The sequence below is a fragment of the Eschrichtius robustus genome, chromosome 19, assembly GCF_028021215.1.
Source record: "Eschrichtius robustus isolate mEscRob2 chromosome 19, mEscRob2.pri, whole genome shotgun sequence".
Taxonomy (NCBI): Eukaryota; Metazoa; Chordata; class Mammalia; order Artiodactyla; family Eschrichtiidae; genus Eschrichtius; species Eschrichtius robustus.
The window spans coordinates 28167279-28302167 of NC_090842.1; the positions used below are offsets into that span (position 1 = coordinate 28167279).

General features: G+C 51.8%; 3 protein-coding genes and 1 pseudogene across 6 annotated transcripts; 1 reads left to right on the forward strand and 3 right to left on the reverse strand.

Annotated features, from left to right (window-relative positions):
* Positions 1 to 549: 549 nt before the first annotated feature.
* Positions 550 to 20570, reverse strand: DRC7 (dynein regulatory complex subunit 7). Of its 2 annotated transcripts, none has more exons than XM_068527730.1 (18): positions 20525 to 20570; positions 18138 to 18351; positions 17546 to 17720; positions 16379 to 16504; positions 15490 to 15684; positions 13604 to 13762; positions 12536 to 12754; positions 9804 to 9932; positions 7389 to 7461; positions 6386 to 6514; positions 6069 to 6197; positions 4880 to 5100; positions 3868 to 4083; positions 3057 to 3146; positions 2838 to 2948; positions 1756 to 1950; positions 1026 to 1165; positions 550 to 932 (listed from the first exon to the last, which is right to left on the reverse strand). In XM_068527730.1, exons 2-18 carry the CDS (start codon positions 18314 to 18316, stop codon positions 839 to 841), a joined length of 2580 nt encoding a protein of 859 aa, XP_068383831.1. In that variant the 5' UTR covers positions 18317 to 18351; positions 20525 to 20570; the 3' UTR covers positions 550 to 838. The 2 variants fall into 2 exon arrangements, with proteins under 2 accessions (XP_068383831.1, XP_068383830.1); XM_068527729.1 differs by having other exon boundaries at positions 3036 to 3146.
* A 5672-nt stretch (positions 20571 to 26242) lies between these two features.
* ADGRG3 (adhesion G protein-coupled receptor G3) lies at positions 26243 to 50158 on the reverse strand. The gene is made up of 17 exons (XM_068527105.1): positions 50080 to 50158; positions 48839 to 48934; positions 47556 to 47702; positions 47163 to 47292; positions 47009 to 47096; positions 46559 to 46706; positions 43767 to 43929; positions 37137 to 37275; positions 35394 to 35540; positions 34438 to 34572; positions 33856 to 33895; positions 33560 to 33660; positions 33287 to 33399; positions 30323 to 30603; positions 30037 to 30130; positions 28472 to 28755; positions 26243 to 26355 (listed from the first exon to the last, which is right to left on the reverse strand). Exons 1-17 carry the CDS (start codon positions 50156 to 50158, stop codon positions 26243 to 26245), a joined length of 2298 nt encoding a protein of 765 aa, XP_068383206.1.
* Positions 50159 to 50637: 479 nt separating this feature from the next.
* On the reverse strand, positions 50638 to 90683 carry ADGRG1 (adhesion G protein-coupled receptor G1). 3 transcript variants are annotated; one of them, XM_068528134.1, is made up of 14 exons: positions 90610 to 90683; positions 64484 to 64578; positions 63508 to 63930; positions 61816 to 61948; positions 61067 to 61241; positions 60260 to 60391; positions 59795 to 59911; positions 59526 to 59571; positions 59167 to 59270; positions 58257 to 58375; positions 56108 to 56376; positions 54908 to 55016; positions 53609 to 53877; positions 50638 to 52147 (listed from the first exon to the last, which is right to left on the reverse strand). In XM_068528134.1, exons 2-14 carry the CDS (start codon positions 64542 to 64544, stop codon positions 52017 to 52019), a joined length of 2088 nt encoding a protein of 695 aa, XP_068384235.1. In that variant the 5' UTR covers positions 64545 to 64578; positions 90610 to 90683; the 3' UTR covers positions 50638 to 52016. The 3 variants fall into 3 exon arrangements, with proteins under 3 accessions (XP_068384235.1, XP_068384236.1, XP_068384234.1); XM_068528135.1 differs by lacking the exon at positions 90610 to 90683 and adding an exon at positions 82866 to 83112 and having other exon boundaries at positions 61067 to 61214; XM_068528133.1 differs by lacking the exon at positions 90610 to 90683 and adding an exon at positions 82866 to 83112.
* A 36871-nt stretch (positions 90684 to 127554) lies between these two features.
* LOC137752381 (nucleic acid dioxygenase ALKBH1 pseudogene) lies at positions 127555 to 128718 on the forward strand (annotated as a pseudogene).
* The last annotated feature ends 6171 nt before the right edge of the window (positions 128719 to 134889 follow it).

Genomic DNA, 134889 nt, shown 5'->3' on the forward strand with positions numbered 1-134889 from the left:
GGAAGCCCCTACGGCCTCGGCCTCAATGAATGGATGAGTCGGCTGAACCCTTAGGCGGACCACCAACCTGGAACCCGAGAAAGGCCGACTTCGTTTGGGACTCGTGGGTGGAGTGGGCTGAGGGAAGGGTCGTGATCCGCCGTGAACTGGGGCCGCTACCCACGGAAGTCAGAGGAACAGAGGCAGGGGTCACAAAAATGTCTTGGGAGGGAGCCACTGGAACCACGTTTAGAGGGATATCATGCCCATGAGGTCAGAGCTGGGGTTAAGACTTAGACAGCCACGTACTCTGGACAAGGTGTATTTTCAGAGCTTCCAGTTTCTTGTCTGCAAAATGAGGGTCATCGCATACCCACCACCCCACCACCACTAGGGTGGCCCAGCTCACAAAGTGGGAATGGCAAGCCCAAGGTGTGTGCCCCAGAACTTGGCGTCTTGATGCTAGACTGCAAGGGACTGGATCCCGGCGCCTCTTCTTATCAGCCACTAATTAGCCATCTGTGAAATGGGGATGGCATTGCTGTATTAAATAAGACTTGTAAAGGTGGTCCCAGGCCATAGATAAAGAAGGGAAGGAGAAAAAGGCTGGTGCTGGGGCCTGTGAACCATGAGGTACAAATGGCAAATTACAAGTGTTTATTTACAGGAAAATCAGGAGAAGCAGGAACAGATGGCTGTAGGGAGGTGGTGTGGCAGCGAGGCCAGGTGCCCAGATGGATGGTCATTAGCTGGGCATAGGGAGCACGTAGGCCAGGCTTTGGGGGAGGTTTCTTTCTCTGGCAGCTTCACTGAGGCCTCAGGAGGGGCAAAGGACCACAGGTGTGGGGACTGAGAAGCATCAAACGAAGATTTTCAGTAACTCCACCAGGCGTGGGTCCTTGTAGAGCTTTTCCTCCAGAGCCAGGTACTTCAGTGGGGCCAGCTCCTTGTGTCTGAAATCAGGGGAGGAACGAGAGGTGGTGAGGGGTTACAAAGCTAGTGCTCCAGGCTCCTAGTGGGTCCTCTCAGCTCCTCCGTCTCCTCACCGATTGAGCCGCTGCTCCAGGATGCGGATGCGGAACATGGCCTGAGAGCAGTAACTCAGGTACAAGTCTTCATCCTCGGGCGTCAAGGTCACCTGGTTCTCCTGATACCACTGCTGCTGCTTCTGCAGCTCCTGGGTCTCCTGTGGGCACAGGGAAGAGAGAGCAGGAGGGCTGATGACGACTGACTCTTAGCCAGGCTGCAGGCTGAAATCCCTACAAGGGTCGGCCCCGCTACCCCTACTGACAGGAGCCAGAGGAGCACAGGCCTGGAGCCACTGGGGTCTTGTTTAGAGGGATATCATGTCCACGAGGTTAGAGCAGGGGTCAAGACTGAGAGTCATGTGACTCTGGTCAAGGTACATTTTCAGAGCTTCCAGTTTGCTGTCTGCAAAACCCACCCCACCACCACAGAGCTCTTTGTGAAGATTAAGTTAGACAATGCATGGGAACTACGTGGTGTGTACCTGACAAACAGAAATGGGTCAAGGACTAGGAGCTGTTATAAGGCTCCATCCATCCACCCACCGCTCCCTCTCTCCGTCCACCCTTCCACCCAATGAACAAGTGTGAGGAAGGACAACTCGGTCATTGGGACACCCCAAGCACTGACATCCTCCCCCTCCCCCGATTAGTCCCTCACAAGTCTGTGAGATGGTGAGCAAACAGCCCTGGGCCCATTTTCTGGTTGAGGATGCTGAGGTCCCCTCCCCTGCCAGGGCCCTGGCTGCACCTTTTCAAACCGGGCCTGGATGAGGTTGGCCTTGTCGATGAGCCGCTGCTTGAAGTCACTGAGGCACTCATCCTTGAGGCGCACGGCCTGCCAGCGCGTCAGCTTCTCTCCCGGTGGGAGCTGTGCCAGAAACGGGGCCAGGTAGTCCAGCTGGGCCTCCACCTGCCACAGGTGCTCTTCGTGCATCACGCGCTCCTGTGGAGATGGGCCGGGGTGGGGGGGTTCCTCTTCATCAACATGTGACCGCACAAAACCAGGCCTCAAACCCAGAAGTGCTTGAGGCCTCAGAGGGGCCTGTGCTGTCTCTTGTAGCCGCGATTATTGGCAACAGCCAATTCTCGTGTCTTATGTGAATTCACGTGTCTCTACTTGAGCCCCAGAACATACCCAACACTCAGCAGATGCTTGCTCAGTAAATGGTAATAAAGAGTGGTTGTTAATGATGTTAAATCAAAAACTGCTGGTGAGTCCCTTTTTCTCTTCCACCCTGGGGCCTTATCTATGTCCTGTGTCGGCAGCCAGGGGCCAGTGAAGTTGGAGATGTGGGGGCCCGCTGCCCAGCCCTGGGAGTCTGAGAACCAGACATCTGATGCCCTGTCCTGTCTCACCAACCTCAACCAATTGGTTAGTGAAGGGGATTTAGAAGCTGGCCTCGAAAACCAAGCTGGGTCTTGCAACCTGAGGCGGTAATGTGAACGCCCTATGCGCAGGGGTCGGATAACTCAGGCCTGTGGCCAGTCAGCTCTCTAGGGCTACTGGCCCAGGTCGCGACCTCCAGGGGAGCCCCAGGTGGAGGTGGGCACACAAATTTCATTCTTTCCTCCTGCAGTAGAGGTCTTGGCTTGGCCACAGCCCCTGGAAGTGGGGGAGACCTGGCTTGCATCCTGAGTGCTCTTTGGGGTGACCCATGGAAATGCTCAGCTCAGCAGCAAGAACGACCACCATGGTGTCGATAACTTCATCTCCTATACAGGGCTTTCCGGAAGAATCCCTGATAATCCTGAGCACACTGGAGGTGAGGGGGTGTGGCTGGGGGAGTGGTCCAGGGAAAGCCAGGGCCTGGGCCAGGGAGCAAGGCTCACCATGGCCTCCCGATACTCCTTGCTCTTCTCGTTGCGCTTGGTGTCGTAGATGGAGATGGTCAGCTCATGCGCCGCCTCCTCTTCCTCCCGAAGCTTCAGGATCTCCAGCACCTGAATTGGGAAGTGGGGGCGGACGTGGTGAAGACACACCCCCACCCCTGCCACCTCCCATCTGCCCACTCTCCCTTGGGACCCGACCTCCAGCTCTGACTCCCAGACCTGATGCCTGGACAACTTCTCCTCGTTCTTCAGCTTCATCATGGCCTCGGGCTGGTAGAGAAGCTTCTTGGTGTGCTCCATGGGCTCCACCTGGAACAACCACCACAGTGACATGGAGAAGCAGCAATGGCTGGGGTTGTAGGCAGATTCTGGAGCCAGACCTCCTGGGTTCAAATCTTCCCCTGCCATTTTCTAGCTGTGCAACCTCAAGGAAGTTGCTTAACCTCTCTGGGCCTGTTTCTTTCTTTCTTTTCTTTTTTTTTTTCTGTGCCGTGGCATGAGGGATCTTAGTTCCCCGACCAGGGATCAAATCTGTACCCCCAGCAGTGGAAGCGCAGCATCCTAACCACTGGGACTGCCAGGGAATTCCCCTCTCTGGGCCTGTTTCTTCATCTATAAAAGCACAGCTAATAATAAAAGAGGAACTGGAGACTCAGAGGGGCTAAGGAATGTGCCAGGAGAGTGAGAATTTGAACCAGGAAAACCAGCCCCTTGGAGGTGGTGAGATCTACTCAGCCTTGGTCCCAGGATCTGCTCTCACCCAGGACTGGGGGGTAGGGACGATGAGTAGTCGAGGCCAGCTGGGTTGTCTTTCTTGGTGGAAAAGAGGAAGATTTTCAGAGCCGCTCAAAGAGAAGTATCCCAGATGGGAGCTCTTGATTTTCCCAAGGGGCAGAGATGAATTTCCAGGCTGGGAACCAGGACTTTCTATCCCAGTTCTCCCAAGTTGCTGGGACAGGACAGAGGGCCCCAGGGCTCTCTCCTCTCCCCACCCCCACCTGCCCCTGCCCGCCATGGCCCCCAGGCGCACCTCAAAGCTGAGACACATGTCAGGCGTCATGATGATCTTGTTGCCCTTGCTGTCCCCCTCCGTGCGCCACAGGAACTCACGCTTGGAGGCTGTGATGCGGTCCTCGCGGCAGTGGTAGCGCAGCTGGATGCGCTCATCCAGGATCAGAAACACGCGCTCTGCCACGTCTTCATCCGCAGGCTTCGCAGGGTTGCGGAAGAATTGCTCTGTGATTTTCTGGCAGGCCAAAACATGCGTAGGATGGGAGGTGGGAAGGGATTTCTGTGCCTGACCCGACAACAGGAGCAAAGGACACTCAGGGATGCTGGGGTCTGGGGTCATTTGGGGGGTCATGTGGAATAGCCCCTCCCAGCTAAACAATGGGTCTCAAGGCCCCAGGGGTTCTCAATGTCTGGCCACTCCAGCCCTGGATGGTGCTGGATTTCTTCTCTAGCTGCCTCCACAAGGTGGGGAGCTCACCACCTCTCCAGGCAGCCTGCTCTATAGCTAGACATCCCTTACTGCTAGAAAGAGCTTCTTTGCTATTCAGACATTAAACATAGGTTGCAAATAATTTGTAATGATATGGAGAAAAAAATCTCACATTTTAATGTTAAGAGGGTGAAACAGGAATTCCACCTACAGACACACACACACACACACACACACACACACACACACACACAAATCTTAAGTTAGAAAGGATTCTCAAAACCAAACCTATTAATATGTGGTAATATCTGAGAGTTGGCATTCTGAGATATTTTTACTTTTTACATTTTTACATGTTTTCTTAATGTTTAGTCACGAGTGTGTATTTTTTATAACAGTAAGGAAATAATACCTCCCTGGCCCAGCGGCTGAGGGCACCGTCTGGCATCAGACAGACCTGAGACTGTGTGTTTGGTAAAACTGGAAAGGTCGCTCAGTAAAGAAGTTTCCCTGGAGGGAGTAAGGGCTGTTCCCCTCCAGGGGTAACCTTGGCCCACCAGAGGGGGCGGGCACCCTGTCCCCAGGCCCAGCGAGTGCTCACCACCACGGGCCGGGGGTTTGACTCTGCACCGTTCAGAGCCAACTTCTTGATCCGGGGCCCGAAATTGACATGGCGGTAGGAGAGGAGGTCGGGCCGCCCTTGGTAGTACTCCGTCATTGTCCTGGGCGTCTCCTCCCGTTTGATCAGGCCGTCCACGCGGGCCGTTTCGTAAAACTCCATGACGCGGTCCATCTCGGGTTGCATGGACGTGTATGAGTGCACTGCCGGGGGGGGGGGGGGGTCCGGGGAGAGGGCTGGGTGAGCACTGGGAGCTCTGGCCCCTGGCTTGATAACCCAACCCCAGGGCCCAGGGAGAAGCGTTAGTATGTAACCAGTGCCCTAGTGCTGGGTATTTAGGCTGCTTCCAGCTTTTTTGCTATGGTCAACACCATGATGAACGTCTGCAGTTTGCATTTTTTGTCCTTGCCTGCTATTTGCTAAGCAGTAGAATTGCTGGTCAAAAAGCCTACATATTTTAAAGCGATTATTGATTGTTTTGCCCAACTGCTCTCCAGAAAAGCTGTGCCAGTTTGCTGTCATACCAGCAGTGACAGGGACTCACTTGCTCACACCTGGTAGGACCATTTGTTTTCATCTTTGCCAACATACGGGTTGTAAGATGGTCCCTTATTGATTTAGTTTCTTTCTTTCTTTTTTTTTTTTAAATTTCAACCACCAAGCAAGGTTGGTCATGTTTTTAGATGTATATTGACCCTATGTTTTTCTTCTGTGAATTCTTGGATCAGGTTGTTAATTCCCAGGACATGTTCTTCCCTCCCTTCCCAGCCTCCTGGGCTCATGACCGTGTCTGCACCTCCATACTTCTGCCCTCTGCATCAGTCTTGTGGGGACACTTGTTGGTTTTCTTGCTCAGCATCCTAACCCCTGTAAATGTGGCCCCCGCTGGGTGCCCGATCCCAGCCACAGCATTGGCTGCGGCCCTGCTTTGCCTTTCCTGGAAGAACACTGTCAACGTTTCCTTGGATTTTCTGTGTTTCCCCTTACCTCCCGCGTGTCTGCTTTGCTTAGGGAGGCAGGGGCCCTTTCTGTTGCTTGCCGCCCAGGAACCCTGTCAATACGTGGATACTGGTTCCTCCCACTACATGCCAGCTGCATGGAGGCTGCTCCAAGGAGCACGTGAGGCCCCCAACCTGGGCACCCAGCTGGCCTAGCAATGGGGCCTACGTACCACGCAGAGCCTGGGGGTGGCCCGGCTTGAAGTAGTCGATATTCAGCCCCGTGACCTTGTTGATGTGCTTCAGCTCCAGCATATCCTCCCGGTTCTGGAACCACTCCTTTATCTCCAAAGTCTTGGTGCCTGTAGGGCCCGATGTGTGCTTGAAGCAGCCAGGCCAGCTCCCTCAGCCTCCATCCCACCACCCCAGCACACGGAGGCCAGCAGGGCCCACACTCACACCAAGAGAGGGGCAGTGACATGACCGAGGTCACATGGCATGTTGGGGGACCCAGCTCTCCTGCTCCCCGCAGCCAGGGCTGCCCCCTTACACTCCAAGTCCTCGTAGGTGGTGAGGCGGCACACCAGGCCGTTGTTGTTGAGGTACGGGGCCCACTTCTCCAGCTTTGCCCTCTTGTACTGTATCACCTTCTTCCCGTTTGGGCAGCGGGTCTCGAACGCTGCAGACACAGAGTGGGCTGGGGTCCTTCCTCCCCAGATCAGGGGAAGGGAGGGCCAGCCCCACCAGCCCACCAGCCACTCATCAGCCTCTGTGCACTGTGCTGTCTGCTAGGCTCCTCCAGCCCCCACACCTGCTCCATGGAGGCAGAGGAAAAGAGTCACCAGGGTGGCGCCTGCCCTGGAGGAGATCTCAGCTTCAGCCTGACCACACCGTACTCTCACTGCCAGGCCTTGGCTGGAAACACCATCCCCTCCTGCCCTTACTGGGCTGGCTTCTTCTGATCCCTTAAAACTTAGCTCCTATGACTTCTCCTCCCAGAAGCCCTTTCTTCCTCACCCCCCCCCCCGCCAGCCTCCAACCCCCTGGGTTCCCATGACACCCTCTTTAGCCCTTCCTACCCTGTTGGGATGGCCTGGGCCCTCTCCGTGGGTCTAGGCACTCCCACACGGGAACCTCAGCAGCCAGCAGAAGTTGGCATGGGGCACAAGCGTGCCTGTCCCCCTGCTTTCCCTGCCTGCCCCTTTTTGGTCCTGAGACCCCTGTGCCCTCTGGGTACTGTGCACAGTCTCCTCCTGGCAGAGTGGGGTGAGGGATGGGAACGGCTGTGTCCTGGTCTTTGGTCCTCCATCACCGGCCACACTCCATCATCCTGCGTGGGTTAACTGAGCCCTGTCCTGTATGCCAGACTGGGGTCAGGCCCCAGGCTGCAGAGCTGAGTGCATATGTTGAGAAGGAAGAAATGAAGAGGGTGCAACAGAAAGCAGGCCATGGGGGCGGAAATGAGGGACCAAGGCAGCCTCTGCTTGTATCCCCCTGTCTAGTTGTTGCCACAGACATCCCCAGAAGCCCGGACACCAGTGAGGGTGCAATACCTTCTGGGGAGATCTCAATCTGCTCCACCCACGAGCACGGCATGTCGAAGCTCTTATCCTCATCCTCCTTGCCCTGTTGGGAGAAGTGGGAGTGGGGTGGCGGTTCTGATCAGGGCTGGGCCATGGAGCCGAAGTTACGGTCAGAGCCTCTGCCTCATCCCCCAGGGCCAAGCCGGGGTGGCTCGTCCGCTCCCCCAGGAAGCCCAGAGGTCTCGAGCAGTTCTGACCTGGCTTGACCCAAGATGGGGGGAGAGGAGCAGTCAGCTCCTCCCCGTGCCCACCTGGTGCCCGGCGAGGACAGCAGCACCCTGCCCTGCATGCCCCACCTTCCCTCTGTCAACAGAGGCACAAGGAAAGCCACAGCCCTTCAGTAAAACTGAGGCTCAAAGCAGTTAAGGGACTTTCCCAGGATCCCTAAGCCTCAGTTCTCTAACTGTAAACTGAACCCCTTGGGAGGATTGACTGATACATGTACATAAGGGTTTGGGACACTGCCTGGATGCCCTTATTGTTTTTTTTCTTTTTGAGCCTAGTTTCCCCATCTGGCAAATAAGGCCTGGTCTAGACAAATGGTCCTCAGGTTAGGTAACCACAGAAACTTGGATAAGATTTTCTCAATTTAAAACTTTTCTCCCCACCAAATTGCTCAGACCTCTGATGCCTGCTCAGCTAATCTGTTCACATTTTGAGGCCAGCAGGGGGCGCCAGTGCCCCAGGATTTACTGCACAGGGGAGGAGGCTCTCCGGTCTCCAGAGATGAGGACGCTGGCAACACTCAACACCATGTGCAGGGGGGTCTACACAGCTATGCCAAGCACATCACACCAGTGGTCTCACTTTGTCCTCAAGCAGTCCCAGGAGGTAGAACAGAACCACCTTTGAGAGCCCAGACTTGGGAGCCAGACTGTCAAATCCCAGGTTCAAATCCCAGTTCTGTCACTTACTGCCTGTGTAACTTTGGGTACGTTACTTCACCCCTCTGTGTGTAAGTCTTCCTATCAGTAAAGTGGGACATGATAATACTAGTACCCACCTCGCTGGGTAGTTGTGAAGATTTAGACAAGTTAATTTAAGTTAAGCACCTACTGGCACTGAGAAAGGGGCATATGCGTGTTACCTATGGGCTGAATTGTGTCCCCTCAAAATTCACATGTCCTAACACCCAGCACCCCAGAATGTGACTATATTTGTAGATAGGATCTTTTTTTTTCTTTTTTTTTTTTAATAAACATTTATTTTTGGCTGCATTGCTGCGCACGGGCTTTCTCTAGTTGCGGTGAGCAGGGGCTACTCTTCGTTGTGGTGCACAGGCTTCTCATTGCAGTGGCCTCTCTTGCTGTGGATCACGGGCTCCAGCAGTTGTGGCACGCACGCTTAGTTGCTCCACAGCATGTGGGATCTTCCCGGACCAGGGCTCAAACCCGTGTGCCCTGCATTGGCAGGCGGATTCTTAACCACTGCACCACCAGGGAAGTCCCTGGAGATAGGATCTTTAAAGAGGTAATTAAGTTAAACTAAGGTCATTAGGTTGGGCCCTAATCCAATACGACTGGTGTCCTTATAAGAAGAGGAGATTAAAACACAGACATGCACAGAGGGAAGAGGCTGAGGGCACAGGGAGAAGGCACCATCTACAAGCCAAGGAGAAACCAACCCTGCCGACACCTTGACTTCCAGTCTCCAGGGCTGTGAGAAAATAAATTCCTATTGCTTAAGCCACCCAGTCTGTGGTACTTTGTTATGGCAATTCTAGCAAATGAATACATCACTTATTACTACCATGAATGTAACCAACCCCACTCCCCCATTTCACATGCAGACGCTGAAACTGAAGCTTCCAACATTTAGGAAGTTTGCCCAAGACGTCAGAGCCAATAGGGAAGGCCTCTGGACCCCGGACTTCCACGCACAGGGCCTCATGCAGACCTGCCTGACGGCCCCTGACTAGGAGATCAGCGATGACCAGGCCAATGACTTTCAGAAGGGCTGATAGGATGGACAAAAAAGGCCTGGAAGTGTGTGTGGAGGATCATGGTGGCCACGCAGGAAAGGCCTGGATGTGAGGAATGGCAGGCCCTGGGGCTCCGCTGGCTTGTGGAGAGGGTCTTATCGCCCTCCTCCAAGGGGCATGTTCTCTAGGCGCAGGGCAGCCCCTGAATGCAAGTCCCAGCCCTCCCCTGCACCACTGGGGGGTCCTGGGCAGGTCACTGGACCTGTCTGGGCCTCAGTCTGCCCATCTGTAAAATGAGGGCATGGCCCAGGCCCTTCTGCTTTGAGGAATCTATAATTGGTCTATGTGGACTGCCACCCACGCCATACCCATACACGTGGCGGGGACATGTGTCAGGCTGGCCCAAAGCAAGACAGGGTGTCAAGCCCCCTCCACTCCCCAGCCCGCACCCCTCAGAGGCTCACCAGATTTTCCACATCATCGTCATCGTTCGTCCCGTCGTCCTCCTCCTCAGTCAGGGACAGGAGAGGCTTGTCGGTCCCCAAGAGCAGGTACTCCCACCTCACAGAGTCTCCCAGGTCAAAGACCAGGTCCTGGTGGAGGAGGGGATCGCTGAGAGCCTCCCACAGTCGCCACACCGCCCCCTGCTCTGTGGGGGGCAGGGAACAGCCACGCCCAGGGGGAGAAGGCACCAGGCTGGGTCTCAGGGGGGCAGAACGTGGCTCCAGGCCGCCTCTGAGGGTCCACACCTGCCCTCCTCATCCCCACAGGGAGACCGAGGCCACAGGGGGGCTGGGACTCCCTTCCTGTGTTGGTCTCTGTGAGAGACTTGGAAACTCTCTGGCCTGGGATGGCCAGTCTACCTTGTCGGGGGAGAGTGGCATCCGGGCAGTGTTTAGAGCAAACCCAAGCCAGAGAGATTGTACAGGCAGGGGAAACGGCCTCCTCATGGTTCTTGCCCCTTGCCAGCGGGAAGGGAACTAGACAGGCGTGCAGAGGAGGGAAGTGCGAATTTCTCCTCCCTGGTGTGGGTCCTTCACCTCTTTCCAATCCAGCCCACCTGAACCTGGGCTCACCTGCCAAGTAACTCCCAGCAGGTGGGGTGCACCATCTCCCCGTCTACCTCCCCGGGGTGGTAGGCCCCGCTCCCAACTCCAAGATGGAAGCTGCCCTCAATGGTTTCAACATGAAGCTCCCCTGACGCCAGTCCTAACCCTGTCCTCACTGTCCTGTCCGAGGCCTGGAGGGCTCAGCTGGGAGGTGGGAGGAGAGGGGAGGGGTACACGATGGGGGAGAGGGAGTGAGGGAAAGAACTGCTTGTAGATTTAACAGCCGACAGCCCAGGCTTCGTGGAGAGGAATCAAATTACACAGATGTTTGAATTTCTTAAAATCATGTCCTCCATTCTGTCACTTTTCTTTTTTGGCTGCACCGTGGGGCTTGTGGGATCATAGTTCCCCGACCAGGGATTGAACCCGGGCCCTCAGTAATGAAAGCTCGGAGCCCCAACCACTGCAGCCAGGGAATTCCCCATTCTGTCACTTTTGTAAGTAGTAAGCAGTAGTTAGATGTTTTGCTGCTTTATCTTAAAGTTCTACCTCTCTAGAAAAAGCATAAACGAACGGACAATTACGACATCCCAGTCTCTGAGGGGTGCCTCACTCCAAGGCCATTTCAGGGTTCTTTGAAGGGGAATTCCCTGGCGGTCCAGTGATTAAAACTCCGCGCTTCCAAAGACAGGGGCGCGGGTTCAATCCCTGGTCAGGGAACTAAGATCCCACATGCTCACGTGGCGTGGCCAAAAAATAAATTAGGAAGAAAAAAAGTCAAGGTTCTTTGAAGGAACAAAGCAACCGCTCCTGTGCTCATGGGGCAGTAAAAGTGACAGCCAGTGTCACGTTCTCTTTCTTCGTGCCCTCACTTGGTGATGCAGTACTGCCCCTCTGGCCTCACTTTCCCACCAGGCCACCCTTCCATCTTCATCTCATTACTTCTATTATCCCTGATATAAATTTCCTCCACCTGGCACTGGTACAGGGTGTGCTGGGGGGAGGCTGAAGGAACTTCCACCCGGAAAAGGGCCAAAGGAGGGCTGCAGCAAGCCTGTGAAGGGCCGTTATCCCTCAGAGGGCTCTGACCACCGTGGCGGCTATGAGGTTGGGTTCTGGGGGAGGTGGTCTGGGCTCTGCCCCATCTGTGTGGTGAGGAAGACGTTCTTTCTCTAAAATGACAGTAACACTAGGTAACCTTTACTGAACAGCATGGGATTATTCTAAGCACCTACCGAATGTTATTTTCCACAACCCTGTGAGGTCGTTGAGGACCGAGCAACCCTGGACTCAGGGTCTCAGGGAGGCTGGGGGCTGGCTGGGTCTCCTTTGCTGAAGGCAGATGCATCTGAGCGTGTATCAAATCTGCCCGCCTCCCTGAAAGGGAGTAATGAGCTCCATGAAAGTAATGAGCTTTCATTACTGAGGGCCCGGGTTCAATCCCCGGTCGGGGAACTAAGATCCCACAAGCCCCACGGTGCGGCCAAAAAAAAAAAGTGACAGGGGGGCGACAGCAGTCCCTTGGAGGGGGTCACTTCGGTATAGGGGGCAAGGGGCCCAGGATCTACCTTTGGGAAACTGGCCTGGCTGTAAATGGAGGACCTTGGAAATAACAAAAGAGCACAGGACTTGGTGCCTGGAGCCTGTCTCTCTTTTGATTTGCATACAGCTCAATGAATTTCCATAAATTGGGTGCACCCAGGTTCCCTGCCCCCGGATCAAGAAATAGAACATTGTCCAGAACCCCAGAAAGTCCCCTGGTATCCAGTTACAACCTCCCTCCAACTGTGTGCACGTATTTTCAACTTCTATAAAGGGCACTGAGTTTTTTATACATATGTATGTATGGAAATTCATTGAGCTGGACGTGTAGGATGAGTGCACTTTCCTGCATGTGTATTGCACTTCAATACAACATTTTAAAGAAATCAAATGAACTAACAATCCACATTTTATAAGAATATACAAACCAAAAGAGCGACAATAATCATATTGAAACGATTATGTACGGGCAAAGGAGTGGGCCCTGGGCACTCAGCTACAGGGAAAGTCCAAAGTCCCCCTGGCCTGGTGGCCAGATCTCCCCACAGGTCACACCTGCCTTCCCCCACTGTGCCTGCCATACCCGCCCAGGCCCCGCCCAGCACCTTGCAGCAGTTCCAGCAGTCCTGCATGTTGACCCAGTAGTTCTTGTGGTTCCAGAGGCTCTCTATTCCCAGGAAGTGGTCGTCCTGGGTGCTGTAGCTGCGTCCAGTGAATGGGTCAATGAAAAAGCTCTCGGGCACCTCGCGTTTCCCCGACAACACCAGGACCCAGGAGTGTACCCGCAGGCCGTGCAGGGGGTCGGTCTTTGCACTCTCCTGCTCCTGCACGGGAAAGGTGGGTGACCATGAGCCAGATGGATGGGAATGGGGCCATCAGGGGCCCAAACATCTCCCTGGGGCTGGGGAACTGGCGAGAGAACTGAATGCTGATCCACACCGCACTGCTGGCTGGCTTTGTGACCTTGAGGACATCACCCCACCTCTGAACCCGTTTTCTTATCAATAAAATGGGAGGATCTGACTCGATCTGTGGTTTACAAACTTGACCTTTTGGAGCTCTAGGGTATCTGGGGTTTACTGGCTTTCCATGTTGTGATTCTGGGTGAGATTTCATCCAAGGAAAGATAGAGGGACACCATGTGGCTTCATTGTCTGCATCCCTCTGGGCAAAGGGTCACTGTGCCATGTTCATTATTGCATCCCCAGGGCCCGGACCAGAGTAGACTCTCAATAAATACTATATGGAAGGAAAGGAAAGAAGGGAGGGAGGAAAAATAGGTGAGAGGGATGATGAGAGTGTGGGTGGATAGAAGGAGAGATTGGAGGATGGATGGATGGAAGGAAGGATGGGAGAATGGATGTAGAGTGTATGTAGGTAAATCTTCAGTGAGAGTCTGAACAAGGACACCAGAACTGCACAGCATAAAATGAGTTGCTTCAGGCAGCAGAGCTCTCTGATGTTAGAACTCTATCACCAGAAGCTGGCTGACTACACTGGGGATTCCCACAAGGCCGGGCAGAGAAGGGGGGTGGTTGAAGGTTGGAGGAGGGGATTTTGACCTGGAGGCCCATAAACACATCCCTTCGTGACCCGTGTCTGTTTCCCCATTCCCAGCAACCCCTCCTCTGGAGCTGAGTTCAAGGGTTGAGGGCTGAGGATGGTGGACCCACCACGAGGCGCTCCTCCTCCTGCTTCAGTCGCCTCTCCTCCTTGGCCTTGATTGCCTCCTGCCTTTTAATCTCCTGCTCCTGTTCAAACCTGCTTGTCAGGTCCCTGGGCGGTTTGACGGCGTACTTCTTAGGTGGTGCCTTTTCCTCCTCCTTGACCATCTGTCACCCAACAAGAGAAAAAAGCATCGGCAGCCCTGAATGGCCCGCCTGCACAACTGCTCCTGGAGCCTGCTGGCTTTCTGACCCTGAACGTAGAAAGAGCCTCAGCTCCAGACCTGTGACCATGGGCCAGTCCTCCCACTTCCCTAACCACAGGCTTTTCTGTAAAAGTCACTGAGAATAATGAGAACATTTTCCCCAGGGTTATTCTGACAAGTAAAGACAGGAAAATGTCTGTATGAGCTGCCCATCCGGGTAGGAGCTCAGGAGATGCGATTTCCCCTCTTCATTCCCCATGGCCTAGACTAGCTATGATCTGGATCTGATCTAGAAAGTGGGGCAAATTGTCCGCAGTCAGATTTTCCAGATTTTGTCACTGCAGGATTTCATATGTTGACTTGAAGTGAGAGTTTACTGGGCTAGGAAGGAGAACAAAGCCTTTGTGTGTGTGCGTTTGTGTGTGTGTGTGTGTGTGTGTGTGCGCACAAGCGCACACGTGTATACAAATGTGTGCTAGGTGGCAAGAAAAATGTCCAGGAAAGCACACCACAGAGGCTGCATAAGGGGGCCTATTGTGATGGAGAAATAGTGAATCTCCATGGTTTAGAGTCAGACAGACTGGGCCTTAGCTCCCAGGTCCCCATTTACCAGCTATGTGACTTTGGTCACAAAAATTGTTTCGTCTCGACACACTCATCTGTAAAAGAGAAGTGATAATTCCTACCATGCAGAGCTATTGAGAGGGGCAACCAAGTCAATGGACATGTAAGTTGTTTATAGACCGGAATGCTCTCAGCATCCATTAGCTATTGATATCATTTTCATAATTAAAATTTTGGCTAAGAGGCCTGTAAGTGAGTTCTCAGGCCTTTAGAGCCAAAAGCAGTGATGGAACTTTTTTGTTCCATCTTTCTTGGGGAGGTGGCGCTGAGAGAGCAGGCAGGGCTCCCACCTGGTACCTCCCCCTCCTTCTCCACCAGACTGCAGGCCCCGGGGGCCGCAGGTGCTCACGCAGGTGTAACACAGGTGCATGTGCATCATGCCGGATGCCCCAGGCCCCTAGATCCTCTGCCCTGAGCTGCAGACACCCACAGGGTCTTGACCCTGGTCACAGAGTCCTGGAATCAATCCAGTTCATGAAAAGCATTTTCTGCCAGTAGTATGGCTATTTTCCAAATGCAAAGAGATGCTTTTATGATTCCCACAATTAAATTCACTTAAGAGTGTTGTGTTCACAGCAGCCTCAGTCATTATGGTGCTCTCAGTCAACTGATATAAAAACACAACCACCACCTGCTGGAGGGCTGGTGAATTTTGTACTGTTAAGAGGTCCTTTTTACCTGGGAGGGGAAAAAAAAAAGAAGTAAACATCTATCTGTTTGTCTGCATTTTCCTTATATGAAAATGGCTGGATGGATTTTTATCAAATGCATAGGATAAATTTGGAAGTAGTTGGCTTAAGATATCAGCCATACGGCATTCACATATGCGGGGAACACAGTAGCTGAAACTGAGTCACAACAAGGGGAGAGGAGCAGCCAGTTTGGAGAAATGGGCTGTGTGTATTAAGATGCCAAAGATGGAGAAATCATCTGTGGTTTGAAATATGAACTCCCGAAGGGCTGCCTGGCGATGGAGCCGGGGCAGGGGCGGAAGCGGCAGGGACAGGTGGCTTTAAGGATGGCGTGTCTTGCGCGGTGCTGAGGGCAGCACAAGCCCGGCCGTACCTCCTTGGGCTTCACGGTGAGTGGGCACACCTCCCGAGTCAGGTCCATGTGGCACAGGTCCTGCGAGCCATAGCCGTAGACGCAGTAGGCATCGTAGCGGGCACCGATGAGCATGGAGCAGAGCAGCGTGCTGAAGTCAAAGCAGTTCCCCTTCTGGTACTTGAGCACCGTGGTCGAGGAGTACAGGTAGGAGGGCTGGGCGCAGTGAGCTGGTCAGTATAGCCACCCCGTTGCCCCCACCCGCCCTCCCTGCTCAGCAAGGGCTGGGCGCCAGGGCCAGGGGGCCGGCTGGGCCCCAACAGGGCTCCTCCCCTTTGTAGGGTTAGGAAGCCTGCTAAGAATGGGGTGAAAACCACAGATCCCGTGTCCGTGAAGTGCAATCCAGGTTTGCCTATAATTGCAAGGGGCCATGGACTTCCTGATGGGAAACACCATCTGGGATGTAGAAGCTTCTGGTCTGTTGCTCTCTGATTGGTCATTTTACAGTTTTATTCCAGAGTTACCCTCACCTTTTACCTACATCCTTCTCTTCTCTCTGTTTCTCAGTTCTCCACTGTGTACACATCCCCATCTCCCTCCCTCCATTCTTAATGAGATTGAGCTGGTCAGAAGTCCAGAGATGTGACCTGGGACCATGGGCAGCAGGCCCTCCCCTCTCTCTCCTTTCCCACCTCCCAAAGTCCTGAAAGGAAGTCTCTGAAGGCAGAAAGAGGCAAAGGAGCCAAAGAGGTGGGAGCCCGGAGACCAGGCTTGCTGTGTGACCTCAGGCAAGTGGCTCTCTCTGCCCAGACAGACTCATGGGCTGTGTCCTGAGGCTGGCCAAGCCTCCATCTCCCGACCTGCCTGGCTTCCCATCTCAGGCCTCATGGCAGCCCCAGGTGGTGCTTACCGGCTTGAGGGGGTCGGGCAAGGGCACCGCGGACAGGAAGTCTGAGACAAACTGGGCGCAGGTGTCCCAGTTGTAGAGCTCAGGGTAGGGCATCAGCGTGGGCCGGATGGTTGTGCTCACGAACTTCTGCAGAGGGAGAGACCACGGGCCCTGGGGGGAGCACTCCACCCGGGAGGAGACCATGGTGCTCCCAGGAGGCCAGGGCCTCGGGGTGGGGTGGGGGGCGGCTCTCTGGCCTCAGGCTCCTCCTCGGTGCCTTGGGAGTTGGAGGAAGGGATCCCTCAAGGCCCTTCTCCCCAGATCTAGAATAAGCCTGTGCCGTCCGGGGTGCAGTGATGTGATCGCCACCGCCCCACTCGGTGCCGCCAGACCTGCCCCACCTCCCTGATCCACCAACAGCCCTGTGAGGCAGGTCCCGCTGACAGATGAGGAAACCGAGGCTCTGCGAGGTGAGCTGTCTTGCTCAGGTTCACAGTCAGTAGCAGAGCTGGGTCTGTCTTGGCCACCCTGGGGCTGGGGGCCAGGCCTCTGGGGTCTCCCTGTGAATTTGAGGAAGGCCCCACCTAAGGGGCAGCCCTGGTGCAGTCCCCGCTGATGGCTGCAGGGCAGATGCAGGCCTGGGGTCACCAGATCCAGAGAAGAGGGGACTAGGGATCTGGATGGGAATGGCTGAGCTTCAAATGCTGGCAGCTAATACCAGGGTGAAAAATCACCAGATGGGCCAGGTAAAACAGTCTGTGAGTCCCTGTCAGCCTATGGGCTGCTGCTTTGCAACCCCTGGATTCATCCCCTGCCATTCCATCTACAGGTGGGGAAACTGAGGCCCAGAGAGACTCAGAGATGTGCCCTGGGTCACAGGGCGGGAAGGAAGGAGGCCAGCGCTTGGGTCCTGGCCCATTTTCTCTTATTTCTCGGCCTTTCCCTGCATAGGGCTGGCCTCGGGGGCCGGAGACCACATTGCGTGTCTGGCTGCCCCTTAGGTGGGGTGTGCAGGCTCCAAGCCACCACAGGCCCCCAGGGGTGACTCACACCGGGCCTGCTGGGGCCTGTGGACATTTGAGTTTACATGCTGCCCCTGAAATATAAGCTTTGACCCACGAGAGGTCTGTGCCTGGCCCACCTCCCTCCACCCTCTGCTCTCCAGCCCCCGGCCCTGCCCAGTCTTACAGGCACTTCGCACTCGTTCACTGGGTGCAGGAAGAGGGGCACGCGGTCCGGGCACAGGTGGCTGTACTGGCGGGAGAAGTTGTCTGCCACCTGCAGCAGGTGTTCCTCCTTGGGCGTGTTGCTTTGGTAGGAAAGGGGCAGCTTGGAGATGTCAATAGCGTCCTTGGTAAAAGTCCTGTGTCCGTAAGAGGGGTGGCATCAGTGTGCATCAGGCTAGGCCTGGTGCACAGGGAGGCCTCCATCCACCTTAGCTGCCATTGGCTCTATCCCGTCCTCATTTAATCCTCACAACTACCTAGGAGGGAAGTATCATTCTTATCAGCTGCCCTTTTAAACAGATGAGGGAAATGAGGCACAGAGAGTTTGAGTGACTTGCCCAGGGTCACACAGCTAGGGAGGCACAGAGTGGGGACTTGGACCAGGCAGCCTGAAAGCACAGCCCTCACTCCTAACCACCTCCTTCTATGTCCTGGTCCTGCCTCCCAGCCCAGGTACCACCATTCTGCCTGGCTCTCCCTCTGCCCGGCCCTGGTGTGACTCTCACTGGGGCTGCTGGGCCAAAGCCCCCACCTTCCCCACCCCCGGCACTCACGAGGGCTTCTCCGGGATGGAGACCTCAATCTCCGACAGCTTCCTCTCCAGGTCTCTGAGCATCTCCTGCGTCATGATGGTTTCCTCCTTCCGCACCTCCATCGGCCTCATCATTTTCTCGCCCCTCTCGGCCCGCTCGGCCTCCTCCTCCTCCTCCACTTTCTCCTTCAGGACCTCCATTCTGGCGTGTCTCTGACTGTCTGGAGATGAGGTCTCTGGAGGAGGAATAAATGCACTCTGAGTGGCCGACTTCAGACCAGGAAGGAGCCACCAACACCACCCGTGTCCCTGGGCGGAGGTTTTAGGTGGTTTAGATCACGAAGGGAGGAGGCGAGTCCCTCCTAAACTTCCTTTCCATCAAGAAGAAAGTCTCCACGTGGTGCTAGCACACCTGTAACACCTTTCTGACATTTGCAAATTGCCCTTTAAATCCGACAACGCAGGTCACAGGCTGAGAACTATTGCCAGGGCAGGAGCAGGTAGCTCAGGCTTACTAACCTTGCTTTGTTTTTTGTATATTTATTCTGCCAGTGACCTTCTCTTTCTGGCAGGTGATGTTAATGCTGTATGGATAACTGTAGTATTACGAAGTTTCCTGTTAAATATATTTATGAAGTCCAGTAAGTTTAAATTTAAAGAAAATTATTCATAATAGTAAGGAAGAAAAAAAAAAAAGAGGTAACATCACCAAACTTGGAACAGAGAGAGGGCAAGAATGGGGCTGCCACTAAGGCACCTGGATAAGGGGCAGGTGGGAGTGACACAGCCTGCACTCTCCTGGCCAAGCCCTGTGTCAGCTCTCAGGGTGGAGGACCTTTGTGTGGCGGGACACACTGAAATACCATATGTGCTTGTGTGCCCTAGGGAAGCCCTTTGCAGAGCCCAGCCTCACTATGGTGGACCAAAGATCCAGTCCCCTTGTAATTTCCAAAGTGATAAGAACACCAGACGCATCTTTTTTTCTATTGCAGCAACTCTGGGTGAGCCCCTGGATGGCTCCTGGATGGGGACATGTCACCAGAAAGACCAAGCCATGATTAGAAGCTTGGAATTTTCAGCGCCCCCCTGCATCCTCCAGAGAGGAGAGAAGAGTGGAAATGGAGTTAATAATTGATCAAGCCTGCATGAGGAAGCCTCCATAGAATCCCAATAGTAGGGGCTTCAGAGAGTTTCCAGGTTGGGAAGGTGACGTCCTGGGAGGAGGACACATCCCAACTCCACAGGGACAGAAGCTCCTGCACTCAGGACCTTCCCGGACCTCTCCCTGTGTATCTCTTCATCTATCTGTCCATTTGTATCCTCTACCATGTCCTTTAATAAACTGGTAAATGTAATTGTTTCCCTGAGCTCTGTGTGCCTCTCTAGCAAACTAACAGAACCCAAGGAGGGAGTCATGGGAACCCCCAAATGGTAGCCAAGCCAGACAGAAGTTGTGGGTAACCTGGGGACCGACTACTCGCCATTGGCATCTGAAGTGGGGTGGGAAGAGGCTTGTGGGACTAAGCCCTTAACCTGGGGGATCTGACGCTATCTCCAAGTAGATAGTATCAGAATTGAGTTCAGTTGTAGGACACCCAGCTAGTGTCAAGGAGAATTGCTTGGTAGGGGAAAAACCTACACATTTGGTGACCAGAAGTGTCAGAAGTGAAGGGTTCTGTGTGAGTAGTAAAGGAGAAACACAGAAGGTGGGAGACTGAACTGAGTTTTTCCATTACAGACCCTATGAGGCAGATATAATTATAATACCCACTTTGCAAAGGAGAAAATCGAGGCCTAGAGAGGTTAAGTGCTCTGCCTGAGGTCACAGAGCAAGAAAGTAGCAGACTTGGGGTTTGAACCTGTATATTTCTGGCTCTGAAACCCATGCACTTAAGGGCCTAAGGAGATGGGAAAGTTCTAGAAGGGATGGTTTGTTGGAGGCAGGGTGAGTAAGGAAAGACATAGAAGGGGAGAACGCCAAGGTGTCAGTGGGCAGAGGGGGACAGCCACTAAGATGGGCCCTGAGCCCAAGGTCACAGAACACCATCATCAGAGGTGGAGCTGGACCAGAACCTGCAATATTTATTCCTTACACCAGGCTGCCTCATCAGCTACAGCGTGGCTTGGGGAAGGCAGTCCTGCTTTACAGTTTCCCCAACTCTGCCCAGAGGCTCTCCCCACCCACAGGCCCTTCCCTGCATCCCCCTCCCCAGCCGGAACCTCCTCCTCCCCATCACACACACACACACACACACACACACAAACACACACGCTGAAAACTTCTCCAGAAAGTTTGGGGCTGAAAGCCCCCCAGACGGAAGAAGCCCCCTTACTACCAGCACCCACGCCCTCCCCCTGTCAGGCTGCCAGGCAGGGTCCAGCCACCCCAGACCCCTGCTCCCATCTCACCCCTCTGAGGACAGCCCGTACAATCTGTTAGCCCGTCTCCGTGGTGACATCTTTCAAGGCTGACGGCAGGTCCTGGGAGAGGAGGCTTCTGGGAAATGTAGTCTTTTGTCACTACCCAGGTCTGGGTGCAGAAGACCTACTGTGGCATGTCCCTCAGCCAGTGGTGGGCTGGAGCCAGCTTGTGCCAGCTTGCAAGAGCTGACTTTTAAAACTTCAGGAATGTTTGTGAGCTCATTGACAAACACAGCCATTATTAAAATTTAAATTATAAAAACGTATAAGTAAATAGATTATGTTAAAAACAAAGGTAATAAATACTCAAAACTCATCACTTCCTAATTATTTTACTGCATTTCATTATTATCTAAGCTCTTGAGGTTATTTACGCCTATTGTATCTTTACAAAGAAAATATTATATAAGTGTGAACTACTCTGAATCTTTTGCCAACTTCAGTGATGTCATATTGATAGCTTAAAATTGGCCATGAGATTATTTACACCACAGAAATTGGCAAATGCTACAGACTAGGGCTTTTTCTCTCATCAGGTAGTTGTTAAACATTTACCAGGACACCACGGCTTCTGCTCCATGCATGGTCAATGTGGCCTTCATCAAAACAGATGGAAACTAGTGTGGGTCCTGGCATGGCTGCCTGTCATAGTGGACAGAGCCAGGCTGCCTAAGTCTTGGTTCTAGTACAGGCTGGACCACTGGTTTAGTATATAACTCATGGGACAGAGAAAACTTATCCATTAGGTTAGTGGCCCATGAAAATGTTTAATTTTAAGTTATTTTAAATTCCAAAGAAAAAATGAATAGACTGATAATGAATATATAATTATGAATCCACCCAGGATTATATTTGTCTTTGTACCAATGCAGTCACAAAATATAATTTTTTCTGTTTTGTTTTTAAAGGAAAGGGTCCCCAAAACTTGTAATGCTGCCTTGTAGCGGGCAGCGGGGTCCAGAGAAATACTGCAGATGTCCTGACAAGGTTATATAGTTGCTGTTATTGGTGAAAATGTAGGAATCACCTCATTCTCAATAATAAAGAATAATTTTTTCTTCCGGCTGGAACATTACGTAGTCATGAAAAATAAAATGTGAAGGATAAATTAGACCAAGGGAAATCTCCTGAGAAGGCATGTGGACATCAGTCCTGGAGTTCACCCTGGGATTACCTCTGTGGGGAATGCACCTGGGATGAGGCCAGGAAGGGAAGAGGAAAAGGCAAATGTGATATGTTAGGCTGGTGGAATGGCGCGTAGGCCTCATTGCCCCTTTTATCCCATGGAACACCTAATTTCCTTTGTAAAGTGATTTATTCCCCTTTACCCACTCCCATTCCCTGCCCACATAGACATCATTCTGATGCTTTCCCCACCCCCTCAAATGAGCATTCTTTGGCATACTCCTCGTGTTTTTAATTTGTGTTAATGATATTGTATTAGTATCTCGTTTCTTACATTTTCACTAAGAACTGTGTCTTTAAGATCCACCCAAGTTGCTGTGTGTCCATGGACCCACAATAATTACCTCTCTACTCTCCCAGCAGTGGACACCCTGCTTTGCCACCAACTCCCATTATCCACAGATAATGCCACACATGTCATCGGTGGAGTCCCTTCTAGACCAGTAAATGTTTCTTTGGGGTAAATAACCAGGAGCGGGATGGTTGGCTCCGCAGCGGCACCTCACTTTTCTCCAGGCAGCGAAACCTACATGCTCCCCACCTCCCACAATGCATGAGGGAGCCTGGTACCCTTGCCCCCACCAGCAGCTGATATTCTCTCCCTTCCTGATGTTTGCCAGTTTCATAGAGGTACAATGAGATCTCGCTGTCATTTAACATGCCTCTCTCTGATTACTAATGATTTTAAATGTGTCTTCATGTGCTAATGTGTTAGTTTTAGGCGTTTCCTCCTCTGAAATTGTCTTTTAAAACCTCAGCCCATTTTTCTTTATGGGGGTAGTATCTTGTTTGGATTGCGGGACTTCCAGATGTTAAGCCCTGGTTTCAGATGCTGCAAACACCTCCCTCCATTCTGTCACATGTCTTCTAACATCGCCCATGGTGACCTTCATTAAACAGAAAACCTTAATTTTGATGTAATTAAATTTATCAGGTTTTGGTTTGATGTTCTGTGCTTATGAATTTTTGTTTGAGAAATCCTTCCTTGCACTTAAGTCACAAAAATATTTTCCTATGTTAACTTTATAATTTTGCCATCCCATTTAGACCTTTACTCTGCCTGGAGCCCATCTCTGTATGAGGGGTTAAGTAGGGATTTTGTTTTATGTTTCGCCATACAATGAGCTAATTTTCCAATACCACCATCAGACCATTCGTCCCTTCTTTGTGATGTCACTCTTGTCGTGTACTAAGTCCCCCAGGTGTACACGAGTCTGCCACTGAGCCCTCTGTTCTGTTCCACTGGTCTTCATGCCTATCCCTGCACAGACGCCATGGTGAATTTACCACTATGGCCTTGTAAAATCTTTATATCTGCAGGTCAGTTCTTCTTTCTATGTCCTCTTTCATTAAGGATGACTTAGCTATTTGAGGACTATATGCCTTAATAGAAATTTTAGAATAAGATTTAGAAAGTCTAAAAATATCATTTAGAATGTTTACTGGAATCACATTGTATTCATAGATCAACTTGTGAAGAACTCTTATCTTTTGATATTAAGTTACCTCTCTGAAAGCACAGAGCAAGTAGGTCTTATTTCCTGTCTATTTGTTAGATTGTAATGGAAAAAATACTAGGAATGAAGAAATTGAGGCAGAACAGAGAGAACCAGGCAGGGAACCACGGTGAGGGGACACTCTTCCTGCAGCACACAGATGACCACTGCAACCCAGAGCCTGATAAAGTGTCAGCCAAGGCCAAGCTCTGGCTTAGTCACATTCACGCTGGGCCAGGTGGGCAGCCGTCTTAGCCAGTATCTCATTTAATCATCAGCCCTGTCGGGCAGCTACTGCCATCCCTGCTTTACAGATTCAGTAAGTGGGGAATTGGCCCAAGGCAAAGAATTTGGACCAGGCAGGCTGACCTCAGAGTCCATGCTCTTAACCATGGCGCTATCCACCTCCCAGGCTGCTCTTGTGACGCTTCAGTGACAGGGGAACCCCGTCTATCCACGCTGGACCTTGGGGTGTATTTTTGCCACAGCCCTCCCTGGCCTTAGCATGTGCTCCACTTGGCACTTGGAGCCACTTTTGCAGTGACTTCAGGCAATGAGGGACCCCAGCCCCTCTGCCCCTGCCTGGCCCTGTGGTGGAGAGCCAGGCAGAGAAAAGGACATCCCTACTATTAGCTACGCTCCCCGTCTGCCCTCCGCATCTGCACCTGGAAACGCAGCCCATCGGGCGCTTGTTGTTCTGTTGGTCAGACATCCCACTGAGCACGTCTTAATGAGAAAGCAAGGAAGAAGCAAGAAAAAGCCACCACCCAGGATTTCCCTTGAGACTCGGGGGTCAGGGATGAGGTGATAATTCTTAAACCCATGGAGACCCCAGCTCTAGTGTTGGCCCAGCTTGCAGGGTGGTCTTGGGTGGGTCCCGGCGCCTCTCTCGGCCTCCATTTCGTCCTCCCCACCCAGGGCTGGTCCACTTGGCAGAGCTGTACAAGGAATCTGGAAGGGAGCTTTAAACTTCACACCCTCCTAGGTTACAAACAGGTTGCAGAAGCTCACAATCTGCTTTACACCCAGGTTTTCTTTAAGCCAAGGGGGGTTCTCAGGGAGCAAGCTAACTCCTACTGACTTAGTGCTGGGCACTTTACTTTTGTCACCTCACTTAATGCTCTCAGGACAAGGCAAGGACTCAATGAGCCCCATCTTACATAGGGTGAAACTGAGGTTCAGAGAGGTGCGGTGACAGGCCCAGGGTCACACAGGCCCTAAGCAGCAGAGCTAGGATTTGAACCCAGGCCTGTCAGACACTGGAGCACTGTTCTTTCTGAGGACAGGTTAGTAACCCTGGGACTTTGGGGTAAGGTTGCTGAGACCTTCAGGGTGAGAAACGGTTGTTTGTGAAGATAAGCCCCAAAACCTACCAAGTTTGTCCACAAAAACTGATAATGTGGCTCAACTGTCGCAATGTCCACACTCTAAGATTTCCCTTCTGGGAACACAGTGACTTGCATAAATCAAGGGTCCCGGGCCTCCTTTCTTTCATCTGTTTGCTGGGTGGGAGGAGGGAGAAGGGGAATCCAGCCCAGGGCATCTGAGGGGAGGAGGCAGGCTTCTCACCTGTAGAAAGTGCTTGACCATCTGCAAAGCACACTGGGAAGGGCGGGGTTGGGGGAGGGAGGGCGAGCTGTCCCAGTAGTAAGTTAGGGCTGAAGTGCGAGGTGGCTGTATGGGGAGGGGGACGGATACCAGTGCCCTGCCCTCCTGGTTGGGCCAGGCCAGGGGCCAGTGTGTCTCTGCATCTGTCCGTCTCTCTCCTTTTGTTTTCTTTCTTTGTGGCAGTTCATCTGTTAATTCTTTCTCTCTCCCTATGTCTCTCCATCTCTCTATCTCTGTATCTCTACTTCTGTCTCTACCGCGTCTGCCTCTTTTTTGCTTGCTACTGAGGAAACCAGTGGTTTCGAAAGCAGGCCCAGCCACTGGAAATGACAGACCCAGCTGGGTCTGGCCTGAGGCACTCCCCTGGCTCAGGGCCCTGTCAGGCTGGTGCCAAACTCACACCTCCATCGAGGGCCAACTAATATTTATTCAGGGCCTGCCAAACGTGTCAGGCTCGGGCTGGGCTGAACCGGTGAGCGAGCAAAGCTGTCAAAGTGCCCGCCTGCTCTATAGGAGCTCAGACTTCAGAAGAAATGTCCACCCTCTCTCTGCTCAGCCCACACCCCCCGGCCCCCGGCCCTGGCTCCTCAGCCCTCAGATGTGCAGAGCCCTGGGGACCATATGCCCTCCACCCCCCCACCCCACCCTCCCCTCCCCTCCCCTCCCCCGAGACAGCAGATCAGAAGTCAGGTCACCGCGGGGCAGGCCAGAGTGGGGACTGGGGGCTTGCTTGAGGTATCCCACCTACTGAGTAAGTGGCATTCTTTGATATTCGGTGTCCCCAACACTTGGAGGGCTGGCAGCCCCCTGAACGGTAGGGGGTCTTCCATGAGGATGGGCCCTGGTGAGAGTGGCTGAGACCAGGGGCAGCCTGGGTGGGAGGACCAAACCCCACCCCCCGACCGTGGCAACAAACCTCCAGTCCATAACTGCCCCAGTGCCTGAGGGGATGGTGGCCCTGAGGGCCCCCCAGGTGCCCGGCCAGACGGTGGAGTTGTGGGAGGGCGGTGACAAGGGGAAGGAAGGGAGGGGAGCGGCTGGGGGCTCCTTCAAGAGGCCGGCCAACGACAGACTTCCTTATTTGGGCTCAGGCCCTTCCTGAGACGAGAAGGCCGCTTTGCTCCTAAGGCAGGGGGTGGGCGTGCTGGCAGGGGTCTCAGGATTACAGGGACTTGAGACTCCTGCCATCCTGGATCTGTGAACGCTCAGACCCATAGGTGTATCTGGATAAGACCTTTGAGGCCACATGGTCCAACCTGGTTCCCATCCCCTTGCTCCCCAGTCCCATTGTACAGAGAAGGGCACTGAGGCCCAGAAGGAAGCAGGGAGCACCTCTTCCCTCCCACCAAGGTCACACAGCAAATCAGAGCTGAGTCCAGAGTGCAGGCCAGCCCCGGCCCGGCCACACGGCAGCCCGCTATCCATGAGACACGGTGAGGGCCTGGTCAGCCCGGGCAGTGCCGGAAGACGAGGTCATGGTGCTCTGGCTTGGGAAGTAGAGAACAACAAACCAGCAGAAGATGAAGACACCTGTCAGGGAGGAGAGGGCCTCAGTGAGCCTGGGGCGGGGCCTGGGCTGGCGGCCACCCAGAGGAGAAATCGCTCCACTGTAAAAGTTCAAGAATGGAGGGACTTCCCTGGTGGCACAGTGGTTAAGAATCCGCCTGCCAATTCAGGGGACGTGGGTTCGAGCCCTGGTCTGGGAAGATCCCACGTGCCACGGAGCAACTGAGCCCATGCGCCACAACTAACTGAGCCTGCGGGCCTAGAGCCCGTGCTCCATAACGAGAGAAGCCACCGCAATGAGAAGCCCGCGCACCACAAGGAAGAGTAGCCCCCGCTCACCGCAACTAGAGAAAGCCCGCGCGCAGCAACGAAGACCCAACACAGCCAAAAATAAAATAAAATAAATAAACTTATTAAAAAAAAAAAGTTCAAGAATGTATAGAAAAATCAGACAAAAAATGAAACCTACTCCTGAAAAAGAACCAAATAGATAGCTTGAGAATGAAAACCAGAGTCCTCGAAATAAAATCTATACACACAGCTATCTCATAAAAGAAAGACCGAAATGAAGGAATTTTCAGACATGCAAAACAACTACCACTGCCCCCCTTATAGAGGATTATTACAGGATGTGCTTCAGCAAGAAGAAAAGGGAAGATGTGAGGTATGGAAATTGTAGTAAGTACAGAAATTGATAAAAAAGTAAAAATCTTTGTGTTTCTTTAAAAGAAATTTAGAACTAAAACCCTACACAACAATAAAAAATATTGAGAAGAGTTCAAGGGCAGTTAAAGTGTGCTGAGGGCTCTGTTTGGGAAGAAGAGAGAAATACTGAGTTACACTCAGTTGAAAAAACTCAGTGCGGTGAAGTGTTCAGACTTAACTATGATGGGTAACCTCAGAAAGAATAATGACATAATCCACAGTTTCAAGGTGTATCCCTCTCCAAGCCGTAACCCCTGGGAATTTTCAGATGTGGACTCATAATTCTTCATCTGGGGACAGTCTCCGGTGGCCTAATAATAATGACTTCTGCTGTTGTTAACATAGTTCCCACATATTGAAGGCCTCCTGTATTACACACACACATTATCTCAGTTATTCATCATGAAATCTGGTGAGAAAAGTACTGGAATTATCCCAGCTGTACAGGTGACTGGATCAGAGGAGCTGAGTGACTTGCTGGGGGGGTGAGTGGAGGTGGGGTTTGAACCCAGGTCTGCTTGTCCCCAGTGCTGCCAACCATGGTGCCATGTAGTCTTGTGAAGCACTGGGAGCCAGCCCTGTCCTTGTGGGCTTTGCACCTGCTGGATCTAGGACCCCTCGGTTCCTAGTGCCTCCTCTGGATGGGATGAGACTGTGAGTCAAAGCACACACCTGTCATTCCTCTCTTGGCTGTTTCCCTCACAGTCAGGCTGTGATGCTTCTTTCAGTTGTGTGTATGAAACAGGGGTATGAGGAGCAAAGAGGACAGGTGCGGGCAGGGAAACCGTGTCCCACATGCACCCTGGGCGCCTGCCCCTTTGCTGGGTATCAGAGAAGGAACCCGGCGGGGGCAGGGAGCAGACGTAGCAAGCATTTCCTCCACTAACCATTTGCTTCCTGCCTTCACAGCCCCTTAGAGACTCTGTTCGTGTCACGTGGCCTTCACATCACATGATCTCGCCCTCCTGGTCACAGATGATTGGACCAGAGATGGGCACCTGACCCAAGATGGCCCAGTCAGATCCTTGACTCTCCTAAGAACATGGAAGAGACTGAAGCAGACCGTGGTCACTAGACTTGGAAGGTCACACAGGGATGAGGGGGCCATATTGGGCAGCCAGTCGGGGGCCATGGGTAGGAATGGGCCAGTGGAGAGAAGAATGAAGAAGTTTCCACAGAGAGAAGGTGAGAGACTACGTGTGACTCCAGAGAAAAAGATGGGGAAAGTATCTGCTTTGGTTTTGGTGGCTTTTCCTGACCCTGCTACCAGCTCCCATGAGGTCAGCCAGCCTTCCTGCCCTGGGGTCCTTGGGAGAGCCTTGGATATTTAAAATCGGTACCCTTGATTTGAGCGAGCCTGAGTAGAATCCTGTTTCTTGCCATCTACCCCCTCCCCCCAAAGCCCCCCAACACCTCCCTGGCCCAGGAGCCTCACCTTGCAGAGAGGTGAACAGTGCAAAGACATAGGTGGTGGACAGGCCTAGGGGTGTGAGGATGGCTAGCCCCCAGGTCACGCCCACCAGGCTCGAGAGGCCCAGCAGGGTGAGGACCCCCTTCCAGTGCTGCCCCTTCTCCTTGCCCGCTGTGGCACTCGACAGAGTGAAGATCTTCAAGGCCACCAGGCCCAGGACCACGGTGCTGAAGAGGAAGGTGATGAGGAAATAGCCGTGGACAGTGACGTAGAGGGCAGAGGTGGCAGTTTTCTCACAGAACCAGCACCTGGAGGAGGCGGATGGCCGTCAGGACCAGAGGAAGGCTCCTGAGAGCAAGCCCTGGGCTGTCTCCCTGCCTGATCTTCCCTGACCAAAAAGATGCCTTCTCCCATCTCCACCCATCCATTCCCCACTCTCCCGGGGGAGAGTCACAAGGCTCCAGGCTGCTGTCTCTTTAGACCAGTGAGTGTAAAAGGCCAGTTCTGTCCCAAAGACATGTTTCGTTCACCCCACATTATGTTGTAAGAAAAAAAAAAATGGAATTAATGACCACCTTTTAAAAGTGAAATGTTTGGCATAAACATCCAAATTTTTTTTTTTTTTTTTTTTGGCCACGCCACACAGCGTATGGGATCTTAATTCCCTGAACAGGGATTGAACCCACGCCCTGGCAGTGAAAGCTCCAAGTCCTAACCACTGGACCGCCAGGGAATTCCTTAAACATCCAGATTTCTGCTTCTCTTATAAAACCATACAGCTGGCAGCTCTGTGGATGCCCTCCTGAGGGACAGTAGTCAGCTGCCCATTAGACTGGCATGTGATCGCCAGTCTGTCACTGTGCCCACCCAGGCCGCTGCATGTACTTATGTTCCCTGCCCGGCCCCTGGGGCCCTGCATTTGAGGCCCTGGGGACAGGACCAAGGCCCCACCAGCTCTTCTTAGCACAGAACCAGGGGCCTCAGGCAGGTATCCTGGGAGAGGCTCAGCTCAGCTCCCCTGTTCCCTGCACGGCAGGAGTGAAGGCCCAAAAGAGCATGTGGATCAGCCCCCCATTGTACAGATGAGGAGACCGAGGCTCTGGAAGGGGACAGGCTTGCCCAAGGTCACACAGCTGCTCAGAAACAGAGTCTGGATAGAATCAGGGCTGCTGCAAATATTGGGCAGGTTGTGCCCTGCACAAGGGCACCTGGCTGGGGGGCAGGTGGGGGCTGAAATCCAACTCACCCTCCACTCGCCAGGCTGAGCACCTGGCATGGCAGGTCAGAGGGATGGGGGGGGGGTACCTTTTAAATTTGTCCAAAGGTGCTATGTAGGCTGTGGTGACCCAGGCTAGAGCAAGGCGTCCTGCCTCCTGGTCCGGTTCTCTCTCCTTCTCACCCCCTCTCTCACTGTACTTCCTCTCTCCGGGCCTCAGTTTACCCTTGCAGGCCGTGAGCTAGCTGGATCTGAGGATCCTTCGCCTTGACTTACTCGTCTCTCTTCCCAGGATCCCCTCCTCCCCCCACCTCCACCTCCTTCTGGTCCCCAGGACCCTGAGACCACCCCAGCTTCCACAGCCAGCACTCACAGCTCCAACGTGGTGGTGTTCTTCTTGTCACGGATGGCATAGGGGCCATAGCTGTTGGCGCTCCCTGTGCCGATGACTATTAGGGCAGGCAGGCCTGGGGGCAAGGGGAAGAGGAGGTATGGCATTGCTGGGGCTCCCTTGGCACGTCCTCCTCCAAATCCCCCTGTCCATCCCTCGAGCTCTGAGCCAATCAAAGAGGGAGCTGCCCCTCCCCTGCCCCAGGCTGGTCCCCTTCCTGCCTCTTCCAGAGTCAGCCATCCCCTCTACCTGGCCAAGCGGCACCTACCCCAGCCCACGAGGCTCAGCTTCAGGAAGTAGTGCCCGACGTAGGTGTTAAAGACCTTGATGACGAGCAGGTAGAGGTGGAAGGCTTCCAGGCCCATCCAGGTGAAGGCACAGAGCAGGAAGTAGTGGAAGACGGCCCCCCGGGCCCAACAGGCAGCATCGGACCCCTTCAGGCCATGCCCCACATTGATGAAGAAGGCCAGATTCAGGAGAAATAAGCTGACGCTCAAGGCCACGTGGATCTTGGGGGCGTCTTCAAACTTGAACCTCTGCCGGGAAAACCTGGGGCAAGAAGGGCCAGTGAGAGGCTGCAAGGGGGCACCCAGGCCTCTCCATCTGACCACCTCTGTTCCACCCCTGCCAGCAACCAGAGTGTGAGAACATTCCAGTTCAAGTCCACGAGCCCTCTCATGACCCGTAGGGCCCTATGGATTCTGGATCCTGTTGGCTTCATCCCTTGACTCCATGCTTGAGCCAAATTACCTAATTTGCAATTCCCTAAATGCATTCTGCTTCTCTACGCCTCCCGGACTTTGCCCACACTCTTCCCTCTGCTCTCAATGCCTTTCCCTGCTTCACCTTCAAAATCCCCCTTGGGTGTTTCTTTCTGGGACGGCTGTCTCTGAATGTCACTTATCCCAGGCCTATTTGGAAGCTTCCCAGCAGTGAGCGCGGTGTAACTCTCCACCCACCCCTTATTTCCGTCTCTCCCCAGGCTTTGACCTGGGGCCTCACACAATAAGCAGGAGGAAGCCCTGCATTGGTTGAGTGAGTGGACAGACAGGGCGTGGATGCATGAAGCCTAGAACTGAGTAGGGAGGGTGAGGCTCAGAGAGGAACAGGGACCCAGAGCCACAGCGCAGGGCAGGGGCTCCGGACTCCCAGTCCAGGGCTTCTTCCCAGGGCTCACTTCCCCCTCCGTGGAGTTCCCACTGCCAATTCCTAGCAAATCAGCTCCAAAGGACTCTCAGTGGAGGGATGGGAGCTCAGGGCTGTCTGGAGTGGGCATGAGGGATAATGTCCACCTCACCTGAGATGCCAGGCCCCACCCTTGGGAGATGTCAACAGTGCCTCCTGGCGCTCCAAGCCCGTCTCACAGGGACCAGCAGTGCAGCCAGCTGGCAAGTCATGCTCAGCTTATTGCAGATGGATGCTCCGCTTATGAGGCCAGGGCTTGGGGGATGGGGGCAGGGGGGGCACCACTTACACTCACAGTTCGGTCCGAGATGGAGTGGGTGGGGCTGGTGGGGGCCTCAGCCCAGGGCCAACCAGTGCCAGCATGTGCAGGAAGGCAGTTGGGAGGGCCCCAGACTGGGAGTCAGGAGACCAAGGGCTGCTCCAGGCCCGTCGTGGGTCGGGAGGCCAGCCGTGGGGCTGCTCCCACAGGCTCCTTCAGGCTGGCAGTTCCTGCTGGTCCCTCAGCCACGGCCGGGGCCTGGGCACAGGCTACAGGAGCCTCTGGTGCTTCTGCTCCTCCTTCTTCCAGAAACAGCCCCAGGTTTCCCTGGGGAGCACCCTTCCCCACTCTCAGCCATGCGCTCTCAAACCCAAGGGCAGGCACTTGGGCGGCCTGACCAGTCAGTGTAATTCATCCTTCCACCACAGTGGCGTGTTCAGTCATGGGCACATGGTCTAAGTTAGACCAGTATAACTCAACTCTGGTATACATGGGATAAAACTGCACAGACATACACACACACACACACACACACAGGACATGCACAGGGTCAGCTTCCTTGGTGTATGACCTCTGCAGGGCCCTGCAACCAGAAGGGCCCTATGCTTATTTTAATGCTCTGCTGTCACCATCTTGAAATTCTTAATAATTTTTGAGCAAGGGGTTACATATTTTCATTTTGGACTGGGCCCTACAAATGATATAGCCAGTCCTGTGTGCGTGTGTGAACACACACACAATTGAGTGCATGTGGAAAACGGTGGAAACTGAATGAGCTCTGTAGTCTTGTTAGCAGTGCTGTAACAATGTCAATTTCCTGGTTTTATATTGTACTACAGTTATAGAAAATGTCATCACTGAGGAAAGCTGGATGAAGGAACCATGGGACTCTAGGTACTATTTTTGCAAGTTCTTGTTAGTCTATAATTATTTCAAAATAAAATTTTTAAAATTTATATATTTATGTATTTCTATTTTCGGCTGCATTGGGTCTTTGTTGCTGCTCATGGGCTTTCTCTAGTTGCAGAGAGCAGGGGCTACTCTTCGTTGTGGTGCGCAGGCTTCTCATTGCGGTGGCTTCCCTTGTTACGGAGCATGGGCTCTAGGTGTGCGGGCTTCAGTAGTTGTGGCATGAGGGCTCAGTAGTTGTGGCTCTTGGGCTCTAGAGTGCAGGCTCAGTAGCTGTGGGGCACGGGCTTAGTTGCTCCGCGGCATGTGGGATCCTCCCAAACCAGGGCTCGAACCCGTGTCCCCTGCGTTGGCAGGCGGATTCCTAATCACTGTACCATCAGAGAAGTCCAATAAAGTTTTTTTAGAAACTTCAATTCTGGGCCTTAGTTTAGAATATTAGCTGTCCAGGCAGCTAAGAAGCTATGATGCAAGCCTGGGGATCCCCAAGGCCCCTGAGGATGGAGAAGTTGCCTGACATGACTGACAAAGGAGAAAGCAAAGTTTTGAGAATCAGAGGGACACCAAGTCCTGGAGACATCTTTTGAGCCCCTGGATCCAACATCACCTGAAGTGAACTCACCTTGGGCTTTTCAATTCTGTGAACCACACGTTACCTATTACGTTTAAGCCAATTTGAGTTGAGTTTCTGCCACTTGTAACTGAAATAGCCAGACACACTTCAACCTCCAATCCCATTTTATAGATGAGGAAACGGAGGTTTGGAGAAAATATCAGTATAATGCTGCATGACTAACACTACCCTGCTGGTTTCTACCCTGCCCTGCTGCCGCTCTTGAGGGCAGGAGGGAGATGTGGGGTGGGGATGGGGTGACCCACCTCAGGACAGTGTAGAGGACAATGGTGAAGGCCAGGAAGATCATGGAGGTTCCGCAGCCAGCCTGGGAAATGCGTGTGAGGGCCTTTACGGTGACTTGGTCCAAGACCGGCCTCTGTGGATGATCCCCCCAAATAAGAATCCTATCAGTTGGAGACCAGGCCCAGACACCCCAAAGGCCTGGCCCCTGCCAGGCAGCCTCCTCCCTGGGCCGGGAGCCTTGGCACTTCCAGAATTGCTAGGATGGCGGAGGTGGGGGTGTGCTGCGCCATTACCAGCAGCAGGGCGAAGAAGGTCAGGTGGTCACAGCGGCAGATAGTCCTATTGACTCCAAACTCTGTGGAGCAGCCCTTGGAAGACCAGTCTCCTGCTGAACCTGGGGAGGAGGAGAGGGAGCCTAGGGGAGGGGACGGGAATATAGGGAAGCAGAGGGGAGGGGAGGGCAGGGAAAGGGAAGAGAGGGGTCCAGAGAGGAAAGAAAGAGGGGAGGGGCCCTGCGGTTGGAGTCCTGTCCCCTAAGGAGCCCTTACCCTCCGCCCATCTTACCCAGGGAAGATCCTCCAGGCCCTACCTTTAGTCACGTCCCAGAATACACAGCTGAGGGTCACGTTCTGAAACCAGAGATTGGGAGTCAGGGGCGAGGCAGGGGAAGTTGGGAGAGGGGAGAGGAGTGTAGGACGGGGACGGGGAGAGGACAGTGTGCTCTGGGTCTCAGCACATGCACACGTTAGGTAGAAGCAAGTCTCAGCCTGTGGTCACACAGGAATGCGAAGCGTTTGATGTATCCTGGGTCAGCGTGTCGGGGGTGTGGAGAGGCGTGGGGCTGTGGCTGGCAGGGGCGCATGTCTGCAGGCGCATGCCTTTAGGGGAGCGTGTGTGTGGGCAGCCGTGCGTGTGCACGTGTGTTTGTCAGGTCCCCTGGGCACCTCTGTGAGCACAGGAGTGGAGGGTGTCTGGGAGGCATGTGGATACATGCGTGCACAGGGTAGGCATGTGTCCATGGGCACAATTGGTGTCTGGTCCTAATGGCTTCTCCCAGGTGGATGTGGGAGCGTGGGGTGTGCAGAGTCCGTGTGTGTCTGCCCACATGCCCAGGGGTGCCCACCCACATGTCTGCCCCTCAGAAGCTGCCAGGCCAGGGTGGGGAACTCACAGGAGGCTGGTGCTGGTGGGAGAAGGTGATCTCCAAAGGCTCAGCCAGGCCGGTGACATTTATATGACCCAAACTCAAGCCCACCACGTGATTGTTCAACACGCTGCTGCCATCCTCTAGGCTGAGCCGGGGGCCCTGTGGAGGGACATGGGTGAGGCCAGGCTGCACAAGGGGCTGCCCCAACCCAACCCTGGTCAGGGCTCCTGGGAGCCTCTAGGGCTTGTGGCCCTTGCCTGGAGGGCAAAGTCTGGGGCCGGGGGACCAGGGGGCAGGGAGTCACGGACGACCTTCTTCCTGCTGCTCCCTGTAGTCTGCTCCAGCTGGGCCAGGGCGGGCCCTACACTCCAGGCCAAGCGGCCGCAAAGCCATGTACCTGATGGCTCTCCGTTGCTGGTCTCCAGGCCTCCCCCGCCCTCTTAACTGGAGTGCAGGGTTAGAAGGAAGATCAGCCGGGAAACGGAGGGCAGTGGTGCCTACAGGTGGGGAGCACCTGCCCACACCAGCACTCAGGGATACACATGTCCCCATGGGAGTGGAGACACACCTCTGGGGACATAACTGGTACAAATTTGCAAGGGCCTGGGTGCACTCGCTCATGTGAACATGGTCACACCAGCACACATGATTACGTGCGCACCAGGAATAAGGAAGGAGATGCACGTTTGTTCATGCACAAGGACACACAGGGGACATGAACACACTTGGGATACACATACAGGAGTCCAAGGGCACAGGTGTGGGCAGTCCAAACAGCTGAGTGTGAATAACCAGCGTGAGCCTGCGGTCCACAGACCCTAGAGACGGGGGTCTGGGATGGCCTCGGCTGCGTTAGGAACGTTCCAGAGGCTCCTCACTTCCTCCATCCCCATCGGGTCCCTCAGCAAAGACTCCAGAGACGGCCAGCATGTCCTGGGTAACCAAGCATTGAGCCTCAGCCACCCTGAGCCTCTCCTCACCTTGAAGACATTCCCCGAACCAACGTCCAGGATGGTTATGGCCAACCGAACCATTGGCCTGCTGCCCTGAAAGGATTCAAAAAGGCTCCTGGGCAGCCGGACTCTGTCAGGGTGCCGGTGCTCGTCCTCTGTCACCTGCTTCGGAACCTGCAACCACAGACCCAGCCGCTCTGTCTTTCCCTGAGGAGCCCAGCCCCCAACACAGGTCCTGCCCGCCCACTAGATGGAAGGAGAAACAGGCATGCTGGGTGGTGGGGCAGCACTGAGGACCGAGGACAGCTCTGAGAGGCAGGACACTTGGGGGCACGGTCCAAGCTCTGCTCTGTCCAGGCTGTGAGCCCCTGGCCAAATCACAGCCCTTGTGGAGCCTCGGTTTTCCCAATATGGAGAACGGAGCCAGTAAGATGCCCGCATGGCCACCCATCAGGCTGAAAGTGGGCTGTGAAGGGGCGACACCTGGACAGGTCAGTTTGCAAGTGTGAGGGAGGGTCAGTTGTGGTGCTTTTGGTCAGGGTCCTGACCCCCGTTGTGCTGACATACGGCTATGGTGACAGTGTCTATTTTCCAACTCAGGGATAAATGGAAAGCGTAAGGCCATCAGGAAGGGAGACAGCAAGGGCCGAGAGGGAGGACACAAGAATTCACACTGAATGTGATATCCAGCCCCGCCCAACAACAACACATTTTGTAAAAGCTAAGAATGGTCAAAATATTAAAATAAATTTTACTGGTAGTTGCCAAGCGTGTTTTGTTCATTCTCTGACCTCATTGCTCCCCTGGGGCTGCAGCCTGGTCCCACCTGGTCCTGCCTCAAAAGCATCCCTTGGGCATTGGAACAGGGGGCACTAAGTGTTGTAGCCGAGAGCCTCAACTTTCTGCTTCCCAGTCCAGAACCTTGTCAAAAGGACACGTGGGTGATTTCACAGGCTGGTTTATACCCCACGCAGAGGGCTCAGCTGCTGGGGTGACGTGATAAAGGGTTGAGAAAGGCCCCGTCCATCTTCCATCTCCCCTTCTCCAGGCAGACCTAAAATCCCTCCATGATAGACCACTTCCCTGCTGCCCGGAACTTCCACCCTCAGCTTTATGCCTTAAGGGAGGCTGTGCCCTCGCTGCACCAAGCATTCCCTGTGAGTTATCTCATTTGCTTCCTCTGACAACCTTGAAAGTAGGCAATATCATCCCCATTTTACAGATGGGGAAACCGAGGCTCAGAAAAGTTAGGTAATTTGCCCAAGATCCCAATAGCTGGTAAGGGGCAGAACTGGGATTTGAATCCAGACCTATGTAAACCCAGAGTCTGCCTGTTAACCCTTTGCAGCGCCTCTACAAGTGCCTTTACCTGGTTTCTAATGTGCCCCTGGTGGAAGAGTTCATGGGAACCTCAGACTTTGGAGGAGCCTTCGAGCTCATTTTACAGATGAGGACTCGGGGGCCCAGAGAGGGGAGGGGATTTCCTGGAGGACACCTAATCAGGTGGTGGGAAGTCCAGGGCTAGAACCCTGACTCTCGATTCGGTGATCTTCTGAAGGTCTCATCCTAGCACCCTAGGTAATATATTACCAGGATCCACTCAACCAATTAACTCACCAGCACCCATTAACCAGGTGGCAGAGAACTACCAAGCGGGACATGGGAAGGATAACTGTTGATGCACCAAGCACAGACCATGACTCTCTCAGAAAAATATGCCTGAGGAAAGTAGGACCAGGACCGGCCAGTGGGGATGGGGGAAGCCTTCACCTGAGAGGGGGTCAGAGAGAAGTGCAGGTCTTCTGAGATGCTGGTGCTGATGTTCTTGACAAGAGCCGTCAAAAAACCCATATTCACTGTCTCTGTCAGACTCTCCTCCACCAGGTGGATCTCATAGTTCAGCCAGTATCTACAAGGGAAGATAGGGTCTTGCAGGCTGAGTTACCCACTCACCTGGTCCACTCACCTGGATGACGGGAGGAGAGATACCATGCGCAGCGATCATCAGGCTCCTGGTGTAGGAGGGGTGACCCAGAATATCAAAGGGAAGACCCTGGGATGCTGCAGGAGAAGAGGGGTGGCACGGGAGTGATTCATGCTGGTTCTGAGGGATTCCGGCCAGTGGCCCCTCTGAGTATTTTATGTATTTCTCTTTTTCGTAACAAAATACATTACAATGTAAAGTTTGTCATTTTAACCATTTTAAAGTGTGCAATTCAATGGCATTAAATACATTCACAATGTGTGAAACCATCTTTGCTATCTAGTTCCAGAACATGACCATCACCTCAAAAGGAAACCCTGAACCCATTAAGCAGTTACTCTTCCCCCAGCCTCTGGCAACCACTAATCTATGAATTTGCCTATTCTGGATATTTCATATAAATGGAATTATATGATATCTGGTCTTTTGTGTCTGGCTTCTTTCACTTAGCATGTTTTCAAGGTTTATCTATGTTGTAGCATGTATACGTATTTCATTCCTTTATACGGATGAATAATATTCCTTTGTATGCATATACCGTATTTTGTTTATACATTTATCCATTGATGGGCATTTGGATTGTTTCCACTTTTTGGCTATTGTGAATAGAGCTGCTTGTATTCACGTAAAAGCTTTTGTTTGAAGGCTTGTTTTTAATTCTTTTGGGTGGATACCTAGGCGTAGAATTGCTGTGTAATTCTGTGTTTAACTTCTTGAGGAAGTGTTAAACTGTTTTCCGTAGCAGCTGCACCATTTTATATTCCCACCACCAATGTATGAGGGTTTCAATTTCTCCAGATTCTTGCCAACACTTGATATTTTTCACTTTGTTTTGTTTCATTTGCAATTATAGCCATCCTAGTGGGTGTGAAGTGGTATCTCATTGCAGTTTTAATTTGCATTTCTCTAGTGACTAATGATGTTAAGCACCTTTTCATGTGTTTATTGGTCTCTGTAAATCTTCTTTAGAGAAATTCTTCTGAGTATTGGAAACTGTGGGATGATCACTGTGAGGTGTGAGGGCTAACTCACATTTATTGAGTGCTAGGTAAATACTGGGAATTCAGCCTTTGAAGACTTAGCTGTATGGGACCTGACTTATGGGAACTGAGCTGGTCTTGGAAACACATAGAACACAAATTTAATTGCCATTTATTTTACTACAGCCCCCTTGCCATGAGCTAGAAAGTTAGGGTGAGGAAAGTCCCCCCTCCCACCCACGTCCCTATCCTGGTGCTCTCCGTGGTGCTGAAACTTCTCTTTGGCCAGAGTTCCTTTTCCCAAGCCTGGGGTCCTAAGACATGCTGCCCACCTTTTTAAAGCAATTTTAAACAGGTGAAGGCTGAGGTAGCAAAGGTACAGAAGGGGAACAAGAGCAGATAGAGCCAGATCGAGGCTACTGGAAAGGAGTAGCTATGGAGGGCTTGCCAGGGAGGCAAAAGGGAGGCTTTTATTTCGACATTTTTTTGAACACAGTTACCAAGGAATAAAACTCCAAGGAAACCACAGGAAAAAAAATATTGTAAAATATAAAGAGTAAACCATGCAAATATGTGCAAATGAGCTCGGATGGTTCAGGCAATTAGAACATTCAGCCAGAAACAGTGGGATGAGATTGCCCAAATCCATTGATTGAGCTACACCAACTGATACTAGTTTTTTATTTATCTCTTAAAAATCTAAATGAAGAAGTATTGTGATTTTTATTGTTACCAAATAAAATAGAGAATTGTATTTCACAATCCATATAGTTCACCTCATGCACTTAAAAAATTCCTTGGCCTGACCAAACAGCCCATGAATTTACCTTCTTGAGGGAAGATTTCCTGATCTGGTTCTCAGAGCACTTTTAAAAAATTGTTTTAGTTGTGAAAAGTAACATATATTCAAAAAGTCTAAACCATAGATGTACAGTTGAATTTTTAATTATAAAGTTGACACCAACTTAAGGATCATCTTCTTTGTCTGATATTGATCTAGCTATTCAGACATCTTTTGGTTCGTGTTTGCATGATACATTTTTTCATTGTAAGTGGTGTGAGGTTCAACAACTTGTCTTTTACCTTGGAGGGGATATATTGATATTCTCTAGTCCTCTGAATGTCCAGGAGATTCACTGAGGTGACCCTGAATTCTTGTGGAGGTTGTCTCTTACCCTCTAGTTCACATATGTCTTCCTAAGGCATCTTCACAACTTGCCACTTTCTGCTCATCAGATCTAATCAGCATAAGTGAAACAAATTTTTTAAAAAAGATGAAACTCAGGCATACTGATGAGGGAAAGAAGCCAGATACAAAAGAGTATGCACTATGTGATTCTATTTATAGGAAGCCTGAGAACAGGGAAAATCAATACTTGGTTATAGAAGTTAAAATAACGGTTACCGTGAGGTGGCGCTATTGACTGGGAAGGAGCATGAGGGACCCCTCTGTGAGGCTAGAAAAGTTTTATAAGCTTAATGTGGGTGGTAATTAAAGGATGCGTATATAAATATGTAGAATTTTATTGATCTGTACAGTTAACATGTATGCATTTTGCTGTCATATGTGTGTGTGTGTGTGTGTGTGTGTGTGTGTACATATATTATACCTCAAAATAGATTTTCTTGGAAAAAATTCAGGCTTTGGACTTCTGCTTCTGAGTAGGGTGGAGTTATTTGTGATGGATCAATGCTCTCACTGAGAACAAATAGAAAAGCTAGATATAATACAGAAATAATTTGTTTAAAGGCATCAGAGAGCTGCTAAAGCAGAGAGGGGCTAAAATTCTGCAGAGGGAGCATCATAGAGAAATGAACTGAAAATCTGCTGTTGCTTTTTTTCCCCGGGGACATGTGCTCATTCTAAGCATGTCCTTTGTCTAAGCATGGACGAAAGGCTGGGAATTTGAGCTTCATCTGAATAGAGGTCACTGTTGGTCATAAAAAATGCCCTGCTGTCACAATATGAATGAATCTCAAAAACGTGCTAAGTGAAGAAAGCCAGATGCAAAAGACAACATGTTGTATGGTTCCTTATATAAAATGCCCAGACAGATCAGTGGTTGACTGTGGCTGGGTTTGGATTGCAAACAGGCACAAGAGCACTTTGTCAAGTATAAGCAGGGCATTTGGTGGTCTTGGTGGTGGTGTTGGGGTGGTGCAGAGGGTGAAGAAATAAACCTGGGCACTCGAAGGGTCTCAAAAGTACAGCTGATTTCTCCTCCAGACATTTTTCAGAATTGTGAGGCTCTATAGTCTGAGAGGCACTAGCTAAGCTGAAAATTCTGAAAAGTAAGAGTTTTCCACAGTATTTTACTTTCTTTTAGTGGATCATAGAGACAAACGTGAAAGATAAAGCAATAAATCTTTGAGAAGAAAACATCGAAGAGTATCTTCATGATCCTGGGGATGCAAACATTTCCTAAAAAGGACCCCAAAGCATTAACTATAAAGTAAAAATCTGGTATATTACACTACATTAAAATTAAGAATGTCTGTCTGTAGTCAAAAGACAATGCTAAGAGAATGAAGAGGCAATCCACAATGAAGGAGAACATATTCATGTGTATCTATTTGCAAAGACATGTAACCAGAATATATGAAGAACCCCTAAAGATCACTCAGAAAAATTCAAACAACCCCATAAAACAACAAGCCAAAGACTTAAAAGGCCATTTCACAAAGAGGATATCAAAATGTCTAATAAATATATGAAAGATTAAGTTAAACTTAATCAGGTAAATATAATTAAAATCACCATATGATACAGTACAAACTTGCCAGAATGGCTAAAATGAAAAAGCAGACAATACCAAGTGTTGACAAGGATGTGAAACAACTAGAACTATCATACACTGATCGTGGGAGTGAAATTTGGTTTAAGAACTTTGGAAAACTGTTAGGCAGTTTCTATTAAAGCTAATCACATGCCTTCCCTATGACCCACCAATTTCACTCCTAGGAATATACCTTACAGAAATACATACGTTCACCAAAACACACGAACAAGAATATTTACAGCAACACTCTTTGTATAAGCCAGAAACTGGAGATTACCCAAATGTTACTATACAGCAACATAGTAGAATGGATAAATGACGTATGTGATATATCTATAGCTATCTATATCCATCCATATCTATCTATCTATCTATCTATCTAAAGAAATACACCAAAATGAAAATAATGATTATCTCTGGATAGTAAGAAGGGGAATTTTCCACTTTTCTTCTTATAGCTGCTTTCTAAATATTTTATGAAGAATAAAATTACTGGACTTCCCTGGTGGTGCAGTGGTTAAGAAGCCGCCTGCCAATGCAGGGGACACGGGTTCGAGCCCTGGTCCGGGAAGATCCCACATGCCACGGAGCAGCTAAGCCCGTGTGCCACAACTACTAAGCCTGAGCTCTAGAGCCCGCGAGCCACGACTACTGAGCCCTCGTGCCACAACTACTGAAGTCCACGCGCCTAGAGCCTGTGCTCTGCAACAAGAGAAGCCACTGCAATGAGAAGCCCACACACCGCAACGAAGAGTAGCCCCTGCTCACTGCAACTAGAGAAAGCCCGCACGCAGCAACAAAGACCCAACGCAGCCAAGAATAAATAAATAAAATAAATTTATTAAAAAAATAAATAAAATTTAAAAATCAAATTACTTTTATAATTAGAGTCATTAAAATAAAGAACACTCAAATTTATTGAGTTCCTATTATTTGCTAATAACTTTTCCATGCATAATCTCCTTTAATCTCAACAACCACCCCAGGAGGAAGGTATAGGAGAGAGATCAAGAATAAAGGCTTTGGAACAGTAACGAAATGACAATGCTGGTAAGATAATGATAACAGCTAACGTGTCTGAATTATGTATTTAATCTTTGCAGTAATTCTACAAGTCAGGTGTTATTTCAGCCCCATTTTACAGATGAGGAAACTGAAAGTTAACCTGTTCAAAGTCCAATTCCACTTTTGAGCACTGCCAGTCTGACCCTAGCCTGTATGACTGTACACTTCCCCTACTGCCCTCCAGACCTAGGTTCATGTTTGACTTTGCTACCTACCTGTTGTGTAACGTGGGCAAGTTACTTAACCTATGGGAGCCTTAGTTTTCTTACCTGAAAAAAGGGTTGATAACAGGACCTACCTCATAGGGTTGTAAAGGTAAAGGAGATAACTTGGCTAAGTGATAGAGTTGGGAACCGAGTCCACATCTTCTGATGTCAGAGCTCCTACTTTTCCCCAAGGTGTTTAAGCCCTCCATAAGGCAGCACAAAGAGGAGCTTCCTGAACAGCTGCTCGGAGATCCAAAGCTCCCGGAGCAGCTGCAGGTACGCATGGGAGCCTTTTCAGGCCACTGAAGTGACGGCACTCAATCAGATTGTTGTGCTAACATCAAGTCTGAGAACATAAACTTTTCACTCATTTTCTCCAACAAATATAGACTGAGTGCATACAAGCCTGTCCTGAGTATCGCAGAAGAGGATGGGTAACTCCGATTGGAAGGGAGAGGAGGGGAGAAAGGCAAAGATCTTTTTGAAGGTGACTCTTGGAGATGCTGTATTCCAAACCCTTTCCTCTCCCTCAATCCAGTATCTCTTGGTCTCCTGGTCTTATCAGTCTCTTGATCTCACTGATTCTACATCATTCAACGTCTCTGACCCATCCCTCCTATCCAGGTACACAGTGCCAATTGGTGGTGGTGCTGGTGGTGGTTCAGCCCTCACTCTTACCCAGACCACCACAGTTGCATCCTACCTGCTCACGTCTCTTGTCACATCACCACCCTCATATCCTTCCCTGAAGCCTGAGCCATCTTTCTAAAATGCAAAGTTGACTATGCTCTTCCTGTATTTAAAATATATCATTGCCCTGCCCCCTCCCGCAGTGGTATAGCTTACACAACCCTTCACACTTTGGTCCCTGCTTACATTTCCAGCCCAACCCCCCCCACCAACCTCCCCATTGTTGCCTCCACCCCCAGCACTTTACTCTTTCACAGTTCAAAGCACTGTAGTTCTCCCTGTATCCCCTAACACTGCTTGAGTCCAATGGGAAATCTCCTATGCAGCCTTCAAAACCCTTTCGTGGGTGGCCTCATCTGTGAAGCCTTGGCAGATTTGCCTCCTTTGAGCTAACCTGGTGCCTTGTCTACCCTCTGTATGATCGCACTCTAGAATCACCATCATTTGGGGCCATGTCTCTCCCTCCACGACTCCCAATGACAGGGACAGGGGCTAATTTCACCTCTGCATCCCCTGGATCATAGGGTCTTGGTGGTCAGGGGGAATGTGGGTGTCAAACAAGGTGGAAGGGTGAGATGAGAGCGGCATTTTCTGGGTCCAAATAGGGCTGATAGCTCCATCCCTTCCTAACAGCCTCCCTACTCCACCCCTGCCGGAGCCCCCAGATTCCTGCTCCAGCTCAGAGGGCCCTTTACCTCTGCAAGTTTCCCAGGTTGCAGGATTCATTCCCTGACCGTGCGCACTCTGAGAAGCACTTAGCAGTGTCCTTAAGGCCGAAGTCGTCAAATCGGTTTGCATTGATGAGTCCTTTGCAGGGTTGTCTTGACTCCTCATGTATGGTTGCGGAATTCTTCTGATCTAAGAGAGGGATGCAAAGTGTGAATGGGCTGCATGGGGAGGGGCCACACGGGCAGCGGGTAGGGGAGCTCAGGCTCCAGAGTCTGGTGGTGCGGACTAGAATCCGGCTCCATCCATCCACGCTGACTGTGTGAACCTGAGCTGGACTCATACCCATCTCGTTCTTTATACACTTGCATACTATTTCAGTATATGGGTGTTGCTATGCTTTTTCAATTGGTCCCCTGTTGGTGAACATTTAGGGTGTTTTTGTTTTGTTTCGTTTACTGTTTTGAATAATGCTACTTATACCTTTGTCAGCTTATGTTAAGAATTCATAGAAAACATTCCTATCCTTGGAATTTCTGTATCAAAATGTAGGAACTTTTAGAAATTGCTAAGTATTACCGAATTTCCTTCTTAAAAGGGCTACACCTATTTACACTCACACCAAAAGTGGGCAAGAGTGACTATTTACTCACATGTTCACAGCCCTAGACTTTACCAAACTTTCAAACCTTTGCCAGTTTGAGGGGTAAAATTGAATTTCATTTCAACTTAAGAAGGAGTTTGAGCATCTATTTGTATGTCTTTTTCCATGAACTGCTTTATTGTATCCTTTATGGGGGTGGTGGGGCTGGATCTTGACAATCTGCACCTTTACATTTCTGACTGGCCCACCAGGAACTGTGGGTGAAGTGGGCAGGGAGACATTTACTTTTCATATTTTCACACCCTTCTCCAGTGTTTGAGTTTTTAAAAAAAATTATGCACAATATTACTTTCACATTAAATGAAACTAGTTAAATTTTAAGACAAAAATAAAATACATGGTAAAGATAATGGCAGACCAAAGTTAGGGTAAACGTAGGTAAAAAAATAACATTTTCAAGTGGATTTTATAATAATTAGCTCTATATGTGACAATGTTTTAAGTAGCTTGTAAAGGAACTTCAGTTTTCTGTTAGACTGTAAAGATATTCATAACACGTTGTTTAATGGGAAAAATCACATGATGGGTGAGCATGTGTATAATAACATCCACGTTTGCTTTTTAAACAGAGGAGGAAGAGAGAAAGAAGAAGGAAGGAAGGCGTAAGAGAAGAAGAGAAAGGGGGAAGAAGAGCAGAGAGGGGGAGAAAATTGTCAGCTCCAGGGAAGGCACCATTCTCTTTGTAATTCCAGCCCTCTGTATGCCCGAGGGGTTACACATGGGTGCTGGGTGCAGGGGGCAACTCGGTGGGTGTTAACAGAGCCTCCCTCCTGGCCTGCCATGAAATTTCAGGGCCATTGGGCTTGTGAAGCTCTTGGCAAGTACCTGGTGCGGAGAAGATTATGAAACATCGATTTTGCAATTATTTTTGGAAGACGTTAGAAGAAGCATTTAGCCCAGACAGGGAGAGCCTGAACCAGGCCAGTGTGCGGGAGGCCCCTCCAGACCCACCCTACTCTTCTCCATCCCGCTCTGCCCCAGAGGTTGGCCTCCAAGGACCACCTCAATCTGGGTTCATATAGGGAGGGGGGGGCGAGGAGGTCAGAGGTCAGGGCAGTACCCGCCCCTCCCTAAGGCTCCCCACCAGTGGCCTGCTTCCCTCTGTCAACAGCCACAGCTTCTTGTCCCTTGTGCCAGCCCTGACAGGTCCTTGGTAAAGTATCCCTTTATTAAAGAGTGTGTCTGCTTCCCTCTGGGCCCCCACCATGCCCTGGACTCTTTTGAAGCAGCCCATCACTCTGCTAGACTGTGAGTCCCTTGAGGGCAGGGACCACATGGTATATGAGCACAGGGCCTGACGCTGAGCAGAGGGCTCCATCAGCGCTTCTGGAATGAATGAACGAAAGAGCAAATGAACGCATGGCAACTGCCCCAAAATGTCCACAAAAGAAGGAGCCTTGGGCTTCCCTAGTGGCGCAGTGGTTGAGAATCCGCCTGCCAATGCGGGGGACACGGGTTCGAGCCCTGGCCTGGGAAGATCCCACATGCCACGGAGCAACTAAGCCCGTGCGCCACAACTACTCAGCCTGCGCTCTAGAGCCCGCGAGCCACAACTACTGAGCCCACCTGCCACAACTATTGAGACCTGCGCGCCTAGAGCCCGTGCTCCGCAACAAGAGAAGCCACCGCAACGAAGAGCAGCCCCCGCTCGCCACAACTAGAGAAAAGCCCACGCTCAGCAACAAAGACCCAACGCAGCCAAAAATAAATAAATAAATAAATTTAAAAAAAAAAAAAAAAGGAGCCTTCCCTCTAGACATAAACCTCTCGGGGCTCCTCACACTGTTTAAACAGCTGAACCAGAGCACCCGTCACCATAGGGTAAACTCCATCACTCGGGGGAGCCTTCAAGGCCCGACCAGAAAATTACAACTTTCATGAGGGACCCAGGGTCCTTATGAGACCGAGCAAGAGCCACTAGTGGTTGTGAAGTTAATTAATCCATCAGGTGTTGCCGCCATCCCGCTGGGACAGCCCGGCCATTTTTCACACTTTTTGGAGCCATAGACTAAACTTTGCGTTTCCCTGAATCTCCCAACATTTGAAGAGAAGAGGGTTTTTTGAAGCCCCAAAAAGAGGTCGGTCCGTACGCGCAAAGCCGTGTGACCGCATGCTGGACACACACAGGGGTGGGGGACAGGCACACAGGCCACTCACTGAAGCAAGAGCGAAACAGCAGGAGCACGCAAGGCTCGGAGATGCATGCACGGGGCGGGCGCAGCTTCCTCTGCCCGAGGGGATCCCTGCAGATGGCACAGAGCGCCAGGGAGAGCTGGCCAGGTGGGCCAGGGGTGGGGCCGGCTTTCTTGGGAGCGGGGACAGCAAGGGCCGGGCCAGGCGCCCTCCAGCTGCCTCTGGACAACCACCGCCTGGCTGTGGGCAAGGCCGAGCACGAAGGGGCAGGAAGAGCCTTGTTCCCAGCTTGGATGACTGAGGACCGGGGGACCGCTGAGGGGACACGGAGGGGAGCCGGCGTGACAGGGGAAGGGGGGTGGACGGGGTTGGGGGAGGGCTGTGCAGGCCCGGCCCGGCCTCAGCCTCGAGGGTCCCAGCCGCCTTCCCCTGGAGCTCAGAGGCCATCTGGAGAAGAGCTTGTCCTGGGCCCACCCGTGTCCCAGAGCCAGGCCTGTCGGGGAGCCGCAGTCTGAGGGACGAAGTGTGGGTGCACCCCCCATGCTCTCCCATCTCCAGGGCGCTGTGGGGAAGCAAAGGGGACCTGAGACCAGGGCTGACCAAAGTCTATCGGGAGAGCAGGACTGACCCCGACGACGGAGGAGGTGCTGCGGCCGTCAGGTGGGCTCCTCGGAGGACCTGCTCCAGACGCCCCCCTCCCTGCCCCTGACCCTGGGTCTCCCAGGCTTGGCCGTAGGCGTGAGGAGCCGGCCGCTCACCTGAGGCCAGGTGCAGGAGGAGCAGGACGCCCAGGGCCCCGCGGGCCACCATCCCTGGCCAGCCTGGTCCACGCCGGCCGGAGCCCTGCAGCTGCGCGCCCCGCCGCTCCCAGGCTCTGCCGAGCCGGCCCACCCCCGCCCCCCGCCACGGCCGCAGCGTTGCCGCTTCCTGTGGCCCCGCTCACGCCCTTCCTGCTCCATGGCACCGTCGGTTGGGTTGTGAAAGGTGAGTGTGGGCAACCGGACAGCGTTCCTAGTCTCACCCCGCCCCGTGACCACCTGCAGAGCGGACCCGACTCGGCAGGAGCTGCTGAACCCACCCAGGGATGCTGCGCCCAGGGCCTCGTCTGGGTGGGTGCTGCGGGGCTGGGGTTCAGCGGCCACAGAGGCCTCGGCACCCGAGCAGGGCCCTGGGGAGTGACGGAGAGCCAGGCTTCGGAGTCAGGAACCCTTACCTCAGATGCTCCTTTCACAAGCTGGGGGCCTCTCTGAGCCTGTTTCCTCCTCTGTGAAGCGCATACAGCAACGCGGCTGCCCCCTAGGGCTGTGCTGGGGTCTGAGGAGACAGGCAGCATGCCCAGCGCACGGCCTGGCTATAGGGATGAGGATGAAGATGTGGAGAGCGTTCGCACTCCCTCATTCATGCCTGTGATTTGGACAAGACCAGGCTCAAGCCCACGCCTGCTGGGGTCCAGAGGAGGAGCCAGCCCTGGAGGCCCCGGGGCCCCTCCCCCCCCAGCAGACTGAATAACAGGAGGGGCAGGATGGCGGGGGACAGGAGCATGGGCCCTGGGGGTTGCTCCAGCCTGGGCTGACATCTGTCCTGGCCACTTCCTGGCGGCCCGAGTTTGTGTGAGCCGACCTCTGCTAAGGAGGCAAGTTTCTCACGAGGCATGGGGAGAGCTCCTGAGATGATGCCTGTGGAATTGCTCAGTCAGTGGGCGTGGCCATTATTGTCACTATCATGATTATCAGTACTGTGAAATTATCATCACCATCGCCCAGCGGGTCACGGGTGGCCCAGACGGGAAGTGGGGCAGCAAACACATATGGGGTGCAGTATGTAGGCAGGGGAAGGGCTGACCACCCAGGCCCCCACTGTGGTGGCCCCAAGGAAGCCATGTGGATGAGGCCAGGGCCCTTGGCTGGCTACTTCGAGATCAGAAGGTGAAGGGCGCTCCGCCGAGGAAGTACATCATCACCAGCATCCGCTCTCGGGGCCACACGGCCAGAGCTGGCCCTGCTCCACCCTGGGGTCTAATGGGGACCCGCCCAGCCCTGACTGGCCTCTATTTCCCCTTCCTCCCACACAGTGTCCAGACAGGACTCAGTCTCCTGCTAGGCCCTCTGGGCCTGGGGAGGGTCAGGGCCACTCATGGGGCGTGGGCGGCAGGTGGGAATCTGACATGGGCCCCAGGCACTTCCTCTGCAGGGAAGGCTGGGAGGGTGAATGCCCCTCCTCCCACCCAGCCGCATGTCCCGGCAAGGGGAGAGGGTGGACGGCTCTGTGAACTGTGACCTGCTAGGCCCACCCCTGGAGACCCACCCGGCGCCTGGGCCCTCCAGAGGGGCTCATGGATGCCTGTTTGTAAAGAAGAGCCTGGAGGCCTGCAGACCAGGACCCAGATCGTGTGCAGCACACCTGGGAAGACAGGACCGGGGACTGGCAAAGTGGCAAGGAGGGCCCGGCAGAGCCAAAGGGAAGGCCACCTCTCCTGGGCCCCACGGGGGCTGGGGATTGGCCTGGGGCCACTTGGAGCCCTGGGACCGCTAAATTCCAGGGGAAACCTTCCCCTTCTGCCACGTCCCACCCCCAGCTTGTGCATACGGCTCCAGGTGGGCACCTGTCTCCAGGAGCGAGGCCTCCAGTACTCTGGCCAGGCCTGGCCAGCGCTCACACCCTGGCCACTCCAATCCATTTCCCACTCCAAAGGGGAAACAAACCTGGCCACGTCCTGGTGGGAAGAGTGGTCCTATTGTCCAAAGTCCCACAGCCCAGAGAAGCGCATGGTAAGAACCATCAGGGTCAAGGAGCACCACGGAGCTGTCAGGTGGCCCGTGCAGGGCGGGTCACGAGAGGATGGGACCCGACCCAGCACCCCAGCCCCACTACCTGAGCTGACCTCGGAAACAGAAACTAGGTGTCAAGAGAGTTCTTTGAAGTGGGAGAATTTGAGGGGAGTCCCACCTGCCCGGGGGAGGGGGCTGGGTCCCTTCCTTCCCTCTCTGAGGATGGGGGAGGTATCCCCTCAGGTCTAGCCAAGTGATGGGGGTCCAAGAGACCCGAGAGAGGTCTCTGAGAGCGGAGCTGGCTCTGATTCCACCCAGCTGCTCAACTGGGACACTGTGGGGAAGGTTTGTCCTCTGTCCTCAGGGGTTGGGGCACAAGAGGAGCCCGCCACCTGGAGAAGGTGGAGGCAGAGGCCAATGGAAGCAGCAGGAGGAGGGGTTGGGAGAGAGGCAGGGGGCAGGGGGTTCCCACGTGCCAAGGTCCCTGCAGGTCCCCAAACGTCCCACATTCACGCTCATCACACCACTGCCAGTCCCCTAGCCACCAAGGCACTTCACACCCGTCCCGTCCAACTCCAGAGAGCTGCCTCTTTCCCCGGCCTGCGCTCCCCCTGGAGCAGCCAGGAGAGGAGGGAGGAGACTGCAGGGGCGGAAAGCTCAGATGTGGGCCTGGGCTGGACCTGTGCTGGACCTTTAGACCTGGACACAGAGAGCCGTGATCGAACAAGACTGCTCCCATAACTGAAGGGGGACAGAAACTTATTTGACCTGCCTCACCTGTGTCACAGGATGGAGAGGGGAAATTTGACGGGACAAGTTTGAAGGCAGTGATGGCACAAGAGTCCAGTCGTTTCATTCTTGCAGACCATCCACTTCACACCGGTCAATAAACTGGTTACACAGGTCCTGCGACCAGCCAAAGGCTGAATTCAGCCCTCAGACGTGATTTCTTTGACCAGAGAATATTTTGGATTAGCCAAGTTTTTTAAATCAGGGGATTTTATACCAGCACGATCTGGATTTCTTATTTGTCATAAAAGGCAGGCAGTCTGGCTACACAGGCCTTCATCCCTCCGAGGTGGCGACCGGCTGGAGCGGAGCAGCTGCTGCATTCTCTGCGTGGGGCTCGTAACCTTCAGTTCACCACAGGCCCCGCGCAGCACTGACACCCAGTTGCCATTCCTCCCCCCACCTTTGCCCTGACAACGTTTCCAGCAGATGTCTTTCACACATGGCCCTCTTCTATTGTTCCTGTTTCCTGATTGGCCCCCAGGTGTTTTTTTATCATTGACTCATAAGCACAGAAAAAAGCTCAGAAGGAAATTCTTGCCGCAGTTGGTTAGGCGATAACAGCTGATTTTTATTTTTTCTATGTACTCTTCCACGTACTCTTCTACAGCTTCCAAATTCTCTACGATGAACATGTACTTCTTTTTAATATGAAAAGACAAATGAACTGGTAATTACAAAGAAAATCCTCCCCATCTTTAAGGCTGAGAGCCAGATCAAATGCTGCCTCCTACAGGAAGCCTTCCTGGAGTCCCAGCCAGGAATGATGGCTCCCCCAACTCTGTGCCTGTACCTCTAAGAGTTCTTGTCTCATGCTTGCCTCCCACATTAGACTGAGAGCTCGCAGGGGAAGCGACCAGGTCTGGCCACCTGTGTCCAACAGAATTAACTGTGATGGGCTGCGAGGTGTGCTCAAGATCGTCTGCAGGGGTTCTACAGAGCATGTCAGGCTCTACAAGCATCACCAGCGGAGGCGTGTCTCAGTCTTTGGAATGCTGAGGTGGAAACAAATTTGGACTGCTACGTTCCACAGTTCTTGCCACAAGAGGGCTTCGGGAGAGGCTGCGGCCCCCTGTGAGGTGTGGGCTTGGCAGTGGTGAGCTAGGGTGATGCAGCTGTGGAGAGGCCCAGATGGAAAGATGGACCTAGCCCAGCCCAGAACGTTTATACTAAGCCGAGTCAGGGGCAGGCAAACGCCCATGCAGTAGATAAAGGTTTACAGCAGGCACCAGGTAGCTCTTGGGAACCACTACCCAAAATCCAGCATTGGAACTGGGGACTCCGGGCTGTGAGTGGAGGGCTAAGGAGGTCCAAGGAGAGGAAGGGAGGACCAGGAAGGGGAGAGGGAGGGCTGGGGAGGCTGACAAAGGGTGATGGCCCTGGGCTCAGAGGGCCAGCATAACGACAGCCCAGCTCCCTCCCTGGGCTGTCATTATGCTCCAGGGAGGGAGTGCTCCTCCTCCAGGGGTCTGGCTCAAAGCTCTGCCCCAACTCATTTTCCCTGCGGGCCATCCTTAGATTAAAATGACAGGGGCTACAGAGTGCCCTCATGGTGATCACCAGAGACAGAACAGCTATGGCACATTCCTGTCCTGGGCTGGGGCACAGGGCCAAGGATGCCACCAGCCTCCAAGGTCCAAGGCCTGCAGATTCCAGCCATGAGGGCCAGTCCAGTGGTGGTGCATTAAGACCAGCCTTCAGTCCCATTCCTGAGCCCCCTGAGCTGGACCCAAGAGGCAAGTAGCCTCCTGGCCAATTCAGAAGGCCCAGCTTGGGAGTCTGGCTGCCATGGCAACAGCCGCATCCTTCCGAGGTCCTTGGGCCTTCTCAAGTCTCCGGCTGGCTTGGCCTGGCTGCAGGGGCCGCAAGCAGCAGTGAAGAGAGACCGCAACTCTGCTTCCTCACATGGGCGGGGGGCTGGCGGCCTAGATGCGGCTGGACGAGGTGCTGCCCGAGCTGATGGGGAGCCTGGTACTGTCCGAGCTGCTCTTCAGAGGGGAGGGCCCACCCCGGGCCTGCAGGCGCATGGACCAGTACCAGAGGAAGATGAGGAAGCCTGTGGGGGGGCACAGGGCTCAGAGGTTGGGGGCAGCCCCAGCCCAACCCCACTCCCTTCCACTTTGACCCAGATCTGCCCCTGCCCTCCTCCCTACACAGGTTCCCCACACCGATGTGATCCCAGGAGCACCTACTATGCGCCAGGCACTGGGCAATGCCCTGCACATCATCTCGCTTTATTCTCTCCAGGTTCCTTGAGATCAGACCTCATCATTACTATTCTATTTTACAAATGAGAAGACGGAGGCCCATGAAGATAAGGGGCTTGGCTTAGCCAGGAGTCAAGCAGCAGTGGTCAGGCCCCGGAGCCCACCTGCTTAAGTACCACGTGATGTGCTCCTCCCCAAATCATAATACTGTGATTTATTAATAGCTCAGTACATGTGTGAATTTATGGGCATCATTTATAATCCCTACAGAGTCCCCTTCACGTCACAGATGAGAAAACAAAGACTCACCTCCCTCACACACCACTCCCATTGCATGGGGACCCCATGGAGGCCTTGCCTTCCCTGTTTTCCTGCCCAAGTCCTCCTCCCTACCCAGCACGGCCAAGAACAAAGGTAGGTGTGTGTGTATTTGTGTGTGTGTATGTGTGAGATGTTGGGGGGGGCGGGGGTAGAGGGGTGCAGGTAGAGCAGGAAGGGACCCTGATGGCATCAAGCCAGGCCCTCATGATCCAGCCCCTCTGCTCCTCTCCCCTCACCTCCTCCCCCCTCCCCTCCTCCCCCCTCCCCCCACTCACCACCCCTTAGCCCTGCTCCTCCTCACTATTCTTCCAACACATAACCTAGTTCTAGCCTCAGGACCTTTGCTCATGCTTCTTCCTCTGCCTGGAGCACATCACCCCTAGACCAGGTCTCCTCAGCTTGTAACGTGCACCGCATCCCCTGGGCGTCTGTTACAAGGAGGATTCTGACTCGGCAGGTCTTGCGGGGGCCAGAGTCTGTGTTTGTAACAAGCTCCTGACGATGCTCATGCTGCTGGTCCGAGAAACACGCTTGGAGTAACGGGCCCTTGATCTCTCCACAGCTGGATCCTTCTGTTGTCTTCAGATGTCTCCTACACAGAGAGGCTTCCCTCCCCCAAGTGTCCCCCACCCAAGCTCAGACTGTCCATCACATTGCCCACTATTACTTCCCTCCTCTCCTAGATGCCCTTTGATGTCTGTGACCTTGCTTGTCACACTTGGTCTTCCCAGTAGAGATGAGCTCTGTGGAAGCAAGGCCCTTGCCCGACCAGTTCACAACTACAGCACTAGGGCTTAACATAGGGCCTGTACATTATAAGTACTCAATAAAGACTTGTCAACTGTGGCCTGGATGCCCCCATTTTATGAATGGGAAGGCTGAGGCCCAGAGAAGGCCCTTCAGGTCATCTGGGTCATCTCTTCCCTGGTCTGTTCTCTATGTATGGGCACCCTGCCTGGGCCAGGGGGTGGGGTTTTCTCCATGCCTACCTTGGAAGGAGGTGATGATGCTGAAAAAGTAGAGGACCACAAGCTGGAAGGTGCCAGAAGCAAAGGAGAAGAAGACCAAGGCCCAGGGCAGGCCGAGGACCAGACTGAGACCCAGCAGGGTCAGCACGTGGGGCCACTTCTGGGCGTGTGGGCGCAGCCGCAGGATCTGCACCACCATCGTGCCCAGCATGGCCATGTTGAACAGAAACACCAGGCTGAAGAGGCCCAGGTTGGTGACGTGGCTGACCAAGGAGTCCCGGATCCAGCACCTATGGGCAAGGGCACGAAGGCTCATTGCAAGGCTGGGCTGGCACGGTGCTTTCTGGGCCATGGGCAAGCACCATAGTGAGCCTGAGTACAGGGCAGCTGCTTTAAACACCACTGACTCAAGGGCCAAAAAGTCACTCTCCTTTCAATTCTCCTTTATTCCTACTCTGTAGTCGAGAGAAAGACTTAGTTTGGTCCTAAAACGTGTTTAACACTTCTAACACTTGCTCATCTCCCTTTTCAAGAAAAGCCAGACTTTTAGGCTCGCTGCTTTCATCAAGAATTTAGTACCAGGGTTTTCTTGTTCCTGTGTTTGCTTTCATGACTACTCACTGTTTATGACAAGTAATGCTTATTTCCCATTTATAGTTGATATGATTTTTTAAAAAATACATTTAACAAGCCAGATGATTTAAAGAAAAAATTAAACAAATAATAATACAGATGGCACAAAGTGAGGCAAAAATCACAAGGTCATGATGTAAAAAACTGAAATTTTCAAAACACTGAAGGAATGGAAAGGGTTCCTTCCTAGCCTAGGGCTCAGGAGCCCTGGATTCTAGTCTAGGTTCAGGGGGACACACAGGCCAGGCCACCACCAGCCTGGGTGAATTAGGTGAGTGGAGGAGGACTGGATTTCAGCCCCACTCATCCCCCAGAGGGGCGCCTTTGAGCAGTGTGGTGTGGATTCCTGCCTTCTCTGGGCCTCAGCCTTTCCATTTTTCCATGGGGAAGAAGATAGAAGGGTGCAGCAAAGGAACATGATGGAGGTTCAGCTGCTCCAACCCATACTCCCACTCGCAAGTGGGGAAACTGAGGCCCAGAGAGGGGCCAGGACCTGTGCAAGGTCATCTGGCAAGTGACTGGCAGATCCAGGCCCGTTCTCACCCTCCCTGAGAGAAGGGTCACCCCAATACCCCCAGCAGCTTGGCACCCAGGAGTCTCCTGGTCAGCGTGACCTGGGCCCAGGCTACTCTCTGACCTCTGCACCATGAGGCTCACTTTCCTGCCCCCACTGCACAAGCCACTCACATGGAAGGGTAGATGACACTCTCTGGGGTCCTGTGCACAGCTAGGATGATGGGGCCATAGTTGTTCACATCCACCAGTGCCACCAGCGTCACCAGGAAGATGGGGAAGCCTGTGGGCAACCAAGCATGGAGCTCCATCTCCCACCCTCTGAGGCCTGCCCTCCCCTTCCCTCTGGTGAGACCTCCTCTCAGACCCATGCCTACCCAGCCCCATCTGGGGCAGGTCCTCCAAGCTCAGACCCACCCTTCTCCTTTCCGGTTCTGGTGTCTCATAAAGGGAGCCCATCTCCCCTGACCTTACCCCTGCACCCTCAGCATCCTGGGGCCCCCTAGGGGAAAGGGCCTGCAGTTCCCTGCTGTGGGGCTGGCTGTCACAAGGAGAGATGGGAGGAGCAGACAGGACATTGGTGGGGTGGAGGACAATTCAACAGGGGACATCTAGAGTTATACCCCGAGGGGATGTCTGCCCTGGGCCTTGACCTTGTCCATGAGGTGGAGATTGAGAGCTCCCTGGAAGGGTTGCCCACCACCAAACACCTGGATTTTGACAAAGAACCAACTCTGAAGGAATTTCATGTAAAACAATGAAGTGAACCAAGAAAGGGCCGAATGAGAAACACGGGAGGAGCAGCAAGTTGGGGTCAGGGACATGTGGAGGTTGGTGGACCTGTGCAATGTTCAAGGACTTGTGGTGTGTGCCCCTGGGCCTCCAGGTCTGACAAAAGAGAGGTCTGGGCCACAGGTGAATTGGGTTGCTGTTGGCCAAGAACAAATACCAGAGCCACGGGGAATCTGTTAACTGAGGTTCATGGGGATCCACAGGCAGGGCCACCACGAGCCTGGGTGAATTAGGTGAGGACTGAATTACGGCCCCACTCATCCACAACTGGGTGCCTTTGAGCAGTGCACAACCTGCACATCCATACATGGTGGCTCCATCTGCAAACCCCACTTGTAAAAGAGTGAGAGATGTAGAGAATATGTAAGCGTTTCTTGGGGACAGGGCTCATCACCTCATCTTCCTAAAGAGGACCTTGACCTAACCAAGGTAAACAACCCCTGAGGATGGGTGAGTGAAGGAAGCAGTGAGGGAATAGTCAGAGGGGTAGATGGAGAAGTGGAACCAAGTGCCCATGTTTTGCCAGAAACCAAGAGGAAAAGGCGGGTCTGGGGGGCCCGCCAACCCCCTCCACCAACTTACCCCAGCCCACGATGCCCAGCTTGAGCAGGTAGCCTGGCACATAGGTGCCGAAGACCTCGACCACGAGTCGGTAGAGGTTGTAGCCCTCGAGGCCCATCCAGGAGAGGCAGGCGAGCAGGGAGAAGTGCAGAAAGATGGCACTGGCGCGGCAGGCAGCCTCGGAGCCTGCCAGGGCCACTGGCTCGCTGAGCAGGAAGCTCACATCCAGCAGGAAGACGGCCAGCAGCAGGTTCATGTGCACCTTGATGGTGTAATCCCTAGACTTCCTCCTGCACAGGCAAGGGTGGAGGTAGGGCAGGCAGGGTCACTCTGGTGGCCAGCGTGGGAAGGCAGGGAGGTGGGAGGTGTGCCCGCCCACCCTTCCTCCTCCAGGCAGCCTTCCCAGGCTACACGCGCACACACGCACACACACACACACACACACACACACACGGCCTCCTGTGGCTACAGCTAGGCTCTGTCCCCGTGCACCTACCATGTGTCCAACACCCACAGGCTCAGGCACCGTGTGTGCATTTAACGGCAGATTTAACCAAGCACAGCGAGGAAGACAAATCAGCCACTACAATCAACCAGATGCTCCCAAAGTCAAGAAGGGAAAGACTGGATTTTTTGCTGTTTTGGAGAATCCATGCCACCCATGTCCTGTGTCTGCCTGTCTGTCTGCACTACTGTGCATCTGTGAGCACACGCTGTGTGGCCTGTGTCCTTGAGTTTGCAAGTCTGTGTGTGCACGTCCTGCTCCCATCCCAAGATACTATGTGGTGCAGGGCACTGTCAGCCTTTCTGTCCGCCTGGCACCATCCACTGCCTGCTCCAGAGAGTGCAGAAGAACACCTACCATCCTGGATCCCCATGCCCACCCTACCCCTAACTTGAGGCACCACCTTAGGCTGGCCGCATCCCCCTCACCCTCAGTTTACTCGTCTGTGAGGTGGGAGGACGGCCCCCCTCGCAGGGTTGGGGTGAGGGTTACACTGATACAAAGCATCTGGCACAGATAAGATGCTCAGTCCCTAAGGGTTCCTGTCCCTTTGTCCTGGGGCACTTCTGTGATCAATGGGCAGGTGCTGGGAGGGGCTTGTGCCCTCACCCCCAGCTCTGCACTCAGCCTGCCAGCCGTCCCTCCTCATCGCCGGCTCCAGCCCCACCACGTGTGCAGCTGTGGCCATGCCTTCACACGGCTCTACCCTCCCCGGTCCCCGCAAGGAGAGTGCGCGCACTCCAAGAGCCTTCATTCTCCAGTAGAACTAAGGACGTCTCCCTTCCACCCAGACGGGTCCAGGGCCCGGCTGCAGGTGGACCTCGGTTTAGGCCAAGCCCAGCACTGACAATGCAGACCCCACACACAGCCGGCCTGAGGGTGGGTGGAGGCGTTCTTCACCCCACCAAAGGCGGCCCCTTCTCTCAGCGGGCACCCAAACGACTGGGGGGACACACGCCTCCATGGAGCCAGGGGGTCAGGCCTGAAACCAGACACTAGGGAACAGGGGCTGGAGAAAAATCTGGAGGCTCTACCTGTCCACAGCGGCCACTGCCAGGCAGCTCCGCTAACCCGGGCCTTGTGGGCCTGGAGCCAGCCTGCTTGGGTTCAAGCCTGCTTCTACCACTTCCCCGCTGTGTGACCTCAGTCAAGTCATTTACTCTCTCTGAGCACTCTTCCATAGGGCCCTTGTGAGGATGAACCAAGTTCACGCATGTAAAGCCCTTAGAACAGTGTGTGGCATGTGGGCCGCTTGATATAAGTGTTCACCATTATCATTACCATCACCGTCATATTATCATGTGCCCCCAGCGGTATCACATCTGGTTATTCAAAGACAGGAATCTAGATTCTTATGTCAACTCTCCCAATTTTAAATGTTGGCAGTTAATGTAAACTGGAAATGTTATGTTACCCAAACTTTTAAATGTTAGCAGTTAATGTAAACTGGAAATGCAATGTTACCCAAACACCACAGATCTGAGCAGGAAATGCCACCCCTGGGGGTCAGCTGGCTGCACCTCCCAGGGCTTCCACAACTATACACACGTTTCAGGGTCAGTCAGGCCAATCTCCAGGGTGGGTCTCCCTCACTGTGGGGTCCCAGCCCGGGGGCCTGGAATGGAGGTTCTCCCTGCCCCCTTCCCTCTTGCTCCCAGGTCCTACCTAGAGCAGAGGTAGGCAGCGATGGTGAGGACGCAGGCCACGGCGGAGATGACACAGCCCACGTAGGAGAGGAGGGTCAGGTAGTGCTTGTGTATGGCGTCCACCTCCACAGAGGTAACCTGGGTCCACGAGACAGGTCAGGGCTGGCCTCTGTGCCCCCAACTCAACATTGAGGGTTTGCCAGATGGAGGTCTAACCCGTGGTCCCTGGACGGCCTTGGGCGTCTATGAACCACACCTGCCCCCCAAACTGAGCAGAGTGTGGTCCCGTGAGTGCATTTTTCACCACATTCTCAAATGGATCCCCGTCCCACCAAGGTCAAGAACCCTCCACCAGAGAATCCCTTTTCTGTCCTGGCACTGATTATTTTTCTGTAGCATTCAAAACAGAAATAAGTTTCCTGTGAGGCAGTGAGCTCGCCACGCCCAGAGAGAGGTGGAAGACCACTCCGGTCCCTCAGATGCTAGGGTCCTAAGATTTGGGGAGAATGAGCCTAGGACACAAAGCTTCTGAGATCTTGGGGGCACTGAAGTCCATCACAAGGGCCTCGCACTGGGCCTCAGCATCCCCTTGAGGGCTCTTTAGAAACATACTCCTGGTCCCACCCCAGCCCTGTGGAATCAGAATCCTAGGTTAGGACCAGGAACCTGCATTTTTATCATGCACCAAACTTTGGGAATAAAGAACAAGGGCTTTAGAGACCAGCTCTTTTACTTACTACTAGCTGTGTGAACTTGAGTAAATTGCCTAACCTCTCTGAGCCTCAGTTTCCTTATCTATAAAATGGGACAACAACAGGAGTGACCTCGGGGCTTGTTGTGAGGAATGGATGACATATATGTGAGAAGTGGTGGCCACAGAGCAAGAACCCGGCCTGTGTATGGCAGCGGGGCAGGAGGGGGCCACGCACCATCAGCACTGCAAAGTAGGTCAGGTGGTTGCAGAGGCAGGACGTCTGCGTCTCTCTCCTGATGGTCTCACAGCCCACATCGCTCCAGCTCCCCGGGCTGCTCACTGAAGAGGGGCCAGCATGGGGCTCTGAGATCAAGCCCAGCACCCCAGCACCCCACTATACCCCACAAATGCATGACTGCATCACTCTTCTGAGCCTTTGCTCCCCTTAGCAGATCCCTAGCCTGCCATCACTCCCTCTTCAAAGCCCACCTTCCTCCAGGAAGCCCCCCTTGATTAACTCCATCTCCCCCACCTTCCAGAACCCCCTGGTACCTGCCTCCAGGTACCTGCCCAGCTCAGAGTCCCCTGACTCACATGTCAGGTCTTCAACCCAGAATACACACTGTAGAGTCACATTCTTCTGTAGGGACAAGAAAGAAGGGGAGTGGGTCTCACGACAGTCTACTCCTTTCCAGCCAGGCTGAGGGAGTCAGTGCCAGGGCCCCACCCCTTTTGTACCTGACTGGCCGATGCCCTCAGCCAGTCAATCATTTTGTTAAAGACAAGTGATTCAGAGGAGAGGGGGACAGGAGGACATGGACAACGGGGACCCTTGTGTCCTTGGTTGCTTTGCTCACACTCACCGGCTGTGGCTGGTGCTGGAAGGTGAGCACCATGGGCTCCGAGAGGTTGGCTACTTTGGTGTTCTGCACAACGATACCCAAGACCTTCTCCCCCAAGACCTGGCTGGAATTCTTGTCCTAGGTACATGGGGTGGGGGAAGAGGGTAGGGAGGGGGCTCAGGACTGAGGAGAAAAGCCCAGAAGTTCCCCAGACCTTCTAGACTCCTGTCTCTGTCCGGCACATTGTTCCCAGATTTTGAGTCTCCCTCTGGAAACAATTCTTGCAAGGGTAGTCATTTACACCAGAGTGAGAATAACACTCTCCCAGGTCTAAATCTCCCAGGGAGATTTGCACGTTGCTGTCCGATTTCTGACTTTACAGGGACTCTTGGAGGAAGGGGCTGGGCTCCATGCCCACCCTTCCATCTCTCTGTCAGACAGAAGCTGCTTTCCCCCAGGGACGGCCCGAGGATGACAGCCCCATACCTGGAACAGGGCTTGGCTGCTGAAGTCCACCAGGAGGAGTCTCTTCTCAGCCTCCTGCCTCTGGCCCTTGGTCTTCTGGAAGAGCTCGCGGGGCAGCAGCACCGAGTACTCCAGGATCTCGCTCTGCTCCCCCTGCAGACCAGAGTCCCACTGGGGCTCAGCCAGAGGTGGACCTCCAGATCCCCTCCACATCCCCCCAGCATATGCCTTCCTGGACGCTGCCATCTCTAAGCCCACCTCCTTCAGGACAGCAGGCCTGACTCACGACAGCCCTTCTCACCCCTCCTTTCCCTGGCACCAGCGCTGGCTGGGGTGACCCCTCCTTTCCCTGGCACCAGCGCTGGCTGGGGTGCCTTGTCGTTAGAGCCCAGGGCCCCAGCGGCAAATGGGCCTGGGAGAATCACGTGGTATTCTGGTGTCTGGGCTTCAGACACTGATCCTGCCTATGGCTCCCTGGTGTGCTGGGGGATAAGAAGGGCAGGGTGGGTAGCCCTCTGCCCCCAACTAGGCCCACCAAGGGCAGGCTCACAACAGGGCTGCAGGCACAGGCATTTTAGTGTTGGTTGTCTGTCCACAAGGATGTGCCACAGGAGCCCCCTGTGCAGGGACCAGGTCCCTCCCCACCTCTGTCCCCACCACTGAATCAGGAAGGGTCCTCAGTTCCACCGGGTAGCCACTGACTGAGGCAGTCTTTGGGCCTGAGGCCTTCCTCATCAGCACACATCTGGCTCCCGGAGGCCCAGAGGAGGGGAGTGCTCACGGCCTCCACATCTGCTTCCTGCCCTGGCCACCATCCTGACCCCTGACCTCCCGCTGGGAGTGGATGCGCAGGTCCTGGAGGCTGGCTGAGGGCTGGAGCTTCCACACCGTGGCGTTGACCAGATCTTCCTCAAAGGACACCGCGTCCCCTGTGAAGCTCACAGAGGTCAGCTTCGACTCCAGGCTCTGCAGCTGCCTGGCAGTGGGGAGAGAGGATGGGTGACTGCTGGGTGTGAGGGGTGGATCCAGGCTGGCGAGTAGGCAGGGAGACAGAGGGAGAGGAGAGACTCAGGCAGATACACAGGAAGGAGTGTGGGGCAGACAGAATGACCTGCGGGGGTGGCAGGGAGGAAGCCAGGGCGTCAGAGCAAACAGGAAAGGAGGGGGGTGGGGACCTGTCCTCAGACTCGGCCACCAGCTTGTGGGCCCAGTTCTACCTGGACCGACCCACTTTGTGCAACGGAGCAGCCCTACCCATCTCTGGGCCTCAGTCTGCTGAGCTGTAAAATGGGCCAATCCTTTTCACTTTGTTGGTGGAGAGGAGGGCTTGGGTGCGGCTGACCTGGGCTGGTGGGTGTGACATTTGTTTTTAATGACTCAGGCAGGAGGAGGGGTTTGGCCTCCAGGGCTGTATCTCAATTCCTCCCGGAGAAGATGGAAAGATGAGAACATTCCAGCCCCAGGGGAGGTTTCCATACGGCCTCCCACTCCAGGTCCCTGCCCTGCCCTGCCCTGCCCTCCCCGGGTCTGGGGGATGCCTCCTCCTTGCCCCTCACACACTGGGGACCCACACTTACTGGCCTGCGGGGGTGAACGGGGGTCTCCTTGAGCTCTTCCGGGGATGCTTCAGAAACTGGCTGAGCTGCTGGAGGTCCCTTTTCAGCTCACATGTGTCCACCGAGGCGCTGTGGGAGGTCTTCAGGGGAGGAGCTGGGGGAGAGGGACGGACAGACCCGCCAAAGGCTGTTGAATGAGGTGCCCGGCCACACTCATTACACTCTCAGTTAATCCTCCTGTGATTCTGAAAGCTTCTATCCCCATTTTATGGAGCAGGAAACTGAGGCTGCAAGAGGTACAGTGGACTCCCCCAAGTCACTCAGAGCTGCAGCCAGCCAGACGGGGCTCTGTCCTGTGGAGCCCCCAGCAACTCCAGCCCCAGCAGGGTGGGCCGGGACACACCTACCCAGGCATGCTTCTGACTACACACAGGGAGCTGGGAGGGCCAGTTCCCCAGGGCCAGCCAGGCCCCCTTCAGGAGGAGCTGCGGGGTGGGGGGCTTGTGTGGTGGCTCCAGGCCCTGCACCCTGGTACCGTGCACCCAAGGGCTGCAGACTCAGGCACCTCCAGGGCTCAGACGGGACTCAGATGAGGTAGGCAGATGGGAGGAAGGACACGTGGGGAGGGGGCATGCCCTATGCCAGCAAGGAAGGCAGGCCCTGTGGTCACATATGAATTTATAAGGCAGAAAGCCTGATTTTTAGGTCATTTGAAAACCCTGGCTCATGTTTTCAAAAAACTCTCTACAGACCAAATAAGACCAGGCCAGATCTGTTCTTCAGGAAGTCAATTTGCAGCTATGCCTGACTTTGCCCTAAACCCTCCCAGGTTGGGGCAGAATCCCAGCCTGGGGGCAGGGAGCCCCATCTACAGCCCCGGCCCCTGTCTGCTGCCCTGGGCAGCACCTGGGCCCGCTGCTGCCACACCCCAGCATTTCCAAGGGCCCAGAGCTGCTAACCTATTCAACGCCTTTTGCCCCTGCCCCTGGCAGCCCCGCCCCAAACTGGAGCTGCCTGAAAGGCCCCAGAATCAGGGAAATCCTAGACCTTGAGTAGAGCCTCCACCTCCGTCGGGCCACCCCCTCCTCCCTGCCCCCACTCAGCACTGAATAGAAGGCAGCGGCCACACCACACCTGTCACACCCCAGCCAGACACACAGTCTGCACACCTCAGTGGCAGCCTCCAGCCTGGCTGCTTCCTGACCTCTGACCTCTTGCTCTCCCCCGCACCCCTGCCCCGGTCCACTCATGCCAGTCAGCTGCTGGGTTCAGATCCTGGCTCCCTCACTCACTAGCTGTGCAACTTTGTGCCTCAGTTTCTCCTCCGAGAAATGAGGATAAACAATCTAGATGATGCTGATGAAGCAGAATTTTTCCGCTGGCTCCTGACCTCCATTCCCGTCTCTCCATTCTCTCTGCTCCCACCCTGTTCACTCCTCATCTTCCTTTACCTGGACCTTTCCCGCAGCCGCTGGATGGCACTTCGCCCCTCCGCCCTCACCCCTACCTTCCCACAAAGCTCCCCGAAGCACACCTTGGATCACACTCTTCCACTCCTCAGACACCTTCCCTGCCTCCCCACTGCCTGCGAACAGAGCCCCTGCTCCGCGACCTGACATTCAGCCCAGTCTGCTTTAACCCCGCCGTGCATTTTGCCTTCCCCGCCTCCAGGCCTTCAGCCAAGCTGTTCCTTCTGCCTGGGAGTCGCCTTACTGTGGAAGGAGAAGATGAAGCCGGCTGCACTGGGCAGACTGGTGTTCTGGGGGCTCCACCAGGAGCTGACAGAGGTGGCGAACAGTGGGGCCCCCGCGGCCAGGCTCTCCTCCTGATGCCGGAAGCACAGGAGGTCAGAGGCTTGGTTACTCAGCACGAAGTCATTCTTGCCGTAGCGAAGATGCAATTTCCCAGCATGGCGGTTCCAGTAGAGGCAGAAGTGGTAGAGGCCCCTGGGATGAGGGAACGACCTAGGAGCCGGATGGGCTCCAGGGAAGGGCGCGTGGACTGTGAGGGCCTCCTCAGTGTTCCTGATGGAGATGTGCAGCTCAGATGTCCGCTTATAATGGAGGCTGCTGTTCTGCGTCTGGTTCCGCTGGCCACAGAAGCGGAAGTCTTCCCGGAGGCCCCCGCCACGGGCACCTGAGGAAGCAGAGACTGTAGATGGGACTCTGGGCCCGGGGGCAGGCTCTGGGCCCAGAACACAGGAGCCCAGTGCCTAGGACCCGCACACATTCCAAGGACCTATACCTCAAAGGGCCTCCAAAAATGTGAGTCTACCCTATTCAAAGATTATTGGCTTTAAAATATGAAAAGAACAAACTCAAAATCAATACTAATTTCAAAGGCAAAATAATATTTTAAATAGCAATAAAATATTTAATGAGGCCATGCCTGCCACAAACAGTTGTGCAGGTTGTGTACTGCACAAGGATGCACTGGCTGCAGAGGTGAGTAGGGCCAAAACCCAGTCCACGTTCCTCACTCCCATCTGTGCACTGTGGGGCTGCATGTGCCAGAAAGAAGGGGTGCCTTTATCTTTTCTCCAAGGTACCATCATCCACTTGCTAAGCTGTGTCCTCGGGCCTGTGCCTGCCCAAAGGGGTTAGTGGATGTGCTGGCAGCTGACCTAGACATCCTTAACATAAGGATGGCATTTTAACGTAAGTCCTAGGGCACCTCCAGGAAAGCCTACCTGGAACCAGGAGCAGACCCAGCAGGAACGGCACCGTCTGCAGCAGCACTTGGGCAGCCATCTTCCTCCCCAGAGTCACCCTGAGAAGTCACCGCCTGAAAGAGGCCAGGAGTGTTGGCTTGAGGGCCTGACCCACAGGGTGGCTGTGCCAGCCCTGCAGAGGGAGAGGCCGGGGTAGCGTGGATGTGGGATGTGAGGTGGAGAGGCAAGTGTGGAAACAGTCCGTGGACCTCCCCAGAGCTGCCAGGAGCTGAGCATCAAGAGGCCGTGGCTAAAAGAAGACACACAAATGGCCAACAGGCACACGAAAAGATGCTCCACAGCGTTAATTAGTAAAGAAATGCAAATCAAACTGCAGTGAGGTATCAACACACACAGGTCAGAATGGCCATCATTAAAAAGTCTGCAAATAACAAATGCTGGAGAGGGTGTGGAGAAGAGGGAACCCTCCTACACTGTGGGTGGGAATGTAAATTGGTGCAGCCACTATGCAGAACAGTATGGAGGTTCCTCAAAAAACTAAAACTAGAGTTGCCATATGATCCAGCAATCCCACTCCTGGGCATATACCCAGACAAAACTATAATTCAAAAAGATGCATGCACCCCTACGTTCATAGCAGCACTATTCACAACAGCCAAGATGTGAAAACAACCTACATGTCCACTGACAGAAGAATGGATAAAGAAGATATGGTACATATATACAATGGAACACTACTCAGCCATAAAAAAGAATGAAATAATGCCATTTGCAGCAACACGGATGGACCTAGAAATTATCATACTAAGTGAAGTAAGTCAGACAGAGAAAGACAAATACCATATGATATCACTTATATGTGAAATCTAAAATATGACACAAATGAACTTATCTATGAAACAGAAACAGACACACAGACATAGAGAACAGACTTGTGGTTGCCAAGGGGGTGGGGGTGGGGGAGGGATAGATTGGGAGTTTGGGATTAGTATATACAAACTATTACATATAGGATGGATAAACAACAAGGTCCTACTTTATAGCACAGGGAACTATATTCAATAACCTGTGATAAACCATGATGGAAAAGAATATGAGGAAGAATATATATGTATAACTGTATAACTGAATCACTTTGTTGTACAGCAGAGATCAATACATTGTAAGTCAACTATTCTTCAATAAAATAAAATTAAAATATAAAAATTTAAAAACATTAAAAAGAGGCAGTGGCTGGGTTCAAGTCCCAGCTCCACCTCTTGCTCGCTGCATGACCCTGTAAAAGGGTCATGGAAAACAGGACTAATAATAGTACCTCCCTCCGGATCCAGCAGTGATGGGGTAATCAGGCTAGAACTGCGGGGGGGGGGGGCTCCCCAGCACCACCAGGAACCACCCCAACCACCCTGCCCCCTCCAGGCCTGAAGAAGACACAGGAAAAAGGGGACTTACAGGGCTCTCCTCCTGGAACCTCACCACCATCATCCCTAAGACCCAGCTCAGAGGACACCTCCTTCAGGAAGCCTTCCTCAACTCCCTCTACAGTCAGTCCTGGCCTCCTTTGGTTCTCTATGTCTGTGTGTCTGTTTCTGTTTCATAGGGTCCCGTTAGCCAACTCTGGGAGGTGCAGGATGGTACATCCCTCCTCCTGGTGTCGGCCAGGGAGCTGCGGATCCATCTCTGTGCACAGGGCCTGGTGTGCACGGAGGTCGCTGGGCAGGTGGACAGTGAGGGAAATGGAGTGAAGGATCAGTGCAGCCACAGCGCCCTCTACAGCCAGGGGATAGAGGAGACAGGCACTTCCTGTTATGGCCACCAGGGGGAGCCAGTTCCCAGGGCAGCTGGAAAGGCAGGGGTACGTCCCAGTCTGGCCGGGAGACATAGTCTGGCCCAAGTCGGGGGAGATCCAGTTCCCCTCAGCCCCATCCTCTTGTAGAATGCCCCCCCCCCAGCCTCTATTAGCTGAGCACCTACTACCTGCCAGCCTGTGCTGACCCACCCCCCCCTCACCCCTATACCTGTATTAATCTTCATTCCAACCCTGTGAAGTCAGCCCTACAATTGGCCCATTTCACAGACAGGGAACCTGAGATCCAAGGAATTAAATGACTTGCCCAAGATTGCTCCAGACGCCAAGGGCTTTCCCTGCCTGGTCAGGACTGTAGTGCCTGGTAGGGAACCTGTGTGCCTGGTACTTATAGAGAGATGCTGGGTGGCTTGGCCCTCCCCACTGCCAGCTGGCCTTATGACTGAGCTGGGTGCTGGCAGTCACGAACAGCCATCCTCATCCTGTGAGGAACTACATATAGCTGTGGTGACAGATGCAATCATCTGCCACAAGCCAGACGAAAGGAAGCCTGGCAACCATGGGGCATGTGAGGAGTTTGACTTTGGGAGGAAACCAAGGAGGGCTTCCAGGAAGAAGTGGCTTTTGGATGGAATATTTAAGGGCAGCATTAAATGGAGGGGTGGTCCATGCAGGAGTTCACCGTCTCCTTCCTGGGTGGGGCCTTCCTTTAACAAAGCTGGCCCCCTCAAGCTAGAGCCCGTCTCCAGTGTCCCACCATGTGTAATGGAACCCCAATTTCTAGGGCCTGGTCAGTCTAATCATTGGTCAGTTGGGTTCATCATCCTGCCCTGGTGACATCACAAGACCCCTGAGGAAGGATGTGAAAGTGTTTGGGGGAATGGCCGCTGTTTCCTACATTGTGATTTTTAAGGTTTCACTCTGCATCCTCTCTGAGCATTTTGGCTCCTTTTGGGGTTTTTTTTTTGGTTTTTGGTGTTTTTGTTTTTAGGGAGAAGGAAGGATTTATTACTTGCTGCAAGTAAGGAGAACACTGGGGATCTTTCCAAAGCAGTGTCTCCCATTTTGGCTCCTTTTAAAACTGCCACTCCAGACAGGTAAAGGAAATCCAGCATCCAGGGACAGAAACATGTCTCTCCTGAACACTTTCTCTTTCCTTCTTTCTTCTGCCGGTCACTGTCACTGTCTACATCTGATCCCCAATCCAAATGACACCTCCTCCAGGCAGCCTCCCCCACCCCTGCTTTGACCCCTGCTTTATACTTCTGAACTCAGAGCTCACAATCACTTTGCAAATTTGTCCCCAATTCTCCATCTTTTGGCATTTGGATTCAAGGCCCAGAGAGGGCCAGTGATTTCCTGACATCATACAGAAAACAAGGATGGAGCTGGCCAGAATCCATGTATCTCTCCGGCCCACTGACCTTCAAAGTGAGCTACCACTATCGGTATACAGGGCCCAGGACAGGGCAGAATCATCTGCTTTCATCAATCCTCCTAGATTGATTCCTTTGAGAGCAAAAAGGTGGAAACAGGGAGAGAGCTCCCCATCACTGGAGGGATACAAGTGAGGCTGCACCACTGTGAAGTACCATGATTCCAACAGACAGGGATCAATGGCATGACCTGATATTCCTGGCTCATCCCCACTCTACCCTGGCGACTTGAATAGCCACTCCAAGGTGAACAACTCTAGCCCTATGGACATTCTTGGGATTTGAGGGGAGGGACTGCCTGGCTTCCTTTAACCCACCCTTAGTAGACTCTGGAGCCAGACTGTCTGGGTTCAAATCCCAGTCCCCCTACTCAATAGCTGTGTGTCCTTGGGCTAGTTACTCACCCTCTCTGGGCCTCACTCGCATCATCTGTAGATAGGAATAAAAATTGAGACTACTGCAAGGGTCGTTGTGAGAATTAAATGACTTGATACCTGTAGAGGACTTAGAGCAGGGCCATGCACACGGCAGGCGCCATAGGTGTCAGCTAGATATCTCTGTATCCTTCCTGACCAGCTCATGCCTGCCCCTCACTCAACCCCTGGGCCTGTCACAGGTTCCTACTCCTACACCTTCCCTCCCACCCTCCATGTAACCCCCTCGGGGCCCCCACAGCCAGCTCAACTTCCAAAGCACCTTGATGGGAAATTCTTAGAGCATGAAATTTCCTTTCTGGGAAGACTGAAACCCCACCCAGAAAACTTCCCTCCTCACAGCCCAGAACTGACCCTGTCCCCAGAAGCCTCTAAGGGACAGAAGGGCTGAACTGGGGCACCATCTACGTTACCATGAAATCCTCAGAGCCACCCTGTAAGGCTGGTCCTACTGTTTTGCCATTTTACAGATCAGGAAACTGAGACTAGGGAAGGGCCATCTGTTCCAAGATCTCCACCAGTGGAGCCAAGACACAGACCTCAGTCTCACCCTAGAGAACTCCTTGCAGAGCTGGCACTGTCAGTTTCTAGAGATGCATGCCCCCCTGGCTTTGGGAGACCCCCAAAGAAAAGGAGAGAAAAATGGTGGGGCGGGGGTCAGCCAAGACCACAGGCAGTGCAGACAACTCCAGCCTGGGAGAGAGGATTTGGGGGGCCGAGCCCCCTAGTGATGCTCCCATCCCCCAGCTCCCCTTCTGGAGCAGCTGCCCTTGACCTCAGGCCTTCCGTAAACACAGAGAACAAAACAGTCTGGCCCAGCTTGACACAATGGGGGCCACCATCACAGAGTCCCCAAGCATCCAGGCAGAGCAGAGGGGGCCAGGGCTCCTTTAAGCCAAGACTCCCGGCTGCCCATCCCCAGGGCTGGCTGGGCTGGGGAGGAAGGGCCCCGGCTCCAGCGCAGGCCCAGCCCTGCCCATCCTCGTGGTGGGGGAGAGGGCAACAGGCAGGGGATCCGTGGCTCACTTTCTCCCGCCGGGGCCTGAGTCACTTCCTCTGCCATCCGTGTAGAGCCACGAGTCACCACTGGCCCAGTCCAGGCTCCTGGAAAACCCATTTCCTCGGAGGATGGAGGTGGAAGTTGAGTGGACAGGACCTGGGCAGCTCTGGGGTTAACCCTTCCTGGGCAGGCACCTCCCCAGGAAGATGACCTGGACCTGGGCCCCCATACCTTTCCTTCTCCTGCCCGTAACATACACTGTGGACCACAAACTTATCCACCCCCCGGCCAGCCTGTCTCTTTGCCTGCAATGCCTTCCCTAACTCCATGACCCAACTCATCTTTTGAAACTCAGTGAAGACACGCCCTCCCCATGAAGCTTTGCCTAAGTGCCCATCTGCCATCAGAATTAACTTCTGTGTTCTTGGTAGGGCGCAGGGAAGGGGGTCGACCATGACCTACACTCAACCCTATGTGCCCCCCTTTGCCATGAGGAGTTAACATCAGAGGTGCCCAAACCCACCCACGGGTCAGAACCACCCGAGGAAGTTCACTAAAATGCAGACTCACAGGCCCCTGCACACTGAGGGGCAGATGCTACAGGTCTGGGGTGGGGCTCGGGAGTCTGGCTTTAACAGGTGTCCTGTTGATTGACACTCTGCGGGTTTAGAGCCACTGGCTTACAAGGCTGGGGTAACACCAGTAGCCCTGTTTAACAGAGTCAGAGGCGGGTAGGGCCCAGCCCCAGATCACTCAGATGGTAAAAGGCTGGCCCTGGACGGGGTCCAGGGCAGCTTGCCTCCCTGCAGTGCCTCTTCTCAACCTCACTGGTGGTGAGGATGAATCACCACCCTGGCTGGCTCACCCAGCGTTTAGCAGGGTGCCAGGAACCTGGAAGGGGCCTCCCAAAGCACAGCTGGGAGCAGGAGGGCGTGGGTGGGGGAAGGAGCCCCTGCCTGAGTGGGTCTTCAGGTGTGAGACTGGTCTTGCCCTCCTCGGGGGGGGAGGGACAGTAGAGAGAGGACCCAGCTCAGCTTTCCAGCTCCAGCCCCCAACCTCAACTGCTCTCCAGTGGGGGGAGGGGAAGAGGGGGCAAAGCAGAGCTGCCGGCTATGCCCCTCCCCCGAGCCCTGGGCAGAGGGCCTTAGGAAAGAAGGAGTTGGCCAAGAGAGGGATTGGCGAGCGTGAAGTCCTTGAGGGTAGAAGCACGCATGTGAGTGTGGATGTAGGTGTGCATGCACGTGTGCGTGTGTGCACCACATGTGTGGGAGAGTGAGGAGGAACGTTAGGGGAGAGCGGAGGCTCTATAGCAGGTGTTTCCTCCACAGGAGTGGTGTCGGGGGTGGAGAGGACCCTCCACCAGCCGTTTCCAAACTCTTGTAAATGTCAATCTGACTTAGAAACACCACGTACTCAACAGACAAAGGAGGTGCCCCCATCAGACCCGGTGGGCCCCCGGACCATGCCTCACTCCCAGCCCAGCCGCCAGCCTCTCAGCAGTGCCCGTGGCTCCTGGGAGCACAGATGGCGCACATGGAGCCCATCTCTCCTCCTTCTCTTCCTGCTCCGCAAGCCGGGTGACTGAGGCCCCAGCTAGGTGACCACACAGAACTCCCGGCAGGAAGGGTGTTCTGGCCTGGCTGGGGAAAACACAGTGACCTCAGGTTTCAGGAATTTTTCTACAATAAAAGAGAATAAAGATTAAGCTAGCTGCCTGCCCGCAGGGGCTGGCGGATGCCAAGACCTTGCCTGCTCACTGCCGGGATGGGTCCCACATTCTTGCACCAGACCCGCTGGAGGGCTGCCCCGCCCGCGCAGGGCCCACCACCCCACGGCTTCTGGTGCAGCCAACTCCCTGGGCCATGGCTCCCTCTGCGTGCCCAGACAGGCCCTGGCCCTGCGGGGAGACCGGGGAAGGGGAGGAGCGGGGCGCCTGCCCAGGTGAAAGGATGCTGGGCTCTCCCAGAGCGCCAGCTATCCAGAGCCACCCATCTGGTGGCCTGCTTTATCTGGAACTGGAGTGTTTGCTTAAGAGGCCTCAGAGAGGCCAACCTACAGTCACCAGAGATGAGCCTGGGCTTGAGCGTTCCCACCTCCAAAGCTCTGCACACACCAGTCCTCCCTGGGATGCCAGCCTTGTGACACGTCTGTAAAGGTCCCCATACCCTGGGCCTCAGGCCTCCACATCCTCACCCGACTGCCCCCCACACTCCAGCCACACAATGCCTGGCAGAACACCAGATGGTGAGTGGAAATAAACAGAGGTCTGTCTGGTACAGTGAAAAGGGCCCTGGAATCCAAGAAGAAGAGTGAGGGGGATGACAGTTCCCATTCAGCAAGTGCTCACATTGCGCCCGGCACCGTGCAAAGCACTTTTCCCAAATGATCGTTCAATCCTCACCTTACCTCTGTGAAACAAATGCTATTATTGCCCCCACGGTAAAGACAAGGAAACGAAAGTCCAAAGAGGCTAAGTGATATCCAAGATCACAGAGCAAGTAGCCAAGCCAGGATTCAAACTCCAGTCTACCAAATCTCAAAGCCCGTACTTTTAGCCATTGTGGTCTCCGGAGTCCCTTCCTTCCCTTCTCTGGGGCTATCTCCCTGATTTTACCATGACGTAACTTTGCCAAGCATTTCCTAAGAAGCTCTAGTTCCCAAGTTAGAGAAATACTGCAGGCCCTACTTGGTCTTGTGAATTAACACGTCAAAGGCTCTGATAAGTCCTGCAGAAAGAAAATCCACAGAGCTTGGTCAGGCTTAGTTTCCCAGCCCAATGTGACGGTGCATCCTCTTTTGCAGGACACCTGTTACCAACATGAAAAAAAGAGCTCTCAGAAATCTTGACATCACATAGAAAAGAAGCCTGTCAGCATCCCCGCTCCCAGCCTCCAGCCCCCTCCCCTCCCCTCCCCTCCTCTCCGAGCTGTCCCAGAGGCCATTAACTAGCATGAGATGGGCTGCAGGAGCCATTTAGGCTGCGATGTTCCCAAGGGCAACTCATCACCATCTTTGACACTTCCAGGTGAGAGGTCCTGGGGGAGCCTGGGTTATATTCAGCCCCATCCCACCTCCCTTTGGCCGGAAGCACCAGCTCTTGGGGAAAGGGGCACTACCATCCCTGTTTCCAGATTGGCTATTCCATTAAAGTCAGCCACAGTCACCTCAAGCATCTGAGACACTTAGAACGTTGGGACTGAAAGGGAGGGAGGGAGGGAGGGGGAGAGAGAAAAAGAAAGAGAGAGAGAAAGAGGTGATGAGGATGCAAGAGCTTTTAGGAGCTGAGAATCAAAGCCTTTCAGAATCTGAGTGTGGATGGAAAAGACCTAGAACCTCAGGGAAGAGGAGGGATTAGGAAGGGTCCCAGGTCTGGCCCAGTCTGGAGTGGGGCTCAGGCAGCAGGACTTCTCACGAGCAGTCCCGGCACAGTGGCGCCGGCCCTGCCCAGCTCCACGCCCCTGGGGCAGCCTGCAGCCCACAGCCAAGTCTCCCCACAGCCCTCCCCAAGAGGAGCAGCTGAGGCTGGACCCCAGGACCCCAGGGCACTCACCAGTCAGCACCTGCCCAGGGAATGCAGACTCCCAGAGCAGGGGTAGCATAGGGTCCAGGACCAGCTCCGCAGCTAACTGGCCCTGAGACCTCTGGAGCAGCCTGTCCCCTCCCTGGGCCTCAGCTTCTTCCTCTGTCGAGGAGGTGACTATGGTCCCTGTCCCCTGTCTGTCTTCTCCACAGCCCAGGGCCTCAGGATGCTTCCAGGGAAGGGCAGGGCTTACCTCCCAGCTGCCAGCAAGGGGAAAAGAAGATGCTGGCCATCTCCTCTCCTGGCCAGCCTGTCTTCCCTCTCAAACCACAGACGGACCTCAGCTGTATGGCTGCAGTTCCCCTTCCGCATCTATATTCCCGACCTGCCCAAGGCCAGGCTTACAAGGTCAGCCCAGTCACCTCCCTGCTCATTTTGAGGGGGCTGCAGTTCGACTCCCCCGGGCCTGGCAGAATGCCCGCCTTTGGAGCATAGGACCCTTAGCGTTCCCAAGGTCAGCCGCCAGCCCTCCCTTTATTTATCTTCTCTTCTGGGTCCCAGATCCCTGGCTGAGGGGTGGACAGGACACACAGCCAGGTGTCCTCCCCCACGAGGGCAGTGCGCCTGGGCGAGGCTGAGGTTCCAGCTCCCTCCGGGAAAGGTCGGCGGAGGCACAGACCAGGATCCCATCCCAGCCCTCTGAGCACACATCGCTGCCTCACCGGGTCCTCCACTGCTGTTTGCACACGCCCACAGACAGGGCGCTCACCACCTCCAGCCACAAAGCTAGCATTAATGAAGCTCTCTGAAAATGCAAGACTTGATTCTAAGCTCTCTACACAAACGAACACATTTAATCCTTCCCCAAATCTTATGAGACGAGTACCGTTATGCCCATTTAACAAATAAGGAAACAGAGGCCCTAGAAGATCAAGTTACCCGTCGGAGATCACACAGCTCGCGGTGCAGCCTCAGGGCCTGGCTCCAGAACCCATGCTCTTGATTTTGCAGCCCGTTTCCCCTTGACATTACCTGACTGTTAGAAAGGGCTTCTCTTTAAAATTCGTAGTAAAAGATGCTTCCAAAAATGTGTTTCCTCGAGATTAGCTGAACACTTTCCTCTGAGGACCCTGGACCTGGAGCTCTGTCAGGACCCTATCCCAGCCCCACTCCTACACTCTCAGCCACCTGCAGGCCCTGGACCTCCCCTCCCAGCATCCTCAGAGGCTTGTCTTTGACAATGGGGGTACAGCCCGGAGACTGAAATTGAATTTTAGCTGGAGTGTGGCAGAGAGAAGGGGTGTGGGGTGTGAGGCCCTTACCCCCAACCACTTCCTCGTCGTTCTGATCTGCCATCTGCTTCACTGACCAGGTCCCCTCAGAGTAGCATCTCTGACTCTCCCAGGGTCCCTAGTGTCACCCCAGCCCCAACCCCACCTTACCCATCCGCTAAGTTCTCAGTGTTGGGAAGAAGGGAGGGGAGGAAGGGGGATGGAGGGGAAATGGAGGGGAGAGGAGGAGGGAGAAGATGATGATACAGGGGAAGAGAGATGGAGGGGGAGGGGGGTGAACAAGGGAAAGGGGAGAGGGGATAAGAAGTGGGGATTTGGGGAGGAGAGGGGAGCAGGAGCAGGAATGAGAGCAATGGCGGGAGGAGGGGAAGAATCATACCTGGATTCCTCCTTCGTGTCATCAAGTGGATTATAAATACATAAAGAGCATGAATGAGTGGGCCAAGGGCTCGCCTTGTTTGCAGGATGCAGCTCGCTGGGGTGGTGGGCCAGTTTCTCCCCAGTTCAAGAGGCCAGAGGGGCACTTTGAAGCTGAGCCTCCCCAGCCTCGGTCCCCGCCCCCCTCACCAGAGCCTCAAACAAAGCGGGCAGCCTGGGAAGACGGGCTGCAAGTCCCAGCCGCCAACCCGGGAAAAGGGGCGCAGGTGACAGCAGCCCCTGGCAACCGTTGCCCTGGCAACCGTTGGCAGCTGCAGGGACTACGTCACTGCCCAGCTCCAACCCAGCAAAGCGCAGGCCCTGATTTGTCCTGTGCCCAACTCCCCTTACTTGGATGCTGGCCAGGTAGGGAGCTGGCAGGAAGAAAGGCAGAGTTTAGGACACCAGATTATGGGGTACACTGGGGGACACCTGCCTAAGTTTGTCAATATTGACTTTAAAACCAAATCTTTTTAGAACACTAGTGGGGGCTACCCCTGTGATGAAAAATGCCTACTATCAGCTACATTTGCCCCTGAAGGCTGCCAGCTTGTGGCCTTGGCCTTGACCCACACTAGACACCCGTCTAATCTCCACCACTGGCTGCCATGAGCACAGAATGTGCACAATACTTCCCTGGAAGCATCTTAGGGGAGTACCTCCTCCAGGAAGCCTTCCCAGATTGCCACAATCCACCAGGAATCTTCCTTCTGAGTTAGCCCTGGGTCTGGGGGTTCCCCCTGGCTTTCCTCCAGAGCTCCCTGGGGGCCAAGAGTGGGTCCTTTCTGTACCCCAGAGTGAGTACCAGTCTGGGGAGGGAGGAGAACAGAGGCAAAGCTTCTGAAACCCTGCCTATGTGCCAGGCACTACACTGAGCATTTTGGAGATCCATTTCCACCACTCTGCGAGGTTAGCCCTGTTGAAACCATCTTACAGATGCGGAGAGAGAGGCTCAGGGGCATGATGTGACTCGCTCAAGACCACCCAGCTTGTAAGAGCGGTGTATGGAATTCAACTCATGATCTCCTCTGAGACATGAAGACATCAAGACCCAATATCCATCTGATGCTTGACTAATCCCACCTCACATTCAGTGCACATCCAAACTTTATTTGATCACCTCCATTGACAGGGAGCTCACCTCATCTGAAGAGGACACATCCCTTTGATCTCTAAAAAGCCTTTCGTAGCCACTGAGTCAAAGGGAAAAGGACATCAAAGCCATGGGGTGGCCCCTGTGTGCCACACAGGGCCCAGAAGAGAACCAGGGCCGTGGGTGCCCACACTGAGGCCTTCAGCTCCAGACCAGCAGCAGATCAGGAGGTAGGGTGGGGCTGCTCAGGGGCCCAGGGTCTTCAGAGCACTTCCCCAGAATAAGCAGGAATCCCCTTGGCAATCACACTCCAAGGGGCTCTGGGATGGTTTCTGGCCGAGGCCATGGGAAAAGCAGCAGGGGCTGGGGTCCTTGGGCTGGTGTGCCCGTGCACCAACATCACGTCCTCCCCCACCGATGGACCAGAGCCAGGAGGCGGCTATTGTCTCGCTGCCGGCCCAGAGCTGTGTCCTATTCAGGCACTATTTTTGGCCCCCAGAGGAAGAGGAAAAGAAAGCAAAGAAAGGAGTTCCTGTTCTCAGTGGAACCTTTGCCTGGAAAGGATTCCAGGGCCTGCTGGGCCAGAGAAGGCAGTCACTGTTGGATCAAAAGATCCTACACTTAAAAGGAGCTGGCAGGGGGCTGTGGTTCAGGGAAGCCAGAGGGAGGGCACAGATGGGGCACCCCTGGCCTTGTACACACACTTGGCGCTCACTAACTGCAGCGACACGCAGAGAAACAGAGGCACGGGATCCCCGGTTCCACTCATAGTCACTAAGCACTTGTAATAACAATAATTTTTAAAACCTACAATGACGCAGAGCTGCCCAGAACCAAGTCTCTGCCAGAGAGATTGACTATCCTCACCTAACACCCACAATGCTCCTGACCAGCGTGGAGGTCGGGGCCAAAATGATAAGCCTCATAAATCAGATAACTGACGCTCAGGGAGCAGCACGACTGCCAAAAAACAAGCTAGCGACCCCCCTCCACTCCCTCCACCTTACGCCACCCCACGTCTTCCTTGCTTTCACCAACTCCAGCACACGAGCCTTCTTTCTATCCTCAGACACACCTCGGGGCCTTTGCACACGCTTTCTGTTCAACATAGCACATTCTTTCGGGGTTCTTTCCCTGATTGGTTCCTTCTCAGGTCTTAATTCAAATGTCCCCTCTCCTAAGAAGCTCTCCATGTCCACCCAACCAAAATTATCCTCCCCATTCATCACTCTCTTCCATGTCACCTTATCTTATAAACTTTATAGCACTTCACACTGTCTGAAATGACCCTGCAATGTGCTTGCTATCCATTTCTCCATGTTTGCTCTGTCTCATCCATCTTGCTCATCACTCATATCTCCAGTACCTAGTACCACAGTGCCTGGTCCACGGTAGATGCTCAATGACAACTAGTTAATAAATGAATGAGTGAATGAGACAGAGCTGGTACTCTGACTAGGCCAGGCCGGCTCCGAGCCTCTTCCCAATCGGAGCCAGTTCCTGTCGCTCAGGGCAGGGAGATTGCAGCACCGAGCTGTCCCCACGCCCCAGCCTCTGACTGGATTAGGGGCATATACACCCTTGCCAGGTGCTTGGCCAGAGAGGAGCTCCCAAGACTGTGCACAGCCTAAGAGCCAGGCCAGGACCCGAAACTTCACGTCCCATACAGAGCCACCTGGTAAAGGCTCTTAAGAAGTCCTGCAGTGCAGAAGCCTGGACGCACAAGGCTTTCCTAAACCAATGGGACCACAGACATACTTTCGCAGGTGCTGGATTATTTGAGGTCTGAGATCCCATCTGAATCTGTGATCAAAATTTGCATTTTCTCTCTACATGAAGGCAAAGTAACCACCGCCACGCCCCTCAACCACCTGCTCCTGGGGCCCAGGGCTAGAGGCGGCACAGGCATGGGATTTGCTGATGAAGGTGGGTCACATTCCCACTGCTGCAAATGCCAAAGCTTCTGTCTGGACTCCCCGTGGGCTCCCCAAGGTGGAGCAAGGAGGGGAAATGGCACGTGCCTGTGGCCAGGGAGGATCCTGGGGTCTAGGCACCTGGGGGCAGGTGTATCCCAAGAACCAGCCTGCAGAGATTCCTGAGGGAGCCGGGGCAGTGACGGGAACCACACAGAAGCACGAACCACACGATGTGCACCTGGCCTCCTGCAATGCACACAGCCACTCTGTGAGGGGTGGGCATTATTAAGCCCATTTTACAACTGGGAAAACTGAGGCTCAGAGAGAAGCCACTCTCCCAGGTGGCTTCTCCCCGGTGGGGTCACACAGCTGGTAAAACTGGACCCACATCCAGCTCTGTGTACTCCTTTGCCTATGCTGCCCCCATTGTCCCGCATGGCACCCCATCTGCAGTGCTGGAATCTGCAGGACACGGAGAGGAGGTGACAACCTCTCTAGGGAATGACATGAGGCCCAAGAGGATGCGCCATGGGTCCAAGGCATCACAGCCCAGGAGCCAGACCCTCATCCCTAGGCTCATGGGGTCTGCAAGCATCCCCATCCTACCTGGACAACAGTTACTACATCTCCCAACTCTGGTTCCCCAAGCCCAGGTTGGGGGAGCAGAGGCCAGACTCCCGGGTGTGCTGACACCCGGTGCAGGGTCTCCTTCAGGAGACACTGGCTGTCCTTTCCAGTACAAATGGAGATGTGTGCTGCACCAGGGCCCGGCCCAGGTATTGGGACCTGCACATTCTTGGCTGCCAGCCAAGGAGCCGGAGAATAGACTCTGCCCATCTGGTCTGGGGTGTGTGCGTAGCCCCATGAGAGTGCACCAGGCATGGTCATGGACAAAGGATAAGTACAGCTTTGAGGAAATCGCACGAGGATTCCTTCCGGCCCTGCCCACTGCCCGCAGCTCTCGCCAGGCGACGTCACATGCAGGTGTGTGGGAGAGGGAAGTGCCACGACGAGGTCAGGCACACATCTACCAGGCGCAGGCCTATTGGATGAGGGCGAGCAAGGCGCAGCATCGGCTCCCTGATAATTTGGGAGGCGAGCATCCCCCTTCCCAACTCCTCCATCACACCCTCCTGCCTCATGCCTTCCACTCTAACCACCGGCCTTTCAGGGCACTGGAGCGGGACTGGAGGCCGGACAGAGAGGCCCCCACCCCCAGGCCATCTTCCTCTAATGCAGAGGCCTGTTCCCTGGTGCCTGGAAGCCCTGCCAGCTCCTCCAGGGCTCAGCTTTTATCTCGGCCTGCCTGGAATTGCCAAGTGCACCACAAACCGCCTGAGCCTGAGCCAGCGCCAGCCCAACTCCCACCACCCTGGCCTCCCCACCAAAGCACAAGTCAGGCTGCAGGCGGGGGTGGCAGAGTCCTGCTGATGCCCAGGTGGCTCCAGTTCTCTTAGGGCGGGGAGGCAGGAAGAAGTGCCCCCAAGTTATTACACATTATCTCTAGGCCTCAGTGCACCCATTTGCCCAAGGGGGAGATCATAATAGTAAAGGCTAACATATGGGCCACGTGCTGTTGTAAACACTTTACTGCATGAACACCTTGATGCTCAAAACAGCCCCCTGAAGTAGACACTATTTTATCCACTTTTTCCAGATGAGGAAAATGAGGCAGACGCCCAAGTTCACACAACCCGAGAGGAACAAAATTCTCCCCAGACAAGCAGCCTTGCTATCCCTGTGGGTCCTGTCGCCCCAGAAGAGCATGGGCTTAGCAGCAGCAGGGATGGGGTTCAAGACAAGGGCACATGTCCTCGGGCCCCCAGCACAGACTCTGGCCTGGCTGAGGAGCCCCCTCGCCAATGAGGGGGACGGGAGAGCACAGTGAAAACAGCCCAGACTCTGGAGATAAGAGGTCACTCCTGGGTAAGCCTCCTGTGCCTCAGTGTCCTCATCTCTAAAATGGGCACATCAGGAGCTTGTGCCTGGCAGGAATAAATGTGTGTGCAGGGGCTTCCCTGGCGGTCCAGTAGTTAATGACTCCATGCTTCCAATGCAGGGGGCCTGGGTTCGATCCCTGGTCAGGGAACCAAGGTCCCACAGGTCACATGGCATGGCCAAAAACAAAACAAAAAAACAAAAACATGTGTGCAAAGTGCTGAGCCTAGGGCCCGGCAGAGTCTGAGGGCAGGGAGGGTCCAGGACTGTTCTAGCCCAGCCGAGCCACCCGGGAACCAGGGAGACCCGGGGGCTTGAGGGGCCTGCAGGGGGTGTCTCAACCCACTGGTGCCAGCGCAGGCACCGGGCAGGGATCAGAAAATGTATGTTCCAAGCTCTCCCCTTCAGCAGCCCTGTCCTGACTCCCAAATCTGCAGGGTTCCCCATGGGTCTCAAGGAACTCCTGATGGGGAGTGAGGACCAGACTGGTGGAGGGCAAGCCTGGGAGGCTGGGGCCCAGCCAGGACCCCACCCCACCCTGTTTGAGAGGTCCCTCTGTGCCAGCCCCGCCCTGCCCCCACTTGCCATCTGCCTGGTCCCCGGGGTCCTGGTCCCCCCAGCTGCTGCGTTTGCTCACGTGATGCCCCATCTGCTGTGAGTCAGAAGACAGATCCACAGGGCCACCTCGGGTTGGGGCTGGGGGTGCTGAGCCCGCTCTGGTTCTGGGTGGGCTGGCAGCACTGAGGTTTGGGCTGTGTTGTCACATTTCCCCCACCACCCTCACCAGCCCTGCCCCCGACTCTTCACTGCACCCCTGAAAGGGGCGCAGTCCCACCACCCATCACCCACACGCAGCTCTTGCGGAGGATGAAGTGACCTGGGGCCCGGCTCAGCTACAGCACCGTCCATGTGGCCCCCTTCATGGCTGTCCCTGCCCTGCCCCTCCCAAATTTGTCATGCCGGGCCCCGCTGGGAAGGCCACCCCCACTACACAGAGACCCGGCCACAGCTCCGCCGCCTCTTTTACCTGCCCTTCTCCTGGGCTGGGCGACCACCTCCCCTCTCTGTCCCCACAGCCATGAAGCTGCCCTCCAAGTAGAAGCCCCGGGCCTGGGGCAACCAGGTCAGCCCTGCATCACAACAATGCCCTCCTTATCCAGCTGGGCTGGCACCCTGGGCGCCCAGACCCCACCTGGCACCCACCTGGCCTGGCTGCAGTACCGCCCAGGTCTTCCCGCCATCCCTTCCCCTGAGAGCAGATTGGGACCTGCCAGCCTGGCACTCCAGGTCCCCAAAATGACCCATGCCAGGTCTCCAGTGCCATCGCCTGCTCCACTCCCCCCAGTTCTCATCATTCCCAAACCTTTTCCCATGCAGTTTCCTCTGCCAGGAACGCCGCCCCCCTCTTCCCTCCAATCCCCATACGTGTACATCAAACCCTCCTCCCCCTCCCCACCAGCATCCAAGGCCAGACTCTGTGCCCTCTGCAGAGCCTCCGGGTCCTCCCAGGTCAGGAAGTTCTCTCCTCCTCCACCAGCAAGCTTATCTGACTCGTCAGCCTCAGATCCTGCCTTGTTTGTTTGTGTCCCTGGCAAGATGAGGGTGTCCCAGCCAGGCTGACCAGGTCCTGCCCAGTGGCCCAGGGCACCAAAGCCAGCACAACAGTGCAGCCTGCCTAGCACAGCCTCCGCCTCCCACACCACACTTGGAGAGGTGTCCTTCACGACCCTGACGCTCTCGGAGCCAAGACCGGGACCAAGGGAGGCTGGGCAGCTATTAACCCACCCCACATGCCCACTTAGCAACTGGGCAAACTGAGGCCCAGAGAGAGAGGCAAGGCAAGGCGGCCACGGTGACGCTATGACCAAGGTGGGGCTGCGTCTCAGGTCCCTAGAGTCCCTGCAGTAAAGGGGCTCAGATCTGGTCCCAAGAGCTAGTCCTGCCCTGGATATTGGCAGGGAAGACCTCACGGGACCCCTGGCCTGGGCTCTGGGGAACCAACTCAGCAGCTGGTGGCTCTCAGTGACCCGAGACGCTTCTCCCCACTCAGCCTCCAATCGAGAGGAATCAACCCTCTGCCCTCAGGGTGTCTGCAGCAAGGGGGCAGGGGCTTGGCTCTGGACCACCCACACCCCATTTGTCTCTTTCGCTGCTGTGTCCCCCCTCCCTAGAACAGTACCAGGCACACAGTAGGTGCTCAATAATTGTTTATATGAATAACTTCTGGGACTTCCCTGGTAGCACAGTAGTTAAGAATCCGCTTGCCAATGCAGGGGACACGGGTTCAATCCCTGGTCCGGGAAGATCCCACATGCCGCGGAGCAACTAAGCCCGCAAGCCACAACTACTGAGCCCACATGCCACAACTACTGAAGCCTGCGCACCTAGAGCCCGTGCTCCGCAACAAGAGAAGCCACCGCAATGAGAAGCCCGCGCACCGCAACGAAGAGTAGCCCCCGCTCGCCACAACTAGAGAAAGCCCGCGCACAGCAACGAAGACCCAATGCAGCCAAAAATAAATAAATAAAATAAATAAATTTATTTTAAAAAAATAATAACTTCTTGGGCCCTCTAGAGCCACAAAGGCTATTCCTCCCCACCCCACCTAGCCCAGGCCAGAGCTGCTCCAGGCAGCATGGGAGCGGGGCAGGTGGGCAGGTGAGAGGGTCCTGCCTTAACTCACGCACCCCCCCCACTGCCTCAGTAAAATGAACACCAGCCCCTTCCCATGGGGCCATGAGAGACGCCCAACTCGTTACCACAGGAAGGAGGCTGGTTGGGGAGGCGGGGAGGAGAGGAACCAGCAGTTCCCAGGTGGGGAAACCCTATCAGCACCGGGCAGACGGGGGCCTGCGGTCTGGCGGTTAGCAAGTAGGGAGCGCTCCAGCCCTCAGCCGCTGCTTCCCCATCTACTGCTGCTGGTTTCCTGGACGTTCTCTCTCATCCCAGGTCCCCCATGTTCAGACTCCACTGCCAAGACCATCTCCTCCTAAAGGTGGCCTGGGCCATGAAGAGCCAGACTGCCCCTGTTTCACTGTGGGGCCCCAGACGCAGCACCCGGGCAGCTGAAGGCAAGGCTGCCCTCAAGTGCCCACGCCCAGCCCCCTGCAGCATCCTTTCCTCCCCGAGGCTGGAGGCTGGCTTTCCATCCCCAGACTTGTTCTGTGACCTTAGGTAAGCCCCCTGTCCTCTCACAACCTTGGTTCTCCCATCTGTACAGTGGGGGCAGGAGAGCACAGTATCTCACCACCCACAGAGCAGACCCAGCTTGCAGGGCCCAGTGACTCTATCAGTTTGAGCCTCAGTTTCCCCAGCTAACAAATGGCTAGTGGCTCTGGGAGGTTCCATCCTCTCAGGCCCGTCCCCTTCCCAGGCGTCTCCCTGTCCATCCACCCCCAACTCTAGAGACCCCGCACAGCACTGCTCCTGTGGGCTAGCTCCCACCCAGATACCAAGACTTCAGCGCCCCGGTCCACCGCCACCCCACCCTCTGCTGCACTCACTCCCATCCCTCCTCGCTCCTGCCGTCATGCCCTTGATCTGGTACCTGGTGACGGGTAGAAGGTCCTGCGTGAGGCCGGGCAGCTGAACCGCCTTTCAAGATCCCCCTCTGAGGCTTAACCTGCCAGCTGTGGTCCTGTTTCTGAGAGAGCCGGTGAGTGCGGCGGCTCCCAGCCCCTCTCCTGAGGCCGGGCAAGGCAGGCAGCCAGTGTGGAGCCCGGAGAAGCGCCGGGTTGTGTTTTTGGGTGGGGGGACACCCTCCTCCTGCCCCAACTGGGCTCCTCCCTCCTCCCAGCTCGGCTGGGGATGACGGGACCATACGTGAGTCACAGATTTCTCAGAGGGAGGCTGAGAGGGGGCAGGGCTGAGAGAGCCGAGGCGGGGACACTGGGGGATGCCCATGACTCAGCTCTGGGCAAGGGGGCACTTCAGCCTCACCCGCCCCCGATCCAGGCAGACAGGTGCCAGGCTTCATGGACGGATGCTGGTCGGAGATAAGTCTTCCTCCTCGCCCTCCATCTGTTACTTCCCCAGGGCTGTTCTCCACAGAGTTCCCGCCAAGAGGCCAGGGTTGCTATGGCAACAGGCCACCCCGATGCTGGCGCCCCCCTCCTCCGACCCCGCACCCAGGCCCGGCAACAACTGCCCTTTCCTGAAAGAAAGTCCAGCCTCCTTGGCAGCAGGCAGGAGCCGGCGCTGACCGGCAGGGCGGAAGGCACGCTGGGGAAGGGGGATGTCAAGCAGCCTGGCATGCGGCCAGCCAGGCCACACACAACCGGCCACCTGACCTCAACTCCTCCCTGAGCCTCAGTTAGCCCCCCAGCAAAGGGATCCACCTCAGTGCTCCCCCAAGCACTCACAGTTTCAACACTCCAAGACTCAAGATCTGGATTCTGAGACCCCAGGGGCTTCTGGAAATGGCCTCCCAGTCCATCTGCTGGGCCAAAGGGGAAACTGAGGCCCAGGTGAGGAACCATTCCTGGTGGTTCCAAAAGCTCAAAGAGAGAAATTTGGAAATGGGCCGACGCCCCCATTCCCTTTCTGGTCACTGGCCTCTGTCAGCATTTCCCTCCCACTGCTAAGGTTCATGGCCACCCTGGGAGTCAGGAAGCTTCGGATGGCTCAGGGCGCCCCACCCCCACCCTCCGCGGAGTGGGGATCCCCGTCTCCCCTCATCCCTCCAACGTGAACAGATGATTCCCAAGTCACAGATGCTGGAAGGATTTCACGACCTAATGAGGACAAGTGATGACAGCAACAATAACAAGAGTAATAATAATAATAATGATTACATTTACTGACCATTTACTACATTCCAGACTCTTCCCTGGCACTGTCGCCACGGTGCCACAGGAAAACGTGTTGCTCAGATCAGCGCCTGACACTTGATGAGCCCTCAGTCAATATTCATGGTGAATGTGGTGATGCAGAAGGAAGAGATATGAAGCCCAGAGAAGGGAATTAACTTGCCCAAGATCACACAGCTGGGAAGTGGCAGAGATGGGATGGGAGCCCAGGCGGTCTGGCTCCACAGCCAGCTGTCCTAACCACTCATGAATTTAGCCTCCCCAGGGGGACCAAGAAACAAGGGAGCAGAAAAATGATGGGGTGGAAAGGATCCAGGAAAGGATGGGGAGTCCCCTACATGCATGTCTTTGGGCAAGTCACCACCTCTAAGGTTCAGTTTCCCCAAGGTCTGTCCTTCAGGGCTGGGCCAGCTGGTCACTGGGGCAGCCTCAGCTGTTCCCCGGGGTCCAGGCCAGCCAGACAGCAGTCACCCACCCATACACACACACACATGCCACAGAGGGTGCTGGCCTCCAGGGCACAGATGGAGGGTCAGTGGCGCCACTTTGCGGTTGGCACGGGCTTGCTGAGCTGGATGTCCAAGCAAGGGATGCAGAAGCCTGGAGCCAGCTGCCACTCTGGCCACCCAGGAGAGGCCTATGAGGTGGCCCGGCCAGGGCAGGAGTTGCTTGCCAAGCTCTGCCTGCCCTCTCACCATCAGGCTGCTCAGAGACCTGCTGTGTGCTGGGCACTGTGCTAGGCTCCAGGGGGTGGGAGACAACCCTGGCTCACGTGGTGGTGACACCAGACAGTCAGTTATCAGCACCGTAGAGCCCCAGAGGGCTCTGAGAGTCAGAGAAGAGAAACCAAATAAGTTATTATTAATTACAACACCACCTCTTATTAGCATCAATACGTCCATGGGACTGATAACAGGGGCTGTGTCCATAGGGTTCACTGTGTAAGACCTCTGCTCTCCGTGGGTCCTTCTCACTGTATCCTCCCAACCCTGTAGGCTGGTCCCACTGGTATGTCAGAGACACAGCTGGTCTGTGGCTGGGCCTCCAGACCTGTGGGCTCTAACCAAGCACCTACCAGTTGCCAGGCCCCTGCTAGGTTCATCACATTCATCGTCTCTTCTGCCTCTCATGACAGCTGCTATCCTGCTCCACGGAAGAGGACGGAGGCCCAGAGTGGGCGAGGACCTTGCCCTCACCTTTCAGGGTCAGAGCCAGGGTTTGAATCAGCCTTGTCGGCCCTTGAGCCCCAGCTGGGTCTAAAAGAAGTGGTTTCAGTGAACAGAGAATAGCTGGAAGGACATTCTGGGTAGAGGGAACAGCATCAACTGAGGGGGAGAGGTGGGACATGGGAGACATCCTTGGAAGGAAGTAGGATCTAATTAGGGGGGTAAGGGCAGATGGGATTCTGAAAGCATGGAGTTTGCCTTTGATGGTATTTCGTCAAAGGTGCTGAGAAGCACTCAGAATGATCCGCAGACCTACAGCGTGACCAGAGAAGTTGTTAGAAATCCAGCATCTCAGGTGTGTCCCAGACCTGTTGAATCAGAATATGTATTTGAACAAGACCCCAGGTGCTTCCAGCATTTGTTTTTTGGTTTTTGCCACATCGTGTGGCATGTGGGATCTTAGTTCCCCAACCAGGGATCGAACCAGTGCCCCCTGCAGTGGAAGCACAGACCACTGGACTGCCAGGGAAGTCCCCCAGCATTTGTAAAGCAGGAGAAACTTTGGTCTACTCTAGGGGCTGTACCAGCAATGATGGGATGGGATGTGGAGGGGAGGCCAGGGCCCAGCGGGGGCACTGGAGAAGATGGAGGTGGGTGGGAGGCTAGGGGGGGAGACTTTGGTCCAAGAAACCAGAAGCAGGGCTAGGACCTCTTCTCACATGTGAGAGGGGATAAGATATCAGAAACTGCCCTCAAGTATGTGGGGGCATGGGACGGGGTACAGATCTGGGAGACAGGCACAGCGGAATGGGGGTACCCTTGTGACATATTGGGGAATCCTCCAAAAGGCAACTGGAAACACATCGCTAGGACTCAGGGGTGAAGGGCTGGGGTCCCCCAAGCCCAGGGAAGGTCATAAACATTACTGGCTGGTGATGGTGGCCAGAGATGGGGTGGAGAGTGCAGAAAGTTGCAGAAAGGCCTTCATTTGAAGGATTGGAGGAGAGGGGGTAATGCTACCACCTGGAGGTTGGTTCAGACTCTGGGCTCAGGCCAACGGGCTTCTCCTCCCGCCTCTGCCAGCCGGGGTGACTCAGGCAGCATCTCTCTAGCCATCCGCTGTCTCACTGTCAAGTGGGGATAATAACAGCACCACCAATAGTAAAAATGAGGCCACGTACGTAAAGCTCATGGCCTAGCCCTGGCACAAATTCATGCTCTGATGTATTGTGAGGGCTTTGCTGTTCAGAGCAGCCTGAGAAGGAGACAGAGATGGGGCTGCCAGGGAGGTGGGAGGACGTGTGTTCCCCAGGACAGGAGGGAGGACGGGACATCCGTGGTGGCCACTGTGACAGAGGCTTGGGCAAGCGGGAGGACACAGCAGGGCTTCTTCCTGGAGGCCTCACCCTTTTCCATCTCTAACTCTCCAGCCTAGGCAGGCTTGCAACCAGTGAAGAGCTGTGCCCACCTGCAGGAAGAGTCATGGGCAACCACTGCCTGTGTGTAGGTGGGTTTTCACTGGACAAGAGCTGTTCGAGTTCAGGCTTCTCCCCTTGCAAGCTGAGTGGCCTTGTAAAGCACTGAGCACCACGCCTGGCACACAGTAGGTGCTCGACAAATGTTGGCCAATGTCATGATTATCATCAAGTCAACACAAATGCCAAGGGCCAAGCACTCCACCATTGGCAAAGCCCTTTCATGGCCAGTGTCTCCTCTACAAACTGTGATGATTGTTCCCGCTTAACAGAGATGGAAACCGAGGTTCAAGAGAAAACTTTCCCAAAGCCTCACAGTACATCAGCAGCAGAGTCAGGATTCGAACCCTTGTCTTGTGACCCAGACTACGTGCTTTGTGGCCAATGCTCCCAGCAACCGCCCGGTACATTCCCGTGGGAAAGCCTCCTGGCCGCAGGCGCGGGGGCAGCCGCAGTCCCATGATAACACCATCACAGCCATCCCAGGGCCCAGGGGGATGGCAATGCCCATGTGACTCAGCTGCCCTCACAAAGGGAACTGTGTGCCCAGTGCCTCAGGCCTGCCGCCCTTACCCACCACCCATCCCCCAGCTGCAGAAGGAGCAGGGAGCCTGACATATCCAAGACGCAGGGAGAACTAGAGGCACCTCAGCCAACTGCCCAAGTCTAATGGAGATTCAAGCCCAGGCTTGGGGTGCAGGAGGCTGGTGCCAGCCCCGGTGATGGAATGAAGGGCCAGGCAAGCAGAAGGGCAAAGACCGCCCAGGTCCCAGCCGGTTTTCTGAGGCCTTATTTGGAGCTCCAAGGACAGACTCAACCCCATTGGCTCTCTCGGGGGTGGAGCCCAGGCAGGTGCCCCCACCCACGTTTACCTGCATCAAGTTTCAAAAGCACTGGGGCTTGTGGTCTGGGCTCCTGTCCCCAGCACTGACCTCTCTCCACCCCTTCCCCCTGAAGGCTTCAGACTCAGAGCCCATGCACCACTGTTGAGCTCTTACTGTGTACCATGCAAGTGACTTGCATTTTCTCCCATGATCCTGCCCAGGAGGCCTTGCCCCTTTTGCTGAAGGAAGAGATAGGCTCAGAGGGGGAGGGCGCCCAACCCAAGGTCACACAGGATCTGACTTCAAGGCTTCCTTCCTCCCCCAATACCCTCTTCCTGGTTCCAGTGGATTCTTGACCACATGCCTACAAGAAGTGTCCTTGGACCTGCCCCAGACAGGCAGGCAGACAGACAGACATCCCCCAACCGCCACGGTCACCCTGTTCCTGCCCAGGAACATTATGCAGGGCCTTAGACAAAGTTCAGGTTGGCTGGGTCTCCAAGGGCCACCTCTGCTGACCTTTCCGGGAGGCGGGCATGGCTGGGTGCCCAGCTACCCAAGATAGAAGGTAGACAGGGCGGCCGCCTGGTCTTCCTAGGCATGACGGAATGTCTGACCTCAGCCCAGCCCCTCAAGTACACTTGGCAGGAAGGTTGAATCCAGCCAGAACAGGCCAGACTCCTGCCTCCCAGCCTCCAGAAGCCCCTGATCCCAGGGCAAGGGCAGGCCCACCAACGACAGGCCACAAGCCCTCTCCACAACCCCACTCCCATGCCACCAGCCTGGACCACCCTTACTGCGGGAAGCAGGCACAGAGCCGGGTACCCAGAGGCCTGCGTTCCTCAGGTGAGACCCTAACCATCTGTAAACATCGGGCGCCCCTTTGCAGCCCAGGGGATTGGAGCCCGTGGGCTGGGTGGTGCTTCACCACTCGGTCACTGGAGCTAAAAGTGCAGCTCTTCCTTGGGGTGTGACATCTGGGAGAACCACTCTTCCCAAGGGGACCCCTGGGGCTCTGCTCAGAGGCAGGTTTGCCTGGGGGAGACCCGGCGACTGGGAGGCTCCAAACTGCCCCTCACCGCCCCGACCCCCCAGATTCCTCCCAGCATTGCCCCCAAAGTCCTCCAAACAGCACAGCCTGGGACCTGGCATCAAACTGCCCAGATCTGAGCTTCTGAGCCTCAGTGTCCAAGGGTGTAAAATGGGGCCGCGCAGGTTTGTCTGCAGCCAGGGCCTCCGGGTAGCGCAGTAACAGGTGCTGTCATTATCCCAGGCTCTCTTTTCAATGCAGATTCCCCCCGTGGGAGGAGCAGAAGAGACTTCTAACTCCTCCATAGGTGCCTCCCTTCCTGAACATGAGGGCCCAGACGGGCCATCCCAGCTGCCATCGACGTCTCCGTGGTTGTGTCCCTTCTGTCAGTGCCCCCAACCCCAGCCCTGGCCCGTGAGGTTTGGTTGGCAGCTGCTCAGATGCCCAAGACTTGGGCCAGGTGGCTCTGGTCAGGGGTGAGGCACCGCCACGCACATGCCAAGGGAGGCAAATGAGGCCCAGAGAAGTTGAGCGACTACCCACCAGGTGGCACAGCAGTGGGCAAAGATGGCAGGTCTTGTTTTGTCTTGGGGTGAAAATGTGCCATCTCGCTTGAATGCCACAGGCTTCCCAGGGCCCAGGCTCTCGACTCTGACATCCCCATGTGTCCCACTGCCACTCCCGCCCCCCCTTACCCACAAACACATTCATTGGCGCCCGCCACAGGAGACACACCTAGGAGTCATAAAGAGGGTGCCTCGGTGTCCTCACCTGGCAACCGGGGCGGCCATCACTTCTCTTTTGGTGAAATAAAGAGTCGTGTGTACTTTGTGGAAAGGCCAGCCTCGCCCCCAGAGACACCGCCATCGCCTCTCAGAAGCACTGCTTCCCGCCTGTGCATCTGGCCCGGCAGCCAGGGAGCCCCCCCAGGGTCTCCCCATAAGTGCTGGGGCGCAGATGGCTCAGGAGGCGTAATGGGGCAAGGATGACAGACACTCATTAGCAGCGGAGGCCTAATCAACAGAGGGAACACGGGGGGCCCATTTTGCTACCGCAATGCCCCAGGGAGCCAGGTGGGTAGGGGCAGAGCTGGCCGGGCGCCAGGCCCCCCCCCTCCCCCCCCACCCAGCCACCCACCTCTGTCTGCTGCCGTGTGCAGCCAGGAGCCTGGGTGTGTGGGGGCGGAGGTGCGGCTGGAAGGCTGCCGCTCCCGTCTTTGTTTTCAGACCTCTGCCCCCGCCACCTCCGTCCAGGTAGATAAGGAACCAGCCCAGAGACCGCAGGCCTGGCTGAAGTTCCCACAGCAGGCACCGGCAGGGCCGGCCCTTTCCTCAGGATGGCTGCCCTCACCCTGGTGTGTCCTGGGCCGCCACCTAGGAGTCGCCTGGCCCGGGGCAGCAAGCGGCCATTTGGGGAACCGCTTGCCTTTCGCCTCTGGCCTCTGGCCTCTGGCAGCCGAGGCCCGGAGGGCCGCGCTGCGGGCTGAGGGAGCTGCGGAGAGGCGGAGGGACCCCGTGCTGGCCAGAGGGGCAGGTACACCCCCAGGCCTGGGCCCTGTTCCCTCTCACCTGGGGAGGCCGCCCTCCTGCTCCTTGTCAAAAGTCAAACGACCTGGGCCACCAGCTCCCAAACCGCTTTCCCGTGGGACCCCCGGTGGAAACAGGCTCTGGGCGCTGGGGGCGTGCCTCCCGCCTCCCCGTCCAAGCACCCAGGTCTGCAGCCTCCCCCTCAGCCCGCTCCCACCCTGCCCCCTTCCCTGTGCCACGACGACCACCACGTCAGCACGGCCGGCCCACACTCAGAGCGCCAAGGGATGACCCCGCGACAGCCAGGGCCTCCACATCTGCGCGGAGCCTGAGCCCTTGCCGGCCCCACGCATGCCCTCAGGCGCGGAGCGAGACCTGGGGGTCGGCCAAGGTCAAGCGAGCCAGGCTGGGAGTCACACACCCCCATCCTCTTCCTCCCCGGCCCGAACAGCAGCTTCTTACCTTCGGTCCCGGCAGGCCCCGGCCGGACTCTGCCTGTGCTGCCTGCCCCGCTTCCACCTCCTCCCGGGGCTCACAGGTACCTGAGCTCGTCTGGGCCGGCGGCCCCAGGTGTGGCTCCGCCTGCCCGTGTTGCCCGATTTCCGGTGGCCTCACAGCTCCCGCCTCCCTCTCTCATTCCTGCGTTTCCCTGCGGGAGCGGACCTGGCCCCTTGGGTGCTGCATGCCCCAAACCCTCACTCACCTCAGCCCTTAATGGGCTTTCGGCACCCCTACCCAGGGACCCCTGGGCTGCTGGCCCACCGTGGCCCCCGAAGGGCTCTGAGTGCCCCCCTCCCCAGGGCTGGTGGGCGTGGCTGTCCCCACTGCCATATGCTATACCAACTCTGCGAGCTCCCACCTGCCTCCTCTGAGCTCAGGCCCCACCTGAAGCCTGGGCCCAGACTCACCTGCCTGCAAGATAAACAAGCCAGCAACCAGCAGCTGCTTAGAGGCAGGAGGCGAGGGTGGGGCACGGGGGGGCGATGGGGACCGGGGGGCATGGTCCTTGCTGTCAGAATGTTGAGCTGACACAGACGAAGGGAGGGGGCAAGAATGGAAGCTTCTTCCTTGGCAGGGATTGGGGGCAGCTGCTCCAGGTATCCCGGGGTGCAGAGGGGAGTGGTCCAGGGAGGCTCTGCTTCATGCACGAGGTCCCCACGGAGCCTCTGAGCACACCCTTCCCAGCCTCCTCCTGGACCACTCGCCCCCCAGCCCTGCCTGCCCAGCCCCTGCATCACCCTTGAGGCCTCGCCCGAGACCAGTAGTTCTCCTGGGGAGATTTTCAAAGTTCTCACCCCAGGTACCCATTCCCCCAGGTGGCTCTGATTCCCACCCCCACCACCAGTACCCATAGTATTAAGAACTGAGCCACCCGTTCTTCCAAGAAGCCATCCAAGCAGTTGTTGATTCATTTGGCAAAGCCTGTACCAGGAGCCACTGTGGGCCGGCCCCAGGCTAGGCACTGAGGTACATAATTGCAACCTTGAGAGCCTTCCCTTGCCTCCCCTGCCAACACACACCATGTCTCTCTCCCACAGTCCCCTGAGTTCCCCCTCACCTGGGGCCCATCCCCCAGTGTGAGAGTCATTTCTTTCCTAGCCTGTGTGGCCTGCCAGATCACCAAACCCACGCCCCAGCCCAGGGCCTGGTGTGGAGAAATTCTGGGTGACTGGTGGGTGAAGGAGAAAATGTGGGGAGAAGGAATGGATGATGGATGGACAGAAGGCTGGACAGGTGGATAGATTCAGCCATGCATTTAGAGAGTGCCTATTGAGGGCCTACTGCGTACCAGGCACTGTTCTAGGCACTGGGGACACAGCAGCGAACAAAACACAAAAATCCCTGCCCTCTTAGAGCTGTGGGAGACAGATAATAAATTAAATAAGGAAATAAATATGAAATATATCTAGTGGTAAGAACTATGGAGCAACAAAGCAAGGGAGGCAGAGAGAAGGATGGAGGAGAGAGGGTTGGTTTAGATTTTCTCAGAGAAGGTGACACTTGACACAGACTGAATGTGACAAGGGAGGTAGACTTTGCGATGTCTGGAGGGAGAGCATTCCAGGTAGCAGGAACAGCACGTGCAAAGGCCCTGTGGTAGGTGGCTGCTTGGTGTGTTTAAGGAAAAAAGAGGATCCGGGCATGGCTGAATGAAGGGGTCGAGGTAGAGAGGAGCCCAGGGAGATGAAGGAAGGATGGATGTACAGATGGACAGATGGGAACAAGTGTGGTGGATCTGGATCTGATGAAGTGTGGGAGAGCTCCAGCCCCCTGAGGGAGGGTTTGCCTCTTGGCCACAGCTCAGACTCATTCCTGGAGGCTAGCCCAGATCCCACTGCAGTTCCTTGTCCCCAGATCACCTCCCTACTTCACCTGGGGAAATTTCCAACTGCTGATACGGCCTCTGCTCTGCCCATGGGCATGGGTGCCTGCTCTGCTCAGCAGGAAGCTGTGCCCCTACCCCCAGGGCTGAGCACAGATGCGGGCACCAGGAGAGAAGTGGGGTGTCAGAGAGAAACGGGCCTTTAGGAAGAGGGCCTGACCCCTGAAACCCTGGAGTTTCCCCAGGGTCCTGAGAGCTGTACCCATGGCCCCAGAGATGACACCCACCCCGGTAAGGGCACCAAGGGAGTCCCACTGACATCCTGTATACCCACTGGTGACTCCCCCCCTCCTGACACCCACACTCCATCCCCCCACCCTATGCCACTCTGCCCCCAGGGCCCTGGCTAGTGATGTAATCACCAGGCTCTGTCAGGTGAGCAGGAGGGGCTGGGGCTGCAGCCCTGGGCTGGGCCCTCATTCGCTGGGTGCACTTTGGGAGGTTGCTTAACCTCTGTGCCTCGGGCCATCTATGAAATGAAAACACATGCCTTCGCCCTTCTTGTCTTCCAGAGGCCAAGGGAGGAAAAGGGATAGATGGGTCAGGAAAGTGCCCTGTCAGAGCAGGTGTCTGAGGAGCATTTGTGGGGCTGAGGGCTTGGTCTCTAGGAGCCCCCATCCAGGACCTGTGGATTATCCTGTCAACTCCTCGCTACACCCTATGAGGCAGGAGCCACTTTTTAATGTGAGTTTTACAGATAAAGGCGGGGTTGGGGTGGGGGGAGTGTTAAGTAACACATCTGAGGTCATAGCCAGGCAGTCTGATCCAGGACTGGTGCCCTTTATCTGACCCTGGGTGAGCCCAGCCTCCCTCTGCTCCCCCCACCCCCACTCAGAGGGGAGCCTCAGGACATGCGGACCCTTTCCTTGTAAGGGGGAAGTGTGGAGGGGTGTGAAGGGCCCCAGCTGTGACCTCTCATGCTCTAGCAGGACCTCAGGCTCGGTCTCCAAGCTCCCTCTGGGAGCTAGTGCCGCCCACAAAGGAGAGAGTGAGCTCCCCATCCCCAGGGGAAACCAAGGAGGTGCTCAGCTGGAGTGTTGCAGAGAAGACACCTACCACATCTGTGAGGAGGACTCAATGGTCTCTAAAATCATTTTCTCATCACAGGTTAATTCATGTGGGCCATTTTTTACTAATTCATGTATTCATTCACTAAATTGATACTTGCAGAATAACTACTGGGTGCCAGGACCTTCCTCACGTTTTTAAAAACAAACTGCCGACAGGGCAGGCTGCAGCGCTGTGATTGGGCGTGGGGCTCTAGAGCAGACTGCCTGGGTGGGGCATCCCAGTTCCACTTGCCTCCTTTAGCCTTGGTTTGCTTATCTGCAAAATGGGGATGATAGCAGTATCAATCCATGAGGATTAAATGAGAAAATGCTGAGTGCTTCCAACAGTGGCTGGTACATGGTAAGGGCTAAGTCAATGTTTGCCATATCCAAATGCAGAGGGGAATTGAAGTTACTGACCTTATAAAGCCCCTTCTGGTCTTCACTGTGGCCTCTGTATTGAACGGAGTTGGCCTCTTCCTCCTTTTTGGCCACATCTGGAAGAAGGTGACCTCCCCGGCCAGATGTGGGTGTACAAGCCCACAGCCCTCACTGTGCTGGGATGGGCAGAGAGGTAGCCAAGGGCATTACCCTGCTTCCCGTGAGGAGTTCATTCTCCACCATCTGCATCCTTGGTCACACACCTTCCAGGTTCTGCCTGTACCTGCTCACCCGTCTGCACACAGTCTGAGGGTCAGGAGACCTGCTTCCAGTCCTGGGTCTGCGGCTCACTGGCTCTGTGGCGCTGAACAGGTCAGGGCCCTTCTCTGAGCCTCAGTGTTCCCGTCTGTGTCATGGGGACAATAAGTGGACCCATGCTGTAGTGTTTTCAAATGACTCACATGAGGAGACTTGGGGCAGGGAACCACTTTGCCAACCAAAAGACTCATTTCACCATCCCAGCAACTCTGACAAGTGTCTGTCCCCATTTTACAGATGAGACCAAGGGCAGAGAGAAAAATTTGCTCATAGCCCATGTGTTTCTGTGGCATCAGGCCACATCTTTGGCACTCCATGACCCTGCAGAAGCTGTCCTTGTGTCGTCTCAGGGGTCCTCTTGTGTCAAGGTGGATGAGTTCTAAGGCAACTGAGTCACCTTTTCCTGGCGTCCCGTCACATCCCCTCGGAGTCAGCACCCCCTGTGTAGCAACCAAACATAGGAAATGGGTACAAACCAGATGTCAAGACCGCAGGGGCAGGAGCTGTGGGCCTAGAACAGCTCATGCCGGGCCTGTGTCTGGAAGAAGCTTGGAGGGCATCTCATCACAGCCGCAGCGCAGCCCTGACCTGCCCATGGGTCTCTTATAGGGATCGGGTGTCCCTCATCTCTCCTGATCTCCCACCCCATCTCTGCCCAGACAAATCCCACCCACCCGCCCCTATAACCCAGTTCAAATGCCCCCTCTTCCAAGAAACCCTCTTGGAGTTATCCCATCCTTCCCTACGGGAAGCCAGCCTCTGAACCTCTGTTGGGAAGGGGGACATTTTACCTCTGCTCCTCTTTGAGTTCTTGTGGCTGGACTAATCATAAAATTGACACGACATTAATAGGAGAAAAAGAAACAAAATTTAATTTGTGTGCAGGTAGATCTCAGAAATGGGACCCAAGGGACTTCCCTGGCAGACCAGAGGTTAAGACTCCATGCTTCCACTGCAGGGGGCGCGTGTTTGATCCCTGGTCGGGGTACTAAGATCCCGCGTGCCACACGGCGTGGCCAAAAAAAAAAAATAGAAATGGGACCCAAGAAATGGCCAAAGCTGGCAGAAACTTAGGGGGCTTCCCTGGTGGCGCAGTGGTTGAGAATCTGCCTGCTAATGCAGGGGACACGAGTTCGAGCCCTGGTCTGGGAAGATCCCACATGCCGCGGAGCAACTAGGCCCGTGAGCCACAATTGCTGAGCCTGCACGTCTGGAGCCTGTGCTCCGCAACAAGAGAGGCCGCAATAGTGAGAGGCCCACGCACCGCGATGAAGAGTGGCCCCCACTTGCCACAACTAGAGAAAGCCCTCGCACAGAAACGAAGACCCAACACAACCAAAAATTAATTAATTAATTAATTAAGTTAAAAAAAAAAAAAAGAAACTTAGGTTTGGGGGCTTAATTAGTGAAGAATCTAAACAGAGTTTGGGCTTGGGGCAGTAAATTAGTAAAGAAGTAACAAGGTTTGTTTGTGCAGGCTTCTCGGCCCCAATATCTCCCTCTCTGGTGATAAGGCTGTCCTTACTCCTCCAGATGCAGGAAGGGCACTTTTCACGTGAGAGAATTGTTTCCTGCTTTTCAGGGGAACAGAGGAGGGTCAGAGCTTCCTTCTTGCATCGGCTGCTTCTCAAGCAACTTCAATTCAAAATAATCAATGTGCCATTGTGACATATTGGGGGCAGCCTTCCCTGAGCACCAACATCTCAAAAGTCCTGCAGCACTTTATCTACAAGAATACTACCATCCAACTCTCCTGAGCACCTCTGTGCCAGGCCCCTTCCTTAAACTCTGCAGGGACTGATTCATTTCATCCCCATAACGATCCTATGGAGGGTTGCTATTATTACAGATGAGGAGGCTGAGGCCCAAAGAGATTTAGTAACCTACCCCAGAACACATCGCCAATAAGTGCCAGAGCCAGCATTTGAACCCATATCTGTGTTGGACCATGATTTGTCTCTTTCAGGCAGCTTCTCAGTAAATGTATTTCATTCATTCATTCAACAAACATTTTCCAAGTGCCCACTAAGTGCCAGGCCTCACCCTGGGCTCTGTGGACATGAGACAGACACCACCCCTACCCTCATGGAGTTTATAGCTTGATGGGGTGAGGAATTTTTTAAAAATCAATGACGTAATTAATGAATCAAGTAATTCAAGAAGTATGAAGAAAAATAATTACATAAAATGTAAGGGCAATAAAGAAAGCAAACCAAAAAACATAGGGGCAGAGATGGCATGGAACAGGGAACCTGCTTTAGCCAGGTAATCAGGGAAGGCTTCTTGGAGAAAGTGACATTTGTTACAAAGTCCTGATGGATGAGGAAGAGCCAGCCTTGGAAAGAGTGGGTCTGGGGCACAGTGTACCAGGCAGAAGGAACAGCATGTACAAAGGCTCAGAGTGGGAAATGAGCTCAGAGCGTTGGGGAAACAGGCAGCTGGTAAGTGTGGCTGGAGCACTGGGGCAAGAGAGATGAGGCCAAAGAGGAGGGCTGTGAAGACAGGGAGGGAGGTGCAATCTTGATCCCAGAGCGTGGGTGGACTTACGCAGGGAGTGAGGGCATCGATTTACATTTCAAGGAGAGTAGCTGTAGGATTAGGCTCTGCCCTGACCAGGTCAAGGCTATTGGTCAAGGCTGGGTCAAGGGTCCTAACAGAGGTAAGCAGGCACCAAGCAGGAACCCTGCAGAAGTCCCCCAGGGCAGAGAGTGGGGCAGCCTCCCAACCCATCCAGGAGGAAGACACTGACTCTGGTCCACCCACAGTAGCTGGTTCCCACAGAGCTGGAAGGTAGGCATCTGTCCATCCATCAGCAGTCTGCCTGTCCATCAGCCCTCTGCAGCCTTGGGTCCAGAGCTGGCCTCCTCTGCCCCTCACCAGTAGCGAGCTGTTAAATAGTAACACCTGGCTCTCTGTGTATTGTTTGGACATGAACACTGATAATTTCTCTTTTTTTTATTTTTTATTTTTTAATTTTTATTTTTGGCCGCACTGCATGGCATGAGGGATCTTAGTTCCCCAACCAGGGATTGAACCCGTGAGCCCTGCAGTGGGAGCGTGGAAGTCCATAACTGATATTTTCATTTACATCAACAAGTAAGACAAAAATGAAATGACAAAGACATGTTGGAAGTTCACTTGTTCGTCAATGACATGAGCAATTTTTTGCTGAATATGATAATAATCCTCAAATCCTGGAATTCTTGCTGACTCAGATAAAAGCTTTTGAATACACTGCTGAATGGGATAACAGTTTTCTGTTGTTTTGTGCTATTCACGATTTAACAACCACAGATGTGACACACTGGATTGAATGTGCCTTACTAACATTTTGCCCACCACTTCCTTCAGTCTATCTAGACACTCAACAAAATGATATATCAAGGCCTGATTTGCAGCATTTGCAGATTTCTGTGGTATAAATACTCCCACCATGGCCAGTTTCAAGATGCAAGCATTGAACGTGGAACTGGAGAAAAGATGTGCTGTGGCTCACTATTCTATAGCATTTCTACTGTACCAGTGTGATGGATGTCAAAAACCACAAGAACATACATCGCTCACTCGCTAAGGCTGCCGCGACTAAGTACCACAGACTGAGCAGCTTAAACAACAGAAATGTATTGTCTCACAGTTCTGGAAGCTGGAAGTCCAAGATCAAGGTGTCGACAGGGCTGGTTCCTTCTGATGGCTGTGAGAAGGGATCTGTTCTATGCCTTTCTCCTAGCTTCTGGTGGTTTACTGGCTATCTTTGGTGCTCCTTGGTTTGTGGAAGCATCACCCTGATCTCTGCCTTCATCTTTATATGACATTCTCCCTGTGTGTGTCTGTGTCCAAATGTCTCCCTTTTATAAGAACACCAGTCATATTGCATTAGGGCCCACCCTAATGACCTCATGTTAAGTTGTTTCCCTCTGTAAAGACCCCCATCTCCAAATAAGATCACATTTTGAAGTACTGAAGGTTAGGACTCCAACATATGAATTGGGGGAAGGACACAATTCAACCCATAAAAATAGATAATGGCAAAATGCGGCATAATAGTTAGAAAGTAGTATATTTTGAATATTTATTACTATTTTGATTATAATTTTAAGTTTATGCAATTTAATTCTTAACAACGGCTGTGTTTCACAACGAATAACCGGCTCTTGTGAGCCAGTACGAATAGACTCCAACACACCAGTGGCCCTCACCTCCCTTCAGCCCTGTCCCAAGTCCCCAGCTGACCTCCCTGCAGGCTCAGATGAGGGACAGGTCAGGAAAGCTGGGTTTAAGTCCTGAACATATCCTCTGAGGAACCCTTCCTTCTTACCAGGAAGGGGTCCTGAGGGAAGGATGTTCCAGTGACAAGCTGTGGTCTCAGGGCCGCCCAACCCAACCACCCAAGAGCTGGAAACAGTCCGAGGGCCCAGCACCAGGAAATGGCTCCGAAAGCACAGCCCAGCTCTGCCCCTCCTAGGGCGACCAACGATCTCTATTTGCCCCGGACTATCCCTGCTTTAGCACTGAACGTTCTGGGTCCCAGGAAATGCCTCAGTCCCTGACAAAGCAGGCAGTTGGCCATCCCCACCTCATGGGCATATGGTCAGGACCAAAAAAAAAAGCTTATATATACTAAATTCAGTGAAAATAAGCAGAAAACAAAGGTGGCATCTCTACCCATCCCAAGGACCTGTTTCTCTGCTCTGAGGCAGGGCTGGTACCCAGGGGCTACTCAGAAATGCTCTGCAGAGCCAGTGGTATCAAATTTGTGTCTCTGGGTCCAGCTTCCAGATAGCAGAGTTGTGGGGAAAGGAGAGGTAACCCTGAGGGGTGGGTAAGCGCAGGACGCTGGAGCCAGTTCAATCCCAGCTCTACCACACACTTGTTGTGTGACCTTGGGAAGGTAACCTAACAGCCTTGTGCCTCAGTGTCTCCATCTAGAAACTGTTCCTACCACCTTGGCTTGTTGTGCAGCTTCAGCGAGAGCAACCACAGAAAGCACAGCACCTGGCATGCAGCAAGCACTTAGGCAACGCTATCAGAAAGCAAAGCCAGTTGGAAGGGTTGTGGGTATTTCTTTCCACTTTAGAATTATTTCCATTATGGCTGTTCTAAGGTTGTTTGCGCAATGCAATCAAAACAAAACGAAAACCATAGGTATCTATGGACATAGATGTATACGAATAGAGGCTGAAACCAGATGTTACACTGTGGAGGGGTGTGTGATGGGGGCTGCTCCCGGGATGCCGCGGCTGGCCCCAAAACGTGCCATTCCTGGAGGTGTATCTTTAGAACAGCTGATAGGAGATGCAGCTGGTTTCCTCTCTGAGGTTATGCTAACCCATGTCAGAACTAAAAACCTCAGCAAGCCGAGGAAATGAGAGGAGGTGAGCAAGCACAGCTCCTGTATCAGAGAGAGTGTCTGTTGTTTCTGGGGAAGCCCAGCACAGGCACGACTCAGGCCCACCTGCACAGCTGACACAGATCCCGTTCCCCTCGACACTGACGGCACCTTGCAGCCAGAGGCCTCAGCAACTTAGGGCTGCCGTGGCCCCAGAGGGAGGAAAGTCTGCCCCTGTACGCGGAGGGGGCAGCCATGCCCTCCCAATCTGCTTTCTCCCTTGTCTCTGAGCTCCTGTCCTAACATTAGATTTGCCTTGTGCAGGGTGGGGCGGGGGGAGGGGTGCCTCAGGTACAAAACCTAAGGAGGTGCTGTCAGGAGCCAACGGACCCCGCACCTCGCTCGAATCTGCCTCTGACTCTATGAGGCAGGCTCTGTTATTATCTCATCTCAAAGTCCAAACAAAATGAAAAGCACAAGCCTCAGAGAGCACAATGTTACTTGCCCTGGAAAGTAGCAGAGCCGAGATTTGAACCCAGGCATGTCAGGCTCCAGGGCCCACTGGCTTAACCACTGACCCATCCTCTCCCCCTGGGCACGTGGACATCTGCCTGAACCTCAGGTGACCAGCATGGCAGAAAACACGCTGAAGCTGAGTTTGCAGGCTGGAGCTGGGGTCCCGACTCTGTCCAGGCTCACGGGATGACTTTGGTCAAGTCCCTTCCTTTCTCTGTGCCTCGGTTTCACTGTCTGCGGAAGTTGATGGCTGTACCGGAGCAGGAGCTACAAACTGCAGTGCCCACCAGGTCCGGGCAGGCCAAGCTAGTGAGGGCAGGAGGGAGGTGGGAGTAGGTGGGTGACAATAGGGAGTGGGGGAGCCCGAGGTGATCTGGAGACTACGAGCCAACTTGGGGAGAACTGCCCAGCTCCAGCCAAATGTCACTTGAAGGGGTTTGGGCCCAGTGTGGCCTGATCCTTCAGTCTTTGGAGAGAAACCGGAATCTGATTTTTATATTTGAATCTAAATTGTTAAAAGTTGAAAATGAATTCAAATGGATTTCAAGCCCTTTGAGAGTCAAAGCCTACAAAGGGCCAGACACCGCCCATGGGCCTCTCACTGACAACCTCCAGACCCCATGTCAGAGCCTTTGGGTGTTCCCCAATATCCATATGCCCCTTTAGTGGAATATAACCTCATATTTTTAGCTGGGCTCATAGCTCCCCAGAATAAAGACATCATTTCCTAGTTTCCCTGGCAGTTAAATGTGGCCACATGACCAAGTGCCCCCATCTGCCCGACAGGGAGATCACAAAGGCTAACATTGATATGGGGCACGTGCTGTTGTCAACACTTTACTGCATTAACTCCTTCATGCTCACAGCAGCCCCACAGTAGATACTATTTTATCCACTTTTTCCAGATGAGGAAACTGAAGCACAGACACTGAAGTTCACAAAACCAGAGAGAAACAAAGCCAGGATTCTCCTCAGACAAGCAGCTTTGTTATCTCAGTGGGTCCTTTCACCCCAGAGGACAGGTTTGGGCTTGGCAGCAGCAGGGATGGGGTTCAAGACAAGGGCACATGTCCTTGGGCCCCCAGCACAGAGTCCGGCCTGGCTGAGGAGGCCCCTCGCCAATGAGGGGGGCAGGAGAGTACAGTGGACAAGAGCCCAGACTCTGGAGCCCCCAAGAAAAGAGGTCACTCCTGGGTAAGCCTACTGTGCCTCAGTGTCCTCATCTCTAAAATGGGTACATCAGGAGCTCGTGCCTGGCAGGAATAGAGGTGCATGCAAAGCACTGAGCCCAGGGCCCAGCAGAGCCTGAGGGCAGGGAGGGTCCAGGACTGTTCTAGCCCAGCCGAGCCACCCGGGAACCAGGGAGACCCGGGGGCTTGAGGGGCCTGCAGGGGGTGTCTCAACCCACTGGTGCCAGCGCAGGCACCGGGCAGGGATCAGAAAATGTATGTTCCAAGCTCTCCCCTCAGCAGCCCTGTCCTGACCCCCAAATCTGCAGGGTTCCCCATGGGTCTCAAGGAACTCCTGATGGGGCGTGAGGACCAGACTGGTGGAAGGCAAGCCTGGGAGGCTGGGGCCCAGCCAGGACCCCACCCCACCCCGTTTGAGAGGTCCCTCTGTGCCAGCCCCGCCCTGCCCCCACTTGCCATCGGTCCTGGTTCCCCCAGCTGCTGGGTTTGCTCACGTGGTGCCCCATCTGCTGTGAGTCAGAGGAGGGGTTCACTGGGCCACCTGGAGGATGGGATTAGGGGTGCTGAGTCCTGCAGTTCAGGAGGATTTGGGTCTGTGGGGCCACATTTCTCCCATTCCCCTACCTGCACCCCCAACATCCCCACTGCCTCCTCCATGCCCTGCCTCAGAGCCCTGCCATGGAGAGAAGCCCTTCTGCATCCCTGAAAGGGGCGCAGTTCCCACCACCTGCACGCAGCTTTTGCTGCGGATGAAGTGATCTGGGGCCTGGTTCAGATGGAGCACCGTCCATGTGATCCCCTTCGTGGCTGTCCCTGCCCTCCCCCTTCCATCTTTGTCATGCCGGGCCCCGCTGGGAAGGCCACCCCCACTACACACAGACCCAGCCACAGCCCCGCCCCCTCTGCCCCAGCCCTGCATTTCCTTATTGGCCCCACTCAACCTGCTTCTCTCCAGGCTGAAGAGGAGGCCTTCAAGACTGGACTCCTATGTCCTCAGCCCACAGTAGCTGTGTGACCTCTGGCGAATCACTGCCCTCTCTGGGCTCCTCTCCATCTAGGCCCAAGGTCTCCTGCCGTAGTTTCTGAGTTAATTGGTTTTGGATGATGTCCAGCTTTGGTCATTTTTTTCAAGCCTCTCCTACCAGGTGACTTCAGTGTTAGGGAAGAGGAAGAGTGGTGTTTTCTTCCGGAGGGTCTTGGGTATCAGGCTCCCATTTCTCCCCCAGCCTCAGTCACTGGCTCAGCCTTTCCCCTGGAGGTATAGGGTACTTGGGGACAAATGATCCAGAAGGCAGAGGCCCCAGAGGGTCAACGTCTGTGCCCGTCAGTGGTGGAAAGTGAAACCTTTGCTGGCCGAACACCCAGAGGCTGCACCTGCTGCTACACAAACACGCCTCCGAGCAGCAGGAGGCCTGAGGTCAGCCTCCGGCGGGCACGCAGCCAGGGCCACCCCACCCCAGCCATGCTGAGCCTCTGCCAGAGTGAGGGGTCAGAAATGTACCACAGTCACCCATGGGGTGGGCCACAGGATGTCACAGAAACAGCCCAGCCCTGGAGACATGCAGACCAGGGGTCCTGTCCCCGCTCCATCACTGACTCGCAGTGACCTTGGGCAAGTCCCTTTCGACTCTGAGCCTCAGTGGGCCTAGTCTTAGCAGCAATACAGTAAATAAAGTGCCCAGCCCAGGGTCCAGCCTAGAGTTAGAGCAGCAAACTGCACCACAACAGGAAGAAGAAAAACAAAAATAAAAGATAAGCTGATTTTTCTTTCTTCCAGTGCTTGCCGAAGTCCATAAATAATGCCTAAGGTTAATAAATCAAGAAATAGCAGTATAAGCATGTTATTTATTGCCCTGGAGGTAACCACCACATAAATTAAAATAAGTGGTAGACTCTGAGGAGGGGGTTTGCAGGAAACTGGGCCTTTTGATAAGTGTTATTTACCAGTGCATGTTTTTAAATATCTATCTCTTAAAAGTATTTATTAAAAAGTGACTCAGCCCTTGCAGTGTTGTTTTGGGAGGTCACCACTCTTTTTTTTTTTTTGGCTGCGTTGGGTCTTCGTTGCTGCACACGGGGGCTACTCTTAGTTGTGCTGCGCGGGCTTATTGCGGTGGCTTCTCTTGTTGCAGAGCATGGGCTCTAGGAGTGCAGACTTCAGTAGTTGTGCCACGTGGGCTCAGTAGTTGTGTCTCGTGGGCTCTAGAGCGCGGGCTCAGTAGTTGTGGCACACGCGCTTAGTTGCTCCGCGGCATGTGGGATCTTTCTGGGCCAGGGCTCGAACCCATGTCCCCTGCACTGGCAGGCGGATTCTTAACCACTGTACCACCTGGGAAGCCCCGGGAGGTCACCACTCTTTTTTTTTTTTTTTTTCCCTGCCTAGAGAAGTTCCTTTAGCATTTATTGTAAAGCTGGTTTGGTGGTGCTGAATTCTCTTAGCTTTTGCTTGTCTGTAAATGTTTTAATTTCTCCGTCAAATCTGAATGAGATCCTTGCTGGGTAGAGTAATCTTGGTTGTAGGTTTTCCCTTTCATCACTTTTTTTTTTTTTTTTTTCACACACACACTATATTTTATTTTTACAAGAGATAAATAGACTGACACCAAGCATTGTACATGGATGACCACAACAAAAGCAACAATGATTGCAATTACCAAACATGAAACACACTCATACTATGTCATAATATTGACATTCAGTCCAGTAATCCTCCACTGTAACAGCTCCTTTACTTTGCAGTGAAAATTGATTTGTATATTCTTTGCCTCTGAGTCCTTGTTGGATTTTTTTTTTTTAATTCAGACAGAAAGTCACAAAAATTATACTCATCCTCATCAGTTCACTCAGTCCCATGTAATTAATTTTTTTTTCATCTTGATCTTTTGTTAGCACTTTTATGAGTTCATCAGTTTTTCAGAGGTCACCACTCTTAACAGAAGTATTTGGGGCCTACAACGCCAAAATAAGTCAAAATAAGCCTTTTTTTTTTTTTTAATTAATTTATTTATTTTTGGCTGTGTTGGGTCTTCGTTTCTGTGCGAGGGCTTTCTCCAGTTGCGGCAAGCGGGGGTCACTCTTCATTGCGGTGCGTGGGCCTCTCACTGTCGCGGCCTCTCTTGTTGCGGAGCACAGGCTCCAGACGCACAGGCTCAGTAGTTGTGGCTCATGGGCCCAGTTGCTCTGCGGCATGTGGGATCTTCCCAGACCAGGGCTCGAACCCGTGTCCCCTGCATTAGCAGGCAGATTCTCAACCACTGCGCCACCAGGGAAGCCCAAAATAAGCCTTATTTTGACTCCACTCAAGTTGTGGAGTCAGGCTGCTAGGGTTCAAATCCCTGCTCTGCAACTGACAAGCTGTGCCACCCTGGGCAAGTTATTTAACCACTCTGTGCCTCAGTTTCCTCATCTACTGAATAGGAATAATAATAATTCCAGGCTCCTAGCATATATAATTGTGAGACGTTATCATTATATATTTATAACTCGTATACGCAATTGTTTTACAAAAATAGGGTTATTATGCTATACATAGTGTTCTATAACTTGCTTTCTTTTCTCTTGCTAAGATATAATGGATATCATTCCAGGCCAGTACATAGAGTTCTATTTCATTCTTTCTAATTGACGCAAGAATTCCATTGCACACAATGTAAAATTTATTTTTCCATAACCCCCTACTGAAGGAAGTTTAGGCAGTTTCCAATTTTTAGTATAATATGCTTCACAGCAATGAATATATATTTTGGGCACACGTGGGGCTATTTCTGAAGAATAGATTCCTATGAGGGGAATTGCTGGGTCAGAGTTTGTGCAGTTAAAACTTTTATAGATACTGCTAAATTGCCCTCCCTAAAAGTAGTACCAGTTTAGATTCCCACCAATACTGTGTGAAAGTGCCCATTTTCCCATACTCATACCACTGTTTTTTATGCCAGTCCGGAGAGGGCTGATGCCATTGTTTTTTTTTTTAAATGAAAGCTTATTTATTTATTAATTTATTTATTTTTGGCTGTGTTGGGTCTTCGTTTCTGCGCGAGGGCTTTCTCTAGTTGCGGCGAGCGGGGGCCACTCTTCATCGCGGTGCGCGGGCCTCTCACTGTCGCGGCCTCTTGTTGCAGAGCACAAGCTCCAAACGCGTAGGCATAGTAGTTGTGGCTCCCGGGCCTAGTTGCTCCGCGACATTTGGGATCTTCCCAGACCAGGGCTCGAACCCGCATCCCCTGCATTGGCAGGCAGATTCTCAACCACTGCGCCACCAGGGAAGCCCAGGGAAGCCCTGATGCCATTGTTTTAATGCGCCTATCCATAATTGTGAAGGAGTCTGAACATCTTTTCATAACTTTACTTTCCATTTTTATTTCTTCTTGTGTGAAACAACTGTATATATCATTTACCCATTTTTAATTGGGCTTTTTGTCACTGATTTATTTTCTCAAGGATCTATAGGACCTCTTTTCATATTAAAAATCTTAATTCTTTAATACACATGAGGCAATATTTTCCAGTAGTCTACTGTATGCTTTTTAGCTAAATTCTCCGTGTCTTTGGTCATAAAGTTTTACATTATTATATAGTCAAACATAATGTTCCTTTATGAATTTTGGCCCTCATGTCTTAGCTTTTACTGGTTGGACCTTATTAAAAATATTCTTCTATATTTTACTTTAATATTTTTATAGTTTTTGTATAACATTTCATCCATCCATCTTTAATCCATCTGGAATGTTTACATGTGTGTATATCGTGTGAGGTAAGGATCTAATTTTATTTCCTTCTAAATGGAGAGCCAGTTGTCCCAACATTTATTGATTGATCCCTCCTCTCCCGGCTGACTTGCGATGTCCCTTTGCCAAATGTAACTAACTCTCTGACATTTTAAGCACCCTTGTTGTGACCAGCACGTGGCAGAACTCTATAAATGCTGACTTTGGGAGCAACCGAAATGACAGCTAAATGAGACCAGCATATACTATCATGCAGCAAAGCACGAATCTCAGAATTTAAAACTGGCAGTGAATATGAAGTGGCTCCCAATATAAATGAATATCTGTGGCTTTGGTTTTTGTTTTCAAATTGGCTTTATCTCCCTGCAATAAAATTTCCACATTTTCAGTGTACAAATCAATGACTTGACAAATGTGCACGCTTGTGTAGCAAACACCCCAATCAAGATATAGAGCATTTTCATCTTTCAAGAAACTTCCTTTGTGCCTTTGGAGTCAACCTCCCCTCCACTCCCACCCCAGGCAACCATGATACTAAACTGTGTGCGTGTAGTACATTGATAACATTTTCAGAGAAATAAGTAAACCGGCTGCAGCATGAGCCTGTTGGCTGAGGAGGAAGGCCAACTTCCCCTCCAGGAAAGGACTACTCTCTTGAGACTGACAAACACCTCCTTGGACCTGTTTGATTAAGAAGGGGGTGTAGGAGGGTAACCCAGGCTAGGTATCCCCAACTCAGGCAGGCAAGTTTGTTCTCAGTTTTTTCCAAGTCTAGAAATCAAGTCTGCCAAATATTTACTTAATATTTTCTTTTAGATCTATGGATCTTTTAAAATTTAATTCAAAATGATTGCTTTTAAAAGAAAACACAATATCCTGTGTTAAATGACCAGGGTCACAGGCCATAATTAATGAAAAGCTATTCATTAGACTAAAGTTAAAAATTAATCTCCCTGTGCCATCTAAACTCCCATTCATATTGCCTCTTATGGAGAGAGCCACAGACACAGAAGAGGTAAGTGAGTTGCAGAGGAAGAATCCAGAACTTGAGGATGGAGGTGGGTGGCTTGAGGGGCAGGAGAGTGGCTGGAGGGGACAAGCCAGCCTCAGTGTGTCTCAGGACCTAAGGGCTTCCTTTTGCACTAAAGCAGTGGAATTGCTTTAGGAACAGAACTCAGTCCACATCCCCCGTCCGTCCCTGCAAGCCTGTGACAGTTTCTTAGCTCACAGGTTCTGAGACCTTCGATCCATAAAAGGAAACATGTATTTGAGGGGTCAAAGAGAAAATATCTTTGGAGTCAGAGAGACTGGGCTCTGTTTGTACTTAGTTATGTGTCCTTGGGGAAGAGAATAACCTTTCTGAGCTTCAATTTCCCCACCTGTAAAATGGCCGTAATAATAGTACCTCACTGGAAGGACTGAATCTGCTGGGGTTTGCAAAGCACACCGCTGGGCAGAGCTGGCTCTCTGTAAATGAGAAGCAGTTGTTTTATTTCCCCTAGGATCTTGGAGGATGCAAACCACCGATATCATCAGCCTTTGCCTGAGTGATGAAGTGGTTAATGAAATCAGTCCCTCCTGAAAGAAGCGGCTCTGGCAGTCCCCAGTTTTGTTAATGAATTGCTCATTAAAGTTCTACCTGTTTTGGGCTTCCCTGGTGGTGCAGTGGTTAAGAATCTGCCTGCCAATGCAGTGGACACAGGTTCAAGCCCTGGTCCGGGAAGATCCCACATGCCGCAGAGCAACTAAGCCCGTGCGCCACAACTACTGAGCCTGCACTCTAGAGCCCGTGAGCCGCAACTACTGAGCCCGCGTGCCACAACTAATGAAGCCCGCGTTCCTAGAGCCCGTGCTCTGGGCACAGGTGAGGAGCCCTGAGGCTCAGAGAGGTCAGACAATAGGTGGTCAGGGCAGTAGTCCCCCTGCTCAGGCTCAGTGCTGCCTTTCCCCTGTGGTGGAGCAGGTGGAGACCCTAGTGTCCACACTAGGAGGGACAGTCACACCTTTGCCTGATGCGCAGGTCATGTGGGGCCCTTGAGACTTATCTACGCTGTCTCTGGTCCCATTTCATTGATGGGGGACTGAGGCCCAGAGAGGGGCGGGGACTGGCTTGAAACATACAGTCAAGCCAGAGCCTAGGTGTCCTGCCTCCGCTCAGGGAAGACAAGTCTGAGTAGGGCTCAGCGTGCCTGCCTGGGGCCCCCCAGCCAGAGGGCTGCTGCGAATTCTCACCCCTCGCTGTTATCCACCCCGCCCCCCATGAGAAGCTACTTACCAAGACTGTGGCTGGGTTACACCTTCCTAAGCGCTGCTATTGGTGGTAGAGGCAGCTGGTTTGAGGCTGCAAGTTCTCAAGCTTCTCGGTTCCCGGCAGGCAGCTTCAACTCATCATCCAGCGCACACCCTCCCAGATCTTTTGGGTCCTCGAGTCACCTTGGCAACTGCAACCCCCAAATCTCCCAGTACAAACGTTGGGGCTTGGTCAGAACACCCTCACCAATGGGGAAACCAAGGCCCAGAGAGGGAACAAACCAGGCCACAATCACACAGTGGTGGCAGAGCTGGGGCTAGAACCCTGGAGCGCCCCTTTGCAGGTTAGGGAGCCGGTGGCCTTCTGGGTGGCTTTGGTGGAGTCCCTGCCCTCTCTGGGTCTCAGTTTCTCATCTCTAAAATGAAGGGTTGCATGAGATTAAAAGAGTAAATGCAATAGCAATATTCTGTCGGTTATTTCAGTTGACCTAGAGAGGTGTGTGAGACACTTTTTATCATCCCATTTTTAAAAAGATTTTATAGTGCCTATTATGTTGCAGGCACTCTCTCAAGGGCATTACAGTTATTAACTAGTTTATTCTCCTATCAACGCTATAAGCTAGTTACTATAATGACTATCCCATATTGCAGATCTGTCAACTCAGGCTGGGAGAGGTTAGGTGTAGCTTCCTGGGGTTGCATAACTCGTACGTGAGGAAGCTGAGATTTCTGCCTAGTCAATGCTGGAGTCAGCCCACAGCACTGCGCCCATTTTACCAACCATCCACGGAGGAGGAGGCAAGAGGTCCTTACGGCAGCAGTTTGGGGACAGGTGGACACAGGTGAGGTCACTGGGAGCTGTGCCACGAGCTGGGGAGTCGGGCTCCACTTTCCTGCCTCGCCAAGGAAGGGAAGGCATCTGATCTTTCCCTGAGTTCTGCCGGCCGTATCTAACTCACTTCTGCTCATACCATCTCAGAGGACACAGCACCCTGGCAATGGTACACCAAAGTGGTGACAAGTTGTAGGCTGGATATGTGTAGAGACTGGCATTATAAAGAGAAGACTTTCTGGTGGCACAGTGGTTAAGAATCTGCCTGCCAGTGCAGGGGACATGGGTTCGAGCCCTGGTCTGGGAAGATCCCACATGCCGTGGAGCAACTAAGCCCGTGCACCACAACTTCTGAGCCCGTGCGCCACAAATACTGAGCCCACGTGCTGCGACTACTGAAGCCCGTGCACTCTAGGGCTCGCATGCTGCAACTACTGAGCTTGCGTGCTGCAGCTACTGAAGCCCGTGCGCCTAGAGCCCGTGCTCTGCAACAAGAGAAGCCCCCTCAATGAGAAGCCCGCGCACTGCAACAAAGAGTATCCCCCGCTCGCCACAACTAGAGAAAGCCCGTATGCAGCAGTGAAGACCCAATGCAGCCAAAAATTTAGAAAAAAAAAATTTTTTTTTAAATAAAGAGAAGACTTTCCTTTATGCAACCCAATGCACCCTCAGACCCAGTGGATCTAAAACTGATATTAAGATTTTTGTCTTCAGTAATGGCAGACCTCCTTTACCCTCTGAACATGGTTTAAAATGCTGAGTAAAACATTTTTTTAAATTGCAGAGCTAAAAAGATCATGGGGAAGCAGCAGACTAAATCTGAGGAGAAAATATAACCCCAGAGAGGTAAGCAAAGTAACAGAACCACCAAAGCCACTTCCGTATGAAGGGTATTGACAGATGCTACCCACTTGGGCTTAGATCTGGGGGCTTTCAGGGTAAGCAGGACAGAAGTCAAGGCCAAAGGCCAGTCAAGGGAGGTGAGTCTTAAAGCAGACCCTTCCCATGTAGGTTGGGAACTCCTCCTCGGGAAAAGGGTAAACCAGAACTAAATCATGCCCCTCCTGTTGGCCCCAGAAAGCAATTTGGAATTGAGAAGAGCAGAAGCAAAGGGGCAGGGGAAGAAGCCCATTCTGAGAACTATAGCCATAGACTGACACACACGCACTTTGCCACTCCAGGTACAATAGCCAGGGGCAGACAGGGAAGCTCAAGCTGTGAACTTGGTCTGAAATTTTTCCACCTTAAGTGTCCCAACTGCCTATCAGAAACAAATACAAGAAGGGGGAGGGGATTGGGGGAAGGATGGAGTGGGAGGTTGGGGTTAGCAGATGTAAGCTATTATATATAGAATGGATAAACAACAAGGTCCTACTGTATAGCACAGAGAACTATATTCAATATCCTGTGATAAACCATAACAGAAAAGAATTTTTAAAAAAGAAGGTATACATATGTACAACTGAATCACTTTGCTATACAGCAGAAATTAACTCAACATTGTAAATCAACTACACTTCAATTAAAAAATTTTTATTAATATAAAAAAAAGAAACGGATTGCAGTGTTGAGCATAGCACTCGTGCACACGGCCTGCCGAGCTGAGGTGTTGGGCGTAGCCGTTTCACACTAGGAACTCTGGTCTGAAGAGCCGGGTGCACTTCGAATGAAACTAGACAAGCACAAAGGAAAAGAAAAAAGTGCTTTATGTACATTCTGTCGATGAATCCTCTCAACATCTCTGCAAGAACCAAGATGGCGGAGTAGAAGGACGTGCTCTCACTCCCTCTTGTGAGAACACCAGAATCACAACTAACTGCTGGACAATCATCGACAAGAAGACACAGGAACTCACCAAAAAAGATACCCCAAATCCAAAGACAAAGGAGAAGCCACAATGAGATGGTAGGAGAGGCGCAATCACAGTAAAATCAAATCCCATAACTGCTGGGTGGGTGACTCACAGACTGGAGAACACTTATACCACAGAAATCCACCCACTGGAGTGGAGGTTCTGAGCCCCACGTCAGACTTCCCAACCTGGGGGTCCGGCAATGGGAGGAGGAATTCCTAGAGAATCAGACTTTGAAACCTAGTGGGATTTGATTGCAGGACTTTGACAGGACTGGGGGAAACAGAGACTCCACTCTTGGAGGGCACACACAAAGTAGTGTGCACATCGGGACCCAGGGGAAGGAGCAGTGACTCCAGGGGAGACTGAACCAGACCTACCTGCTAGTGTTGGAGGGTCTCCTGCAGAGGCAGGGGGTGGCTGTAGCTCACCACGGGGACAAGGACACTGGCAGCAGAAGTTCTGGGAAGTACTCCTTGGCGTGAGCCCTCCCAGAGTCTGTCATTAGCCCCACCAAAGAGCCCAGGTAAACTCCAGTGTTGGGTTGCCTCAGGCCAAACAACCAACAGGGAGGGAACCCAGCCCCACCCATCAACAGCCAAGTGGATTAAAGTTTTACTGAGCTCTGCCCACCAGAGCAACAGTCAGCTCTACCCACCACCAGTCCCTCCCATCAGGAAGCGTGCACAAGCCTCTTAGATAGCCTCATCCACCAGAGGGCAGACAGCAGAAGCAAGAAGAACTACAATCCTGCAGCCTGTGGAACAAAAGCCACATTCACAGAAAGACAGACAAGATGAAAAGGCAGAGGGCTATGTACAACATGAAGGAACAAGACAAAACCCCAGAAAAACAACTAAATGAAGTGGAGATAGGCAACCTTCCAGAAAAAGAATTCAGAATAATGATAGTGAAGATGATCCAGGACCTTGGAAAAAGAATGGAGGCAAAGATTGAGAAGATGCAAGAAATGTTTAACAAAGATCCAGAAGAATTAAAGAACAAATAAACAGAGATGAACAACACAATAACTGAAATGAAAACTACACTAGAAGGAATCAATAGCAGAATAACTGAGGCAGAAGAACGGATAAGTGACCTGGAAGACAGAATGCTGGAATTCACTGCTGTGGAACAGAATAAAGAAAAAAGGATGAAAAGAAATGAAGACAGCCTAAGAGACCTCTGGGACAACATTAAACACAACAACATTCGCATTATAGGGGTCCCAGAAGGAGAAGAGAGAGAGAAAGGACCAGAGAAAATATTTGAAGAGATTATAGTTGAAAACTTCCCTAACATGGGAAAGGAAATAGCCAGCCAAGTCCAGGAAGCACAGCGAGTCCCATACAGGATAAACCCAAAGAGAAACATGCCGAGACACATAGTAATCAAATTGGCAAAAATTAAAGACAAAGAAAAATTATTGAAAGCAGCAAGGGAAAAACGACAAATAATATACAGGGAACTCCCATAAGGTTAACAGCTGATTTCTCAGCAGAAACTCTACAAGCCAGAAGGGAGTGGCATGATAAAGTGATGAAAGGGAAGAACCTACAACCAAGATTACTCTACCCGGCAAGGATCTCATTTAGATTTGATGGAGAAATCAAAAGCTTTACAGACAAGCAAAAGCTAAGAGAATTCAGCACCACCTAACCAGCTCTACAACAAATGCTAAAGGAACTTCTCTAAGTGGGAAACACAAGAGAAGAAAAGGACCTACAAAAACAAACCCAAAATAATTAAGAAAATGGTCATAGGGACATACATATCGATAATTACCTTAAACGTGAATGGATTAAATGCTCCAATCAACAGACACAGGCTTGCTGAATGGATATAAAAACAAGAACCATATATATGCTGTCTACAAGAGACCCACTTCAGGCCTAGGGACACATACAGACTGAAAGTGAGGGGATGGAAAAACATATTCCATGCGGATGGAAAAAGATATTCCATTCACATGGAAATCAAAAGAAAGCTGGAGTAGCAATACTCATATCAGATAAAATAGACTTTAAAATAAAGAATGTTACAAGAGACAAGGAAGGACATTACGTAATGATCAAGGGATCAATCCAAGAAGAAGATATAACAATTATAAACAGATATGCACCCAACACAGGAGCACCTCAATACATAAGGCAACTGCTAACAGCTCTAAAAGAGGAAATCGACAGTAACACAATAATAGTGGGGGACTCTAACACCTCACTTACACCAATGGACAGATCATCCAAAATGAAAATAAATAAGGAAACAGAAGCTTTAAATGACACAATAGACCAGATAGATTTAATGGATATTTATAGGACATTCCATCCAAAAACAGCAGATTACACGTTCTTCTCAACTGCGCACGGAACATTCTCCAGGATAGATCACATCTTGGGTCACAAATCAAGCCTCAGTAAATTTAAGAAAATTGAAATCATATCAAGCATCTTTTCTGGCCACAACACTATGAGATTAGAAATGAATTACAGGGAAAAAAACGTAAAAAAGACAAACACATGGAGGCTAAACAATACGTTACTAAATAACCAAGAGATCACTGAAGAAATCAAAGAGGAAATCAGAAAATACCTAGAGACAAATGACAATGAAAACACGACAATCCAAAACCTATGGGATGCAGCAAAAGCAGCTCTAAGAGGGAAGTTTATAGCTATACAAGCCTACCTCAAGAAACAAGAAAAATCTCAAAGAAACAATCTAACCTTACACCTAAAGGAACTAGAGAAAGAAGAACTAACAAAACCCAAAGTTAGCAGAAGGAAAGGAATCATAAAGATCAGAGCAGAAATAAATGAAATAGAAACAAAGAAAACAATGGCAAAGATCAATAAAACTAAAAGCTAGTTCTTTGAGAAGATAAACAAAATTGATAAACCATTAGCCAGACTCATCAAGAAAAAGAGGGAGAGGACTCAAATCAATAAAATTAGAAATGAAAAAGGAGAAGTTACAACAGACACCACAGAAACACAAAGCATCCTAAGAGACTACTACAAGCAACACTATGCCAATAAAATGGACAACCTGGAAGAAATGGACAAATTCTTAGAAAGGTATAACCTTCCAAGACTGAACCAGGAAGAACTAGAAAATATGAACAGACCAATCACAAGTAATGAAATTGAAACTGTGATTAAAAATCTTCCAACAAACAGAAGTCCAGGACCAGATGGCTTCACAGGTGAATTCTATCAAACATTTAGAGAAGAGCAAACACCCATCCTTCTCAAACTCTTCCAAAAAATTGCAGAGGAAGGAACACTCCCAAACTCATTCTATGAGGCCACCATCATCCTGATACCAAAATCAGACAAAGATACTACAAATAAAGAAAATTACAGACCAATATCACTGATGAATATAGATGCAAAAATCCTCAACAAAATACTAGTAAACAGAATCCAACAACACATTAAAAGGATCATACACCATGATCAAGTGGCATTTAACCCAGGGAAGCAAGGATTCTTCAATATACGCAAATCAATCAATGCGATACACCATATTAACAAACTGAAGAATAAAAACCATACGATCACCTCAATAGATGCAGAAAAAGCTTTTGACAAAATTCAACACCCATTTATGGTAAAAATTCTCCAGAAAGTGGGCATAGAGGGAACCTACCTCAACATAATAAAGGCCATATATGACAAACCCACAGCAAACATCATTCGCAATGCTGAAAAACTGGAAGCATTTCCTCTAAGATCAGGAACGAGACAAGGATGTCCACTCTCACCACTATTATTCAACATAGTTTTGGAAGTCCTAGCCATGGCAATCAGAGAAGAAAAAGAAATAAAAGGAATCCAAATTGGAAAAGAAGATGTAAAACTGTCACTGTTTGCAGATGACATGATACTATACATAAAGAATCCTAAAAATGCCACCAGAAAACTACTAGAGCTAATCAATGAATTTGGTAAAGTTGCAGGATACAAATTAATGCACAGAAATCTCTTGCATTCCTATACACTAATGATGAAAAATCTGAAAGAGAAATTAAGGAAACACTCCCATTTACCATTGCAACAAAAAGAATAAAATACCTAGGAATAAACCTACCTAGGGAGACAAAAGACCTGTAGGCAGAAAACTATAAGACACTGATGAAAGAAATTAAAGATGATACCAACAGATGGCAAGATATACCATGTTCTGGGATTGGAAGAATCAGTATTGTGAAAATGACTATACTACCCAAAGCAATCTACAGATTCAATGCAATCCCTATCAAATTACCAATGGCATTTTTTACGGAGCTAGAACAAAAAATCTTAAAATTTTTATGGAGACACAAAAGACCCCAAAGATCCAAAGCAGTCTTGAGGGTAAAAAGCAGAGCTGGAGGAATCAGACTCCCTGACTTCAGACTATACTACAAAGCTACAGTAATCAAGACAATATGGTACTGGCACAAAAACAGAAACATAGATCAATGAAACAAGATACAAAGCCCAGAGATAAACCCATGGTCAACTAATCTATGACAAAGGAGGCAAGGATATACAATGGAGAAAAAACAGTCTCTTCAATAAGTGGTGCTGGGAAAACTGTACAGCTACATGTAAAAGAATGAAATTAGAACACTCCCTAAAACCATACACAAAAATAAACTCAATATGGATTCGAGACCTAAATGTAAAACTGGACACTATAAAACTCTTAGAGGAAAACATAGGAAGAATACTCTTTGACATAAATCACAGCAAGATCTTTTTTGATCCACCTCCTAGGGTAATGGAAATAAAAACAAAAATAAACAAATGGGACCTAATGAAAACTTCAAAGCTTTTGCACAGCAAAGGAAACCATAAACAAGACGAAAAGACAACCCTCAGAATGGGAGAAAGTATTTGCAAATGAATCAGCGGACAAAAGATTAATCTCCAAAATATATAAACAGCTCATGCAGCTCAATATTAAAGAAACAAACAACCCAATCCAAAAATGCGCAGAAGACCTAAATAGACATTTCTCCAAAGAAGACATACAGATGGCCAAGAAGCACATGAAAAGTTGCTCAACATCATTAATTATTAGAGAAATGCAAATCAAAACTACAATGAGGTATCACCTCACACCAGTTAGAATGGGCATCATCAGAAAATCTACAAACAACAAATGCTGGAGAGGGTGTGGAGAAAAGGGAACCCTCTTACACTGTTGGTGGGAATGTAAATTGATGCAGCCACTATGGAGAAGAGTATGGAGGTTCCTTAAAAAACTAAAAATAGAATTACCATATGATCCAGCAATCCCACTACTGGGCATATACCCAGAGAAAACCATAATTCAAAAAGGCACATGCACTCCAATGTTCATTGCAGCACTATTTACAATAGCCAGGTCATGGAAGCAACCTAAATGCCCATTGACAGACGAATGGATAAAGAAGATGTGGTATATATAGAGAGAATGGAATATTACTCAGCCATAAAAAGGAACGAAATTGAGTCATTCGTTGAGACGTGGATGGATCTAGAGACTGTCATACAGAGTGAAATAAGTCAGAAAGAGAAAAACAAATATTGTATATTAACTTATGTATGTGGAACCTAGAAAAATGGTACAGATGAACCGGTTTGCAGGGCAGAGGTTGAGACACAGATGTAGAGAACAAACGTATGGACACCAAGGCGGGAAAGCAGTGGCGGGGTGGAGATGGTGGTGTGCTGAATTGGGCGATTGGGATTGACATGTATACACTGATGTGTATAAAATTGATGACTAATAAGAACCTGCTGTATAAAATAATAAATAAAATAAAATTCAAAAATTAAAATAAAAAATAAGTAACGTGCTCATAGAAATGTAAAAAGCCTCAAAATGACAGTGAAGAGAATCACTTATAATTATGTCCTTCTGGGCAAACAATGATGTAGTGAATGTTCTAATGACTTTTTTCTGTGCCTCTATAGATATAAAATATGTATTTTACAAAACAAACAAAAAAAAAACAAATACAAGGCTGGAAGGGACCACATCCATTTCTTGGGGGAAGCCCCACAAATAATTTTTCAAAGCCAATGCCTATAGCCAGGTCAAAGATGACAAAGTACATAAAGACAAGAGAGAATGTAAGTCAAATCCAGTAGAAGTAGATCCATGGTTACTGCAGATTTTGTAATGATCCGATAAAGAGGATAAAATAACTATCCTTACTATATTCTAAAAAAAATGAACAACAACCTGAAAATATCTTCAGGGAACAGTAAACTATGGAAAGTGACATTGCATGTTTTTTAAAGAGCCAAAGGAAACTTTTAGAAAGTTGAAGATAGATCAGAAGAAATTATCTAGAATGTATTCCATAAAGACAAGAAGATGGAGAATACTGATAAGAAGATAGGAAACATGGAGGGTATAGTGAGAGAAAAATCTAATGCATATTCAATCAGAATCCCAGGGAACAAGGAAGAAATATTTAGAGATAGTGGCTGAGTATTTTCCAGAATTGATGCAAGATACAAGTGGCCCATCCACAGATACAAGTGGGCCAGAAAATCTCAAACAGAACAAATACAAAGAAATTGATATTTAACAGAAATAGAAAAACAATAAGAAAATATCAAAACCAGCCAGAGAGAAAAGACCATTTACTTTCAAAGGAATGGCAATTAGACTTACAAATCATTCTCAACAGCAACGATGGAAATCATAGAAAAATAGAATGAAATCCTGTTTGATGAAGCAAAATAACTGCCAACCTAGAATCTATACTCAGCTAAAATATCTTTTAAGAATGAAGGCAAAATAAAGACATTTTCTTTCAAACAAAAACTGAGAGAGTTCATCATCAGCAAAACCACACTAACGAAAATTTTAAAACATGTACTTGAGGCAGAAGGAAAATTATCTAGATGGAGGGTTGAGGATACAAAAAAGAATAGGGACTAGAGAAAGTGGTAAAAAAATATGGACAAATGTATAAAATAATGACTGTATAGAACAGTAATCATAAAGTCTAGTGGAATTTAAAATAAAATGAAAATATCGGACAATCTAACATAAATTGGTAGTGGGAAGTAAATAGAATCAAAATGTTCTAATATCAATGTGGTATTCAGGGGAAGGGCAAAGGTTTGATAAATTTTAGGCTTTAATAAATTAAGTGTGCATGTTACAATTTCTAGGGTAAACACTGAAACAAGGGTCAGGACACTGGCCCATGGGTCAGACCCAGCTTGCAACCTGTTTTTGTATGGCCTGCAAACTAAGAATGGTTTCGACATATGGAAAGGGTTATAATAATCCAAACAAAGAAGAATGTGTGACAGACTGTCTGTGGCATGCAAAGCCTAAAATATTTACCATCTGGCTTTTTATAGAAAAAAGTTGCCAGCTCCTTCACCAAAGGAATAGAAACAGAGTATATCATTTCAAACTTATTAAGGAAGTAAATGATATGAGTTAAATGATAAAACATATACAGACAACTCTTTAAAGGCCAGAAAGAAAAGAAAAAAAATAGGATGAATAAGAGAAGTAGCACAAAATAAGATGGTAGATTTAATTCCAAATATTTACAGTAGGTGTACCTTACATTTACATTTACCTGTACATATACATTAATTATAAATGAACTAAATGCTCCAGTTAAAAAGGCAACATTTTCAGACTGGATGGGGGGAAATTTATTTTGTTTAAAAATGAACAGGGACTTCCCTGGAAGTCCAGTGGTTAAGACTTCTCCTTCCTGTGCAGGGGGTGTGGGTTCAATCCCTGGTCAGGGAGCTAAGATCCCACATGCCTCGTGGCCAAAAAACCAAAACATTAAAAAAAAAAAAAAAAGAAGCAATATTGTAACAAATTCAGTAAAGACTTTGAAAATGGTCCACGTCAAAAAAATTTAAAAAAAAAAACAAAAAACACTCTGTGCTCCCAATGCAGGGGGCCTGGGTTCCATCCCTGGTCAGGGAACTAGATCCCACATGCCGCAACTAAAGACCCCGCATGCCACAACTAAAGATCCCGCGCACCTCAACGATGATCCCACATGCAGCAACTAGACCCGGCACAGCCAAATAAATAAATAAATAAATATTTTTAAAAAATAAAATAAAAAATGAACAAACACCTCTAAAACATAAAATAGAGAAAAATTTAAGGTAATAAAATAAAAATACTAGTTTTAAAAAAACTGATATAACTATATTCGTAAAAAGACAAAGTAGGGCTTCCCTGGTGGCGCAGTGGTTACGAATCCACCTACTAATGCAGGGGACATGGGTTCGTAGCCCTGGTCCAGGAAGATCCCACATGCCGTGGAGCAACTAAGCCCGTGCATCACAACTACTGAGCCTGTGCTCTAGAGCCTACGAGCCACAACTACTGAAGCCCACGCCTAGAGCCCATGCTCCTCAACAAGAGAAGCCACTGCAATGAGAAGCCCGCACACCGCAACGAAGAGTAGCCCCTGTTTGTCACAACTAGAGAAAGCCCACACGGAGCAACGAAGACCTAATGCAGCCAAAAATTAATTAATTAATTAATTAATTAATTAATTAATTTTAAGAAAAAAGACAAAGTAGACGTTAAGGTAAAATGCATTACTAGAGGGAAAGATAATAATAAAACTTAATTTCACTAGGAGGACGTAACAATATTAAATTTCTATGTACCTAATAACATAAGCTCAAAATATATACAGCAAAACTTGATAGAACTACACGGAAAAATAGACAAATCAACAGCCATAATAAATTTTAAGACACCTTTTTCAATTTGATAGGGAAGGGAGATGAAGATTTGACGAACTCAGTTAATAAATTAGACTTGAACATACATAGAACACTGCACACAGCAAATGTAAAAAATCCATTTCAAGCCCATCCAGAACATTTATAAATATAGCTCATATTCTGGGCCATAAAGCAAATCTCACTAAATGTCAAGGGATTTAAATCATTCAGATAATGTTTCTCTGACCACAATATAATTAAGCTTGAAATCAATATAAAAGGAAATCCCCACATATTTAGAAAATTTAAAGACACACTTTTTATAACAAAGAAGAAACCACAACTAAAAACAAACTATTTCTAAAACTGAACAATAATGAAAATATATATTCAAAATCGTAGGAAATTTTTCTAAAATAATACTTATAAGGAAATATATAGCATATACTAGAAAAGAATAAAGGCTTAAAATTAGTTAGGTAAGCATCTACCTCAAGGAGTAAGAATAGTAAATTAAAAGTATATAGCAGAAAAATAATAAAGATAAAAGCACAAGTTAGTAAAGTAGTAAGCAAACTTACAATTAAGAAAATCAACAAAAATCAAACTTGACTCTTTGAAAGACTAACAAAATTGACAAACCTCTGGCAAACTATGAAGGTAAAAGAAAAAGGCACAAATAACCTATGTCAGGTTGGAAAAGAGAAACATTATGCTATAACAGTAATCATATAAAACAGAATATTGTGAACAATTTTATGCCAATAAATCTAAAAATTAATATAATTAAATATCATAAAAGTCCTAGAAAAACATTGCTTACTTAAGCTGCAGTAAGCATTCTAAATGGAAATAAAAATCCTGAACAGTCCTGTACACTAAGTAACTTCTATCTGTAGTCAAAAATCTTCCCACAATGAAAACCCATCACCAGAGAGCGTCACTGGAAAATACTACAGAAAATTCTGGAAAGAAATAATAATTCTAAATTGGCCCAAACTCTTAATGAAGACTCAAACTCATTTTATGAGGCTAGCATAATCTTGACATCAAAACCCAACAAGGCATATGAGAAAGAAAAATTACAGGTTACTCTCTCTCAAGAACACAGAGGCAAAAATTCTAAACAAGATATTACAAACTATACCCAGAAACATATAAAAGGATAATGTTATGATCAACTTAGGTTTAACCAATGCAATGTAGATTTAACCTCAGAAGAAAAATTAATGTAGTTCAAACATTAATAGATCAAAGGTGAAAATTCTAATGATCATTGTATGCAAAAGAGATGTTTGACAAAATTCAATATCCATTCATGGTTTAAAAAAAAAAAACAACTTAGTCAACTAGAAATATTAGGAACTTCCTAAATCTGATGAAGGGTATATACTTTTTTAAAAAACCCTACAGCAAATATTATACTTTAAGGTGAAACTGTCAAAAACTTTCCCTTTGAAATTGGTAGCAAGGTAAGAAAGCCTGCTGTTACTATACCAGCTCTGTATTGTTCTGTAAGACCTAGCCTATGCAGTAAGAAAAGGAAGAGAAATAAAACAGACAAGGATTGGAAAGAAAAAAACAAACCTCATTATTCATAGATGCTATGATGAGTACATTTTTAAAAATTGACAAACTATTAGAATTAATAAGAGAGTTTAGCAAGGTTGCCGGATACAAAAAATCAATGTTAAGACATCATTATGGGGAATTCCCTGGCGGTCCAGTGGTTAGGACTCTCTGCTTTCACTGCCAAAGGCGCGGGTTCAATCCCTAGTCGGGGACCTAAGATCCAGTAAGCCGCAGGGTACAGCCAGAAAACAAACAAACAAACAAAAAGCTAGAAAAACAACCTCTGCCTTAAAAAACCATAAAAAACCCCACATCACTATGCAATACTATACAGTAACCACAATTAGAAAACAAACTTTTTAAAAGGTCACTGTAACAGGCTCTATTCACTATATGATGGCCCCAAATCATCCCAGCTTCCTGGTAGTCACGCCTTTATGTAATCCCCTCCCCTTGTGTGGGCCGCACTTAGTAACTTACTTCTAATGAATAGAATATGGCAGAAATCATGAGATGTCACTTCTGATGTTAGGTTATTAAAAGACTGTGGCTTCCATTCTTGGGTGTTCTCTCTCCCTCTCTCTCAAATCACTTCTTCCCAGGAAAGCCAGTTGCCATGACATGAGGCAGCCCTACAAGTCAAGCTGAGGTAGGATATAGATAGGCCCCAGGCTGAGCAGCTGCAGCTGGTCTCCTGCTGACTCTTTGAGATGGGACACCAGTGGGAACATTGGGCCCTGACTGGGTGCATTCTTGTGGATTTCCCTGCCCAACACATGCACAGAGAAGACCCTCAGTCTAGGGGAAGGACAAAAGGAGAGAGAAGACGCCAGCTGGAATCCATCTTGGCTGAGAGATTCACACCCACACCAGGACCAAATATGGAGATGACTGGCCAGGAAAAAAAAAAAAGGAAAACTGCCCCTATATAAGCAATCTAAGCTGCCCCTACTGGGTGCAACTCAATCTGACTCGCCTGTGTGCTCTTTTACACATATTTTGTTTTTTCCACAAATACTTTGCTTCTTCCACACATACTTTGCTTCTAATAAATGCTTTTATCTTTTTCACAGCCTTGGTCTCTTTGCTGAGTTCTTTCTTCAAAGAAGACAAGAACCGAGGTCCTTCTTCCAGCTTCTCACTGTGGGAATCAAAGCCTTCAGATAAGGCCACAGCCCTAGCCATCAACTTGACTGCAACCTCATAAAAGACCTTAAGCCAGAGCCACCAGCTAGGTTCCTACTCACAAAAACTGGAGATAATAGATGTTTGGGGTTTTGATGCTGAGTTTTGGGATAATTTGTTACATGTCAACAAATAATTAACATAACCACCATCTACAACACTTCAAAATATATCAAGTACCTAGAAGTAAATCTAACCAGAAATGTACAAAATTCAGATAAAATTCTAAAACTTAATTGGGACATCAGAAATAAACTGGCGCACTCACCAATGGTCCCACACATACGTGGCTGCCTGATTTACGACAGAGGCGGCATTTCTGAGAATTGAGGAGAGACTTGACTTTTCAATAAATGGTGCTCAGATGGTTGGGTATCCATATGGGAAAAAAAAAAAATTCGATCCTACTACATACCAGTCACGAAAACCAATTGCAGGTAAATTAAAGACCTAATGGTGAAAAGCTACAAAACTTCTGAGCAACGATATAGAAATATGTCTTCCTGACTTTGAATAAGGGAAGAATTTCTTGGACACAAAAGCACCAGCCATCAGGTAAATGTTTAATCAACTAGAACATATTAAACTGAAGAATTTCTGTTCATCAAAAGACTACAGGGGAGGGAATTCCCTGGCGGTCCAGTGGCTAGAACTCTATGCTCTCATTACCAAGGGCCCTGGCTCAATCCCTGGTCGGGGAAATAAGATCCCACAAGCCATGTGGTAAGGCCAAAAAAATGTTTTAATTAAAAAAAAAAGACTACAGGGGAAAAAAGTGAATAGAAAAATCACAGAGCGGGAAAATATAATTGCAATAGTGTAACTGACAAGGGAGTCGTATCCAGAATATGTAAATATCCCCCAGAAATCAATAAGAACAAGAGGAGAAGGGAGCCTGAGACAAGGGCTTGGGTGTCTAGAAGATGATGCCCGAGGGAGGAGTGAGGGGTGGGGAGAGTGAGACAGGGCAGGCAGACATCCAAATACAAGGGCATTATCAAGGTCACTGCTGTAGGCAGCGGGACCTCCAGGACCTCTGAGGAGCTCCAGAGCTGTCTCCATGGAGGTCAGGAGGTGGGGCGCCTGTTCATCAGCTATCACGCCCCCATTCCAGTCTTTTCCACAGTGTTGGAGAAGACCCTGGGTAGAATGTGGAAAGACTGGCTCTCTGGTGGGAGGTTTGTACCCCGCACAGCGGCCGAAATCAGAGTGACGCTGGCACCAGAGGCATACGCTGCAAACAACCTTATAGAAAATAGAGAAGAGATTTAAATAGACACTTTAAAAGGGGGGAGGGTCCAACCAGCCAATAAATATATGAAGAGATGCTCTAGCTCATTAAATTGCCTTGGAAATGCAACTTACAGTAACAACGAGATACCATTACACACCCAGCAGATTGCCAAAAAATAGCAATGCCGTGTGCACCACCAGAGAGCCATGGGAACACTCATCCAAGCAGAGTGGGACTGTAAATTTATTCAACCACTTCAGAAAACTGGCATCTTCTAGTAAAGTTGAAGATACATATGACCTGTAGCTCAGAAATCCCATTCCCAGATATACAACTTGGAGAGACACGTGTATAAATATGCGCCTCTACGTACATATGAGAATGCTCATCAGAGCATTGGTTACAATAGCCCTAACCTGCAAACATCCCAAACGTCCATCCACAGGAGAATGGGTTCATAGCTTGTAGTGTGGTCACGTACTAGAATGGCATACAGCAATGAACTTGAATAAACTGTATCTACACACAACGACACAGATGAATCCTACACACTTAATGGTAAGTTGAAGAAACATGGGTTTTGTTTACATAAACTTCTAAAACAGGGAAAACCAAAATTATGTTATTCAGAGGTGCAGATATTGGGGGTAAAACTATCAATACAAGTGAGGAAGCGATGCCTGTAAATGTCAGGATGTTTCCATGCTCCGTGCAGGAAGGTGTGGGATGGAGAAAAGAGGCTGGAGGTTTCGGGGGGTGGGGGTTACGTGGGGATTTGCTCTATAATTTTTGTTAAATTGTGTGTAGAGCCTGTGTATCCTCTATAGTTCACATTTTATTAATATTTAACAGTAAAAGAATACATCAATAAAACTGAGGCACACACACGTACCACCTGTTCTCCCTTCGTGGGTTCCCCACCCCAGTTACAGACAGACCACCCACCACCCAGGACCCCAGGTATCAGCCTTGATGACTCCACCCACCACCTGCTGGCCAGTCAAGCAATTCCGTCCTACGGGTCTCCCCTCCCAACGCCCCACAGAGCCTCGCCCCCCCTCCCTCCATTCCTGCCGTCAGCACAACCGTGGGAGGGGTGGCCCACCAGTGTCTCACGTCCACCCGAGAACAACCAGAGATGGCTACTCCTCCCTGGACATTTTTCCAACCTGTTTCCACCCACTGCCAGAGTGACTCTTTGGAAACACCACTTGCATGGGGAACTCACCTGGTCAAAGACCTCCAGTATCTCCCTACTGCCCAAGCTCCAAGATGGGGTCCCTTCTTATCCCTCTGGTTTCTCTCTTGCCCCTCCCACTGCCACCCTGCCCCCCAAGCCCACGTGTCTGCACTCTCTCTTCCTTTTACCACTCCCAATTTCCCCCTCCCCCTTCCCCTGTCCCACTCTACTCAACATGGAGGTCTCAGTTAGAAGTCCCCTCTCATAAGAAACCTTCCTGCCAGGCTGGGTTACACCCCTCACCCTGCCCTAACAGCCCGCCTAAGGAAGCAGCCAAGCCCACAGGCTCCGGGATCCAGGGTCTGGGTCTGTTTGTGTTCCTGCGGCGCGGGTCCCTGTGGTGAAGGACTGAAGCCAGGACCTGCCTGCCTGAGACCGGAGGCCCCCGTTGCTGGGGAGGAAGGTCTGGGGCGCCTCTGACAGGCAGCTTCTCAGCAAAGCATCCCCTGGGCCAGGAAGCCTGGGGAGGGGCCAGGAGCCAGCGGACTAAGAGACCCCATGGGCTCCAATACGAGGACATCAGCAGTGACTACGAGGGGCTGAAGTTGAACCAGAGGCCCTTTCCCCATTTGCCTTCCAGGAGCAACATAAGCCTCTCAGATTTTTGTTGAACTCAAAGACCTTCTCGGGCTTCCCTGGTGGCGCAGTGGTTGAGAATCTGCCTGCCAATGCAGGGAACACGGGTTCGAGCCCTGGTCTGGGAGGATCCCACATGCCGCGGAGCGACTAGGCCCGTGAGCCACAATTGCTGAGCCTGCGCGTCTGGAGCCTGTGCTCCGCAACAAGAGAGGCTGCGATAGTGAGAGGCCCGCGCACCGCGTTGAAGAGTGGCCCCCGCTTGCCGCAACTAGAGAAAGCCCTCGCACAGAAACGAGGACCCAACACAGCCAAAAATAAATAAATAAAATTAAAAAAAAAAAAAAAAAAGACCTTCTCCACAAATGTCGATCCCCATGCAGAGGATGGGAGAGCCTTGGAGTCTAATGTGATATAAAAATTAATAATGAAATGTGACATTTTTGCACCCCCAATTTTGTCCACACACATCATCTTATGTTATCATTGCCTGGTACATCCCTGGTCCCACCAGATGGTGAGCCTGGAGGAGATGGGGGAGAGGGGTGGCGGGAGCAGCAAATGGGCCTCCTCCCTTCATGGGGAACCTCAGGCTGAACAAGCCTGGCTCAATATGGGGTCTTTGTGCATGTGGGATAGACAGAGGGTAGATGGACAGATGTTGGATGTTGGATGGATGGAAGGATGGATGGATGGATGACTGGATAAAAGGACAGATGAATGGATACATGAACAAATGGAAAATAAAGGAATAATGAAGGGATGGACAGACAGAAGGATGAATGGATGAACATATGAGTGAATGAACAAAGAGATAAATGGATGGGTAGATAAAAGAACAGCAGACATTCCCAAAGAGGGATGGAAAAACTTATCAGTTTTCTTATTTAACAGAGGTGGGAAAGCCAAGTCAGGACCTCAGATGCACTCTTGCTGGAAATGCCCCACCTTGCAGTTGGCAGGAATGTGGGAGTGCTCGCTGTCCTCTGCAGGTTGCCCACGGGCTCTGGGACCAGGGAAGAAGGCAGAAGTGGCCAACCATGACCCCTGGTGGTCACCATAGGAATGACCACCCCAGCACCTGACTTGGAGGCCCTGGCGGTGCCCAGCCAGCTGAGGAGCCCACCTTCACCCTGACCCCAGCTGCTGACCTTCTGGCCCTTAGGCTGAGGCTCCCATGTAAATGTTCTTAGACACAGCTCACATCACCAGTGGTGTGAGAGGCGCTGGAGCCGGTGTTCACGCTCTGAAGGGCCTACTCCTGACCAAATCCTGTTAGAAATCACCTAGAGAGAGCTGCTGAGGACATCCGTGAACAGGTGGCTAATAACAGCCCACATTTAAGCACTGCTCATCACGCTGGGCGGTGGGCCAGGCCACTCACACCTTTCTCTCCCTCACAGCAGCCCTGGAAATAGCAACTAGGACGGCCCCCATTTTATAGGTGAGAAAACTAAGTCTCAGAGAGGCCTCAAGAGGATTGCCAAGGTCTGCGGTGAGTGACTGGCAGAGCCAGGATTCGAACCCAGACTGTCTCTGATTCCCTCCCATGCTGGCTCCCTGCCTCCCTGCCAAACCCTGCTGGGACAATAATCATGGCTGACTTCCTGAGCATCCCGGGTGGGTCCCCAAGGGAACACAGACACACACACACACACACACACACACACACACACACACAGCCCCTGCCACTAGAGAACTCGTCATCCAGTGGGGTTGCTCCCATCCCTCCACTGTTCTGATAAGGAAACAGAGGCTGATTTGAATCTCAGCTCCAGCACCGAGTAGCTGTGTGACCTTGGGCAAGTCACTTAACCTTTCTGTGCTTCAGTTGCCTCATGGGTGTAACAAGCATGATAATAATCAAACTTACCTCACAGAGTTGTTGTGAAAATTGAGTTAATATATGTAGGGAGCATTGGGTACATAGTAAGGGTTCCCTCTTACCATTATTAGGAAGAAAATGGGGCTCAGAGAAGGAAAAGCCTGAAAACTCACAGGTGTAGCAATTCCACACTTACTTTCATTGTTTTTCAACAACAGGATGGAGACGAGGCCAGGCAGCGAGATGGGGAAGGTGGCAGTGGCCGTGGGCTCTGTGGCGATGCTGGCAGCGGACCCTGGGGAGGACGACTTTCCGAAGCTTTTCTGCTTCTGCCGGCAGAGCCGCCCCAGGACCGCAGACCTGGGAGGGGTCACTGACTTCTTGGCGGCCCAAGCAGCCCAAGGCACGGAGCCTGGTGCCCCCAGGGTAGTCAAATCTCAGCTAAATGCGTCCCCAGCCAGTGACCACGATGCATACAGAGCAGGACTTCAGCTGGCCAGCAGGTGGCGAGCCTACGGACTGCAAGCCTATCCCGGATTTATTTTTATCCCAAACGCTTCCTCACAGGTCACCAGCGGCATTAGGTGAAGCAGTGCCTTAAGTTATATTCCCGGAAACCCAATGTATGTAACCTGGACAAACATGTGACTAAGAAGAGACCCAAGATTTGTGGGAACAGAGCAAAGAGCTTCTAAGGTATAAAGAAGTGTATAAATGGAGACCCTGAAGTTTATTAGAGAAACTGCACTGGGTGACCCTAGGCTACCATTGTAACTGGGACGGTAAGAAATACTCTGCAGATGACTACACACCTTTCCCTGCTGACCTGACTTTCCTCTCAGAGTAAGTGGACACTGCCTGTGGATTTCAGGGTTTCCGAGCTGAAGCGGGTATCCTGAATTACTATTAGACTCCACGCTGGGAATCCACGTAGATAAATCTGAACTAGATCACTCCAAACCCCTGCTGTCGTTCAGCTTTGGACAGTCTGCCATCTTTCTCCTGGGTGGCCTCAAAAGAGATGAAGCCCCCATCCCCATGTGTATGCACAGCGGTGACGTCATGGTAATGTCAGGTCTCAGCCGCCTGTTGAATCTTGCAGTCCCGAGGGTCCTTCCCAGTCCAGAAGGGGAGAGCCTGCCTTGCTGCCTAGAGACGCCTCTCCCAGCTGACCTCCCCAGAGACTCCATGGTGGAGCCCTGTTCTGTGGAGGACTGGCAGGTGTGTGCCAGCTACTTGAAAGCTGCTCGTGTTGACATGACTGTCGGACAGGTGCTAGCCATAGGTCAAGACTGCCCTTTGGAACCCATGGAGGAGAATAAAAGAGACATCCCCACAGAAGTTTCCTGCCATCTGGATGATGAGAATAGCCAAGAAAAACGAGCTAGGTTAAACCCTGACTGCTGAGACTTAAGAGAGCCCATTCTTTGACTCAGGCAGGTCTCACAGTAAATGACCAGGCTGTTTTGTATTGCCATAGACTTTAGCACTGAGACAAGCCAAAAACAGACCGGGAAAAATTCATCACAGATCACACTGTTGCCTTGGAACGCATCCTGAAGAGAAAACTGATTAAGCACTTTGTTCAGAGAAGTGTTTGACATGGTCCAGTCCTGGTTAGGTTTTGGCACTAACGTATGTGAGAAGTCCGAGGAAGTATGAGCTCCCACCGCAGCCTTCTCAGCCTCGCCATTACCTCTGAGAGACGTAGAAGTGAGTTTCCATGTCTATGGAGTCTTCTTTTTTTTTTTTTGGCTGCACTGCGCAGCTTGTGGGATCTTAGTTCCCCTACCAGGGATCGAACCAGGGCCTTTGGCAGTGAGAGCTTGGAGTACTAACCACTGGACCGCCAGAGAATTCCCTCCATGTCTATGGAGTCTTTAAATACCTCAGGGGACTTCCCTGGCGGTTCAGGGCTTAGGACTCCATGCTTCCACTGCAGGGGGCATGGGTTCAATCCCTGGTCGGGGAACTGAGATCCTGCAAGCCACGTGGCACAGCCAAAAATAAAATAAATACCTGAGGTTTTATTGATGGGAAACATAATACCCCTCCCACCACCCCATCTAGTGATTTGTGATAAAATTGTGGGTCCATGAACCAACCATTAGTCTTGTCTTCTTAATTCTTCCAATCAACATCAAATTCTTTGATCTTCTCTGGCCTTCACAGAAGAATCTTATACACATTAAGACAATGGAACTGGAAATCACATTCCCTGGAATAGAAAGTAATCACAGTTCTCTCTCTTGCCTAAAAGGTAAATATACATAAACTCAAGGAAAGGGGAACAATAGTTACTCCAGATGTCTTTTTGGTCTCTAAACTCTTCCAGTTGGCTTTTAAATGCAATTATAATTGTTGGACTAAAAATGTCCCAAGGGTATTCTGTAACTGTTTAATGCACGAATAAACTTAATTTCAAATTAAAAAAAAAAAAAACAGGTTGGAATCACATCACTCTTCTCAGAAACCAGCTCCCCTTTGCCCTCCAATAAAATCCAAATGCTGGAGCCTCCACTACCCTTCCCCCTCCTCCCCTCTCCCTCCCCAGAGGTGTCTTGAACTTTGTGGCTGTCACTCACTCACTCTGTCTGTATAGTTCAGTAGAGTATACATGCTTAGATATCATTTGCTTGTGCAGGGTTTAAAACTAAAGAGTATCAAACCATGTATAGTCTCTGGGATTTGAGTTTTTCAACTCAGCGCCACGTGTCTTAGATTCACCACGTTGTTGCAGCGTTTCTGCGATTGCCAGCAGTGCTGTTATGAACACGTTCAGGTGTGTATCTAGATACACCTGCAGGGCTTCCTCTCAGATAGAATCCTGGGAGTGGAATGGCTGGGACACAGGTGTGCCACTGTTATCTTTACAGAGAAATGCCAAACTGTTTTTCCACGATGCTTGAATCACTTTACAGTCCTGCCAGCAATTCTGAGAGTTCCTGCTGATCCATATCCTAGCCAACATTTAACAGTGTCAGATGTTGCACTTTTTACCAACCAACTGGGTAGAAAATAACGTCTCATTGTGGTCTTCATTTCCATGTCCCTGATCGCTAGTGAACTTAAGATCCTGTCATGTTTTCTGGCCATTTCATCTTTTGTGAAATGCCAGTTCATGGTTTTTGCTCATTTTTCTCTTGTTTATCTTTTCTTACTGATCCATAGGGGATCTTGATACCAACTCTGTGCTTACGTCTTTTCCCAGATATGGCTTGTCTTTTCACTTCTTTTCAGGTGTCTTTTGACATCTGGAGTAACTATTGTTCCCCTTTCCTTGAAACAGAAATTATTTTTAATTTTTAAAAAATGTTATTGTAGTATAGTTGATTTAAAATGTGTTAGTTTCTGATTTACAGGAAAGTGAATCAGTTATACATATACATGTATCCACTCTTTTTTAGATTTTCTTTTCCCATATAGGTCATTACAGAGTATTGAGAAGCGTTTGCTGTGCTATACAGTCGGTCCTTATTAATTACCTATTTTATATATAGTAGTGTGCATACGTCAATCCCAATCTCCCAATTTATCCCTCCCCCCCTTTCCCCCTTGGTAACCATATGTTTGTTTTCTACACCTGTGACTCTGTCTCAAACAGAAATTATTTTTAATGTGGTCAGTTGCATATTTTCATCATGGTTAACACCTTTTTGGTGTTTTCTTTAAGAGTTGTTTCCCCACCCTGAAGTCAGAAAGATATTAACCTATATTTTCTTCAAACAGTATTAAAGTTGTGCTTGTGACATGTAAGTCCTTAATCCATCTAGAGCTGATTCTTTCTTTCTTTTTTGGCTGCCCCACGCGGCATACGGGATCTTAGTTCCCCGACCGGGAATCAAACCCGTGCCCCCTGCGGTGGAAGCACAGAGTCTTAACCGCTGCACCGCCAGGGAAGTCCCTAGAGCTGATTCTTGAGTACACTGTAAGGCAGAGATTCAAGTGGACTTTTTCCCCACATGTATAACCAATTTTACCTGCTCTACTAAATCACGTGGTCCCTCCCCCTCTGGTCTGCCAGCTTCCACTGTCATAAATCAGAGTCCCACACATGCCTCCTCTGTTTCCAGGCTCTCTTTTCCATTCCTTTGGTCAATCTGTTAATCCCAGTGATAAATTTCCAAATATGTGGGGATATTTTAAATTATATTTTTGTTATTACTAACTCCACTGCACTGAGGTCAAACAATGTGCCCTAATAGCAATTCTTTGAAATTTTTTTGGAGGTTGCTTTCTAATCTAGTATACTATCAATTTTTGAAAATAGTCCATAAATGCTTAAGGAGAATCGGATCGTGGGAGACAAAATTCAATTAACGTCCATTATATCAAGTCTGTTGCTTATGTTGTTCAAATCTTCCATATCTTGGCTAATTTGTTCAGCTTTGCCATCAATAATTAAGGAAGCATTTGAAATATCCCATGCTGCTGGTGGATTTGTCTCCCTAGTCTATCAATTTTTAAAAGATTTGTCGAAGTAAATTTGCAGATGATAATTCACGTTTGAAATGATACGGACGTTCATAAGAGAGAGAAATAACTATTGTCATGGGGGAAGGGCAAAGGCCATGGAGGCGAGAGAAGGCCCCATCCTAGATTTTACAGGTCAGGGGCAGCTTCCTGGTCCAGACACAGGGAGATCAGGAGAGGCTGCAAAGCTGAGATCATAAGGGTGTGTTGCCATCTTTCTGCAAATGAAAGTCCTGAGGGACAGTGTTCCAGGCAGCTTGTGCCAAGGCCTGGAGGTGAGAAAGGACCTGTTCAGGGAACTTGAAGTATTAATAGTTCAGGGTGGCAGAAGCAAGGAGGATGAGGAAGGAATGGTGGGAGACGGGTGGGAGAAGTGAGCACAGGTCAGACCCCCAGGGTCTTCGAGCTCCGGAGGGGAGTTTGACTACAAGGACGGGGAGGTATGGAAGGGTTTCAGCAGAGAGGGACATGGTCAGGTTACAGGATGAAAAAATTCCCTCTGGCTTCTGAGTCAAGCTCAGACTGGGAGTGGGGAGGCAGGGAGGCCTGTGAAGAGGCTCTGTGGTGGATGGAGGCTGGTCTGCACCATGGTTGATGGGAGGGGCACCACAAGGCAGAGCCCTTGAGCATCCTGGTGGCAACCTTGGCTGGCAATGGGAGCCCTGGAGGAGGAGCCTCGAGTTGAGTGCAGGGCTCATTCAGTGGGCAGAGGGGTCCCCAGTCAGCACAGGGTGGATTGATTTGAAGGGTAAAGAGTGCACACCCCAGACTCCAGAGCCAATGCTCCTTTCTAAGAGTGTTGCCAGACTTAGCAAAAGAAATAAAGAAAAGAAAAAAATAAGTAGACAGAGATCTACAGGATAAAATTTGAATTTCAGATAAACAGTGAACATTTTTTTTGTATCTGTCCCTCAAATTGGGCATCCTGTATTTTATCGGGCAACCTCATTCAACCCTCCTCCCCCCATACACACACTATGTCTTTCTGAAAAAAACCAGCAACAAAGCAACATAGAAACTGCTAGTCTGTGGCCTTTCTGGCTTCAACTTGTCATCCTTCACCACGGGCCTCCTCGGAGACTCTGGCCCTGAGCAGTGAGCCCTAGGCGCCTCCCGCTCCATCTTCCGCTAAGTCTGGAAGCCCCTGACAGCTGGGCCCGGTGCCCAGTCTGGGCAAAGCCAGGACCCCGCTGGGAGTGAGGGGAGGGCACCGAGGCCCATCAACGGCCCCCTCATCCCTGCCCCCCACCCGGTTAGGGCGTTTCCGGGAAGTGGTCCCTGCCCAGCGCCTGAACCCCAACCAGGCTCAGGGCCACATAGCTGGGGCCGTTTCCTAGAATTACCAGAACGATTCTGTGTCACTGTGGCCACATCCTCCCTGGGGCAGCCCTGGGCTTGGTAGGATCTAACAGGCCAGGTCTGGGCTGGGGTGGGTCCCAGGCAAGGCCCTGCTTCAGTGGGCTGTGGACCCAGCCTGGGTCACCGCTCCCCGGAGCTGCCCAAGAGAGGGGCCGGAGGTGCCCATGATCCTCGGCACCCGCATTGGGACGAGGGCCCATCCCAAGGCCTGGGGAGCCTAGTACAAGCTAGGGCTGGCCAAACTAGGGGAGCTCGAATGGGGGCTCACATCACCCTGAGAGAGGCAGGGGGACACTCTGCTGGAATCGGAGTGGGAGCAAGAGCTCCTCTGTGGGAAAACTGGAGAGATTTCATGGGAGGCATGATAACTGAGCCCCTGAGAATTTAGATAGATCAGAGGATTTGGGAACCGAGGGGTAGGGGGACAGGTGGCAATGGCCTGGAGCCTGTACCATGTGAGGAATGTCCCTAAAATGACAAAAGGCCAGCAAGGCTGGACCAAAGGCAGCTCTGGGGAAAGTGGGAGAGGAGGTAGCGCAGCCGAGGGACAGCAGGATATGCTGAGCAAGGAGCTGGGCCTGTGAGGCCGAGCAGACCTGGACCTTAGAGGGTCGGCCTCTGAGACTCAGTTGACACTGTAATAATAATAACAAAATACGAATGATAACAATAACCATTTACAGAGCACTTACCCTCTGCTAAGCCTCTTTATGTGGGTTATTTTATTTACCCTTCAAAATAGGTACTACTATTGCCCCTATTTTACAGACGGGAAAACTCAGGCACAGAGAGGTGGAGTGGCTTGTCCACAGTCACACAGCTGACAAGTGACAGAGCTGGCATTTGAGCCCAGGCAGTCTGCGGAGCCTGTGCCACTCACCAATTAGTGAAGGGCTATTCATATCAAGAAATGAACAGAGGGCAGAGGATCCCCCTGGGAGAAAAGGGATCCGGCTCCAATTCCCTCCCTGTGACGTTCAAAGTCACTGCAATCTATCTGATGGCCTGGAGCGGGGCCCTGAGAGCCCATCCCAGCCCAGCGCTCTAGTGCCAGGTATGCCCAGAGCATAAGACCCCAAGAGCCAGAGCGGGCGGCTGCGTTGGGAAAGAGAGAAATGGCTGTGTTGGCAGTGCTAGCATTCCTCCTGCTGGTCACCCAGCAGGTGCAGTCCTGGAGGCAGAGCCTCTCCATCTGGTGTGTCATGTCCACAGACAGGCGACCACAGCATCACCAGACATGGTTCTGAACCCAGTGGCTTCTGACATTGGCCAACAGTGCCCCCTGGTGTGAAGCCTGGGAAAGGCGCTCGCTTCATGAGTGGTCTCCCACTTGGCCTGACAGGACAGGTCAAGGGCAATGGTGATTTTCTACAACTGCGACAGCTAACAAAACATACAGGAAGGAAACTGAAATGGGAAGCCTGACAAAAGACTTGTATAATTTATACCAATTTATAAATACTTTAGGTGCCCACCAACTCCAAGAGAACAGACAAACAAGCTTGGGATTTAGAACCCACACCCTCACGCCTACCAGGTGAAATTCAATCCTGCCCAGTCATCAAATAGCCGGGTCACTGGAGCTCAGATGGAGGGGAAAGAGGCGCTCCCCTCCCACCTCCAGGAAGCCCTGTGGCCCCAGCTGCTGGTCTTAATGGCCTATGGGGGTCTGGGGAACACTGGAAGAGGAGCCTCTGGAAAGGACTGGACTTCCTGATCTTTGGGAAGGGCGGACTTGGAGTCAGA

What these genes read in the sequence shown, in the direction of transcription:
- DRC7 (XM_068527729.1), bottom strand. Translation starts at nt 18,316, where the DNA reads ATGGAGGTCCTGAAGGAGAAAGTGGAGGAGGAGGAGGAGGCCGAGCGG. An exon ending in ACTGCTGGAACTGCTGCAAG is followed by an intron (nt 9,933 to 12,535) that starts GTGCTGGGCGGG and finishes CTCCTCCACCAG; the next exon opens with GACCTGGTCTTTGACCTGGG. An exon ending in AGGAGTATCGGGAGGCCATG is followed by an intron (nt 1,951 to 2,837) that starts GTGAGCCTTGCT and finishes CCATCTCCACAG; the next exon opens with GAGCGCGTGATGCACGAAGA.
- ADGRG3 (XM_068527105.1), bottom strand. Translation starts at nt 50,158, where the DNA reads ATGAAACGACTGGACTCTTGTGCCATCACTGCCTTCAAACTTGTCCCG. An exon ending in GCTGTTTCGCTCTTGCTTCA is followed by an intron (nt 43,930 to 46,558) that starts GTGAGTGGCCTG and finishes TCCCTCTCTTAG; the next exon opens with ATCAGAAGAATTCCGCAACC. An exon ending in GTCCTCTACACTGTCCTGAG is followed by an intron (nt 30,604 to 33,286) that starts GTGGGTCACCCC and finishes TTCTTGCCCCAG; the next exon opens with GTTTTCCCGGCAGAGGTTCA.
- ADGRG1 (XM_068528134.1), bottom strand. Translation starts at nt 64,544, where the DNA reads ATGGCTGCCCAAGTGCTGCTGCAGACGGTGCCGTTCCTGCTGGGTCTG. An exon ending in CCGTTCACCCCCGCAGGCCA is followed by an intron (nt 61,242 to 61,815) that starts GTAAGTGTGGGT and finishes CACACCCAGCAG; the next exon opens with TCACCCATCCTCTCTCCCCA. An exon ending in CTGGGTTGAAGACCTGACAT is followed by an intron (nt 59,271 to 59,525) that starts GTGAGTCAGGGG and finishes GCCCCTCTTCAG; the next exon opens with TGAGCAGCCCGGGGAGCTGG.